Raw genomic sequence first — 114,614 nt, 5'->3', positions numbered from 1 at the left:
TACCAGACGGTTATGGAGGAGGTAAGGATGGATTCAATGATTGCTGTATAAAAGTGCACCATCATTGTCTTTGGCAGGATGAATTTCTTCAGTTGCCGTAGGAAGTACATCCTCTGTTGAGCTCTCTTGGTGAAGGAGCTGATGTTCAGTTCCCACTTGAGGTCCCGGGAGAGAATAGTGCTCAGGAAGCGGAAGGACTCCACAGTTTTGACTGGGGAGTCACACGGTGATGGGGGTGAGTGGGGCTGTATTCTTCCTGAAGTCCACAACTATCTCAACTGTCAATATTTTATTTTTGATTGCAAATAAAGCTTTGTTATTACTGTCTTGATATATAAACAACACTGGACATCTCAGAAAACTACTGGACATGTGTGAAAAAGAGCTTCATAGCTTATCGGATTCCTCCGGGATAAATAAAGATTCCGATTCCGAATTACCTCAATTTGAGATACAGTGGTATAAACGTGCACGTGTTTTTTTTATATATAAGCGAAACTTTTAAACGCCGACAAGTCATGTGGTATATTCCGTGGCCCCTCCACAGTCAAATACGTAAGCTAGAGAATACGCAAAGACCTTATTCGGCGATGCTGCTGCGTTGGTAATGGTGCACATATAACGACCTCCTTTATAGCCTTATCTCACCAGCGTTTGTCTAGAGAACACATTCGTTGATCACAGTTTGGTCTGAATAGGAAATATATATATCATGTACTTCTACTATTGTAACGCGTTCCTATACCTACGCCTTCATCAACCCACATAGACCCAGCGTGGTGAAGTTATGGTCAAGTAACCCCGACGACCCGCTCGGTGTAGGGTGACCCTCATCCAGCAGTGGATTGACACTAGAGCTGAACGTGTTGTTACGTATGTATTCATGTTGTATTTCATGGGTCCCACATGACACCAGCCGCCAAGCTGTTATACTCTACAAACATTGATTCGCGAATTCCATAGATGTACAAAAGGAGAGGTGACTGCAGGTTCCTAAGTTCCAAAAGCAACATGAGAGTACAGCGTGCCCCAGTTGGCATCATCGGGAATATCTTCACCTTCCTGAACTGCCCACTGGATGCTTCTGGTCAAGCAAATATAAGTGTATGTTTCTTTAAATTAGCAACTTAACACCTGTTATATTGGCAGAAAGGGTAAAATAAATTAGTATATTTTGATGCTGGCAAGAAAGGTCCCATGATGTAGCTGCTCACCCAGAGCTATAAATGCCCTGATCGTGGCATTGTCTTTGTGCTGTTCGCCTTTTGGCGTCCTCTGGTTTTAACACTGTTTGAGATTAGGCTCTAAAGAAAGCTGTCTTTGGTGTGGACCAATCAGTTTCATAGACAATGCATATATTACCAGATCATGTATTTTTTTTGCATGTGAATGCAAAAAATATTCCTTGCAAAAAGTTTATGTTTGGTGTTTTAACATCTTAACACCTGTTTTATTGCCAGAAAGGGTCAAACCAATTGTTATATTTCTTTAAATTAGTTATCACACAAAGTGATATATTACATTGTTATAGATCATTATCATCACCGTCCATGCGCAGATAGCACATGAAGCAATTTGTTTCCACTTACCTCTGTCTTGTGCCAATATGCTCAAGTAATGGGCACATTTTTCTGGCACCAATCTCTTATGTCGTCGTGTTATTATAGATAGATAATATATGGCAAAATCACCCGGAGTTTGCCCGACTTTGAAGCTAAGCGTGTGGCCTGACCCTGGAGTGTTTTTGGATGGGCGAGCACCAACCACGCATGACACGTGGGTCTGTGTAGGCTTGCAGGACGAGCAGTAGGTGGCAGTTGCGACATTGTACTGTAGTTGTATGGTTCCCAATCCACTGACCAGCGTGGTGAAGTATGGTCATGACACCAGCGTGGTGAAGTATGGTCATGACTGTGTACGGCATTCCTGTGCCTCTTCGTTGAGCTATGATTTGTGACCAGGTCGCTTTTGGAAAATAAGTTAATGGCCTTTTGTCTGAAATGATGGGGGATGGTGTAGTTTTATTTGTGTCCGTTTGGGGTGATATTTGAACTTTTCCTGTACGTTGCAGTCGTCATTATTTTGTTTTGTATTGTAAGGATCTTGCCCCGGCTGGACAAAACGAAAACAAAAGAGTCGAGTAATAGAGCCTCCCTGGGCTGAGGTGCGTGGTGGGAGAGACCGCGGGAGCGTTAGGTGTCACTGGGGCGAGCCAAAATATGAGTACCGATTTTTTTGGGGAAGTCAGTACACACAGAAGTGGCCGTTTTAAAAATATATATATCTTGCTACCAATTTAAAGCTTTCGTGACTGCAGGGATTCATATTCTTGGTTCTTTCGGTAAAGTCACGTAGAAGAGAAATAATAGAAATAAAACAATATCTGATAAAAAATGAAACATAATATATTATGTTCATAATATAATATATAATGTTCATATTATATTATGTTTTTATTATTATAAAAATAAAAAAAGATATAATGTTTTATTTTTATTATTTTATTATTTCCCTTCTACGTGACTTTACCGAAAGAACCAAGAATACCTTGCTACCGTTATGGGAATGTGGCATCGTCGTTGCTGACTCAAGGCGACTTGGCCCGTGCTGTTGTGATACGATGTGGGGATTTCATGAGTCGGGACGTCTGACCGCTTGTCACGGATGTGCAGTCGTGCTGGGTCGTGATGATGCATTGCGGAAGAGATCTCCTGTCGCGTACAGGTTTGGGCCTTGCACATTTTTAGAGCGATGCAATTATTGTAAAATCATAAACCATGGGCCACAACCATAAAGCATTGGCCAAAAAAAATTCACTTGTTGGTGCCACCTTTAACCATAAAAGGAAATTATTAAATAACCTTATTTAAGAAGTATTTTACTGCATACTCCACTTTTACTATCCACACAGAAGCTCATATTACTAAATATTTCCGCCTCTAGTGGTAACGAATTCTGCTTTAGCTCATAGAATACGTATTAGGAATGTGATTTATATATTTTTTTAAATCTGAGACGCACCCCGCAAATAAAAAAACACAAGCTCTGAAAATATATGCAGACCATGTTTTTTTTGCACTCCTGTCATTTTTTGTATTGTTGTCTGGTTCTTGCCCCGGCTGGACAAAACGAAAACAAAAAGAGCTTTACAGCTCATCGGATTCCTCCTGCAGTCTAAATACATCACTCTTTTTAACATCACTAGCCCCGCCCACTACTTTATAACATCACTAGCCCCGCCCACTACTTTATAACATCACTATCCCCGCCCACTTCTTTATGACCTTTTGGGCTACACCCATTTCAAACCTTTTAAAACAGTCTTAAAGAAGGCAAAGTTGTGAATATGTGTGTCTGTTCAAAATGTGTAGCGTACTTCCCGACATGCAACAAACTGGAAATTTGCCATGCGGGTTACTTTCCAGACTGTGTACACCATGCAAAAATTATAAAAATACACTTTTTTTTTAGGGGGGGGGAGCTCAATAATACACATTTTTATTGCACGGCAAGTGAACTGTGACGTCAAATCTGTCACGTGACCCTCACATGTGTAAGCGTAACGCATTGTAGTGTAGTGGTTAGCGCGCCGCGCTACGAACCCGGCGACCCGAGTTCGATTCCCGCTCACGGCCACCACCGGTGACGATTATTTCAACCGCTCCTGGGCCTCCCCTAGGTCGACTCAGCCTCAAACGAGTAACTGCTGTGGTGTGTGAACATCGCCACTGGGGAGACAAAGGCGGCCGGGCGTGGTGGATCCAAGCCGGGTAGTACAGCTAGTACTGTAATAAAATAGTGTATTACTGTACTCTGGTACTTTAGTCAGCTGAACTCTACTCGGATCGCCGCGGTCCCTTCCGTCGAGGCAATGAACATTTTTGTGGTCAAATCGCCACGGGCCCTACTCCGGCTTCCGCTATCGGCTTTAGTTTAAAGCGACAGTAACAGCAACGTGAACAGCAACAACGTTAAGAAAAACAACATCAACAGCAGAAGCCAACAACAACAATAGTTCCTTTCACAAGATCAACGCGCTGAGCCAACAGCCATAATCACACCAGGCAAGAGCCTATCGTGACGGCGGTCTTCCTTCGTATGGCAGGAGGGAAAAGCGACTTTTGTTATTTAAAAGTGTTATAAACAGTAGTTGAATGCCAAGTATTTTTTTTTTATCAACCAATCCCGAGTGCCAGTAGGCAGCGGCAGACGCTGTGTGGATCGCAGCTGCACCGCCAAGATTGTTTCGGAATCTTTATTTAGGCTCGACGAATCCGACGAGCTGTGAAGCTCTTCTTCACAGATGTCCAGTGCGATTTGTTCCACGGATGATCCTGTTTAGCCAGTTTCCAGGCTGTTTGGGCGCCGCGGTGGCGAGATGTTAATTCCCTCTCCCGGTATACAGGAGGTCGTGGGTTCGATCCTGACGCCTGCTGTATATTTGGAGTTTGCGTGTCTCTCTTCCCGAGGTCGTGTGGATGTCTCCTAATCGTGGCCAGGTCCGCTTCTGAAAAAAAATCGCTCTATAGCTCAGTGGGTCTTAGTAAAAACAAAATTGAAAAGTTTAGCAGACAAAGATTCAAATGTTGAATCGTGACGATCGAATTGTCTGTTAGGTGAATTTTTACATATGCCTAATTATTAGGTTATTCAGTTTCCACAATTTCTCTGCACGTCCCACCAGGATATGGCGTGCGCGGTGGGCTCCCCACTGCCGGAGCCGAGCGGGGACTTCCCGGCGTGGCTGGAGGCGCAGGGCGTGAACCAGGAGGTGGCCCGGGCCATGGACTCTGAGCTGGGCATCCGGGACTACGGGGTCCTGCGCGCCTGCGTCGGGGACGGCCTCGTGCGGGCCGAGCTGCTGGCCACGGCGCGCGACCGCCTGCCCTTCGGCTTCTACGCCGTGCTGCGGCAGGTGGTGAAGGCCCTGCAGGGCGCCGAGCACCACGATGGTTCTGGGACGCCGCGCTGGGACGCCGCCGCCGCCTCCCCCGGCGACGTGACCCTGGGAGGCCTGGTGGACGTGCTGCTCGCGCTGTTCAGTGGCTTGAGCCGGGAGCTGCTGCTGTCCGTGCAGAGGCTGGGCGACGTTAATAATTGGCAGTCTGTCGTTGCAGCTCCTTTATCAACAGCTGCTGTCACATCCGAAGATGTGGAAGTGAAAATGGATCATGCGGAATATGGTAAAAAAGGGCTCATTGCAAAATTGACAATTTGTCTCCGACTTTTACGACTGAATTCTTTATCAAAAAAATATTTGCGAGTTTATTTCGCAAAAAACTATCTGGTTTCATCATGTCCTTGGTAGACGTACAGCATACATGTTTTGTGCGTGCAGTACATTTTATATATCTTGTTTTGACCTCTGATATGTGCAGTAACATCAGAAGACATCTCAACTCACAGCTTGGATGACAACGCAAACAGCCTCACAGAAGACCAAATTAAAATGGAACCCTCCGAAGGTAAAGTTTTACTCGATTCAACATTATGCACATGACTGGTGTTATTAACTGTAAAATTATCATTCACGGGTGTTTGTCAAACTACCATGGACATCATGTCAAACGCCACACGGTACAACCCAAAAACATCAGAACTATACTGCACAACTGCAAAAACCTAGATATTCGTATTAATTTTCAAGTGCAAGTTTAAGTTTTTTTCCCACAATCGCAGGAACCACATTGTGCGTACGTGTAAACAGTGAAAGTAAATGTGAAAATCTAATTCCGTATACTTAACATTCATCAAACTGGCGTGTTTTGCTGCTGAAGGTGAACAACATCTCTGCGTCGGTCTCCCTCAACTCGTCATCCAGAACGTGACCTCAATCTCCAATTCAGGAGGAGACCTCACGTGCGCGGCAAATGATGGACCCTACGCGCCGCAGCAGACAGCAGCTGAAACACACAGTGAAGAAGTTGCTGCTTCTGTTGACGGGGTTGACGAGGAAACGTCTCGATCACTTGCGCAGAGAGACACGACCAGGAGGAGGATGTCGGCAATCTACAGTCGGATGCTCTCTGTCGACGAGGAAGAGTCCAACAAGCTTGAAATAAACAACCCCAGTCCCGTAGTGTTACCTTGGCCAAAATGCGCCGGAAATAAGACACACCGGTGTGAGCTGTGCGGGAAGAGCTACTCAAAACCCTACGGCTTGAAGCAGCACATGCGAATTCACACGGGCGAGAAGTTGCATCGCTGCGAGGTTTGCAGGCACCCCTTCCTGCAATTGAGCAGCCTGAAGATCCACCTACGCGGTCACACGGGCGAGAAGCCCTACAGCTGCGACTTTTGTGGGAAGTGCTTCGCCTCAAATGCCCAGGTGACGACGCACCAGCGAACGCACACGGGCGTGAAACCGTACTGCTGCACGGTGTGTGGCTACGCCTTCAAGCACCTCGCCTCCCTGGTGATCCACTTTCGCACGCACACGGGTGAAAAGCCGTACAGCTGCAGGGTGTGTGGGAAGGGCTTTGCCAAGAGCAGCGCCATGAAGATCCACGTGCGCACGCACACAGGCGAGAAGCCGTACAGCTGCACGGTGTGCGGAAAGCACTTCTCGAAGAACAGCTCTCTTAAAAACCACCGGTGGAAGCATAGCGATGACAATAAATGACTCGTGTGCGATGGCTTTTAAAGGCAGAATCAGAATATGCATTTATATTGGAGGAATCCGATGAGCTATGAAGCTCTTTTCACAGATGTCCAGTAGGGGGCGGGTAAGAATGTTATAACAACAAACAATACAAATACATAGTAGTGCAAAGTACAAGAAAGGTAAATAAATCACCCAAACACATACAAATACAGTACAACGAAGCCATCTCCATCCTACCAGACGAAGCCCACTGAGGTATTAACTTCATTTTAAGAAGCGACCTAGCCACAAATGATAATCAACATCGCTTCACCCTTTTTTATATGGCATTCAAACACTAAGCAGGCATCAGGTACGTCGTGGTTACGCAGCCAGGAAATTGTGCTGAAAAACGCAAACAATATCGCTTTGATAATATATGCGTTGCCATTGAAACTAATTGGTCTGTTTCGATTTAAAGCTTTCGTGACTGCAACGATTCATCTTCTTTGGTTCTTTCGGTAAAGTCACGTATTATTTTATTATCATTCTACGTGACTTTACCGAAAGAACCAAAGAAGATAATTGGTCTGTTGTCTCAAAAGCACTTGTTTGTATGTATGTTGAACTTCTTTCGCACCGTACGTAGTCAACCGTGCTAATCTTGCGGCGCGGGGAAGGAAAACAAACGAAACACAAATCAGTTTCTAAACAAATGAGTTTTCAATCGAGATCATTTGAAAGTACATAGCTACAGTGGCTTCCTAATATTATTTTTAAAAAACATGTTTTTTACATTAAGCTGCTGGAGGAAGGGCAAGGGAAATCTTCAGCCAAGCATGCTTTGGATTTACTGGTAGGAACCTCCTGGTTACACCAGCAGCTCACAGGGGATTATTGTGTCCGTCCGTTCGTCGTGCATCCAAAAATGGGAGGGGTGGGGCTGGGTGGAGAGGGGAGGGTGGGGAGGGGCTGGGTGGGGAGAGGCTAAGTGGGGAGGGTGGGGCTGGGTGGGGGGTGGGGCTGGGTGGGGAGGGGCTGGTCACCCCGTGGTGCCCTTATAAAACTCAACGTTTAACCTACTCACGCCGGCTTGTGCCCGCCCTCACAGTCGGGCGTATTTGCGGAATACACCACGTGGTGCCGCCGTTGTTGACCCTGGCCATTGACCGAGCAACCCAACGTTCCTACCAGCTCCCTCAGCAGGAATGTGTTAAAAACAGCTTCACTTTCTCCCAAGGGGTGTGTGTTTGTTATTCATCTATATAATATCGGCAAATTTGTGGCTTGCCATGTTACAGCACCGGCATTATCTACTGTATTGTTTAAATGTATGCTTATAAATCAATAAAGTAGAATGTTACGAATAGCTGTCAATATCTTTTTTGACAATCTTGTTATTCAGATCATAAAATAATAACTTACAGCGTTTTGTGAGTCCACTGCTAGATGAAGCCCTTCCCATGCTGTGCCAGCCATGCGGGTTGTTACTGGTAGGAACCTCCTGGTTACACCAGCCCACAGGGGATTATTGTGTCCGTCCGTTCGTCGTGCATCCAAAAATGTGAGGGGTGGGGCTGGGTGGGGAGGGGCTGGGTGGGGAGGGAGGGGCTGGGTGGGGAGGGGCTGGTCACCCCGTGGTGCCCTTGTAAACTCAACGTTTAACCTACTCACGCCGGCTTGTGCCCGCCCTCATGGGCATATTTGCGGAATACACCACGTGGTGCCGCCGTTGACCCTGGCCATTGACCGAGCAACCCAACGTTCCTACCAGCTTCCTCCACAGGAATGTGTTTAACCATACTTCCCCATGCTTGTCACTCGATAGGTGAAGGGATGGTGTGCTAATCGGAGGTGCGGGGGAAGGACAACGAACCAAGCACAAAAGGCAGTTCCTCATGGTGGACAGGACCCGGTTGACGCTTGATCTATCTCTCGTTACGAAAGTTAGCCCAGCCCATGAATTGAAGTATCGAACTTTCCGGATTCAGAGTGCAGTGCGCCAATCACTGCACCACCGCAGCTACAGTAAAATAATCTTGAAATTATGCAATTGAGATACTTTTTATACACCTCCACTATCTCAGGTCAACTCGGCTTATACTGTAAGGGGCCGTCCATAAATGACGTCACGCACCTTGGCGGGGATGGGGGGTCAGACATTTGTGACGATGTGTGACGAGGGGAGGGGGGAGTTTTAGAAATGTGACGTCACATCAAAATGCGCAACTTTAAATAAATATAGACAACACGTTCTACTTAATTAAATAGACTTTTGAATAAATGTTTTCCCCTACAACAGAGTGCAGCGCCACATTAAATATGCACTACAATGACAATAGTTTAAAGTGATTTGAAGCATAAATGTTGATTTAAAGCTTTCGTGACTGCAGGAATTCATATTCTTGGTTCTTTCGATAAAGTCAGCATGTTTAAAAAAATTTGGGGGGGGGGGCAGAGCTTTGTGACGTCATATAGAGGGGGGGGTCTGATTTTTTGTGACGCCGTGTGACGAAGGCGGAGGGGGGGTCAAAATCGTCCAAAATCGCGTGACGTCATTTATGGACGGCCCCTAATTGAAAATCTGAGTGCAGAATTTTACTCACATAAGTATGCATTCGTACATTTATCTTAAAATGAGTTAGATTTTTTTGCAATAATGTGTGTTCCTAATTGAGTAAAAGTAAGGTTTGTAACATGTATTAGGACGAATAAAAAACAATGTTCACCTCCAAAAATTATCCCACTCTAAACTAGGTGCTGATCATAAACAACCGCTAACCCGCCCATACTGGACACCTGTGAAAAAGAGCTTCAAAGCTCTTCGGATTCCCATACCTGTCAACCCCTTATCACTGCTCTACCTCATTACAGACCAATTCAGACCTTATCGGTCACCCCGTATCCCTTATAAATCTCAACGTTCATCCTCCAAAGTCCGATAACAAGGTTGAAACACAAAGGGGCCGTCCATATATGACGTCACGCACCTGGGGGGGGGTCAGACATTTGTGACGATGTGTGACGAGGCGGGGGGGTGAGAAATGTGACGTCACATCAAAATGCGCAACTTTAAATAAATATAGACAATACGTTCTACTTAATTAAATAGACTTTTTAATAAATGTTTTCTCCTACAACATCAGAGTGCAGCGCCACATTAACAACGCATTACAATGACAATAGTTTAAAGCGATTTGAAGCATGTTTTATTTTCAAAATGGAAATATGATTTTGGTGGGGGGGGGGGGGCAGAGCTTGGTGACGTCATATTTTAGGGGCGGGTCTGACTTTTTGTGACGCCGTGTGACGAGAGGGGGGGGGTCAAAAATTGTCAACAATCGCGGTGACGTCATTTATGGACGGCCCCCTAAACATCGCAGCGGGTCAAATCGCCGCGGACTCCTCCTAATCCACGGCCCTCAACGAGGGCGCCCCGCTCGATCGTCGGCCCTCCTGCTAGAATGCGGCATTCAGTTAAGCGAATTAAAAAGGGTGTCATTGTTAAAACAATAACAACGACAACGACGACATTCACGCGCTTAAACAACAACGACAACAACAACAGTATCGACATCATCGCCATTCACCGGCGCTAACGACTCCCACGGGAGGTGAGAGAGAGGTGGGGGGGGGGGTGGAGGATTTGCGATCTGAGCCGAACGCGTTGCGACTAACAAACAGTGCCCCTCTAAACACACGAGGTTTGTAAGCTCGTCAAGTTGTCCGTGCTTTGCGAGTCGTAACTTATCATCGTCGTCGTCGTCATCGTAAATCGGCGTCACTAATCCGTATCCGTCACACCCATTATCAGTACCACTGATACGTCTCAACGGGCATCCTGCATCGTCCCATCACAAGTCAGAGAAACACGAACAAATAGACGAAGCAATTAAATACATTGCTTTATTGACACGGCTGTACGCCGTAATCGACCCTCAAAACTCAATTTTCGATGTGCAATAATACGGGGTAAACCGTATGGGTTGACTTTGTGTAGTGTATAGTGTACTATATAGTGTAGTATATAGTAATGTAGTGTATAGTGTACTATATAGTGTAGTGTATAGTAATGTAGTGTATAGTAATGTAGTGTATAGTAATGTAGTGTATAGTGTACTATATAGTGTAGTGTATAGTAATGTAGTGTATAGTAATGTAGTGTATTAAGTGTAGTGTATAGTAATGTAGTGTATAGTGTAGTGTATAGTAATGTATTGTAATGTAGTGTATTAAGTGTAGTGTATAGTAATGTAGTGTATAGTGTAGTATACACTGTAGTGTATAGTAATGTAGTGTAGTGTATAGTAGTGTAGTGTATTGTGTAGTATATAGTGTAGAGTAACGTAGTGTATTGTGTAGTATATAGTGTAGTGTATAGTAATGTAGTGTATTGTGTAGTATATAGTGTAGTGTATAGTAATGTAGTGTATAGTGTAGTATATAGTGTAGTGTATAGTGTAGTATATAGTAATGTAGTGTATACTATAGTATATAGTGTAGTGTATAGTAATGTAGTATATAGTCTAGTATATAGTAATGTAGTGTATAGTGTAGTATATAGTGTAGTGTATAGTAATGTAGTGTATAGTAATGTAGTGTATAAAGTGTAGTGTATAGTAATGTAGTGTATAGTAATGTAGTGTATAGTGTAGTATATAGTGTAGTGGTAGTGTTTAGCACAGGGCCGTCAATAAATGACGTCACGCGATTTTGGACGATTTTTGACCCCCCCCCCCTCGTCGTCACACGGCGTCACAAAAAGTCAGACCCCCCCCCCCCAAATATGACGTCACAAAGCTCTGCCCCCCCCCTCCCAAAAAAATAAAACATGCTTCAGTCGCTATTGTCATTGTAGTGCGTATTAAATGTGGCGCTGCACTGTTGTAGGAGAAAACATTTATTAAAAAGTCTATTTAATTAAGTACAATGTGTTGTCTATATTTGTTTAAAGTTGCGCATTTTGACGTGACGTCACATTTCTCAACCCCCCCCCCCTCCTTCGTCACACATCGTCACAAATGTCACCTTATTACAGACCAAATCAGACCTTGTTGGTCACCCCGTGCCCCTTATACAGTGAGGGAAAAAAATATTTGATCCCCTGCTGATTTTGTACGTTTGCCCACTGACAAAAAAATGATCAGTCTATAATTTTAATGGTAGGTTTATTTGAACAGTGACAGACAGAATAACAACAAGAAAATCCAGAAAAACGCATGTCAAAAATGTTATAAATTGATTTGCATTTTAATGAGGGAAATAAGTATTTGGCCCCCTCTCAATCAGAAAGATTTCTGGCTCCCAGGTGTCTTTTATACAGGTAACGACCTGAGATTAGGAGCCCACGCTTAAAGGGAGTTCTCCTAATCTCAGCTTGTTACCTGTATAAAAGACACCTGTCCACAGAATCAATCAATCAGATTCCAAACTCTCCACCATGGCCAAGACCAAAGAGCTCTCCAAGGATGTCAGGGACAAGATTGTAGGCCTACACACGGCTGGAATGGGCTACAAGACCATTGCCAAGCAGCTTGGTGAGAAGGTGACAGTTGGTGCAATTTTTCGCAAATGGAATAAACACAAAAGAACTGTCAATCTCCCTAGGCCTGGGGCTCCATGCAATATCTCACCTCGTGGAGTTGCAATGATCATGAAAACGGTGAGGAATCATCCCAGAACTACACGGGAGGATCTTGCCAATTATCTCAAGGCAGCTGGGACCATAGTCACAAATAAAACAATTGGTAACACACTACTCCGTGAAGGACTGAAATTCTGCAGCGCCCGCAAGGTCCCCCTGCTCAAGAAAGCACATATACATGCCCGTCTGAAGTTTGCCAATGAACATCTGAATAATTCAGAGGACAACTGGGTGAAAGTGTTGTGGTCAGATGAGACCAAAATGGAGTTCTTTGGCATCAACTCAACTCGTCGTGTTTGGAGGAGGTGGAGGAATGCTGCCTATGACCCCAAGAACACCATCCCCACCGTCAACCATGGAGGTGGAAACATTATGCTTTGGGGGTGTTTTTCTGCTAAGGGGACAGGACAACTTCACCACATAAAAGGGACGATGGACGGGGCCATGTACCGTCAAATCTTGGGTGAGAACCTTCCCTCAGCCAGGGCATTGAAAATGGGTCGTGGATGGGTATTCCAGCATGACAATGACCAACAAAACACACGGCCAAGACAATAAAGGAGTGGCTCAAGAAGAAGCACATTAAGGTCCTGGAGTGGCCTAGCCAGTCTCCAGACCTTAATCCCATCGAAAATCTGTGGAGGGAGCTGAAGGTTCGAGTTGCCAAACGTCAGCCTCGAAACCTTAATGACTTGGAGAAGATCTGCAAAGAGGAGTGGGACAAAATCCCTCCTGAGATGTGTGCAAACCTGGTGGCCAACTACAAGAAACGTCTGACCTCTGTGATTTCCAACAAGGGTTTTGTCACCAAGTACTAAGTCATGTTTTGCAGAGGGGTCAAATACTTATTTCCCTCATTAAAATGCAAATCAATTTATAACATTTTTGACATGCGTTTTTATGGATTTTTGTTGTTATTCTGTCTCTCACTGTTCAAATAAACCTACCATTAAAATTATAGATTGACCATTTCTTTGTCAGTGGGCAAACGTACAAAATCAGCAGGGGATCAAATGCTTTTTTCCCTCACTGTAAATCTCGACGTTCATCCTACAAAGTCCCATCACAAGGGAGAAACTCAAATGTAGACAATTTTTTTTCTGTATTGAAACGGCTGTACGCCGTATGGAATTAAAAACTCGATTTCCCTGTGCAATAATACGAGTAAACCGTATGGGTTATCATCATCATCATCGCTCAGCGTCAGTAATCGTAGCTCATCAGAAATCATCAGCATCATAACTAATTCGTAATCGGTAATCGCCATAACTCACCATCCCCCATAATTTTAACTCTCTTAATTTCAACTCATCATTAGTTATCGTGGTGGGCGATAAGGTGTCACGGTGTCACAGTCGTAACACTCGTGCCCTACAGCAAGAAGCACCTGGATTCGATTACCGACTGGGGCGCATTTCTGCGTGGAGTTTGTAAGTTCTGGGTTGGTTACCTCCAGGTTCTCTGGGGTGGGGGTGGGGGATTTAACTGGCATTGGTCAAACGTCCCAATGCTGAAAAATAACCTGAAAATTACTCATTTAAAATGTACACATATCAACATCACCGATTAGCACGACTGCCTACATACGGTGCGAAAGAAGTCCAACGTACATACTTCCCATAGACTAACACTGCCCTTAAGCTCAACGCTGAACCTCCTATTAGCACGGTTGGCTACGTACGGTGCGAAAGAAGTTCAACATTCATACATAAAAAAACTTGGCAGGATCCTCCTGAAAAAGTCTTGAGGCTTTCATGGGTAAACAAAAGAAACAAGGTAAGCTAAACTCATCATAAGTAATCAAAAATTATAACTCATCATCAGCTTCAATCATTGAAGGATTCTAAATCGTTATTAACAATGTACCATCAAACATCAGTATTCTTCAAATGTATGCTGAACGTCTTTCGCACCGTAGGTATCCAGCCGTCACGTTTTCTTGCCAGCAACAACGAACGGAGACCTCGGTAATGTTGCTCGCCGCCGATCCAAGTTCAGATCCCCCTACTGGGATCACGCTGCTATCAGCATCCTCGGATCTCGGCCAGATCCGGAAGAACCCTGGCGAACAGAGTGGAGAAACGGGGACGTCTAGAATAAACACATCTGAGACTGAAACATCGCAGTCCTCCTGGCTTTGCCATTGCTGGACATCTGTGACAATGAGCTTCATAGCTCATTTGATTTCTCCAGGATAAGGATTTTGATTTTGAGACTCAAACATAGCACCTCCTTGCTTTGACATTCCTCGAAGACACTCGTTTCAGTTTCATTTATTTAATATAGCCCTGTGAGCCATTCGGCTCTTGAATCGGGTACAACCGCAACAAACAAAAACATGAACAAGAAAACATCTTAAAGTGACTACGCGCAGCAGAAAAAATCCAGGAAAAAACAGCAAGTCTTCCAGAAAAAGCACCGAATATCAACGCTGTGTGCAAAAATCCCAGTGGGATGCAAGTCAAACAATAACAACCATAAGACAATTTAGATTAAAGTTATCAGTCTAACTCTGTACTACAACAAACAAACATGGGTAAACCAAAACTTTTAAAAATCACCAAAATAAAGCTATAAAAATAATGTAACAGTGATCATAGGAACCGTGATTGAAATTTAACAATAAACGATATGTACATAACATGTACGACCAAACTTTTCAGCCATAGCTGGCTGCATGAGTCACTCCATAACAGCAGGGGTATCAGTATCAATGCACCTTTAAAGATCCTGTAACCATTAACTGCATCAGAATAACAGCAGACCGCTGAGCAAATCCTCATGAATAGAATATTTAAAACAAGCGACTGGCCATGCAACCCAAACGATGGAACGTATAATAAACCATTGTTATCCACATGCATTCAATTGCGGAATAGCAAAACTGCACAAACTCTCTCCTCAAGCCCCCTCGTGGCGATCAGACCTTGACATTGCCATTTAACTCCCGTAAATACTGCTATACGCAAGAATAGAATTTGCATTAATCATTCATCGACATTATCAGTCATTTTCTTTGCTTCTTTCGGTAAAGTCACGTAGATAGAAAAAAATAAAAGTAAGGAGGATGACGATCGCTTGTTATTTTTATTTTATTTACTTTAATTTGTTTCTATCTACGGTGATTTTACCGAAAGAACCAAAGAACATGAATTCCTGCAGTCATGAAAGTTTTAAGTCAAAATGTATCAGTCATTATTGAAAACGATCTATCTGTCACTTATCATTGATTATAATCATCATGACCGATATTAATTATAATCACTATCAATCATACATCCGCGGTCAGTAGGCTAAATAATACTTTGTAGAAAATCAACGGTTCTATGGGTTGACAGGAATGCAGAATTTTGGCTCAGGTCCACAGGGGTGATGTTGTGGTCAGAGTGTCCATCTCACAATATTAAAGTCCCAAGTTTGCATCTTGGTCATTGGTCGATTTAGTCCATCATCTGGGTCCGATTAAATGGGTACCACCTTGCGAGATTGTCAACAGTGGTCAGCCCGTGAGAGAAACTGGCCCTCGCCATGGAAACGTGGAATTTTCACCAGTATCTCAGGATTGCAAACGGTGAAGTGTAGCGCCCCACAGTTATCTTCATGAGGGAGATATTTTGACTCTGACTTGACTTTGGTGAAGCTGTTATACTTTACACTTTAATTTCATGATATCACAGTCTCCTATATTCAGTTATTTCTCTGCAATTTCCATCAGGATGGCGTGCGTAGTGGCCGCCCCAGTGCTGGAATCAAGTGGGGACTTCCCAGCGTGGTTGGAGGCGCAGGGCGTGAACGCGGAGGTGGCCCGGGCCATGGACTCCGAGCTGGGAATCCGGGACTACGGGGTCCTGCGCGCCTGCGTCGGGGACGGCCTCGTGCGGGCCGAGCTGCTGGCCACGGCGCGCGACCGCCTGCCCTTCGGCTTCTATGCCACGCTGCGGCAGGTGGTGAAGGCCCTGCAGGGCGCCGAGCCCCATGACAAGACTCCGCGCTGGGATGCTGCCGCCACTGCCATCTCTTCTGATGATGTGACGCTGAGAGACCTGGTGGACGTGCTGCTCGCACTGTTCAATGGTTTGGGCCGGGAGTTGTTGGTTTGTGCGCAGAGGCTGGGTGCTGTGGATGGTGGGAATATTACGGCGACCTCCCATTCGACTACGGATGATGCCAGTCCCAACGACCTGATGGATGACATGAATCACCATGTGGAATATGGTAAGGTGATGGGGCCATTAAGTGTTCTGATTTCAAAATGCCTGTATTTAAACAAGGTATTTATCCTCTGAAGTTTTTGTTCAGGTTATACCACATGTTGTTCGGCATAATGTTTGACATTCCATGATAGAGGTTTTTTTTGGGTTAGATCGCGTAAATATCTAAATGTGTCGTTAACGGCACATTTAGATATTTAACGACACATTTATATATTTACGCGATCTAACCCAAAAAACTTCTTATGGATGATATTGGTCTCGAAAGCCTACGTGTTTGACATTCCGCTTCATATGCTGGGAGCTTATGCAAGAAATGAATTCATTTCCAGAGGAAGCTTTCGGCACTGGAGCAAAATGTCGGACATCATGCCAAACATTGTGTGGTACAGCCCAAAAACGCATCGGAGACTTATGCAACAACCGAGAAGACATTCAGAGGTTACTGATGCGGTGTTTTTGTTTCGAACAGAAGAGGCGGAGGAGACCTCAACTCGCGTTGTGGAGGATTCCAGCACGAACCTAGCAATGCAGCAGATAAAAACAGAGCCGTTTGGAGGTGAGGCTTGAGTTTAAAATCATGGTTTAAACACCACAAGCTCATGTGCAATGATGCGCAATCAGCCGCATACAAAATAAGTCCTAACCAAGTTAAAATTAACTGTGATATTTTCTTTGGCTCTGAAATCAAGTACTTGTACACCTCAGACTTTTTTTTTCAAATCCAGTTTTCTCATGGCCCCACCGTGAATGTAAAGTGTGATTTGTAAGTACAAATAAGCCCATCTCCGCACTCATCTCTTTTCGATGAACGTTCATTGCCCAATACTTTAGTGGCGTAGCGCAGTGGACATATGTGTGTACGTATATATGTGACCTTCTTTCGCACCGTGCGTAAACAAATGTGCTAATCAGAGGTGCGGGGAAGGACAACAAACTAAACACAAAAAGCAGTTCTAAAGAAATTAACTTTCAATCTAGATGATTTTAAAGTGCATAGCTCCAGTGGCTTCCGAATATCAGAAGGAAGACCGTTGCAGACGGCCACAAGAGATTTAATGGGTTTCTCCTCCACCCCCCCCCCCCCCATCAAATTTCTCCCCCGCTTATTAGCCCGGCACCTGGGCCCGCTTACGGTCTATGGATCCTGGTGCAGACAGCCTGCATGCTCAACGATAGCTGTACCACTGAGCCTATAATACCTTACAGTGTATTATTCCATTTTAAGGTTGAGGTGTTGACGAATGTTGGTGAGAGCTTTCTGTGTTTGTGCTCTAGTGCCGCTCCAAATACAGTCTGTTAACTTTTCGTCTAAATGTCTAATGTTAATTCCATGTGCTCTGAGAGTTATAACAATTACAAAGTCCTCTGCTGAAAAGCACCTTGGTTCTGTGCCATCACGGGGCACTCACCTCACAATCAGAAGGTCGAAAAATACACATTTTGCCAGGATTTGACTCAGTCCATCGTCCTGTTGTGGTTGAAACAATTTTGAACCACAAAGTCTGGAGTTTACAACAGTGGCTGTCTCTGCAATAGGGTTGTGGCATTTTCACCACTGGATTAGGGCCGTAACGGAGATGTTCACGGCCGCATGTTCGAGTGGGAATAGAATTGTACAGCACAACATTGCGTATTAGACGAGCTATGGACTTAGGTACAGGTGGATATGTGAAAACCTCGGATATGTGATTATCTATAGAAAATGACAGTTGCACAATGAGCAAATACATTACTGTGTTAAAAAAGACCCACACACTGCTTTAAACACGGGGAAACTATTTACTCTGCTTTTTAAGTACGTGCAATTTAATGTATGCGACATTACGAATGTGCGAAAAGTCCGATTGTGAACATATACAGAAAACGAACGGGGGTGTTTAAATAGTCGGGGCAGGTCGAATATGCGACATACTGTACTAATATTTTACGAAACACGTTGTAAAGCAGCATTGATGACAAGTGTTGTCTTTTCTCAGACAAGGCGGAACAGACCCCAGCCCACACGTTGGACAACTCAAGTCCCGATCAGACCATTGACAGAATCAAGACAGAAACACGTAGAGGTATTAGAGAGCCACTCGTATTGGTGTGTCATACCGCATGCCTGCTACAGAACACAGCACCACAAACGCCGGTGCGCGCACGGAGAGCGATACCGGTGTCAAAAGTTGTCCCGTTTTGAATTATACTTGAACATGTAAAGCCTGTTGTCAATCCACTGCTGGATGGGAGCTTCTCCGTGCTACGTGGTTTGTGAGGGGTATTTGGTTAGTGTGGAGTGGTGATGGAATGGTGCACAGATGTGAAGGCATATAAATACAGTTCGACATTTTATTTTGTTGCACTGCCCTCTGCTGACCTCTGCTGACCATCATGTAGCCCCACAGCAGCTTATATCAACCTGCTGCGCATGGTGTTTGCCCATACATGCACGACCCATGATCTCAACCCTCTTTGGCTTCTGAGATCTGATGAGATCCGGGTGATTTGGCCACAGGCTAGAAAATTGTAATTGTACTGATGTTAATGGGATAGGAAATTATTTATCTGGCTGGGTAGGTCTGATGGTAAAGCTCACAGTCCGCATTCGTTAAAGTGAGTACCACTTTGTGGGATGGTGCCACGGTGGCGAGATGTTAACTACCTCGCTTGGTATACAGGAGGTCGTAGGTTCGATCCTGAACCTGACGCCTGTATATTTGGAGTTTGCATGTTCTCCCTGTGGTCGCGTGGATTTTTCTCCAGGTCCTCCATTTTTGTTTCCACATTTATAAACATTCGTTCGAGCATTTAGCTGCTATAAATATCCACGTGATAAGCCACTTCATTGAGCTATCATTTGTGGCCAGGTCGCTTCTGCGACAACGATATAGCTCATTGGGCCGTACCTGTTAATGTAAAAATTGTTAGACTGTTGTGGCCCCCACCCTCCCACCCGTGATAGTGGTTGCGGGCTCCAAAAAAATGAGTGCTTCTCAATGTTCATTTGAGCATTAAAATGGTAGCAAGGTAGAGAATCTTACAATTAAAGGTCTGCTTTATGAACAATTATAATGCCATGTGTTTACCCAGGAAAGCTTTGCCGAATATCAAGACTGTTTTTTACAGGGGGGGGTCTTGCTACATTTGGATAGTTGGCCAGTTCCACAAATAAGTGTTTGGCTTCATATGGGGAGAAACCCGGAGTACCTGGAAAAACGCACCATGCATAAGACACTCAACACTGCTGTCTCCTGGCGAAACCTCTCGGCTCTTTTTAACGTAGAATCAAATACTGTTGAGTGAGTGCCAATTTAAATTCCTGCGTTGATTAGCGCAAGGATCTTTCACATCCGAAACAATTATTGTGCCTGGCAGATGAACGTCCCGTCGAAGCACGTCCGGGCAACTTCGCCGAAGGCGTGAACTCTGTGCGTGATGACACCACCGATGTCGCGACGACATCTGTGGGCGCCGTCGCCAGAAGCCACTCTCCGGGACCGGCAGCAGTAGTGCCGTTGCACGCCGAGCAGCCATCGGCGATCAGGCCCGGCGATCGGGAGGCGAGCTGCTGCAGGCTGTGCGGGCTTACCTTCGCACGGCCGTGCGGCCTGACACGGCACCAGTGCCCCCACGAGAGGCCGCATCGCTGTGACGTTTGCGAGCTGCGCTTCTCGCAGCACGCCCACCTCGAGAGCCACAGGCGCACGCACACGGGCGACAAGCCATTTGGCTGCGACGCCTGCGGCAAGCGTTTTTCGCACAGCACCAATCTGAAGATCCACAAGAGGACGCACACGGGCGAGAGGCCCTACATATGCAATGTGTGCGGGCAGAGTTTCACGAAGAGCAGCACCCTCAAGAACCACCTGCACACGCACACTGGCGAGAAGCCCTATGCCTGCGCCGTGTGCAAAAAGGCGTTCTCGCAGAGCGCCACGCTCAAGACGCACATGCACACGCACACGGGCGAGAAGCCGTTCCGCTGCGAGATCTGCAACCGGGGCTTCACGCAGAATGCCACGCTCAAGACGCACCTACACATGCACACGGGCGAGAAGCCGTTCCGGTGCAAGATCTGCAACCGGGGTTTCACGCAAAGCTCCAAGCTGAAGGTTCACCTGCGCCTGCACACGGGCGAGAAGCCCTACCGATGCAAGATCTGCAACCAGGCCTTCACGCAGAGCTTCAACCTGAAGATCCACCTGCACACGCACACGGGAGAGAAGCCATATCGCTGCAGCGTGTGCGACAAAGCTTTCTCGCAGAGCTCTACGCTGAAGACTCACCTGCGCCGGCATGCGGGAAAGAGCCCCTACCAGTGCGGCGTGTGCGACCGGGAGTTCTTGCTCAAGGCCCACCTGAGTGCCCACCAGCAGAGTGCGCATGCGCGCGAGGGGGAAGTCCTGACGGTGCAGCCGATGTGACGGCACCCAGTGACGGACGGGCATGCCGTTTGTGGCTGCACGTGGTAGAAGGGGGATCTTCGTGTTGTGCTCCCACCAGCATTCCTTGGCCGTCGTCTCCCTACGCCAGACTATTGACTGGTCCCTGAACAGATCTCGCCTTGACGGGCATCGTTAATCAAACGAGAATCAAGGGTTTAGCTCGAGCGATGTGTTTTCGGATTGTATCGACAGGAGCTCTTCAGGTCAGTTCCTGAGAAATTTCCCATCGTAAGTAGAGGACTACCTGTATTTAAGAGTGGGTTAGTGCTTCGAGGGTTGTTCACCATGCAAAACTGCAGAGTCACGTTGTCTTCAGCAGAGGGCGCTACAGAATAAGTAATATTTAAAAAAACACTTTTTTAAAACACGCTTTAATGAAATGTACCGTACTAGTAATGGAAGAAATCCACGACTCCAAGAAGTGGCCCCGAAGTTTGCCATAACGTAAGGAGACTGTGGTGATTTACAGCCAACGTCAGTTTCGTGTGGATAATTAGACCCAACCGAAACATAACATCTAAAAAATAATGTTTAGAAATGTTTTTACATTTTTTTAATGATAGAATATAGTATTGTCAGCAGTATGACATAAGTATACCAAGTTTGCGGTCGATACCACATTGGGAAGTGGGTTAAAATTGAGTTACAAGATTTGAGGATACACCGACAACAACACACAGTTAAATTAAAAAGCGTGTAATAATAATACAAATGCACTCTGCTCCCTCGTATACTGTATGCGCCTCGCCTTCACCAAAAGCAAATTCACCAGTATGGTCAAGTATCGTGGAAAACCCCCCCATAGCCCACACGGCACAGAGTGGCCCTCATCCAGCAGTGGATTGACAAAAGGGCTGGATAGGTAACGGGGACAATCTGTCCATCGGACAATCTGGGATCACAAATTGGTGCTTATTTGATTAACCTTTCAACTCTTTGGAGGGAATGGTGGTTTGAGCTGATTCAAATTGTGATTTTAACTCACGATTTTCCGATTGCAAATCATGCGCATTAACCACAGCACTTCCTCGCTCGGTAAATGTGGAATATTTAACTTACAAATACAAAAATCAGTGTTACAATGTATTGTATCTGTACCCATGTATTAAATCCGGGCATGCTTGCTAAATTTTATTATTTTTATTTTGGGGCCGTCCATAAATGACGTCACGCGATTTTTGACGATTTTTGACCCCCCCCCCCATCATCACACGGCGTCGCAAAAAGTCAGACCCCCCCCCCCCCTCATCTGATGTTGTAGGAGAAAACATTTATTAAAAAATATTTAATTAAATAGAACGTGTTGTCTATCCTTATTTAAAGTTGCGCATTTTGATGTGACGTCACATTTCTCAATCCCCACCCCCCTCGTCACACATCGTCACAAATGTCTGACCCCCCCCCCCCCCCAGGTGCGTGACGTCATTTATGGACGGCCCCTTTGTCATAATGTCCGTGTTTTCCAGTCTGCTGCACACTTTGCGCTTTAGGGATTGTGGATAACCTTTTATTTAAGGCTGCCTCTGACCAAATCACTCGGAATGAGCCCAAACTTGTTAGATATTGGAACCTGTGCCTCTATCGCAATGGACCACAAGCTTGCAACACTACATGCCTGATTGTTATTTGCAGGGCAAGATCTCGAATTAAACTTGCAACCTCGTCTTTGATTTTTTTTTCATTATGTGATGCACTTTGTATGTGGGGACCTGAGTTACATGACAGTGGAAACGAAGATTTTGCTGCATTGTTGGTGGTAACGCATCTGCAAAATTGATGGCGAGAAAATCAGATGTTGGCACAAACATGATCTCACTTTCCCTCTCTATCACCACCTGCACAAATCCCACACATTTGTATAATCATCCCATCAGGTCCACAGAGATGCTTATTCTGCACTTGACCCGCAAGTTCTCCTATAGTTTGCACAGCACGGTGCTGTGTGTTCTTGTCGTACCTGTTAACTTAACACTTGTAAACTTGTGTTGTATATAGTGTAACAACAAAAAGTGCATGCCATTAAAGCGAACTGTAGACTTAAATCGGTGTGCGCTATCTTACCGAGTGGAAGACCTTAAGCCAGACGGTAGGATCAAGGTAGTCCATGGACCAGAGCACAGATATCGGTTCCACTGAAGGCTGTAAAACTTTTAGCACGACCGATTTATTTTGATACCTACTATAATCACCCAGGAATGTCTGTCCTTCACGCTCGTGACGTCACACCACATCGACCAGCCCCCCCTAATTAATATTCATGAGCAGGTGACGTCCTCCAAAAGCTCCCCCCCTCATTAATAATAATGAACATGTTACGTCCTCCAAATGGACCCCCCCCACCACTCATTAATAATCATGAGCAGGTGACGTCACTCCACGTGGGGGGGGGGGGCGAGGCGCCTCCTCCCCCCTCAGCGTCAACTGCCAACCCTCACGTCACAGGCAGAACCCTCACGTCACGTGATCTCCGTAACGCTGTTGAGACATCAAAGTAAAAAGGACGTCATGATGAACAAGGGATTATAACCTTAAAATGAAATAGGTCTGTGTCAACGCGCCCTTACAAACTGCACACGCATTGATGCAATGAATATATCACGTCGCGGTCTGATTTTCGCTTGCATGTTTCAGATTTACTGCAATACACCCGTGCTTGGACGGGCTAAAGGCTAGTTGCTAATAATGAATTACTTGATAACCCACTAATTTTAAATGGTTATCACACAACCCACTGTTATTATTCAAATAAAGACATTGTAACCATTCAAGCCATGCCACCTCAGCTTGTCTGGGATCATGGATTAAAGCAGACCATGGCGGTCGGGTATCAGCTGCAACATTTCTGCAGTCGCTATTGGAAGATGAGAAGCCATAGCGAGGCGTCTTCATAATAATTCGCCAAGGTCAGTCCGCTGCTGGATGAAGGCCTTCCCAGCCACCACCTCTCATGTTCCTGCAATGTAATCTTCCCAGCACATAAACTATTATTATGCTTGTTTACCTAGGAGGGCCTCACTGAGTCTCAAGACTCTTTTTCAGGAGAGTCCTGCTAAGTATTCACAGTATCGGAATCAATGCTGCGATGGGTGAGAGAGATTTGTTCATGAAGCAATTCAGATCTACAAACACAGACACAATTTCAACCGAGAGGATGGTTTCAAATTAAGCAACCATTGGAAAGATGTTCTAAATCGAACTAAACATTAAACTAATTTCAATGGTACAGTATATTTTTCAAGTAGTGGTACCCCAAACTTTCGCAGCTCTTATAAATTCCCTTTTCACACCATCAATAGGTAAACTCCCCCCCCCGCGCCAAACGGCAAGTCCACCGGCACGTACACCACCTCTTTTCTAAAATCCGCCAATCAAATGCTAATTTTTATGCTAATTTCTTTGTCAGAACACCTTGTTTGCTCGCACACAGTTTAAAGGTCCGCTGTCTGAGCGTGGTTGTGTTTCGCTAAATTCTCCTGTTTGATGAGTACTAGGTGCATCGGTGAATGTATATGCTCTGACTTTAACATAGCTATTTCTGTGACCAGTTACAAGCTAATCACTCAGCTATTTCAATGCTAAATTCTATGCTAATTCCTTTGTCAAGGCGCTTTGTGTTTTTGTTCTCACACAGCTTAAAGGTCGTGATCTAAGCGTGGCTTCTCCCACTCCAGCGCTGTCCTCCAGACAGTCTCGTCCCTTCACCTGATGAAGGCCGCTTGTGTTGTGGCCGAAACGTCGTGAGAATTTTGTTATTTTATTTTCACCTACGTGACTTTACCCAATAGAACCAAAGAGAACGTTTAATTTCGCGTGTTTGTTGTTACAATAGCGCAAACAGTTCTCGTCGGGAAATACGATGCGCTAATTAGAAATGCAATTGAGCGACCGCTCCGAGATTTTGCACAGCGCACGATACGATTATCGTGGACTGACTCTATATCGTACGGCGGCCACGATATATCGCGGATTGTGCTTAAATCGCCGCGGCCCCTAAACTCGCAGACTTAATAAATAAATAAAATTACCGCTGCCCCTGCGGGGAACGCGGAGCCGGAGTTTGTTGATGCGGCTCGCGCGGTCCTTTGTGGTCTTCGTCGGCTTCGTCGGCTTCATCTTCCTTTACTCGCTTCGGAATTGAATCTTTACGAGAATTAAGTGAACGAAAGCTCCAAGGGAGAGGCGTACGACGACTACGGCGGTAAGAGGCCGCGGTGGGCGGCCGGGTTGGGCGAAGCGACGGGAAGGGCCGCGTTCATCGGCGCCGCCGTTCGGTTCCGATTCGAAATGAACGACGTTCACTTCTCGCCCCGATGGCCGGGCTGTTGTTGTGTGTTAGTGTGTCTGTCTTTGTGTGTGTGTTGCACCTGGGTCTGCCCCGTGACCTGCCAGCGGGCGTTCGACACTTCACGTGGCCTCAGGGTGCACATAGCCTGGCACAAGCGTCGTGGTGACGTCACCTCCACTTAGTGGCGAATGGCGTTTGTTGTTGTGTGTGTCTGTATGTGTGTGTCTGTCTGTGTGTGTCTGTATGTGTGTCTGTCTGTGTGTGTCTGTATGTGTGTGTCTGTGTGTCTGTCTGTGTGTCTGTGTGTGTGTCTGTCTGTATGTCTGCGTGTGTCTGTATGTGTGTGTCTGTGTGTGTCTGTATGTGTGTGTCTGTGTGTGTCTGTATGTGTGTGGCTGTGTGTCTGTCTGTGTGTGTGTCTGTATGTGTCTGTGTGTGTGTGTCTGTATGTGTCTGTGTGTGTCTGTGTGTCTGTATGTGTGTGTCTGTCTGTGTCTCTGTCTGTGTCTGTCTGTGTGTGTTTGTGTGTGTGTGTGTCTGTCTGTCTGTGTGTTCTGTCTGTGTGTGTGTCTGTGTGTGTTCTGTCTGTGTGTGTGTTCTGTCTGTGTGTGTGTTCTGTCTGTGTGTCTGTGTGTGTGTGTCTGTATGTGTGTGTCTGTGTGTGTATGTGTCTGTGTGTCTGTCTGTCTGTGTGTGTCTGTCTGTGTGTCTCTCTGTGTGTCTGTGTGTGTCTGTATGTGTGTGTGTGTGTCTGTATGTGTCTGTGTGTGTCTGTGTTTCTGTATGTGTGTCTGTATGTGTGTGTCTGTCTGTCTGTGTGTGTCTGTGTGTGTCTGTCTGTGTGTGTCTGTCTGTGTGTGTCTGTCTGTGTGTCTCTGTCTCTGTGTGTCTGTTTGTGTGTCTGTGTGTCTGTCTGTGTGTCTGTTTGTGTGTCTGTGTGTGTGTCTGTGTGGGGAGCGGTAGTGTAGTGGTTAGTGCTACGCTGCGCTACGAACCCGACGACACGGGTTCGATTCCCGCTCACGGCCAACACCAGTGACGATTATCTGAACCGGTCCTGGGCCTCCCCTAGGTCGACTCAGCCTCAAATGAGTACCTGGTGCGATGTGTAAACATCGCCACTAGGGATACAAAGGCGGCCGGGCGTGGTGCTGGCCACCCACCCCCTCGTGTGCCGTTCCGGCCTTCATAGGTGCTCGCTAACAGCACTTGCCCCTACAGTCTGTTACAGGCTACACGGGGGATCTTTTTGTTGTGTTCAAGGCGACACGACAACGCGAAACAGGTTGATTGAACATTCAAGGCGCGGGAGTGCGATTGCTTGACCGTGCAACTCATTCTGTGGACCGCATAGTAAAGCCCACAGAGAGATAGGTTGAGACTCGTAGAGATACGGAGATACACGTGCATACGTAGAGATGCCTACATACATGCAGAGTTACATAGAAATACATTAAACACATGCCACGGTGGTAGCGTGTTTGTGGACATATATCCTAGACTATGGATGGTAAACCCACAGTAGTCTGCGAACCTTCACCGGAGGAAGAGGAACAGCAAAACGAAACGAATGTAATAATAGGGGTTTTCCCCTTTTTTCTGGCAAAAAAAACTAAAACCTTTTTTACAAGGATTCATGTCTGCATTAACTACAATACCTGCAGTCAAAATGCAAACAAAAAAACACTATGATAATATATTGGCATTGTCCTTGAAACTGATTGGTCCACACCAAGGGACGGCTTTCTTTTGAGCCTCGACCCAATTGGTGCTCGACCAGATGATGCCAAAAGGCGTAAAAAGGGGAAAAAACTCTATTATTACATTTTTGTACTGGCAAAGGAGGTCTAATGATGACACGAATGTTGTTTCTCCTGAAGCCCTCTCGTCGCGTCAAGCAGACCGCGACGTTGACATTTTTTTAGCACCTGAACCATAAGACTATCGGTCTTAGATGCCACTGTTCAACTACCCCTAAACTACTAAACTATTTTACCAGGTAAAGCCCACTGAGCTATATAGCTTTTTTTCACAAGGGACCTGGCCACAAATGATAGCTCAACGAAGTGCCCTAATCATGTGGAAATTTATAGCAGCCAAATACTCTACAACGCGTGGTGTTGATTCTAAATGTGGAGGGAAAAATTGGAGGGCCCGGAAAAAAATACACACAACCATGGGGAGAAAAATACCGCAAACTCTGAATATGCAGCAGGCGTTAGGGTTGTGATCGAACCCACGGCCGTCCTATATACAAGGCGAGGTAGTTAACATCTTGCCACCCTAACCTATAAACCATAACCACTAGCCTATACACCGTAATCCATATCACCTAACTCCAAGCCTGAATCATAAACCCCATATGCCTAAACTCTTTATCGGTAAACCTTAACACCTAGCTCTAAAGCCCAATTGCGTAATCCATAATCCTACACAAACCCTGAAAAAGCGTCTTCCATTAATATTTTGTCAACAAATAAAGTAAGGGGAATTGAAAAGCACCTCTTAAAGAGTAGGCACAGAGATGTAACGGCCTGTGGTTAGAGGAAAATCTGGCCTGTAATTAGATATATTTATGGAGGGGCAATGGTCACTCCCAACTAGACCACCCAGGATACCTACACGAAGCTATTGCATCGAGCTACTTGACAATGCCTATGTGTGTGTGTGTCTCTCTGTGTCTCTGTGTTATCTCTGTCTGCTTATGTGTCTGCCTGTGTGTCTCTGTGTCTGTGTTTTGTCTCTCTCAAATTTAGCAATCTTTAGAAGAACGTAATCAACCAGGTAGGGTGTTGACTGTTATGTTTGCCGACTCTCTGCGTTGTATTGCATTATATTTCTTAGTTACTAGGTTTGTTTTCTCTTTCATTTGTACCTGATGGTGATTGCTTGTGTTGCAATCGAAACGTCGTATGCTATTTAATTGATTTTTCTTTCTACGTGACTTTACCGAAAGAACCAAAGTAATCCAATGTTGATCATTTCCCACAGATTACCACACAATGAACCTTAAATAGTTTCATCCACTTGATCCATCTGCTTTCGACAAAACTCACCATTGTTGACTGAGCTTTTCTTGGTTAGCAGGTAGTTTCATTTACAAGACACCATTATATTGTCTAAGCTACGCGATCACTCAATTAGAGATGGCTGGGTGGTTCATGGGTCGGAGACATTGTCTTGGCACTGCTGAGATTCTGGATTCAATTCCGATTAAACCATGTTCTGAAATGTAGTTAGTTGGCCTCAGCCCATTCACCAATTGCCCTTAAGTGGTCCTTAGCCTTTACTGCAGCCTGATTCTCAATTGTAAAAAATATAAAATGTTAATAAATACATAGGTTCGATTAAACAATGTAGGTGTACTTGCGTGCCTGTGCTTAGTTTGTGTTTTCGATTATTTACCTTCTAAGAAATATGGCCATGTCTCGCACCCCCAAAAAGGGAATCTTGCACCCCCAGGGGGTGCGTGCACCCCAGGTTAAGAACCACTGAATTACCCCTTTAAAAAACTCATCATACTCGAGTTTGCTTTTTATAAAATGTGGCTTATTCCATCTCTTTGCAGGGCATTTAAAAGGGGACACCATTAGTGTGGTTAGAGGTACCTACAGAAAGTACCGCGTGAATCGTGTAATTTTCTGGGGCTTTTCCATTCGGAAATGTAATCTTGTGACATGATACTATTAGCACATGGAATATAATTTCGAAACGAACCTTAAAACGCCTGAACAGTTTTTTGGAGATACATTTCGCATCATGGCCAGACAGGGATGAACAAATTGATACTGAATGTAACATTTCCAACACTGGCCCAATATATTGTGTGCAGTAAGCACGGTAAAATCTGAGTTTCTTTTTGTAGAAACGTGATTTCAAGGCAACAGAAGCAGGAGCATGTCAAACTTCAGTGTGATTCACAGGGACAAAAGGAACGACCCACTGCACATCCCTATCAGGATGGCATGCATGGTGGCTGCCCCGGTGCTGGAGCCGAGCGGGGACTTCCCGGCATGGCTGGAGACGCAGGGTGTGAACGCGGAGGTGGCCCGGGCCATGGACTCCGAGCTGGGCATCCGGGACTACGGGGTCCTGCGCGCCTGCGTCGGGGACGGCCTCGTGCGGGCCGAGCTGCTGGCCACGGCGCGCGACCGCCTGCCCTTTGGCTTCTACGCCGTGCTGCGGCAGGTGGTGAAGGCCCTGCAGGGCACCGAGCCCCATGATGCTGGGACGTCACATTGGGACGCTGCTGCTGCTGCTGCTGCTACCGCTACCATTGCCACCTCCTCTGCCGGCGACGTGACGCTGGGAGGCCTGGTGGACGTGCTGCTCGCGCTGTTTAGCGGCTTGAGCCGGGAGTTGTTGGTTTGTGCGAAGAAACTGGGTGTTGTGGACAGTGGGAATGTTACAGTGACTTCCCATTCAGCCACAGATGATACTAGCCCTAACAACATGATGAATGACGTGGATCACCACGTGGAATATGGTAAGATTAATCGGTGCATTAAGTACAGTAAAACCTTGGATTGCGAGTAACTTGGTCTGCGAGTGTTTTGCAAGACGAGCAAACATTTTAAATAAATATTAATTTGATAAACGAGCGAGGGTCTTGCAATACGTATACGCTTTGTCTGCCGAGCGTCACATGATCACAACTGATGTACGAGTGCTTTGATATACGAGTGCTTTGGATTACAAACACGTTTCCGGAACGAATTATGCTCGCAATCCAAGGTTTTACTGTATTCTGATTTGAAAAGCCTATATTGAAACAAGGTATTGATGTGGTGATTTATTTATTTTTTAACAGAAGAGGCAGGGGAGACCACAATCCAAGATATGGAGGATTCCAGTCCCAACTTAACAATGAAAGAAGTTAAAAATGAGCCTTATGGAGGTGAGCTCTTGTGTTTCAAGGTTCAAACACACAGGCATGTCTCTGCTTAAACATTCACTGGAGTGGCACTCATCTGTGCTGGCAGTCCTGAACCAACCTTGAACATTCTATATACTCATGATAAGGCCAGTCTTTCTAAAGGACAACCGCACTTAATTTTCTACAAAACAGTACTCATGTTGGTGAGCCTGGAGGGATAGTATGGTGAGAGTCAGCCTGTTGATTGTGAGTCAAGTGTCATATTTCTGGACTAATACACTCCAGTGCTCAATGTGATACTTTAAAGTACCATTTACTGACTTTCCATTAAGAAGTAGGAAAGTAATAATTCTCAGGAATATTGTGCTGTTTTTTTTTATTTGAAGATAGAACATTTCACATCCAACCGGCAATTGTGTTTATCTCCCCAGACAATGAGACGGAGACTCAATATCCAGAAGCGGGCGACTTTATTCACAGTCACTCGGTGCCTGACTTAAAGAGAGAAAAGATCGGAGGTAGGTTTTTTGCGGAGCAGGACAAAACATGATTTGTATGGTGGCAGTGCTCATCTGTAGCTTCGTGACTTGTGTGTGCAGTTGGTGGATCACAGGAAATATAGAACTTCTGTGAGACACTGAACTACATTACAGTGAGTTGCTTGTTTTAGGAAGCAGTCGAGCAAGTAGGCATCTGACAAATTTGTGCAGAGAGGGTTTCCTACAGACACTGCAGATTACTCATTTAAAATCCATCCTAATGGAATCATCCTAATAAAATGTAAGCACGAGACTCGGCGTGATTTATCCTGCAGCGTTAAAACAACGTGTTACTATTAGAGACTCAAATGCTGGTTCACGAGGGAATGGTATTGTAAGGTCCAGGGAAGTGCGCTGTGTGAAGTTGAGGCATGGAGTGAGATCAAGCGACGATTGGAAGCGTCCAGCAGGCTGGCCTCGTCAGACCTGGCTGTGCCACATCTGGATGGACCCAGGCCTGTCTGCTCCAAAAGCGTGGACAGCTGGTGCAAGTGACAAAGCCATGATGGAGGGCACTACGACCCTTTGCCGGTCACGCACAAGAGTAGCAATAGTTTGTAGTGCAGGAACCACTGCTTTTAACGTTTCCGTTGAAGAGCATCCGCCTTTAACATCTCAAATGTACGTTATCCTCCCACAGATGAACCCTTGGTCGGAGCTCACGAAGGGATTTCCGTCCAACATTTGGCCTCTGTGCAGGGTGATGCTGACATTTCTGCTATATCGCCAGGCATCAATCACACACTCCATCCTCTTGCCGAGGTCGCTGGCATCCATAACTCGGTGCCAGACGTTCCTTCGAACGCCGGGCACGGGCCATCCGCTGCAGGGCCACCTGCCCCTGGACGGATGCCATTCATCTGCAGGTTGTGCGGCCGCAACTACGCGCGTGCCAGCATCCTCCGCCACCACCGCTGCCCACGCTGGCGGCATCGACTCGGTGACGCACGGCTCGAGCGGCCTCCCGCGGTGCTACCACCGCAGACAGACCTGCTCGGGCATGCCAAAGACAAGCCGTTCTCGTGCGACGCGTGCGGCAAGCGCTTCTCGAGCAACTCGAACTTGTGCAGCCACAGGCGCGTGCACACGGGCGAGAAGCCGTACCGCTGCCCGGTGTGCGACAAGTCGTTCTCGCAGAGCGGCACGCTGAAGAACCACATGAACACGCACATGGGCGAGAAGCCACACCGGTGCGACGTGTGCGACAAGCGCTTCACGCGCGTCTCTAACCTCAACGTGCATCGGCGCGTGCACACGGGCGAGAGGCCGTACTGCTGCACGACGTGCGGGGAGGGCTTCTCGCAGGGCGCCAAGCTGAAGGCGCACATGCTGACACACGGCACGGTGGGGTCGTCGGGATCGGGGTCGGAGAGTGGAGTGGCTGCTGAGACTTGAGGCCAGGGCACCTTGCAGCGCTTCGGTGTGAACAGCATGGGCTGTGTTGGGAAGACTCGCACTTGAAGATGCGTGAATGAGAGTGCTGAGGGTTAATAAGGCTTAAAGTCGACCTAAGGGAGCCCAGGGCAAATTGAAATACCACTTGATACATATGTTGCGCACCACAGCCAGGAATAAAACCAAGCTCTCGAGAAACGTAACATAATTAGAGAACTATTAAACCATCTAACCTATGAATATCATTGTTTGTCTGTGTGTCTGTGTGTGCGGCCGAAACTTGCGAAGAATTAGGCTCGCAAACCGTGGGGTTTATATTTTTATAAAATAGCCAGGTACCACGCCGTAAGCCCCGTGGTGAGCAAGCGGTATTCCGTTTTCCCACCCGTCAACTTTAACGTAGTTTCATTAGTGATTTAGTTCTGTTTTTGTTTAATTATTTATTACATAGCGCGTGCTCGACCAGACCAACTCGCACGCCTTCGGTAGGGGGGATGGCCCCTACCAAGTCACAGGTGGGGGTGAGGGGGACATTTTCTTTCGCATTAAAAATGCAATAAAAATACACAATGCTGAGGTAAATTCTTCACTGTGATGTCCTCTTCTCCCCCACCCTCAGTCTGTTTGTAGAAACAGACTGAGGGCACCCCAATGGGCTCCCCCCTATCTCTGGTTGTAGCCAACGTGTTCAAAGTTTGAAACTGATGCCATCCAGACTGCCACTCTATGCCCGACCTTATGAAAGAGGTACGTGGATGACACGTTTGTCATCTGGCCACATGGCCGGCCTGCTCTACACCAATTCCTCGACCACATCAATTCCATACACCCAGCCATCAGATTTACCATGGAGGTTGAAAAAGAAGGCAAGTTACCCTTTTTGGATGTCTTAATTAAAAGGAGACCTGATGGTTCAGTGAGCCACTCTGTCTACAGGAAAGCTACCCATACGGATGCTTACTTAAAACCGATTCCCACCACCATCCATCCCAGAAGAACTCCCTCATCAAGACTCTAGCCCAATGCATTTCCGACCAAGAACACATTGCCAGTGAACTCAAATACGTACACCAAGCTCTCAAGGCTAATGGTTACTCCGACTACACAATCCCCAAAGCCATCACTCCAGTCATGAAGAAGGATCCTCTTGAGCCATTCAAAACCATCACCTTACCCTACATTGCGGGGGTCACAAAAAAGATCTCCAAAATCCTGAATAAACACAAGATCCAGGTCCGACTCAACACAGTACATAAAATCCGTGATCTGGTTCCATCTGTAAAAGATGTGGTTCCAGACATACAGTACCCGGGCGTTTACAAACTAAAGTGCCTCTGTGGTAGCAGCTACATTGGACAAACCTAACAACATATCTCGGACCACATCCACGAACATAAAGCAGACTTGAAACACGGTAGGACGAACTCCTCAGCCGTGGCAGATCACTGTTATAATTCAGTGGGCTCACATGACATTGACTTTTCCAAGACGGAGGTTCTCTGCAAGCCATCCGGCTACCATAAGAGATTCGTTCATGAGGCCATCCACATATACAAACACAGAGACAATTTCAACCGAGAAGATGGATTCTGGCCTAGTAACCATTGGAAAGCTGTTATAAACCATTTCGGTTCTTAATTGATTGTCTTTTACAGTGACCTTCAGACCGCAGTCCATTCGCTGGCATTGCCTCTTAATACCTCTCACACCACGGTTAATGATATGGTTTATAACATGTGGTATAATAATACAATGTATAACATTGTAATGTGTAACATAATTCATAAGGCAATATATAGCATCGTAATTGCATAGTGAATATACAGCAGTGTGGTATATAGTTGGGTTCATAGAATTAGACAGTGTAATGTTACAAGTCTAATATTTTATAGTCTAAAGTATAGGGTTGTGTAAAGTAACGCATTGTATAATTCAAAGGTGGAATTTGTCTATGGATATGATGTTATACCATGTAGTTTAGATTGGAAGGTATAATATTGTATTGTATAGTCCAGTTTATAGCATAGTCATAATGCAACACAGGACACAGCAGCGCACCTTGGCTGTTTTTCTTCTTTTTCCGTGTTCCCAGCCCCCCCTCCTCCGCTCCGGAGGTGGGGCTGGTAACATGCTAATTCATATGTTAACTCTGCCCACACAGCTTAAAAGACGAGGTCCTTACTTGACAGTGTTCATTCAAGCTCTGTCTTCTGGACAGACCTGTTTCTTCACCTGAAGAAGGCCACTTGTGTTGTGGCCGAAACATCGTGAGAATTTTATTTATGTTTTATTTTTATTATTTTATTCTACGTGACTTTACCGAAAGAACCAAGAAGATGAATCCTAGCAGTCACGAAAGCTTTAAATTAAAATTTATGTACGGTGTTAAATCGAACCTGGATCTTATGTTTGCTCATGATTTTTTAATTATTTTTAGTGACTCCTGCTATGTATGGCAAGGTGATGGTTTTGATTGGGTCCTCAGATGGTTCTTTCCCAACGGTTGGGATGAGAGCTTTACAGATTGTGGAATCTGAATATCCATTCATCTTGAGAGCTTGGTGTACGTGTTCCACTTCACTGGTTAGGTGATGACGGTCGGAAATACATCGAGCTCTATGGTGTAGAGTTTTGATGAGGGAATTCTTCTGGGATGGATGGTGGTGCGAGTCAGGTTTTAGGTAGGCATCCGTATGGGTGGCTTTTTTGTAGACAGTGTCCCATTGAGCCATCTGGTCTCTTTTCGATTAAAACATCCAAGAATCGTAGCTTGCCATCCTTTTCCACCTCCATGGTGAATTTGATGGCTGGTGTATAGAATTGATGTGGTTGAGGAATTGGTTCAGAGCTGGTTGGCCATGTGGCCAGATGACGAACGTGTCATCCATGTACCTCTTTCACAAGGACAGACGTAGAGTGGATGCCTGGATGGCATCTCAAAATTTTCCATGAAAACATTGGCTACAATTGGAGATAGGGAGAACCCATTGGGGCACCTTCAACTTGTTTGTAGAATGTTCCATTCCAGGTGAAGTAAGTTTTGGTGAGGCAGTGTCTCACCAGGGCTGGTACATCAGCATTCAGTCATTGTTGGACCAAATCTTCAATGATTGCAATGGTGTCAAGCACAGGAACTTTGGTAAACAAAGAGACCACATCGAAACTAACGAGCAAATCACGTGTAGATGTTGAGATGTCCTTAATTAACGATACCAAGTGAGCTGAGTTGAGTACAGCTGAGGTGGTCTTACCAGTGAAGGGTTGTAAGGTCTCAGAAATCGGGCCAGTTTGTAGGTGGGTGAGTCAATGGTGGAGACGATAGGACGAAGGGGTGTCCCTTTTTGGATTTTTGGTAAGCCATACAATCTGGGTGGTCTAGCAGCAGAAGGTTTTAAGGAAAACCGCTTGGTTGGTTCGATCAAAGATGTTGTTTTTCGTAACGAGGCGGTTGGTGGGATCCCTTAATTTTGTTACAGCTACCATAATATTTTCTTGTTTTTTTTGCTTAACTCGCGTAGATAGAAGCCTATTATTTAAATAATCACCTTGCAAATATTAAAATAATAATGTTTGTGTGCAGACAACTAATATTTATATTTCTTGCTTCTTTAGCTAAACTCACATACATAGAAACATATTACTTTAATAATCACCTTGGAAATATTAAAATATTAATGTTTGCGTGCTGACAACTAATATTTCAAAATTTACGTGGTCAATATTAATATAATTATGATTGTGTCTAAGTCCTTCTGTGCGTGTGAGTCCATGTGCGTGTCTGTGACGATGTTAGTGTGTGTATGCATAAGTCTATATTTGTGTGTGTGTGCAAGTCGATGTATGCGTGAGTTGATATGTGTGTCAGTCGATGTGTGTGTGTTAGTCAATGTGTGTGCGTTGCTCCATGTGAGTCAGTTTCGGTCCACGTGTATGTAAGTCCATGTGTGTGTGTGTGTCAGTCGATCTGTGTGTGGCTCTATGTGCGTGTGTGAGTCGATGTGTGTTTGTGTGTGAGTCTGTGTGTCAGTCGATGTGTGTGTGTGTTAGTCCATATGTGTGTGTGAGTCTATGTGTGTGTGAGTCTATGTGTGTGTGCGTCGATATGTGTGTGTAGGTCGATGTGTGTGTAAATCGATGTGTGTGCGTGGGTCCATGTATGTAAGTCCATGTGTGTGTCTTAGTCTTTATGTGTGTGTAGGTCCATATGTGTGTTTGTGTAAGTCGATGTGTTTCTATGTGTGTGGGTCGATGTGTTTCTTTTTTTGCCTGGGCAACGCCGGGTACTTCCCGCTAGTATATTTATATATTCATTCAGACATGCCCACCCCCACATAAAAGAAAGATCCCCTATTTGGCTTTGAGCTGCTGGGACTAAATGGTTAACAGTGCTATGGGCCATCACTCAACAGCCTGCATGCACACTTGCACATTCATAATGTGTGGACCAGTGCCGATGGAACAAAAACTCATTGTTGACTTCCCGTTGAAGATGTATTTACTTTGTTGAACTTCTTTGGCACCGTACGTAGCCAACCGTGGTAATTGGAGGAATGGGAAAGATGACCTAAGTTGGGAATTGAACTTACCATCGAGAAAAGTGGCCAAATTGATCAAAGGATTGTCCGAAACCATGGTGATAAAATAACCAGCACTCAAATGATAATTTTATACCAAAAATATTACTTAATTTCGCGTGACATGATCGCACAAGACTTCACGCGTTGTATGATGTTATGTCATGCAGATTTAACCAAAACTTTTTGCGAATTAAATAATTTTAAGAGGACAAACGCAAAGCGTTGTGCAACCCACGCATACGCATGTTTTCTCTTGTCCATATGTATTAAAAAAGTCTTAACTTGCAGAAATAGTTACATTTTGTTCCATTAAGATCTTCTTTACCAATCCCTTCCAGCGGGCAGACGTCTAAGCAGACAAATCTAAGCCCAGTTTCAATCTGCGGTCTCATCATTCCAACCTGCTGACCAATTGCAACGAGGTTGGCACATCTGTTTAAAGCACTTAATACGCATACGCCTTATGTCTTATTGTTGCATGTTCTGTAATGAGTACGTTTACCGTATGCTACGGATTCAAGGGCAACATTGGGGGGGGGGGGGTGCGTCTTTTCCTCCGATTGAAGTGGGTATGGGTCAACATTTGTGTGACTTTATTGACACTGGGCACACGTTTGGAAAGCACATACTTTCCAGCTATTTGTTTCTGCGTGGTGCTTGCACATAGAAACTCTATGCAGGTGAAAAGCCTCTTCTTAGCTTCCGAGATCTGTTCAGATCTGGCGCATTGCGGGTGATTCTGTCATAGGCCTGCAATAGTGTCAAATGGAATGGATAATGTGATGCAAGGCCATAGCCATGGAGTCAACATTGGGGGTGACCAAATCTTCGAGGCTGTCTGGGGTCCCAACCCAGAAAAAAAATCTAAATTAGGAAACTAATTTCCTGCCTAAAATATATAAACATTAACGAACACATGGGATGGACTTTTTATTCGTTTTTTACAATAATGTCTAATAGTGTATTGTATCACATTGCTCTGTTTTAACTTTTTTTTTACCATTTCTTGTTTCATTGTATGTAATGTTTGAGATTAGGGATTAATAAAGTACAACCATAACCACAATCATATAAACAGAAATCTATGCATTGATTTAGATGAAGACAAGTCCAGATATTGTGGCCAAGGTTTAGCAAATTGTTTTTATTTACGTAGCATAGTAATGTTTTTATAGCAATATATTGGGGGGGGGGACATTTTGAGCATATTTTAATATTGGAGGGGGGGGATGTCCCCCCCCCCATGTGTCCCCCCCCCCCCCCCAATATATATTATAATTACAGCCTTGATGTGAGGATGATGGGGCTAAGTAATCTTGATGGCAGTCGTAGCGTGATTATGACAGCCTATGCTGTTGGTGTATATTATGATGTAACGGTGTTCATTACGGAGAAATCTTTTTTTGGGATAGAGGAGCATCTCAGAAATCAAATGTTCTATCCTACTCCCGGCAGAATTACCCCCAAGAGAGTGGGAAGCTCTAGAGAACCCTCTCTACTAAATGATGCAACAAAAATAATCTTGATTGGCAGTCGGAGCGTGATTATGACACCGTATGTTGATGGTGCATATTATAATGTAACGGTATTGTGTAAAAAACACTTTTTTTGGGGATCTCAGAAATCACTTGTTCTTTGTCACTCCCAAGAGAGTGGGAAGCTCTAGAGACCCCCTTCTTACTAAATGGCCTTGGGGAGCCGTCCATAAATGACGTCATGCAATTTTGGACGATTTTTTTTATCCCCCCCCCCATCGTCACACGGCGTCACAAAAAGTCAGACCCCCCCCCTCAAATATGACGTCACAAAGCTCTGCCCCCCCCCCCCCCAAAGAAAATAAAACATGCTTCAAATCGCTTTAAACTATTATTGTAGTGCGTATTTAATGTGCCGCTGCACTCTGATGTTGTAGAAAACATTTATTAAAAAGTATATTTAATTTTCTTGCTGTGGTTTTTCACACCTGATGATGATTGCTTGTGTTGCAGTCGAAACGTCGTGATTTTATTGTTTTATATTTTTTATTATTGTTTCCCTTCAAGATATGTAGAACGTGTTGTCTATATTTAAAGTTGCGCATTTTGATGTGACGTCACATTTCTCACACCCCCCCCCCGGTGGGTGCGTGACGTCATTTATGGACGGCCCCTTGTTGGCCCATTCCACGCTCACCAAAAGGCTGCCGAGGGGCTTTTTATTTTTCACCGCGGCCCCTTTAATCGTCGCGGCCAATTCGTCGCGGTGCCCGGGCAAAAGCCTGCATTAGGCCGCGAATGGCCTTAACGGGAGCGAGCGGAGCTCTCTCGAAATTCACTTCTCGGTTGCGTTTTCGCCGTTAATTTAAATAACAACAATAACAACCCGTGCCTCGATGAAAGCACGTCTTAAGGCGGCGGCAAGTGGGCAGACTTCGCGGTACGGTTGAGGATTTGTAAGCGCGGTGAAAACAAACAAACAAAAACCCATCGTCCGGACTTTGTTGACGTCCCCGTTGCAAGGGCGTCCGCCACTATTGAACGTCTCACGGGTGCGTTCTCCTCCTCCTACTCCTCCCCCCGCACAGACGCCGCGTCCCTTCGTCGAAACCCACTCGGGGGATTTCCGTCCAGCGATTTGGCCTCCGTGCAGGGCCATGCTTGTTACGTCGTCGGCCGTGGGTGGGGTTGGGGGGTGGTGGGTGGAACGTCGGACGCGCGGTTCGTCGTCAGTGGCCACGCCGTTGTTGCTCGACGCCTTTGGCTGCCGTCGGTAGCGACAGCAACGTTCCGAAGCGGAGCGCGGTGACGTTAACGGGCGGTGAGAAGGGGGGAGCGCCCCACGTGGGCGAGATGTTAACAACCTCGCTGGGGGTACAGGGAGTCGGTTCGATCCCGACCCTACGCGAACCCGGTACCCGTGGATTTAATTCCCTACCGCCCCCCCGGAGTCTCCCCGGGTTTGTTCCCCTCCACCCTTAGAATCGGCGTGCGTTTGAAGAGTCTTTGGCTTGCTACACATTTCCACTGCGTTGAGCCAAAAAAGAGCCGCTCGTTGCAGAGCCTCGCGGTTCGAATTCAGCGGGCCGCCCGGGTTATTCCTGCGTCGCATTATCTACGTCATACCGAGTAGGAGGGGGGGTTGAAGTTCCCGTGACGCCATCGGCAAGAGAAGGACATTGGCAAGCTAAAAACGTGGAGAGAGGACAGTGCCGAACTCGCAAATGAATTCCCTTGAGGTTGCGCAGTAGGTGGCAATCATCGCCACCTACTGTGGAAACTTGGCTAAATAATATTTGTTTTTTTAAATTAGGCACGATTCCCTGCGAGACACTCATGGGTAAAGCAAGCGTTCGCCACGTCGTGCCGAAATGCATCTAAATCTGGGCACAACTCCGAAGGGAAGCTGGGTTAAGCCTAAGGGGCCGTCCATAAATGACGTCACACACCTGGGGGGGTGGTTGAGAAATGTGACGTCACATCAAAATGCGCAACTTTACATAAATCTAGACAACACGTTTTACTTAATTAAATAGACTTTTTAATAAATGTTGTCTCCTACAACATCAGAGTGCAGCGCCACATTAAATACGCACTACAATGACAATAGTTTAAAGCGATTTGAAGCATGTTTGAGGGGGGGGGTCTGACTTTTTGTGACGCCGTGTGACGAAGGGGGGGGGGGGGTCAAAACAAAAATCGTCCAAAATCGCGTGACGTCATGTATGGACGGCCCCTAACCGGCGTGGTTTGCAAGCCCGGTTAAATAACCCCCAATTTCCGACGTGACACGTCTAGCCGTGGACTGACGAAGACCTCTATTTTATAGTAACATTATTTGCCGTGTTTTTATTCGAGGCGAATTATTTGGTGCGCTGGTGACGGTCGTTTAAAATGTAAAAAAAACCTCAGGCCAAACGAGCGAAATGAGTGGAACCTGTCAATTGAACGGGGCGTTCGTGTCGATTGACTGGCAGACATTAATGTGTAATTCCCATAATTGAATATGGGTAATAAATATCTACATTTCTATGGCAGGGACAAGTTCACTCGTTTGAAAACACCAGTTTTGACTTTCCTTTCACAAGTGCCTGCAACATCACTAAGTGCTGACGATGTTGGTGGTGTTCGCCTTTGTTCTTCACTGCTTTTCAGAGGGGGGCCCATTTTTGCCGATAAGACGTGTCTGTGTAGGGGCCTCCACACATTTTAAACTATTTGGGATTTGACAGCAAAATGGGGCATTTTCTCATTTGTGTATTGTCAGGTGGCCTCAGTAAAGGCCACCAGGGGTCGCCACTGGCCCGTGGGCCTTCCAATGAAAAACCACTGGTGTTCACGATCAGCACGTGCTGACAGTGAACAGGATTGAGGCTGTTTTGTTGTGGTGTAGGCGGGGTCGCTCACGATGACCGGGTTCAAGGATATCGACGATGTACTTAAACGCAACTCTTCCCGTGACGGTCACCTCGGCGCCTCCTCGCCTCAGCCGCAGGTCAGACACGGCAGGGCAGCAGTACAGCCCAAGCTCACGACACCTTTTGAGAAACTGTGTTCAATCCCAGCCGCAGGCTGGATGTCCCACTTCTGATGCACAGAATAAAAAAAACTGATTCTGAAACCGGCTCGCTTGGGGATTATTTTAAATGCATGTACAGCCCTTCTTGTCAATCCAATTTTGGATGAGGGGCCTTCACATGCCATTCAGCTCGTGCCGGTTATTTGGCTATACTTCACTATGCTGGTCAGTTTTGATTGGTAAAGGAGGTGGGGGGGGGGATCATCGCTTTGGCTACAAAAAGGTAAAGTCAGCATCACGATCCATTGGCAGATAGTCCACAGGTGTCCACTGCACATTTCGTAATTTGTTTCCACTTTCCTCCTGTCTTGTGCCAATATGCATCAAGTAGTGACCACATCTTTCTGGCACCAATCTCTATTGTCGTTGTCATCGCCAAGCCATTCTTTGTCAGATCTTCCTCTCTTTCCGGTTCCTTCCATTTTTCCCGAACAACACACTTTTAATATTCCTATTTTTCTTCATCCTACATACGTGTCCAATAGTGCCAGTTGCCTTCTTATCACTGCCTGCATCAGGTACAGCAATGGATTTTGCTCCATTATCCTTTGATGGCCACCACATAACCCCACAGCCCTATGACAACCTGTTTAGGCATGGTGGTCACTAAAGCACTAGGCAGGCTTAACTCTGCTTATCTTCCAAGATCTGTCGAGTTCAATTACATTTAATGTCATGGATCATAGGCAAGTTTAAACACTGATCCCGAAATCGAATTGATTTCCTGACCTTGAAAACTGTATGTAAAGACGCAAGGGGGACATGCATGCTTGCAATTTCACTGACGAGTTTCAAGATGCCGAAGGATTCTTGTAAGCTGATCACGATCATCGTTTGCAGGAGGGGTCATTTGTGCTGCTCACAGAAGACCAGACAGACGGAGGATTTCTCATCCATCACTTCCTTTCCTCCTACGTAAAAGGTGGCTGATGGAAGTGTTGCTTCGCTGACGCCTCACTTCACATAAACCGATGCAATATGCTCTTCATATGAATGGTCGTGAATAATTGCTTCTTATATATTCTTAGCTCTTTCGGTAAAGTCAAGTTGAAGGGAAACAATAAAATATATATAACAATAAAAATTCTCACGACGTTTCGACCATAACACAAACGGTCGTCATCAGGTGTGTCGGTTTGATGACGACCGTTTGTGTTATGGTCGAAACGTCGTGAGAATTTTTATTGTTTTATATATATTTTATTATTTTATTGTTTCCCTTCAACGTGACTTTACCAAAAGAGCTAAGAATATGAATTACTGCAGTCACGAAAGCTTTAAATCAAAATGCTTATATAGTTCATTTTAGAACCGCATTGAATGTTCAATGGCTTTTTGCGTTATTTATTATTTTTGTAAAGCACCCTGGGTTGCTTAGCTTGAAGAGCAGTATGTAACAGAAACTTATCATCATCTGTCTGGGATTTATAAAATGAGTACCACATTGTGGGAGGGCAGCAGTACTCATCTTCTAAAATATTATTGACTCTCTTGGGAGAACACGCCTTGCGAGCTCCTTGTGATAATTCCTCGACAGTAATCGTCGATCTGGTGCAGCCACGAGGCCTATGGCCGACCCCTTAGCCTCCTCGACCCGAGGTTATATCGAACAGAGAACCTGGTGGGCAGGATCAACCAATAATAATTTTGTACATTTAGTGTTCATATAATTATATAGCGCTAAACTATCACGAAGGATGGCACTATGTTTCACAGACATAGTCTGCAGTAGTTTCACAGGAGGAGCCAACGATGCTGTTTGTAATCCCAATTGAGTCATCTTGATGGAATGTTTCGAATTTGGACCATGATGTTGGCAAATGGCCTATTCATTTCGAATGACGTCATGGGATTTTTGACATCCACTGTGAAGCAGACTGTTTTTTTATGGTTATAACACCCAAATTAATAACCAGGGCATCCTCCCAGATTTAAATCACAAACTTCTAAAACAAGCGGCGAATGTGCGACCGCTGGGCCATGTAACAGCCAGAACCAAATTTAACGTGATGGGTTTTTTGTGCAGTAACTTTTGATCAGGCTGAGAGCCATCAACTCGCAACACTTGAGAACCCAGTTTAACCATAGGCACAGCGGCCTGGATTTGAACCCAGGCTTCGAACCCCAGCGCTCAGATCTATGAGCCATGCAGCTTAATTGCTTATGTGTCCTCTTCTCACAGATGGCTGGAAAGTGTGTTTCATTGCGATGGCTCAATCTTTCCACCACTACGCAACAGTCGCGCAAAAACTGGTGAGTCCTCTTGTTAACTACAACTCAAGGCCCCACATTCACCGCACTCGAAAAACGATTTTAATCATGGGTGGCTGATACCCCCTGCCTCTACAAACACAGGTTCTCAGCATCGTGTGGTCGATGCTCTACAATGAGTCCATTATCATTGGGAGTCTTAGTGAGCTGACTCAGAACGAGAGAGGTGTTTTTTTCGGGCCACGTGGCTACCTTTCATGAGTTGCACTTGCTCACCCGAGCCACCCTCAAGCAATAAAATGCAATGTGGATTGATATAGTGTTAATTGCTTTGAAAGAGCAAATTAATTGATTAATTGATGCCGTTTTTGATACAGGCATGCATTGTCACCGGATCTGAGTACGTGTGCACAATTTGAATTCATTGGACAACAGGAAGTGGACTAAATTTTGATTACAAGATTTGACCACGACAAACAGGATTCAAGTTAAGTAAAACCGTTGAAAAACATCGGAAAGCTATAAAGCACAACCGCGATAACCAACGTAGCAGTAGTAATCGATGCGTCGTTGCACCTCGACGCTTCGTTTCAACACGAACATTTAGAAATTGTTGCCCCCCTTTGATGTGACCCCTGACCCTGGGGCTGTGTGTCACGAGCAGGGTGTGAACTTGGGCTTGGCGCGGCGCGACGGGCAGCTCGTGGTGCTGGAGGGACTCACCGCGCTACGGGACCTCGCCCTCGACCGAGTAGGGGAGCGTGCCGAGCCGGCCTTCCCCTGCAGTGTCCTGCGGTGAGCGCGATGTAACCGCACCTTGTTCCTCGGTGTTCAGATATCCCGCCTCTCCCTCGGGCTTTGCTTCTTAAACTCGAGTCCCCACGACACACTGCAGCCAGGCCTAAAACCTTAAGATACTAATTGAATCGGTCGGACAGCATTACCTTTTCATCGGCTGCGTAAAGTTGTAATGGAAGCTACTTGGCCAATTTTTCCGTATGGTGCTCCGGATCTTCTCGTCCTTCGTTAATCCCTCTGTTCTCTACGCTTGCAGAGCATGGATCCTTTTAAAGCAACGTCTCCACTGGTTGAAACCTTCAGGCTGGCCTGCCTATGTACCATCCTGGGTTTAACCAAGCTGCATTGTGTGAGGAGCTCAGTTCTTTGAAAGGTCTGAACACAGCCTCATTAGTGAGCTCCTCTGGGCTGTGTTGCCTGGATCATGTAGCCCAGGACCTGTATGCCCAAGCAGCTTCTCTTTAAATGGGTGCAGGCTTGTGGAGGATGCTAGTGGGGAGTTTGGAGGTAGTTAAGCTCCAACAACAATGGAGTGCGGAGGAGTGCTGCTCATGGCAAGGATCGCAGTGCCAGGTGGCACAAATGCAGAGAGGTGGCATCGTGGGGAGCACAGGTGTTGCATCTGTCAATCATCTCAGGCAGACAACCCCGTTTGGGTTGTCTGCCTGAGATGTCTGACCCTGTTTGGGTTGTCTGGCTGAGTCTGCCCCATGACTTGCCAGTGAGATTTCAAAGCTTCACGTAGCTTGACACAAGCACTATGGTGACATCACGGCCACTTTGCTGTGAATGAGGCTGTTGTATGTGTTGTATGTGTGTGCGCGTGCTCAGCCCAGATTCTGAAAGCCTGCGGGATCTCTACACCTCTGTTAAGCACTGTCTGTTGTCTTCGGAGCCCGGGTCCCCGGTTCAACGCCCGGTCCTCATTGTGGACAGCGTGAACTCGCTCTCCACCCTGGGCTTCTCCGTGCCGGCCACGCTCGCATTCCTCCACTACTGCCGCGTGCTGCTCAATCACACACTTCACGTGAGCGCGCCTCTTTAGTTTACTACTTCAGCATCGCCGCAATGTATGAATGGTGAACGGTGTGCAATCTCCTCCACTCCTCCTCGCTTCACTTTGCTCAACAATGCAGTGTTGTGCATTCTCTTCTATTCGCGCACTATCTATTGGTTGCAACTCGCAGAAGGCAGCGAGGCGGTGGTGTTTATTTTATTGTGGTTGCTGTGTTGTTTATTTTGCTGCTATAAATGTCCACATGATGAGCTGCTTCGTTGAGCTATCATTTGCAGCCCGGGTCACTTATGAAAAGAAGCTAATACCCCAGTGGGCTTTACCTCGTAAGATGAAAATAGTTTTATTTTTGATATATATTTAAAAGTGATTTGTTCACCTTTCCTATGCTTTGCACTCCTATCGTTTATTTTGTACTGTTGTTGTAACGTTCTGACCTGCCACGACTGGACTTGTGTGAAAAGAGCTTTATAGCTCATCGGATTTCTCCAATATAAATACATATTCGGATGGATTCCGATTGTTGTATGGTTGTTGTGGTTTCATGGTTGTTGTGGCCACGGCCGTCAGGGTAATGCGGCGCCGGATATAGGCTTTGGCTTACGTCGATGGAGTCGGCCAGCGATTGCACGCGGTTTTACGGTTTCGGTTTTGGGCAATCGTCGTCAGGGTGGCTGCTGTGTGGTCAAAGTAATTCTGCGCGTTTGGTTGTGACAGGGCGATGTGGTGGTGCTTCTCTCGGCGGACTCGGACGTAGACGACGCCGATGGAGTCACACTGCACCGCTCCGTCGCGCACCAGGCCCACACGGAGCTGTGCGCCCAGGCCCTGCCCAGCGGAGCCGCGCGCGACGTCGATGGCCTGGTGCGGTTTCTCGCTCCCCTACAACGCACGTGTGACGGTGTGGTAGGGGGAGGGTTTTGGAGGTGGTGGTGGTGGTGGTGGTGGTGTTAGTGATTGTGCAGGTGATTGTGAAATGTGGTTGAGGTCGTCAGACTTGTCCAGCAGGGCCGTCCAGCAGAGCCGTCCAGCAGAGCCATGCGCGACGTCTCTCGTCTGGTGCAGCTCTTACTCTTCTACGACACAAACTACAGTGGCGAGATTTGAACTACCTCGCCTGGTATACAGGAGGGCGTAGGTTCGATCCCAACCCTGATGCCTGCTGTATATTTGGAGTTTGTTGTGCTTATATCGCTGGTACTGGTGTTTGTGGTGGTGGTGGACCAGCAAGGATATACAAACACCCTTTCTTTGCTGTGGGACGGTCGCACTGTTAGTATGTATGTTTAACTTCTTCCGCACCGTACATAGTCAACCATGCTAATCGAAGGTGCGGGGGATGGACAACACACAAAACGCAGTTATGAAGAAATTAGTTTTCAATTTAGATTTAAAAAGTTCATAGCTCCAGTGACTTCCTCAATTGGAAGGAAGAGCATTCCAGATGACTGCAGAAGCACATCTGAAAGCATGCGATACAGTGACCGTCTTTGTTCAATAGTTAGCCAAAAGCCGCTGAAAGGGTTACCAGAGTTTTCGTGATGGTTTATGCTCCTTTACGAGAATAGCAAGATATTGTGGTTAATTTCTGGCAAGCACTATGTGTGTAATGAGTGCGACCTTATAATGTATGCGTTCAGCAACCGGAAGCCAATGCAGCTCAGCGAACACCAGATGGACATGGTCGGATCTTGCAGTACCCATCACGACACGTGCCAAATAATTTTGTACACGCTGCAGCTTAATGTTTTTGCCAGACGACCTCTCGAGTAGTGAGTTGCAATAATCGAGCCTTGTCGATGTTACGCGCCACGGTGTTGGCTATGTCACGACTTAATATTGACCGAATGTGTCGTAGAGCCCTGATATGAAAATTGTAGGACTATATTTTTGCACGTGGCGATCAAACTACGTAAGCCGAAGCATTGCGGTTCCCTAATAGAGGTTTTTTTTGGGGGTTAAATTGGGTAAATATAAATGTGTGGTTAAAGCCACCACCACCACCACCTGACACAGCCAATTAGTAAGGTTTGTCATGTAAACAAAACATGCCAATTCGTTACTAGTCCAGCACATTGGTGTGTTGAAGAGTAAACCCACAACATTTGCAATTCCCACTTGGTCTCTTTCCAGCTGACAGTGTGGACGCGCTTTCCGGACCAGGCCCTGCCCCACGCCTCTACTCGGAGCCGCTACCGTTACAAACTTCACGATCGAGGACTCACCCTGTCGCCTGCACTCGATTCCTGACGACCGCAGTGGAAAAAGCAGCAGCAGCCATGGTGGTGGCACCGTGGCGGTGGTCGTGTGGGCGGGGTGGCGGTGGTCGTGTGGACGGGGTGACGTCTTGCCTCGACGCACGGGACTTTGTGGAATGGGACACGTCGTTTGTATGTGGGTTATGGAGCCACGTCCTGCTGATGAGTATCGTCAAAGACTATACTACGGCCTAGGATTTATTGTTTTTTCTGCAGAACTCTGATGTTTTCAGGGTGTACCACGTGTTTTTCAGCATGGCGCCCTGCGTTTCGATCCTGCAGAAGCTCCCAAAATGAGGAGCGCAACGTCGGACATCATGTCACAACACTCCAAAGATTAATCAAAGAGCAGTTATCATAGCTTAATTTCAGCCAGAAAATCACGTTCAGTAAACTTCTCACAATACTATCTACATTATCAACAACATTGTACTATAATCTTCACTACCTATGTTATTATCACCATTACTCTCATAATTACTACTATAACCATCATTCCCATCATAAAGTTCAATAACATCACCATTACTATATTCACCATCACTATGTCCATTGTCACCACTATCACTATAAAATCCACCACCATTATTATCACGATCACGAGCATCACCTGCTCTATCACTACTTTTTTCCACTTAACACAGATTTTTGTAGGCAGTATTACGATTCGAAAATTCACGTGGGTTTGACCATGTAATGATCTCCAAATATGTGTTGTGTTGTGAAACCCTCCACCAACCAAACAATTAAAATTGACACATGTATAAGTCTTTGTTACATCAGTTATTGTTTTTGGTCACCAGCAATATGATGGGAAATATTCACGACAAAATGTGACAATAGGCATGATGCTTCATTTGTAAATATGCCAACCATCAAGAAAAATTACATAACTCAAATGTGTCTTGAATGCTGGAAGTTTCCCCCTAATGTTTAGCATATTTCCAAATGAAACATCCTTTTTATTATTACACGCTTTTATTTAACTCACTGTTGTATACTCAACTCTCTGTCGTATCAAATCTTGTAACTCAATTTTAACCCACTTCCCAATGTGGTATCGACTGCAAACTTGGTATACGTATGGCATACTGATGACAATACTATATTATATCATTCAAAATAAAATATTTTTAAGCAATCTTTTTTTATATCTTATGTTTCGGCTTGGGTCTAATTGTCCACGCTCAACTGACGTTGGCTGTAAATCACCACATCCCCTTACGATATGGCAAGCTTCGGGGCCACTTCCTGGAGTCGTGGATTTCTGCCATTACTCGTACGGTACATTTAATTAAAGCGTGTTTAATTTTTTTTTATTATTGCTAAATTTGTCAAAATTACCATTATAATTTACCACCAATACCACCTTCAACACTTGCCACTAGGAAAAAGCATTCCCACTTACACTAAAGCACCATTACGACTTGTAGTCACCACCTCTGCAGTAAACAATTCCATCACCAAAATTCGGATTTATGTTGAACGTCGTTTGCACCGTACGAAGCCAACTGTGCCAATTTGAGGTGCAGGGAAGAAAAAACTAAACGTAAAAAGCAGTTTTGATTTAAAGCTTTCGTGACTGCAGTAATTCATATTCTTAGTTTTTTCGGTAAAGTCACGTTGAAGGGAAACAACAAAATAATAATAATATATATAAAACAATAAAAAAATTCTCACGACGTTTCGACCATAACTCAAACGGTCATCTTCAGGTGTGTTTGCATAAATTTATTTTTAAACGGCGCATTTATTTATTTATAAAAAAACGTTAGCGCCACGTGCAACGATTTGGCAGTTTATTTAGGACTAGTCCATCTATATTCTGAAAAGAGGAGGGGGGAGACGAATTTTTTTATATATATAATGTATGCTGTCTGAAAGCCACTGTAAGCGTGAACAATCAATTAAGACCTGAAATGGTTTATCAAATCTTTCCAATGATTGCTAAGATAGAATCCATCTTCTTGGTTGAAATTGTCTCTGTGCTTGTATATGTGGATAGCCTCATGAACGAATCTCTCATGGAAGCCAGATGGTTTACAAAGAACCTCCGTCTTGGAAAAGTCAATGGCATGTGAGCCTACTGAATTAGAACAATGATCTGCCACGGCCGAGGTGTTGGTCCTACCGTGTTTAAGGTCTGCTTTGTGTTCACGAATGCGGTCCGAGACATGGCGTTTGGTTTCTCCAATGTAACTACTACCACAGAGGCAACTTAGTTTGTAGACACCAGGGTATTGTATGTCCAGAATCACATCTTTTACAGACGGAACCAGATCACGGATTTTATGTAATGTGTTGAAACGGACCTGGATCTTGTGTTTATTCAAGATTTTGGAGATCTTTTTTGTGATCCCCGCAATGTAGGGTAAAGTGATGGTTTTGAAAGGCTCCTCAAGAGGGTTCTTCTTCATGGTTTGAGTGATAGCTTTGCGGATTGTATAGTCGGAGTAACCATTAGCCCTAAGAGCTTGGTGTACGTGCTTGAGTTCACTGCTTATGTGTTCCTGGTCGGATATGCATTGGGCTCTATGATACAGAGTCTTGATGAGAGAATTCTTCTGTGATGGATGGTGGTGGGAATCCGGTTTCAGATAAGCATGCGTATGGGTAGCTTTCCTGTAGACAGAGTGGCTCATTGAACCATCAGGTCTCTTTTTAATTAGGAGATCCAAAAAAGGTATCTTGCCATCTATTTCGACTTCCATGGTAAATCTGATGGCTGGGTGTATGGAATTGATGTGGTCGAAGAATTGGTCTAGAGCAGGCCGGCAATGTGGCCAGATGACAATAGTGTCATCCACGTACCTCTTCCATAAGGTTGGGCGCAGAGTGGCAGTCTGGATGGCGTCAGTCTCAAATTTCTCCATGAAAATGTTAGCTATAACTGGAGAAAGGGGGGAGCCCATTGGGGTGCCCTCAGTTTGTTTGTAGAAAGTTCCATTCCAAGTGAAGTATGTATTGGTTAAACAGTGTCTCACCAGGGGGGGTACCTCAATGTTTAGTCCTTGATGAACCAAGTCTTCAATGATTGCAATGGTGTCAGGTACAGGAACCTTGGTGAATAAGGAAACTACATCAAAACTGACAAGCAGGTCGTCTGGGGACAGGGAAATACCCTTGATTGTCGATACCAGGTGAGTAGAATTTTGTACCGCAGAGGTGGTCTTTCCAGTGAAAGGACGCAGGATTTCAGACAAAAAACGAGCTAGTTTGTAGGTGGGGGAGCCGATAGTAGAGACTATGGGACGAAGGGGTGTATCTACTTTATGTATTTTTGGTAAGCCGTATAATCTTGGTGGCCTGGCAGCAGAAGGTTTCAACAAAAACTGTTTAGATTGATCAATTAATGCGGTTGAATCAGAAATTATTTTGTTGGTTTGTGTGACGAGGCTGTTGGTGGGATCTCTTTTTATTTTTGTATAACTACCATCGTCGAGTAATTATTTAATTTTGTTGTATTCTATTTTATCCATGATGACAGTAGCATTGCCTTTGTCAGCTGAGAGGACTACAATATCATTCCTCTTTTTTAATTTATATAATTCAAAACGCTCATCTTTGCTGAGGTTGCTAGCTGGCATCTTAGCGTTTTTGAGGGTTGCAGCGATTTCAGATCTTGCTACGTCTGCAGCGATGTGACCCAGGCCCCTGAGAGCAACATCTACTTGGGCAATTATATCATTAACTGGTATGTGTTTAGGTGTGACTGCAAAGTTTAGACCTTTAGCTAAAACGGATTTCAGACCATCGGAAATAGAACTGTTACTGCGATTAATTACGACTTTGTTAACATCTAACTTTTTGGTGTGTGGGTCCGGTCTTTTGTTGAAGAGGAGGTTAAATTTGGAAATCAGGTTTTCCTTACATTTGGTCGACATAGTAGCAGCTGAAGAGGCAGTCATATTGTCTACATGTTCCTTCTTCGACCACATCAATTCCATACACCCAGCCATCAGATTTACCATGGAAGTCGAAATAGATGGCAAGATACCTTTTTTGGATGTCCTAATTAAAAAGAGACCTGATGGTTCAATGAGCCACTCTGTCTACAGGAAAGCTACCCATACGCATGCTTATCTGAAACCGGATTCCCACCACCATCCATCACAGAAGAATTCTCTCATCAAGACTCTGTATCATAGAGCCCAATGCATATCCGACCAGGAACACATAAGCAGTGAACTCAAGCACGTACACCAAGCTCTTAGGGCTAATGGTTACTCCGACTATACAATCCGCAAAGCTATCACTCAAACCATGAAGAAGAACCCTCTTGAGGAGCCTTTCAAAACCATCACTTTACCCTACATTGCGGGGATCGCAAAAAAGATCTCCAAAATCTTGAATAAACACAAGATCCAGGTCCGTTTCAACACATTACATAAAATCCGTGATCTGGTTCCGTCTGTAAAAGATGTGATTCCGGACATACAATACCCTGGTGTCTACAAACTAAGTTGCCTCTGTGGTAGTAGTTACATTGGAGAAACCAAACCCCATGTCTCGGACCGCATTCGTGAACACAAAGCAGACCTTAAACACGGTAGGACCAACACCTCGGCCGTGGCAGATCATTGTTCTAATTCAGTAGGCTCACATGCCATTGACTTTTCCAAGACAGAGGTTCTTTGTAAGCCATCTGGCTTCCATGAGAGATTCGTTCATGAGGCTATCCACATATACAAGCACAGAGACAATTTCAACCGAGAAGATGGATTCTATCTTAGCAATCATTGGAAAGATTTGATAAACCATTTCAGGTCTTAATTGATTGTTCACGCTTACAGTGGCTTTCAGACAGCATACATTATATATATAAAAAAAAATTCGTCTCCCCCCTCCTCTTTTCAGAATATAGATGGACTAGTCCTAAATAAACTGCCAAATCGTTGCGCGTGGCGCTAACGTTTTTTAAATAAATAAATGCGCCGTTTAAAAATAAATTTATGCAAACCAACACACCTGAAGATGACCGTTTGAGTTATGGTCGAAACGTCGTGAGAATTTTTTATTGTTTTATATATATTTTATTATTTTGTTGTTTCCCTTCAACGTGACTTTACCGAAAAAACTAAGAATATAAAAAGCAGTGTTAATGAAATTAGTTTTCAATCGAGATGATTTAAAAATGCATCGCTCCAGTGGCTTCCTAATATCGGGAGGAAGAACGTTCCAGACTTATGCAGAAGCGTGATACGGCGACCGTCTTCGATAGTTTACCTGGCAGGGTTGAATATTTCTCTTAACACGTGGGAAAACACTGAAACGTGGACAGTCGGCCTATTGAGGAGCTGCAGCTCAAACACAAGTATGGGCTCGATGAGCTGAAGTCACGGAATGATCCAACGGGCTTGTGACATCTGCCTGGATGTGATACATGCCTTGGTTCTGCTGGGGTTGGGAGATTGGGGGAGCGGTGGGTGTGTGTAAAAATATTGTCTATTGTGACATCACTGCCATACTGAATCAAATGACTTTTTGTTTTCAGGAGGGTCCTGCAATTGGGATTTTATTTTAAGGATTTTTTTGCCAATCAACGAGTGTTTTCATGTGGGAGGAAACTGGAGCACCCGGAGAAAACTTACGTGTGCGAGGGGGTAACACTCAACCCTGTAGAGACGGAAACTTGGTGATCGGTCGACTTACTGTACCGCCGTTTCCTGGCGAGGCAGTACGGTAATGGCACCTCGACGCCCACGTGAACATTTGTGCGACCCACCAGCCCTCGCCTCCACAGTAACGGGGTTACGGGCATGCATCGCCACAACCACTCGGCATGTCAGGGCAATGAGCCTCTTACATTCAGGCGCTGGGTTCAAACACGAAGTGGGAATGCCGGTGCTTCCCTCCCAGATGCCGAAGTGTTCGTGATGAGCAGGGCGCGGAGCCACGGTGGCGAGATGTTAACTACCTCGCATGGTACGCGGGAGGTTGTGGGTTCGATCCCGACCCTAGTGCTTGCTGTATATATTTGGAGTTTGCGGTGTCTCTCCCCATGGTCGCGTGGATTTTTGTATCCGGGTCCGATTTTTTTCCCTACATAGTTAGAATCAACACCACGCATTGGAATATTTGTCCGCTAGACACTTCCACATTCTATGCCACTTCGTTGATCTATAATTTGTGGCCAGGTCGCTTCTGAAACCCCCCCCCCCCCCACCGCCCATCCATCCACCTTACAGCTCAGATCTGTCACCCTCACATTTTCGCTGGGACAAACTTAACGAATGACGGAGAAACGAATGCCATGAAAGATGCCATGCCACCCAATTATGCACTACCCTGCCAAGCCAGAAACATTGACTTCTTCAAGACAGAGGTTCTCTGCAAGCCATCTGACTACCATGAGAGATTCGTTCATGAGGCTATCCACATATACAAACACAGACAATTTCAACCGAGAAGATGGATTCTGGCTTAGCAATAATTGTAAGGATTTGATAAACCATTTCGGGTCTTAATTGATTGTTCACGCTTACGGTGGCTTTCAGACCGCATCCATTATTTTCGTCTCCCCCCTCCTCTTTTCCGAACATGGATGGACTCGTCCATCTGAATAGCCAAGTCGCTCTCCGTGGTGCTAACGTTAAAAACAAAAATAAACCGCAACTTTTTTACAAAAAATGTCTTGCTGTGGTTTTCACACCTGATGATGATTGCTTGTGTTGCAGTCGAAACGTCGTGATAATTTTATTGTTTTATATTTTTATTATTTAATTGTTTCCCTTCTACGTGACTTTACCGAACGAAACAAGAATATGAATAAGAAGCTTTCTTCTTCACTCTGCTGTCCGAATATGGAAATTGCCTTCCTGAACACATCGGCAAAATCACCGGTTCTGGTCTTCAAGGCCTGGAATAACTCCTAACTTAACACACCTTTGTAGGGACAGTCTTTGAGCTGCAGTGAACCAATGATTATGCCGATTTAGATGTATTTAATGTCTGATATGGCTATTGTTCACAATTGCACTCACTACAAAAATGTGTCAGGCCTTCAAATGCCGCGCAAACACGGGATATCGCCTAACTTCACTACACGCCTTTGTAGGGACTGAGTCGTTGAGCTGCAGTGAACCAATGATTATGCCGATTTAGATGTATTTAATGTCTGAAATAGCTGTTAAACAATTGCACCCACTACAAAAATGTGTCAGGCCCTCAAATGCCGGGCGCACGCGCTTTTGTAGAGTCTTTCAGCTGCAGCGAACCAATGGTTACGCCTATTCGATATATTTAATGTCTGATATGGCTTTTGTTGACAAAATTGCAAACCAGTGACAAAAAAAATATATGCCCTGTAGAAATGAATGGCGATTTAAAAAATATATATATTGATTTGTGTCGGTCAAAAACTCCGCGGTCCCTAAACTCTCGAATCGCCTCGTCCAGCAGGCGCCACGTGTCAACGAGTTCCGGGCACCCCTTCGCACCGCGCAAACAAAAGTTGTGCATTGAAGATGCATTTACAAAGTAAATAAATTCAAGTAAGCGTCGACGTGGGTGGGAGCAGGCGTCCCATCATTGACGTGCTTCTCGAGAGGGTGAGTGAAAGGAAGGAAGCTGTCTAAAAGAAAAAAAACGTAATTTTTAAAGGCGAGGCATTTTTTTTAGGGTAGTTGCGTACTTGCGGTGAATGTATTCACAAGTAGCTGTACAGTGGTGTCACGCAGTCCTTGTGGCGAGGACAATTATCTGGTTGATGTTTTTTGTTTGCACGTTCATCACGGTTCCTCGCGAAAGTGTTTTTTTTCTGTTTGGTGTTTTGAACATCTTCTTAACAGCTGTTTTATTGCCAGAAAGGGTTCACCGTCTCGCGTGTGAATGAATTAGCATTGTTAAAAAGTTGAATACGTTGAAATAAAGTCGTGTAGCACGGCGTGCGAGTGAATTGTATGACGCAATGGATTGAATACGGTAAACCAAGGCAGGAGTTCCACGTAACGCCTGCCTCTGCCGCTGGAATGTGGAATTACCATTGTTGGCTTTGGGTCACCGTTAGAGATGAGCAACCCACCCCCTATGTTCACTTGAGTAGCGAGACATTTATCCTTTGGTGAACCAAACTTTTAAACAGCAGTGCCTTAATGCATCCATTGCAACCCCCCACCCCATTTAGTTCACCATAAAGTCCGAACAATTGACTTGGAACACAGTCTCTCTTTGGATCCCACCAGGATATGGCGTGCGCGGTGGCCACCCCGGTGCCGGAGCCGAGCGGGGACTTCCCGGCGTGGCTGGAGGCGCAGGGCGTGAACGCGGAGGTGGCCCGGGCCATGGACTCCGAGCTGGGCATCCGGGACTACGGGGTCCTGCGCGCCTGCGTCGGGGACGGCCTCGTGCGGGCCGAGCTGCTGGCCGCGGCGCGCGACCGCCTGCCCTTCGGCTTCTACGCCGTGCTGCGGCAGGTGGTGAAGGCCCTGCGGGGCGCCGAGCCCCACGATGGTTCTGGGATTCCGCGCTGGGACGACGCCGCCGCCGCCGCCGCTTCCGCCCCTGGCGACGTGACCCTGGGAGGCCTGGTGGAGGTGCTGCTCGCGCTGTTGAGCGGCTTGAGCCGGGAGCTGCTGCTGTCCGCGCGGAGGCTGGGTAACGGGGACGATCGGAAACGCCGAGTGGATTCTTCTTTGTCGGCAGCTCGTGTTACTTCTGAAGATGAGCCAGCAGAAATGGATCAGTTTGAACAAAATGGTAATGCCAAATTGTGTACCCACCTTTTTAGATTTGTTTTGCATCGTACAGTGCTTTTGATTGTGTAATGTTACTTTACAAACTATAAATGTAATTGATAATACTACGCCGTACCCCTTGATAATCAGCCAATGATACAGCTGTAATTTATTATACGTTTTAGGGGAAAATGCAGTGGATTTATATATGTAAAATATTATTTATGTTTCCCATGTGGTTTTGGAATGGTGCAGGGGAGTCGGAGGAAACCTTAATTCCAGCCTCGGATGACACCAACTCCGCTATCACTGCGGACCAAATTAAATTGGAACCCCTTCAAGGTACAGCTTTTACTTGTTTTAACAATTGTGTCCAGCATTTCTTAGCTACATTTTGTGCCGAAATTATATTGTATCGTTTGTGTCTGGATGTTATTTAGGCCCATTGTTTTTTTCAGGTATGATTTCCAATTCTGTAACCCCTTTGCTGTTTCCTCAAGCACTGGAGCAAGGATCAGGAGAGATGGCTTTAAACGAGCTTCATGGTAAGTCCCGATTGCTGAGCTGGGAGCTGCTGCTGTCCATACAGAGGCTGTGAGTTGGGGACGGCCAAGGGGTGTGCACTGATGGCTTCACACCTGAAGCTAATTAGGATCGTGATGGAATGAAATCTGATATAAGTTTACGTGTTGAAAATGGTAACTGTTGGGCACAAGTCCATCAAACATGGATAACGAATGTGCCATCGTATTTAAGGTGGCCGTAGGGTTGCGACCTTCCCAGGCTTGACTCAGACGGTCTGGAAATTGGCATCTGTGTTTGGGTGGGAGGAATTGATTTGTAGCGAGATGAGGTATATTGCTGAACTTCATCGCGTATACTGCACGGTTTTGATAGATCTAGGTTGACTGAGAAATTCATCTGGGATTGGTCTGTGGAAAAGCCACCTAGGTGGCTGACTAGGACAGCAGTCAGAATCTTCACCACTGGTTACAGGTACTAAGATGGACTGTTGCATTGTGGGACTAGTAAGTATGGCCTTCATTCAGCAGCAGACAGATCATGGCTTATGATGACGATATCAGCATTGATGGCAGCTGTGTTTTTAATTTTATTTCAGACAAGATGGGAGTGACCTCGGCTTCAGTCGCAGACGACTCGATGGTGCAGATAAAAACGGAGGCCCCAGAAGGTAAAGTGTCCACATACATTCATCACAAATGGGCATTCACAGATGAACAGTAGACTTGGAAGTAGCCGATCAAGCACGTTATTATGGTACTCCAGTGACATCACTGTGTAATCTGTTGCTAGAACGTTATGACGGAGCGCCTGAACTTCATGGTTAAGCCTTTTTTGCCTCTTCTTTGGTTCTTTCGGTAAAGTCACGTAGAATGAGAATAAAATAATAAAATAAGACAATAAAATTCTCACGACGTTTCTTTAATGATCTTTAATGAAGCTTTAAACTTGGACCACAGTTAATCCTAGGCACGTAGCTTCTGGGACCGTAGCAAAACTGGAACATTATTAAAAAGTTGACAAATAAAGAGGTGGCCAAGTGGCCTTTTAAAGGTCAGTACTAAGCTGGCACAGTTGGGAACCTGAGTTTAAATACAGGCAGCTGCCTGTATTTAAACCGGTTTCTTAAGTATAGTCAATTGAAAGTCTCAGCTTGGTCACCGATGATTGCACACTCAATAAAAACATTACACCAAATATAGTTCTGCACATGTTCTCAGTAGGAGGATCTGTGAACAATTTGGTGACTTAGAGGGCACCATTGAGGTATCTGTTCAAGTGACTTATTATCAGCAGAGGGCAGTGCAGAAACATCCATTGTATGGTCCTGTACAGTACTCCAACGTCTTTGCTCACTACCTTCAACTTGCACTTACCAGCGTGGCAAAGTACGGCCAAATAGCTCCCATGTCTCGCACGGTATGGGTGCTCAATGATCAAGGCAGTGGATCGACAAAGGGTTGTAATCCACGTGTAGCTAATCTGACTTATGTTCACCTAAATTCACACTGATGATCGGATTGATCGCACGGCGGTTGTCGTTTTACGATTGCCATGGCCACCGTTCCGTTGCAGCAGAAGAGGCATTGGTGTCAACGCACGGAGACATACATTGGAGCGACCGTGCCAAGTGCGAGGAGACGGGGGCCAGAGACTCTGTGGCCATTCCTGCCCTAGAGCAGCTAGGTGAGGAGCGATGGGGAGGGAAGATGGGGGCGAGAGGGGAAAGTGAGAGGAAGTCAAATTGAATAATAATTTCATTTATATAGCGTCAACATTGTAAAGATTTTAATGGTGCTTGCAGATTAATTCGTTTGAACTCTTGAGACTAATCAAGAGTCGCGATGGGACTGTCCACTCAAAAGCGGTAACCCCAAGCCTAATTTGAGTTCCAGACGGGGCATATATGAAACTTCACTCAGCTGTGACGGCATTAGTTTTCATCACTTCCATTGATGGCGTGGCAGATGAATACAGCACACAAGGAATACAAACCTTTAGCCTGTCAACTGAGGTATGATGGATTTCTGGATGAGCTGATTTTGTAAGTCAGAAGTGGCAGTTTAGAGTCTGCAAATGTAACTATTTCCAAAGATATAGAGTTAACGTCTTGTAATTGTGTATTTTTTGCATAAATCAAAAATTATTGCTTGCACACGTTATTTGACACATGCTTCGTAAGTGTAAAGATCAATCTAAATAAATTGATCCATTAATTGTCAAAGATTCGGGGACACAATTCAAGCATCGATTATTTTCATCTTGCTTTTACGGTCTCAATTATACAGCTCCATAAGATCAAAAAGCATCGTTTCTTTGACACATAATTTTATATGGGTTTCGTGAGTGCACAAATCTATTTTTAATCAATGAATTGATGAATTGTGACATGCCTCGGGCAGAATGAGGGTGGACGATGGCGAGGAGAAAGGCGTGGATTAGGATTTGTGCTTGAAAGTGCATTGGTGCCCCATCCTTATAGTGTCTTGAGATCCGATCATATTGAGATGCTTTACAAACCAATTTTTTTTACTCTGAAGTGAGACTTGTGGAAGCATACGATGCATTCATTTCATTTTTTCTTTTTTATATCTCCCTTGTATTCCTTTTTGCCAGTCGACGCATGTCAGACAGGAACATAAAATAGAGTGTGATCCAAGATTGATAATTGTACTAGGAACCGCATCATTATCGATGTGTTGAATAGTTGCATTTCATAGTTACACAGCAAGTGGCGATCCTGTGTTTATCTGCCAATTTACAATAATTCGGATTTTTCTGATGTACAAACACGATCTTCTTCTTCTCAGACGAGGAGACTGTTGAGCCCTCTTCGGGTTTCATCCGTCTCGTGATGCCGATGCAAGTCGGCAGTCAAGTCGTAACTTCATCATCCCCACACGACGGAACCACACAAGGTCTGTCTGCTGGCAGCCACGTTTCCAGGACAGTTCCGCCAACGACAGCGACGATAACACCGCCGGTAACAACGGCGGTCACCGCAATGACCGGCAACGGCATTCGTATTGACCGCTGCTTCGCGGAAATGAAACCAGACATGCAGGAGCAGTCCGCTCAGCCCAGAGCTTCTATCATCGCGCAACAGCCAGCCGCGCCCACCAGAGGCAACAAGCTGTACTTCTGCAACCTGTGCGGCCAGGGTTTCACACAGAACGCCATGCTCAACGTCCACCTGCACAAGCACACGTGCGAAAAGCTCTACATATGCGCCATGTGCGGCCGAGGCTTTTCCAGCAGCACCAACCTGAACATCCACGAGCGGACCCACACAGGCGAGAAGCCATACCGCTGCGGAGTGTGCGGCCAGGCGTTCACGCAGCCCAACAGCCTCAAACGACATCAGCGCATGCACACCGGCGAGAAGCCATACCGCTGCGGAGTATGCGGCCAGGCGTTCACGAGCAAGCCCAACATGATATACCACCAAGGCAAGCACCTGAGCTAGACACCGCCACAACCTCTGCCACCGCAGTGATGCACGGTTGTGCATTGGTGCTGGTGCGTACCTTCAAACACGAAATGGGTTGTGTGTGACCCTCGGTATTAATACTGAGACACGGGGACTTCCACATCACTACAGGGGTGCTGCCCTATGCAAACTTTCCTTGGTTAAAACCTCTATCCTCGCTGTTCTATTTTCAAATTTGATCTGCTGTTGGTAAATTCATCAAGATTTGATTGCATTTAGATACTATGTACATTGAAATTGTCATTTGCACTGCCTTTTTGGAAATGGCTGTGGTGGTGTGCATTTAGTCCAAATATATTAATGAAATCATGTTTGGACATTGCAAAAACTGGATTTTTTTTCAGAAAGTTTAAAAAAAAGTTATTTTTCTACATACCATGTTTCCTAGGATTTAGGGTATAGGAGTAAATGTCAGGGACAAGTATTCTAATCGATTAAGATTTATTCGACAATTTTATAGCACGAGTTATTTGTCAAATTATAAATCGTTGTTACAAACGTTCACAAGGAAAGTCATACATTGCTTCTCCCTAAATTATCTTTCAAACCACTTTCTTTGGCCAATGGTTTGGAAAAAAATCCCTTCATAAAAAAATCATTAATGGTTGCCGTTATCCTGAACCTCAGTAATTTACATAGTTTGCAACCCTTTGTAAATCAATTGCTGAATTAGGGCTTCCCCACGCTGTATCAGGCAGGTTAGGTTGGCACAGGAGGTGAAGGTCCCAGGACGGGTTCAGTTATCACTCGCCACTAATGCTGGCCATGGCCGAGGATCGGAACTCGGGTCGCCAAGTTTAAAAGACATGGTGCCAAACACTGCACCCCATGTATTCCTCCAACCAGCAGGGCCAAATGCAAGATCACCTGCCTTTGCCACCACACTTCCTACTTTTGGTTCTCCACCATATCTTCACTCCAGTCACCCTACACTACAGCTCCACAGTAGAACTCCCCACAGTGCCACTCATAACCTCCTCTCTATACCAAGGACTAGGGCCGTCGATGCCAGGCATCGTTTCTCCGTGGCAGCCCCCGCCATCTGAAACGCCATTTCCGCTACACATTTGCAGCACATCTACTGGTTAGAAACACTTTAAAGGTCCCACGTCTATTGCCTGGCTTTAGTCACATGTAGCTTGGCTCCGCGCCTCAGTCACTCATGTCTGTAAAATATTGTGCGCAGTATAAATTGGGTTATTTATACATTTATTTCAATTCCAATAGCAACAATTTTCATGATTACAACGATTTGCCATGATTCTGTTCCACTTTACATTACCATTCTGATCTCAACAGCAAATATTTTACGATTGTCATAAGTTAGAAAAATAAAACTCGTCAACCAGATTCTAGATTTTTAAAAAATCCACATTGGATTAAAAGAAAATGCAACCAAAAGTTAATTTGGAGGCATTCCAAGGCTTTGTTTCGGGACTGAGCTTTATTAGACACTAAGGTGTCACTGCTGTACCATTTAACAAATCTTCATCAAGGCAACTTCATGCTGGGAGCATGAGCACCATTCACAGATTTTGTACGAATTTGTCTCTACTGCAGAGTGAATTGCTTTCATTTCAACTGGCATTGTCCTGTAACTGCCCCTGTGACTGATAGTCTTGGGCTGGTTATCCTTTTAACAGAGCTGCTTTTGTTAGTGGGCCTTGCCAGCTGAAATAAAGTCTGACAGCCAGAAAAAAAGCCCTGATTCACATTTTTATGCCTGGCTGTGGTTTAGTTGTGCCAAAGCAGAATGCTAGTCTACCAGATAAACATGCCCCCCCTGCTGACATGCATCACATGATTGGACTTACTTTTACTGGTATCAATCAGTGTGGCTGTAATACAACGCAGGGTTGTCAATAAGAAAATTACATCTGCACAGCAGGGAGACCCGTGTCTCTGTCAATCTTTCTCCGCGCATTTCACGGGACGCTGCGCACGAACCCACTACATGCACACCTGTCCACCAGACCATTGTGCCAAGAGTTGTCATCACTGCGGCAGCGCCATTTCCTCGTGCTTGCTTCGATGGTACTTCATGTTGCGCTTGTTCGTGAAGGCCTGTCCACATACATCACAGTGATAGGGCTTCTCACCCGTGTGCGTGCGCTGGTGCCGCTTGAGGCTGCTGAGATGCGAGAAGGTCTGCGCGCATACGCTGCAGCAATACGGCTTCTCAACCATGTGTGTCCGCTCGTGGACATTCAGACTGCTACTGTTTGAGAAGCACCTGCCGCACGTGACGCAGCGGAATGGCCTCGTGGCCATGTGCGTGCGCAGGTGCACGTTAAGGTGGGCTTCCGATGTGAAGGTTTGTACGCACATCTTGCAAGAGTAGGGCCTCTCCTCACCCCACTGAATGACCCCCTGACCACCACCGCCGCCGCCATCAAGAGGGTGGTATTGGGGTATTGGCATCATTTGAGGCTCCACGGTTTCCCGGCCTATGCCCGCCCATGTCTCCTCACCAGCCTCCGGCATCTGCAGCGATGTGTGAGAGATGCAGCCCATGGTCGTGTTCATGGACTGGAAGTCAAGATCTGAAGGTCGTCCATTGATGCACATGTCTGTGTTTATCATGAGGGAGATACACAATGAACAAAGTTATTTTTTATTTAACTTGATGAAAGTTGAGGCAGTAGATGATAAGCTTGTGCCGATGCGTCTCCGATGGTGTTGTTACGAGCTGCATTAAAAGGGCGTCATTCCAAATAGCCTAAGGCCAAATCACCTAGAGTGCGTGCAGTATCTTAAGATAGCCACCACTTTGTACGACTGCCAAAATGTGAGTACTGCCCCATGTTCCTTTAAATATAAAAACACAACTTTTTTTAGGTGGCCGGGTGGCTCAAAGGTTAGATAAATGAGCCGTCATCAATGGCATGAAAAAATAAACATGTTAAAAAGTTTCACCAAATATGTTTTTGTTCCACTTTCTGTAAATGCCACATTTAGATTTAACTGATATGCAATGAACAAGCTTTGCAGGGCCACCAAATATGTGCCTATAGTGTGGATAAAGAAACCTAGTGAAGTGATTTCAGAAGTTGTTTCTGCGACATCTTCCAGGCTATACTCTAACACATGGCAATGTGTACTGCTCACTGCCCGTGTTCCAAATATTATATATATTTTTTATCGAATGTTGCCAGCGAGAATAATTGGAGTATAACCTGGGATAAAAGTGAAGAACAAAAAAACATTTTAACTTTTTGTCAAAATCTATATTTCAAATGGGATTGTTTCTTACCATCTTGGTCTTCCAATTTTATTTTGTGCAACGCTTGGTTTGGACTGGAGTCTTCGGAAACCAAAGCTGCAACTTCTCCCGTGTATTCTGCGCAGAGCCACGTGTTCACAAATGGTTATTTAACGAAATGCACAATGATTTGGCATTCGCTCCTCACTGTCGACTGAGATGCATTGCACATTAAAAGCATTCTGTCCACTTGTGAGATGTGTACGATGACCGAATTGTTGAATACCGATCTTGCGCAACTGTCGGTTACCTTTATTTTACCAAGTGAGAAACCACGAAGACTGCAATTATTATTTACAAGGGAAACGTGAGAAACAAAATACTTTTAAGCACCGAGCCAGTTATAGTGTGTATACATATGTGAATTGTATTATGCATGTACACAGTGTAGCATACGTGTAGTGTTGTGGCTTTTTTGTATAGAAGGCTCCGCGCGGCCTCGAGCCGTGGACAATTATGTCCAGGAAATATTGGGAGCATTATAAATTGCATTATTATTGTTATAAATAAGGTCAATAAGGTCATCCAGGAGGTTCTTGGGACAAGAGCTGGATTTATAGCCGGGTAGTTATGATTACAGTAGATTATTTCCCCCCCCCTCCACTCCCGCATCCCACTTGCTATAGGCATTGTCTATGGTTCACCTTATTCAAGTCATGATCAACTGCATTGACTGGAGGGGGATATGTTACTGGAGTTTATAATTTTTTTTAACTAAGTGAGAACTCAGAAGACAAGGAGAGTCATTTGCAGATTGACATCAGAATCTTTAGACTGGAGGAATCTCCAGCACAGCAGCAGACGTGGCTGTGAACTGTGAGCACCAGAGATGCTCCTACATTGTGGTAATCGGCAAGACTTGAAACCACAGCATATGGCCATGATGCAAATTCAAAAGCAGAGATGAGGCATCTTCAGGTAAAAAAAACTATTCGGTTGCTTGGCTGGGCTCCTGAGCTACATGTATTTTGAGAGAGAGTCGTGGTAGATGCACCTCGACTCGCCACAAGTGCCGTGGTGACGTTGCCACCACTTAGTGGTGAATGGCAGCTGCCATTGTGAGTGGTAGATGCAAAAAATCACTTCCCACGAGTGTTTAACTATTTGTATTGGCTAAGTTGTTGCTTGGAGTGTTGCAACCTGCTGTCATGCACTGTCATACCTGATGGCAAGATGACACCATGACGATAGCATGTGTGTAATATACCATGTGTGTATATAATGTATTGTGACGATATCATAATTTGTTTAATCGTGTTGAAGGTGTGTCGCAAAGTGCAGTGACTGATTCAGTGAATGGGTTGAGACTGTCAAACTAGCCACGTGGGGATCATAGGTTATGAAACGACAGGTTGTTAGCTCTCGTATAAACCCATGTCTCCATGTTAAAAACAAGAGTTTTAGTCTCAATGGGCTCTCATTTTGTTATATATATAAATAAAGAACATTTACATATTGGTGTATGTGTGTGTACTTTAATTTGCGAGTGTTGCCATCCCATCATGGAGTTGTCCTTTAACCTGGCAAAGGGTGAAGCTGGGGCTGGAATCTACATCTGGGATCTGGACTGTCAACTCATCTGACCGGTCCATTGTCTTGGGTTCCAAATTCCTTATGGAATAACTGTGCACAATGCATTTGATTTGCTATTTGCATGGCGCTGTGCCCTATTTTATAAAATATAGGGCTGTAAATCACGTGCTACAAGACCTGCAACTTACTCAGCTGGTGAGATCTGGCGGTACAGCAAGTGGACTCTGGACTCATATCCGTAAAATGTTGAGGATTATTCACTTGTACTCATGGGTTTTTTTTTGGACGCTCCAATTTCTTTCCACGTTACGAAAGAACTGGCCAAACGTGAACAAGAAGGACTCGGTGAGGCTTTCCCATGTACATGAAATGAGTATTAAAAGTAGATTGGTCCCTGCCATAGTGTAAAAAGTATCCACTGACTTGGACAAAATTTGTCACTATGTGACCTCTGCAAAACATTACCAAGTGGTCTCATCTCTGTCAAACAGTCGTCAAACATATAATCCCTTGAGGATTTTAGAGCATTACCTCCTTGCAGCAGGTGCTCACTGTGTGTGGATAATTCATTCCTCTCCTCTGAGGGCAGCTCTTCATTGACTGCCAGGTTCTTGTATTCAACATCCGCTGTAGATGGAGTGCAGTCAGCAACGCAAATTTCAGGGTTCTCCATGGCTCCCAGCCTCTGCACAGATAGCAGCAGCTCTCGGCTCAAGCCGCTGAACAGCGCGAGCAGCACGTCCACCAGGCCTCCCAGCGTCACGTCACCAGGAGAGGAAGCGGGGTCGTGGGGCTCGGTGCCCTGCAGGGCCTTCACCACCTGCCGCAGCACGGCATAGAAGCCGAAGGGCAGGCGGTCGCGCGCCGTGGCCAACAGCTCGGCCCGCACGAGGCCGTCCCTGATGCAGGCGCGCAGGACCCCGTAGTCCCGGATGCCCAGCTCCGAGTTCATGGCCTGGGCCACCTCCTCGTTTACGCCCTGGGCCTCCAGCCATGCTGGGAAGTCACTGCTCGGCTCCAGCACCGGGGTGGTCACTGTGTACGCCATTCTGATGGGATGTAGTGGGCAGTTCCAACAAGAAAATACATGTAATGTCTCGGGTAATTATTTATTTTAAGCATCCCGTTTGGGAAATGCCATGAGATTCCAGATTTTGTTTAAGTGACCAACTGACTCTGGTTTTAGGTTAGTCTGTGCTGTAATCGAGCGAATTAGAGTTGGGACTATCGACCGACTACTTGACTATATTTTCATCTGCTACGTTTTTGTAGTCAATTACTCAGGCACGTTTAACAATGGCAGCTGTCCCCACATTATGTCTTCCAAAGGCAGAATACCCCTACAAGCCAAATCCAGTGTTGCACGGCTCGTTATGCCAAGCCAACACACGTGGGAACAGAGGGGGATATTTTTTTACCCCAATTGCTATGTGATTATTCGGATAATCAAACCTAAATCAGTAATGAATCCTCCAAAATAAGCCAGCCGATACTCAGCTATAGACTGAATTGGCCTGAGCTGTGGATGCGATTGTCCGGGTTACAATGATTTGGGGATGCTGGAAATGTTACTCTACGCTTGGTTAGAATCGACTCAATCTTTGTTAGTCACGAATGTGTGATGGGAACCAATTAGGGGGAGGCGAGGCAATAAAGTGATTTGGGTGTGGATGATCGGTTACACTATTTAAGGGAAGAGAACGAGTTGAGATCCTATCTTTATCTGGCTTTCTACCTTCTGCCTGATCCCGCTGCTGCGTCACAATCGATAAGCAACATAAAAAAAACATCTGCCCTAACAGTATCTGGCCTTGGTCGCTGGACTCTTTGTCTTTGCCAGTGTTCTTCACTAATTTTTAGAGGTGGTGGGTAGGGCACTTTCGTCGATAAGACATCAGTGTGAGGGGTCGCCGCACATGTGAAACCATTGGGTTTGACAGCACGCATGATGGGCTGTTTTCACGTTTGTATATTATAGGGGGGGGGGAGCGCACTTGAGGCCACCAGTGGTCTGCGGGCCTTGCAATGAAGAGCACTGTTCTATGCGGTACTTTGAGCGTACACCAAGGGTGACCATTGTCTTGGTGCGGTGAAAAAGTGTTTCATTGAACCGAATGTTACAGCATAACAGGGCCGCAGAGCGTGAATGCTCTCACTGCACGTTTTCCACTTACTGCTGTTCTGCACGCGAAACTACAAGCTGGCAATACGGTCCATTAACGGGGGGGGGGGGGGGGGCTCAATTTTGTTTGAGAGGTCCCGAGGTCTGGTGTGTGTCCTTGTATGCAAAACACATCGGATATAAATTAGGTAGAGTTGCAACCCTGCAATTGCCCTTGCTCACACCACCGCTAGCAGAAGGGCGTCCACTACACGGGGCTCCTCCACTCTGGCGCAGACGTTTTCTCAAGAGGCCAGTGCCTGAATTATTTATTCAAATCGGAGGAATCCGATAATCTTACAGGGGTATGTTTTCACAGACGGTCCAGTAAGGTCGGCGTGCCCACACTTGACCCCCATCACACGCGAACCCATCCGTAGCTCGGGGCGTGGGTCCACAATCATAATGCACCGCTGGGTGGACAGAGGCGGTGGGTGGGGGAGGGGATGAATGTGTTTCGGAAAGGTCACCTCTTGTTCCAATAGCCGCAGCCGGGTGTTCGAACCTTGATGGCGAGTTCGGCGACCTTTAACCTTACGCGGCGACGACGACGATGATGATGAAGATGTATTCTGCATCACACGACGTCAAATGACACCATCGACCGCCGATCACTTTGCACGAGTCACGTACGGTTCTATTGTAAATCCACGGGAGCATATGCAAGTCCACCACCACCACCACCACCAAGCCCCCGACGACAATCCGTAAACAACCACCGGCGTGATTATCCCAGGCTCGAACCTGTCTGGCTTCAGGTTCCCCATCAATCCACGCGAGATTTGTCAGCGGCGCGCGTGCGCTGCGCACCGTAAGCAGGCGCGTTGGGCAACAAGGGCACACACGCGCGCGCGCGCGCGCTGATCAAAACGAATTAAGCCGCCCTGTAAATAGGTTTACGTGTTTTTTGTTCTTAAAATAAATAAATATATAAACATAATAATAATAATAAAAAAATATATAAAATCAGACGCGAGTGAGAGGAAAAAAAAATCGCTTACCTCGTGGAAGAACTTTTTGGGGTTAATAAAAGAAAAGTGGTGTAAATATTTGTTGTTGTTGCTGCTGCTGCTGCTGCGGTAGTTTCCAACGCAATATAACAGTAATAATAATAAAGCCCCTTAAAGGGACCCCCAAAGCCTGACTGCCCCTCGCCTCCTCGCCTCGTCGACAGAGGCGCGCCGCGACGACGACGGCTCGGATTCCCATTGGTGGACCGCGGCGCGCGACGTCATCGTGGCGCGTGCGAAGAGCGGCGCCACCTTGCCTGGGGGTTGGTTGGAGGTTGGTGGGGAAGGGGGTGGGGGGGGAAGTATTGCGGGGGGGTGGGGGGGGGGTTAAGGCGAGGGAGGTGGGGGGAGGGGGATGGAGGCGGGGGGTGGCGGGGGGGGGGGTGGAGGCGGAGGGGGGGGCAGAGGGGGGGGGTGGAGGCGGAGGGGGGTGGAGGCGGAGGGGGGGGCAGAGGGGGGGGCAGAGGGGGGGGGGGGTGGAGGTGGGGGCGGAGGGGGGGTGGAGGCGGGGGGGATGGAGGCGGAGGGGGGGCAGAGGGGGGGTGGAGGCGGAGGGGGGGGGGTGGAGGCGGAGGGGGGTGGAGGCGGAGGGGGGGCAGAGGGGGGGGCAGAGGGGGGGGTGGAGGCGGAGGGGGGGTGGAGGCGGGGGGGATGGAGGCGGAGGGGGGGCAGAGGGGGGGTGGAGGCGGAGGGGGGGTGGAGGCGGAGGGGGGGGCAGAGGGGGGGGGATGGAGGCGGAGGGGGGGGCAGAGGGGGGGGTGGAGGCGGGGGGGGATGGAGGCGGAGGGGGGGGGCAGAGGGGGGGGGTGGAGGCGGAGGGGGGTGGAGGCGGAGGGGGGGCAGAGGGGGGGGCAGAGGGGGGGTGGAGGGGGGAGGTGGAGGCGGAGGGGGGATGGAGGCGGAGGGGGGGATGGAGGCGGAGGGGTTTAAGGCGGGGGGGGGGGGGATAGAGGCGGTGGAGGATGGAGGCGAGGAGGGGGGGCAAGATGAACAGTTGCATTTATGTGCCATTAAAAAGGGCCATTGTCCGAAACGTCACCTATTATATATTTTTTTCCGTTATATATTTTTCCATTCAGGTTACAGTATTATTTACCAATGTGTTAATTTTATGTTAATTGTGCTTATGGGTTCGATCCCAAACCTCACGCCTGCTGTAGATTTGGGGTTTGCATCTCTCTCTCCCCGTGATCGCGTGGATTTTTTTCCGGGTCCTTCGGTTTTCCTCTCCACATTTAGAATCAACATCACGCGTTTAGAGTATTTGGCGACTGCGATACATTTCCACGTGATAAGCCACTTCGTTTTGCTAACGTTTGTGGCCAGATCGCTTCTAAAAAAAAGAGCTCTATGGCTAAGTGGGTCTTACCTGGTAAAATAAAAAAAACAGTTTCATAGTTTAAAATAAAGATTATTTAGGTAATGCCAATAAAAAAAACCCCACTGCTCTCCAATGTTGGGTGACTCTTATGAGGCAGTCCCATCACAAGGGAGAAACTCAAAACAAATAGACAATATATATTCTTGGTTCTTTCGGTAAAGTCACGTTGAAGGGAAACAATAAAATAATAAATTATATATAAAACAATAAAAATTCTCACGACGTTTCGACTGTAACACAAGCAGTCATCATCAGGTGTGAAAACCAACGGCAGGAAACATTTGAAAGAAGTGGCGGTTACTTTTTTTTGCCCGTATTGGAACAGCTGTATGGACATGAAAACTTAATTTACCTGTTACAAGAATACGGGTAAACCGTATGGGTTGACAGCTTTTGGGATGTGAGCATCTGCCTGCTGATGATCTGATGCGATTGATGGTCACACGAGCATCTACGATGAGGAATTTCAAAGCCAGGAGCTGTGCGATGGTTATTTGGGTCTCGAATTAAGGCAGTGTTATCTACGAATGTGGTGATTTGTCTTGTTTGTTGATAGTTTTTTTTTACGCGCGGCACTGCCAACGCTGCAGCATAAAAAAAACAATTACAAGAGGCCCTTTAAGAATATCGCGGGGCTTACGTTCATGGGAAGTGCCGCTTAAGTCTTATCTAAATTAGTGGGTTTATGTCATCATCATCGTCGTCACGATCCATGGGCAGATAGTCGATTCCCCGCGATGGGTCGAAACCGCGAACGACGCACCCGCAATATTCAAAGGCCACCCCCTAGGGGCCGTCCATAAATGACGTCACGCACCTAGGAGGGGGGGGGATCAGATATTTGTGACGATGTATGACGAGGGGGGGGGGGTTGAGAAATGTGACGTCACATCAAAATGCGCAACTTTAAATAAATTTCGACAACACGTTCTACTTAATTAAATAGACTTTTAAAATAAATGTTTTCTCCTACAACATCAGAGTGCAGCGCCACATTAAATACGCACTACAATATATATTATATATATTTTATTATTTTATTGTTTCCCTTCAACGTGACTTTACCGAAAGAACCAAGAATATGAATTACTGCAGTAACGAAAGCTTTAAATAAAAATTTACGCACTACAATGACAATAGTTTAAAGCGATTTGAAGCATGTTTTTTGGGGGGGGGGGCAGAGCTTTGTGACGTCATATTTGAGGGGGGTTTGACTTTTTGTGACGCCGTGTGACGAAGGGGGGGGGGTCAAAAATCGTCCAAAATCGCGTGACGTCATTTATGGACGGCCCCCTACAGTAAAACACTGTTGCGGTGGCGTGGGTGGCGTGGTTAATTTTTTTTAAAAAAAAGTAAATTGCCACGGTCCCTTGGTATCGAATTCAATAGTAGTAGTAGGAGGAGGAAGAGACGGCGGGTGTCATCATCACCGCGACCCCTGACCCGACCAGGGGGGGTGGGGGGGGGGAGTTTGACCCGAGCCTCCTTCTCCTTCTGTTGCCCCCCGTCCAGCCGCCGGGCGACTCGAGACGGCAGCGTGAGGAAGGACGCCGAGGAGGTGGAGGGTTGGTGGTGGTGGTGGAGACTTTCTTCCTCTTCAGTTCAACGTTTCTCGGGAAGGATCAGCTGTTGGCTGGTGGTTGGTGGCGGCGGTGGTTGGTGGTGGCGAGGCCACGGCTTTGGTGGTTTCCACTCCATCGACCCACCCACCCACCCATTACAATTTTTTTTCTCAATCCCAGAGTTATCGTGGCAGGCACCGCTATATCGGCTCCCGAAAGTCCTTCACCTACCCGTAGGTAAGATTGTTAATGGCATCCGCCTCGATGTTGGGGGGGTAAAAAAAAAGTCTTAATCGCGGCGTTGTGTGTGTGTGTGAGGGAGGGGTAAGGCTGTGTGACGTGATAGCAGCGTTATTACAGCAACAACAACAACAACCCTCTCGCTCAGTCTCCCATGATCATCATCGTCCGCTATGGCTCCATCCACTGCTGGATGAAGCGGGCGGATGGCCACACATCTCTACGATGCTGCGACGTTGTAACTAACAATCTCCCCACCACCGCCCCGTCCACCCCGACCTCCTTACCCCCCCCCCCCCCCCACGACATCTTGCACACACATTGCGGTTTTAAAATTTTTATTAAAACGAAGGCGACTTAATTGCAACGACGAATTAACGGGTTTGAAATCGGCCCCCGAGGGCGTTTCCTTGTGAGATGGATATCGCGTGCGCGATTGCGTCCGTCGGTCAACCCGTGCCCAGTTACGTTCGTCGTTCGAAGACGTTGATAATAAACCTATAGGCGACTTGGGCAATGCTGATGGAAGGTTATGAAATCGGGTTAGGTCGCCGTTTTGATCGCGATATCGCGAGGCCTTTTCCTTTGATGGCGACGCTCTCGAAGAAGGGGACAAGGTCCCTTTGTACCGCAGCAGTGGATTGATCATGGCTGGTGATGATGGTTTGTAAATGTACACGGCGGCAGCAGCGGCAGCATTGCTAATCAGCTCTGCGGCTTATTGACGAGCTCCCGCTGGTGTGCCCCTCATTTCAAAGTCAAGTGAGTCGTGCTGTCTCCTTGCCTCCACCGCGGTCGTTAAATCTTCCAAAGTTTCTCGCAATTTTTGTGCGTGTCATTTCCGCGTATAGGTCCGTTCGTTATTTCCCATCGTGTCTGTCGTTTCGTCATGTAGGTCCGTCTGGGCTCCTGTTTGTCATGTCAGTCTACCGGGACATCTGTGAAAAAGAGCTTTATAGCTCATCCGAATGCCTCCCAGGACAAATTAAGATTCTGATACTGTCAGTCGGTTTGGCCTGTCTGTTCGTCAGTCCGCCGTGGTCGTCTGTCCGGCTGTCTATTTGAACCGCTCTTATTTGCGGAACCCACCGTCTATCATCACACCTGGTTACAACTTGCGGGGGGGGGGGTTGTTTTAAAAGTGTTGCTGACAACAGCTTGGCACTTTCAGAATCCCGTTGCTGATTGTGATTACATACATGTCAACTCATATGGGTTTACCCGTATTCTTCTTGTACAGGGAAATTGAGTTTTCAGGTCCACATGGCTTGGCGCCATTTCAATACGGGCAAAAAAATAATGCGTTGTGTATTTGTGTTTCTCCCTTGGCATGGGACTTTGTAGGATGAACGTTGAGATTTATAAGGGCACGGGGTGAGTGGGTGACCGATACGGTCTGAATTTGTCTGTAATAAGGTAGACACTGATAAGGGGTTGACAGGTATGTGATTTAGATTCACACAGTATTATTCATTTTCCAGAAGAATGCATAAACAAATTGCACAGCTCTTATGCACACTACTTATTGTGTCCACTGCTGGTGTATCCTGTTGCTAGTTATTATTCTTGTAATTTTGTGTTGCCTTCACGCGGATAATGAAATGATTCTCCTGTTTCCTCATATCCGCAGGCAAATACGGATCGAGTCAGGGGTGCATCTAATTTGAAGGGCAGATAGGATAAGTTTCACTCTCATTGGCAAACGAGAAGCAGAGTTGTACTCCTACAAAAGGAGTGCCGATTTAACCTCCGATGAGTGCGGCTGGCTATGTGCAGTGCGAAAGAAGTTAAACATACATATACATGTATGATGCATGGTGATAATAATTTAACAGCAATTCTATAATGATAACCTCAGCTTTTGTCAGTCTACACTGGTCAAGTCAAATTGTTGTTTAGAATAACGTAACCGAATACAACCATATGTTCATCAATGTGGCTTGGCGAAGGTGGGGCCGCAAAGCCGGTTCGGATATCACTCCCCACTGATATTCGCCTTGGCAGGGTATCGACTATGGTGGCTGGGTTCACAGTGCAGATCGCCTAACCACTGCTCCACTGCTGAACCTATTTTGAATGATCGGAGTTTTGTTTGGTGTGTGTGGAAAACTATAGTGAGTGGAGAAAACCACATGTATGAAAGGAGAGCATGCAAACGCGATTTAGCAATGTTTTCAAGCTGACCTGGTTTGTTACTTAAAATAAATAAATCCAATAACACTCAAATCAATGGCTATATTTTATTCTTAGATTTTCCTCCACACCCCATCAGGATGGCGTGCGCAGTGGCCACCCCGGTGCTGGAGCCAAGCGGGGACTTCCCGGCGTGGCTGGAGGCGCAGGGCGTGAACGCGGAGGTGGCCCGGGCCATGGACTCCGAGCTGGGCATCCGGGACTACGGGGTCCTGCGCGCCTGCGTCGGGGACGGCCTCGTGCGGGCCGAGCTGCTGGCCACGGCGCGCGACCGCCTGCCCTTCGGCTTCTACGCCGTGCTGCGGCAGGTAGTGAAGGCCCTGCAGGGCGCCGAGCACCACGACGCCGGGACGCCGCGCTGGGACGACGCCGCTTCCTCCCCTGGTGACGTGACCCTGGGAGGCCTGGTGGAGGTGCTGCTCGCGCTGTTCAGCGGCTTGAGCCGGGAGCTGCTGTTGTCCGTGCAGAGGCTGGGGGCCATGGATGGCGCCGGTACATATGTTGAGCCCTCCAGTCCACCTGGGGAGGAAGTTCAACACCAGGATGACGTGACGGCGTGCAGCGCGGCAACGGAGCTGCTGGAAGCGAGCGAGTGTGAACCCCCGCCTTACAGTGAGTTTGTACTTTTCTCATTCAATGTATTGAACTCTTCACCCATCGTAATATACGTGTAGGTTTTCAGAACACACTGAAACGGTGGTGGTTAAGCATTCCTGTAATCCGGCACTGTGGAGACAGAGGGTTAGTGGATCGAACTAACCTTGTGCCATATCCTGGCTCGCCAGGAGATGGCATACAGCGAAAATATGGACTCCATCGGTTCCGTGTGTACGGGATTGATTGCTTCCCCCTCGTACACGTGACTTTTCTCCAGGGATCCAATGCACGACATCCTGCATACCAGGCAAGGGAGTTAACATCTCGCCACTGCAGGGCCAAGAAAGATCCTAGAATGGACCTAGAAAGATCCTTGTTGAACGAAGAGATAGACCTCCACTTAATTCACACTCTTACTGAAACCAAAAAGACTGACAAGCGGGAGAGATCCTGACTGAAACTGAGAATAGACCCCTACTCAACCTATGGCGGTGCTTCTCAACTTCATTTCTCGTGACCCATCCTTTTTGTGGTTACCAGTCTTTTCTGTTCTCTCCCACTTTAGTCTTTTGCTAAATAGCATATCTTTTGCAGAAATTCCCTCAATCCCATCTTATCTTTGAGCGTTCTTAATTTCACTTTATAGACCCTTTCCAGTTGTCAAATCAGCATTTTTTCTGCCTTTTTTGTCCTCAACATCCTTGCAGACCTTTCTTCACCAAGCTGTTACATAATAGAATGTGCCCAACCCACATATTTATATTATTGTGCACATTGATCTACTGCACACTGCATTGTACCTGATGGTTGGTAATCAAGGACATCTGTACTGGTTTCTTACATGCTATGAAGGGCTATTTCCCAAAACTTCACCTATTATAAACTTTTCCCTTTAAGGCCACAGTGTTATTGACAAATGTATTCAGTTTTTTGTTCTTTGTACCAGTCGGGGTCGCAAGGACTGAACTTGAGAAACACTGCCCGAGAGAGAGACCCCTATTTAAATCAAGAGACCCCTACCAAAGGCACAGATCTTGTAAAACTTTTAATTGAATGTGTGTCTTTCGGCAGATGAGACGGGGGAGAATCTGATACCGAACGTGGACTTCACCGGCTTGGAATGGTCGGGACACATCATTAAAATGGAGACTTGCGATCACGGTGAGGTGTTCCGTGTGCTTGCACAGATGCCGTGTATATTGCAAGGGTGGACCCATAGCCATTGCACTGTGGAAGTCAACACAGGGGTCCTGATTTTAAGTGTGCATTTCCAGACGAGGTGGAAGAGGCTGTGGACGATGGTGACTTGGTTTACAGAGAGCGCACGCTGCAAATGGACCCATCTAATGGTATGACGGCTGTGCACTCGTGCAGTTCAATTGTCCTTTAACACCTCTTTTCCACTGGCACATCTTACCTGAGACAGTGCATGTGAATCAGAATCTTTATTTATCCTGGATAAATCCGATGAACTATGAAGCTCTTTTTCACAGATGTCTGGTAGGAGCTAGTTAGAAAGTTACAACAAAAACGACCAGTACAACGTTTATGTGACATCAGTCAGGGGCATGCCTGGCTTTTGCAGTGGAAAATCAATCAGGGGCCTCCTGGAGCTGTGCCGAGTTGGCACAGCATGGCACTGGACATGGCTCGGTTAACCTCCCGAGGGTCCATTGAGGTTCAGCTTCTCGTGCGGCAAGCATGGCTCGCGTAGTTGTCATCGTCAAACCTGTCTCCCTGCTCAAACGAGCCATGGGCAGGGCTCATCTCGGTTGGTGGTCCCGTGCCAGCAGTGAAAATTCCACATTCCTATGTTGGGCATAAATTGCTCCATGGGACGTCTACTGTTGACTTCCCACAAAAAGGCTTCTTTACACCTCCTCTTAACAATTGGTGCTAGAGCGAAGCATGGACCAACCGACAGGATGGTATTGAATTTAATCAAGGTATTTAAATGGAGCATTTAAGTTAGTTTATCAATAAAAATACCTTGAATGATACCACCAGGTCCTCCTCCACCTCCACTACCAACTCCTCTTCATTCTCCACTTCTTCCATCCATCATCTCCTCTTCTACCTCCTTAACCTCCTCCGTCGCCTCCGTCGTCATCTCCGCTTTCTCCACCTCCAGGCCAAAGCTCCTCCTCTGCGGGCTTCATCATCAAGGACGTCACCTCGCTGCAGGACTCTGCCTGCCAGACGCTCACCAACCTCTCGGGCCGCTATCCCCGTGCACGCCGATCAGCCCCACCACGACGCCGCCCCAAAGCCACCATCACCACCGCCACAACCACCACCACCGCCTCCTCCTCCGCCACCACCTCCTCCTCCTTTACCTCCTCCGCCCCAGCATCATCGTCAACGACATCGGGACCCTTCTCTCCTCGCAGCAACACCGCTCTGCGTCCGATCGCCAAACGTTGCGCGCCCGTGCCAACGCACGCATCAACGTCAGCGCCAGCTGCCACAAACTACCGGACGCCCGTGGCCTCTGTGCCCAAGTACAGGCCCATCAGGCCCAGGCCGATGGATCCGTCGAGGGAACGTTCGCGCCCATTTGACGCTGCTGCTGCCGCCGCCGCTGCAGCCGCCACCATCGCTAACGTCGCAGCCGGCCCAGCCCTCGCAGAGCAAGGCTCGCACCGCTACCAGGTGCGTGGGTGGCAGAACTTGGTTGTGCTGCCCAGGTACTCGTGCGGGGACAAGAAGCCCGAGGGGTAGGGTTGCCTGGGCCCCTTTGTAGGCTCGCATGTGTTCGTTGGTTATCTAATTAGTTCGAATCTCTGCACGACCATTCCTCTGGTCCATTTGGCAGAATGCCATCGGGTACGGTCACGAAATTCCTGGGACTGATTTGTATGGTTTGTATGACTTAGCCCTCCGCATGATAGGGACTGCGGTTCGTATGTTTGAATTGCAGTGATGCCATTACCCTGTACCCACAGCAGCGTGTCATGGTGCTTCTTTCACGATATATGCATGGCTTTAATTTCAGTTGGGCCTGTCCGGGTCCGTGACCCGGAATATATTTGCATACCCGGCACACCACATCCAGTATACCTTTTGCAATAGCTGTGATTGCTAGTCACGTGCCACCTACTCCATTTTCAGTCAGAAATTAAGCCCTGGATGTGATTCGTGGTTTGCCATATTGATCCAATATTCACTTCATTTCTTTTATTTTGCGGTGAAATGTTTTGGCCACTAGCAGCAGCAGAGCTAACGTGAACCCATTACGTGCAAAGGTGTACGAATCAAAAAAACTAGTTGATTCTTGCATGTACGATCCATTTCATGTATCATGCGTCCAGCTGCCGGTGGTAGTGATGGTGACAATGACGATTATGATGGTGATGTTTATTCGAGGATAAATTATGATGGGCTGAGTTGACTTTATTGAACCTATTTTTACGGTCACAACAGAGGACGTGCGTATATGCAAGTAAGATTGGTAGGTCTGGAGATTGTGCCCTCTGGGGGCTGAGCTGACTGTTAAGTGGGATTTGACCTTGAAACCGTTCCAATTGTAAAATCAAGAGTTATTATTTTATGTTGATGTTGGTTAACTCCATGAATACCTTTGTGAAATTTGACCAACCAATTTAAATTTTTTGGTAATCTGATGCTATTTGGGTTATAATGAGGTCGCGTTTGTCTGCATTTGTTAACGTAAATGGCGGGTGAAGCTTTGAACACAAACCTTCCCTATTGAGCCATTTAGACCATAAGTGCAAATTAGGGAGCACCTTAACAGAGGTTTTTTTGGATTAGATTTCGTAAATATAAATGTGTCAATAAACCCGCCACCACCAGACAGCCAACAGTAAAGTGTGTCACGTAAGCAAAACATGCCAATCCGTTACTAGTACAGCACACCGGTGTGTTGGAGACTAAACCCACAACATTTACGATTTGAGTATGACGTTTCACCAGTAATTCCAACCAACATCATCAGGCGACAGCCAGATTTGGAGAAATGCTTCTGTTTCGTTCTTAAATAGAGGGATAAATGTCATGTCGTCACCTGTGAGCCAATCAGGTGCGAATGCCAGGGGTGGGGGGGGGGGTTATTGTATGCATATAAATAACAATGGATATCCATTATCGGTTGGGTTATTCATAGAGTAATAGTGGTGGGTTTAACGACACATTTTTATATACGCGATCTAACCGAAAAAAGCTCTTGTGGATAATATTGATTGCGAAAGCCTACGTGTTAAACTACGGAGCACCTATTAAGGCCAGCATGGCACGCACACAGGGAAATGGCGGTGGTGTGGCCACCACTACACCAATCGCCTATGTCTCCCCAATGCCGATATTCACATATACAACACCACCAGGTGACCATTTAACACTCATTTAGCTTAGGAGTGGCTAAGGCTAGGGTGAGGTTCCAGTTGTCACTGACGTTTTCAGTGGCTGAGAATCGTACCCAGGTTGGAATTGCAGTGCCTTGTGCAAACCATTGCAATTAAGAGTGCGGACGATAACAACCACAGCGACCATTTGCCACTAAGTGATGGTGATGCCACTTTTACACTTATGACAGCCTAGGTGGACTGTGATACCATGTAACATGTCGAAAGCTCACTGGCAGGAGGTCATGGGACATGCCCAGGTACTATGGGTTAACTGACTGAGATGACTGACACACACAACCTACGTTTCACAAATTTGTATTGTGTAGTTTGACATGTTTGGTTTTCTCGTTTGTTTCGCCAGTTGGAACATAAAAAAAAGTGTGACCGTAATTGTTGCAACATCAAAACGAACCTGTAACATACGTCATGTGATAAATAACAATAAACTCAATCAATGGAGACCATTGGAGTGTAGCGATCTTAAATTTAAAGTGTACAAAAAAGTTTTGACTCCTGAGCGAGTGAAGGAGACAAATAATTTTAAGTTCTAAGTTTATTTTGTTTAACCATGTGAGAACTCGGAGAGACCAGGGTGAGTCTCATTTGCAAGAGTGACCTGGGGCATTAGCCGCTAGTGGGCGACAATTTCTATGTTTAGTCTCAAGGTGTTTGCGGTGGAATTTTCGAATTTGGTAAAATTCTGACGCCAGCACGCGATAGCCTACTCTTGCAAATGATGTCAGGGGATCTTTAATGTCCACTGTGATGCAGACGGCATGTATCAATATGGTTGTTATACCCTCAGTCTGTTATCATTATATTACTCGAGAATAAGTCTTTGTTTCACCAGGTGAAAACAAATTGAGATTGGAAGTCTTTTTGTAAGGCTGACATGGATCAAGGACTGATGACAGTGCATTGCATTTCAGACCTCCAAAACGTACACCGTTAAAGAGGCCGACGAGAGGAATTGAGGTTGCACATGAGAGCTAAACGCAGCATGTTAAAGCATGCGGAACATACCACAGCGATTATCATAACAGGCACATATCATCATGGTGTACTCTACTAACAAACACAACATTGTCATTAAAAAGTGTAACATTGTAATCGAATGAGATCATGCGATGGGAAACAATTGAATTAAAACTTTCCAAGGACAGGACATGTATTAATTATATGCAGTTGGAAAAACATCACGCAAGCAATGCTTTTGGCTATTTTGTCAAGATGTGAATGTTGAGACAGGGTTGCATTTAGACGCTCTATATAGAGCCAAACGATATTGTACCAAATTTGTCCCTGTTAAGATAAGTGATGTGGGAGGCACTGCTCTTTTCTATTGACAGCCCTAAGCTAATTGTGGAAATGCCATATTCCCATGGCAGTAGTTTTTCTCTACATAGAACACTCACCATTGACTTCCCACAAAATGGCAATAATGTAACCTCCTTGCAGGATGATGATGATGGGCTGAGGTGGCTGCCACCCCGGATTTGAATTTCTGAGCTGCGGATTATGAGTTGACCTCATTCAGATGTGTCCATTTGTGTACATTTTTATAGTACTATGAATGAGTCTCTCCTAGTCATGTGTATAATTTGATTCGTACAATTAACAAAATGAATGTCTCCTAGTAATGTACCGATTAATCCCTCCAGTATTTGGAGGAATTGTCACGAATCATGGCACGAATCGATTCTATAATTCTTTCAAAAATGGTAAATAATCGATTCTTTCACGCACGACTTGTTCCATGCAAAGTTATCGTAAGAATCTATTTTAGTTGATGAATCAAAGCATCCTTACCCATCTAGCTTCTCCCAACTTATACAAACATGGGACAATGCTCATTGTTGCAGCCCTGAGTCCGAAATTGAATTGGCCTATGGAAATGGATATTTGGTCCAGAGGACAAATGATGAAGACAATGCTGATATTACATATTTGAAATGAAGACTAGGGTCATGTTGGAATTGGTAGCGAGGATGGTGGTGGCGATGACAACTTCGCAACAATAGTTGCAACAGCACACTAAAAGATGATGACGATTATGACGATGATTGACAATCGTCATGAAGATGATGATGATCATTATGATGACGATCATAACGATAACGACAGTGATGATGATCGTGATGATAACGGCGACACTGTTATTTCCGCAGGCGGTCGCCGCTAACTGCCAGAGCGCTGCGGGGACCCGGGCACCCCTGAACCTCCGCGCATTCCTGCAGAGGCGCGCGCCACACCTCTTTGAAGCGTGCCAGAGCACAGGCATGTTATCGCAGTCCTCGAGGAAGGAATTGGTCAAATTGGCCGTTTCCCACCTGGTCGAACGGCACGGCTTGTACGTATTCCTGAGCAGTTCGACAGTGTCGCGGTGTGGTGAGGTGTTGTCTCCCAATCAGACGGACGGACAGATGTGCATACAGATATACATACAGATATACAGACAGACAAACAGGCAGGCAGAGTTAGAGAAAGGCAAGAACGCTGGCAGGATTGACCAGACACGTATGCAGACATGCGGGCATGCAGGCAGTCACACAGGCAAAAAGACAGACATACAGGCAGACTAGCAGGCAGGCAAGCAGAGAGGCAGACGGGCAGAAGAGAAAACAGGCTGACGAAAGGTAGGCACACAAGTAGATTGGCATGCAGGTGTATATATAGAGACCTATGGTCCAGCATACAGACAAGACACACACACACAGACACATAGAAAGAACAGGTAGACTGTCACAGGCACACTGATTGGCAGGCATAGAGGCAGATGGCCAGATAGATTGCTAGACATACGGACATACGCTAGGCTGTTGCTACGTAGATATACTCATTGTTCGGGAGAAACTGTTGTGTTTCTGTGTTTGTTACGTGTGTGTCCCCTCGTGTACTGTGGCAACCTTAATGGTTGCTCACACCATTTTAAAGTGAGGTTTGTGAGCCTGAAGAAGTCCTTGTCTTGGCGTATGTGCAGTTAGTGTGCATGCGTTTGTGAGGAGTGGTGATGTAGTGGTTCGTGCACAGCACTGCAAACCTGTAGACAGGCGTTCGATGCCCAGCCATGGATGACATCAGTGGCAAGTGGAATCTGAACCTGTTCTGGGCCTCCCCTAGGTGAACTTGGCGTTAAATAAGTAGCTGGTGCGGTGTGTAAACTTTAGCACTCAAGAGACAAAGACAGCGAGGCATGACACTGGTCACCGACCTTAATGTACGCGATATGACCTAAATAGGTACTCGCTAACGGCATTTGACCACTCAACTAATAAGGCTATATAGTGATCTTTATGCAGTATATAACTATGTGCATGTGTTTATATATGTGCGGTTATATGTGCGAAAGCGTGTTGTACGTGTGCATCTTTATTGTGTATGTGTAGTCCTGGGCGGTAACCGGTTAGCGTAATCCGATTACCAAAGACCAGCACCAGTAGTCCTATAGTATTACCAAATATAGATATGTAGACAATGTCTCATAAAGCTGTCTCCACTTAAATATAAGTAATGTTTACACAACCCATAGGTCCCACAGGCTTCTGGAAGTGAATGATTTTCAGCAGCGTTGATTCATTGTAAGCAAAACTGTGGACCAGTTTTACTATACGTGTTTACAGAGACAATGTATGTCTCTGTACACACTGAGCATAGTGCTGTCATTTATTAATTTAAATCAGCCTAGCATGCGTTGATGTAAAGATGCGTGGATAGCCATTTGTTATTCCGCTGCAGGATTTGGGCCTCCCCACACTGTCCTTCCCATAACATAGTCCCACAGCCTATAGTCACCTGCTTTGCACAGTGGTGAACCATCCCAAGCACTATCCAGGCTCAAGCCTGCTTTGATCTGGCAAGATCGGGCGTGTTCCGAGTTGATTTTGCATTAGGCTGATTTACATGAAGTAATTTTAAACATAGGCAAGTAATTCGGTTATGTTACTTTTAAAACTACAGATATGGAGTTGTATTACGATACTTCTAAAATGCTATAATCAGCAAGAAGGGACAAATTACCTATGAGGTTAAACTCCCCTTAACATTGGCTTAAGTCCATGCTTAGTAAGATAAATTAAAAACTTTCCAGCGTGCGGCTGTGGTCATCCAGAACAGACCGTACAACATGTAACAACGCAATGCCCAGTCCACAAATAGCGATCCACTCCGCTACTATTGACCTGATTATCTGGCTTAACCACCTGAATGTAAATTTGTAGTTGTTGCTCTGCATCTTCATCGGCCATACGAAAGAAGAAGAAGTAGTAATACATTGCATTTTTTAAGCAGGGAATTGTGGGATGAAAGTCTTTGGAATCGATGTCCGGCCTGCATAACTTTACAGGAAGAACAGGATGGATACGGTATTTGTTTAATTTATTATAAGAAAGCCGCATTAGTTTATTGTATGGTTTGAAGCATAGCTAGCTACTACGCTTGTTGCAATTCAATTTCAATTCAATGCGTGGTCATTTATTGACACATTTTAGTCTAATTTATCGACACATTTTAATCTAATTGAAAGGTCTACTTTTCATAATTTGACAGTTAGTCTAGGTGTACATTACAAACATGTCCAAATTGATACATGTGTTATGAAAACCTGAGCTCGAATACAAGTTTCAGCCACCCGTGATCGAACCGGATTCTCAAGTGTAGGGAATTGATGGTCTTAGTCCAGTCGCTGACAAATTGTTTGCTTTTTCACCTACTTTGGCTAATGCGATAGTAATGCGAACAACATTTACACCATTGGAAACCTCATTTGCCAGTAACTCTGATGGTGCATTGTCTTTGAGTTGTGCGCCTTTTGGCGTCTTCTGGTCCAACACCATGTGAGACGAGGCTCTAAAGAAAGCTGTCTCGGGTGTGGACCAATCAATTTCAAGGACAGTGCATACATTATCAGAGTTGTTTTTTGTTTGCGTTCCGACCGCAGGTATTGTGGTCAATGTAAACATGACTCCTTTAAAAAAGGTGTCAGTTTTGTTGCCAGATAAAAGGGTAAAAAGCCAATTATCGAACAACATTTCTCATTCACAGTGAATGTGTGAATGTGAAGCGCCCCATAAATGGACCTCAGAAGTAGTTCCGTGATGGTGCCTTCCACGGGCCATTTTATAACACACAGGGCAATGCACCGCTCGGCGAGAGTTCAATGACATGATGCATAGAGCAGTATTACACTGCATGTATCAGGCATTGAGGCATGGTTTTTTTTTTGGGGGGGGGGGGGGGCTTATCATGACGCCGCATGGGTATTTCTGTGCTCCCACAACTCCCTCTAGCTACCCAAGTTCCGTGGAGAAGACGAGCATCTCCCAGGAAATAATCGACATCTTCCCGTCCCAGAGACTGGACATCGGGGACTCGAGTGTCACTGGCCATGTGAGTTTATTTACCTAATTTATTCTCGGGTAGATGAGCGAGTTAAGCAAGCGAGCGAGCGAGTGAGTGGGTATGTGACCGAGTATGTGTATATGTTATTGGTTGAGAGTGTGAGCGATTATGTTGGTGGTTGAGTAAGTTGGTGAAAGGGTGGGTGGGTCGGTGGGTGAGTACGTATGTTGAACTTCTTTCGCACCGTATGTGGCCAACCGTGCTAATCGAGTAATTTCGTGCGTACGATGGTGAGTGAGTGTGTTGGCAAGTAATTGTGTGAGTGACTGAATTAGTTAATAAGGTGCGTCGGTATTGTGGGTGGGTAACAATGTGGTAAGTAAGTGGGTGAATAAGTTGGTGGTAAGAATGTGAGTGGAAAACATTAAATTTATTGCAAAAGCATCCTTAAAGAGACATTGACCAAGAAACCCCATGCAGGATCCTTCTGAAAATGAGTCTGACACTGCGTTAGGATTTAATAGTCGTCGCTAATATTATTTCAGTGCAGGGATGGACAAACCACAGCTCAAAAGCCGCATGCGGCTCCTGGATAGTTAACAGTGTGGCTCAAGAGAGATACAATTGTTTTACTTTTCAATGTAACCTCATTTGAAATAGAAAAACATTTGCAGAAGCAGGAGTGGCCTGGGGCACTTGCACCTGGCAACAGAGCCAAACATGATTACTCCTGGGGCGCTTTCACAGATGCACACCGGCCCTGCAAATCTTGCTGCTCTCGGCCATATGAAGATTTTTTGCATGTGGCACGTACAGCGGGGAAGCTTGGCCACCGCCGTTACAGCAAAACAAATGCGCACGGTCCGCATCGAACAATCTTGCGCCCGTGTCTGCCACAGGAACATTTTTACGACCCTCAGGGCCACACGGGATTTGTAGAAGTCCGTCTGCGGAATCTGCGGCGCAAGCTGAACGCCGACCAGAAAAAATTCTCGAAAAGGCACAAGCGGAAACTGGAGGAGGGCGGGTGCGGCATGGCGGCGGCGATGGCCGTCAAGCGGAGCCGGACACTGCTGCTGGACCCGAGCGACGCCACGAGTGACCCAGAGCAAATCCCGCGAGATTTCCAGCGCCTGGTGGCCATTCCCGGTCTGGTGAGTTGAGTTAGATTGCGGGTGGTGGTCGGGTTGGTGGCTGGGTGGTGTGGGTAGAGTGCTTGGATGAGTTTGTGAATGAGTGGGTGATTTAGTGAGTAAGGTGAATGAATGGGTAAGTATGTTAGATGAAATTGTGATATCGTGGGTTATTGAGTGTTGGGCGATTACGTGGGTTTGTGTGTGAGTGCGAGTGAGTGTGCCGATGAGTGAGTGTGAATGGGTGGGTGAGGGTGGTGTGTGAATGAATGCGTATATGAGTGGGTATGTTTACACGTGAGAATGTGATTAATTTGATCATGGAGTGATTAGGCAAGTATGGGTGTGTATTTGAGTATTTGAATGAGGGTAGGTTGGTGGATGGGTCAGAATTCAGGTGGATGAGTGGGTGGATGGTTTGATAAATATGTAGGTAGGATGCATGTGAGTGGTTGGGTAGGTAACTGCATGTGACTGTATGGGTGAGTGTATCGGCAATGGCATCAATGTTTAGTGACAATTGCAATATTCTAGAGATAACAATAATAATGACCCTAATTATTATTTGATTGATGACAACGACAATAATGGGGGGCACCTTTGACCCCGCTGATGAACATCGCGGTCAAAATCGCAAAATTGTCCCCCTCGCCCAGCTCGATGCGGAGTTCGACAAAATCTCATACGGGAAGGGACGCAACTTTGTGGAGCGGTGGGAGCACACGTACGTGCCTAAGCTGCGCCGGCTCGCCGTTCACGAGTCCGAGGACGTGAAGATCCTTCTCCGGGATGTGGAGGTGGCAGCTACCCCCGGTGAGCGCGACGGTCCACACACACCCCCACTTTATCAGCCACAGAGAGACGCGGCTGCAGGCAGTCCCCTCGAAGGGAAGGCGCAACCAGAAATGAGTATGTACGTATGTATTTTGAATTGATTTCACACCATGCATAGCCAACCGTGCTAATCGGAGGTGCGGAGCAAAAAAAGGCGTGGATTACAGGATGCTTTATTACAGTGCGGGGGTGGACACACTTTGCACCTCCAATGAGCACGATTGGCTACATACGGTGCAAAAGAAGTTCAGCATACAGTAAAACCTTGGATTGCGAGCATAATTCGTTCCGGAAACGTGTTTGTAATCCAAAGCACTCATATATCAAAGCACTCGTATATCAGTAGTGATCACGTGACACTCGGCAGACAAAGCGTGTACGTACTACTCGTATTGCAAGACCTCGCTCGTTTATCAAATTAATTATTATTAAAAAATTTAGCTTGTCTTGCAAAACACTCGCAGACCAAGTTACTCGCATTCCAAGGTTTTACTGCACATACATGCTTTCCAATGTACGCTCGTCCGCGAGACGATTTAATTCTCGAAAACTAAATTACCTGGAACACGCCCGATCTCGTCAAGATCTCGGAAGCTAAAGCAGGCTTGAGCTTGGAATGGGGACCACCATGCACAGCAGGTTGTTATAGGGCATGGGGTTGCGTGGTGAGCAGCAGAGAGCAGTGCAGAAAAATCTATTGTAGTACGAAACAGTAATTTCTTAACACAGAAGATGCATTCCTGAAAATTGCCACGTTACGCGTGGAATTACTGGCTATATATATACACACATTACAGGGAATGAATAAATGAAACATTGCAAATTTGAATCACATTTGCACTTTTAAATAATCCTGCAGTTATCCCATGGCAGGGCAAATAACCGAGATGAGGGTATGCCGCATAATGTATCATTCTGCGTACAATATCATACAGCTTAGGCACGCAGCTCAAGAAAGTAGTTCATTGTCGACCGCTCAGAAACTGCGTCATAACGGGGGGCACGTTCCGCTTTGCGTGAAAAGTGTAACCCCCATGGAAGAACCTCGTTATAGCAAAAGCGCATTTTATGAACACACGTTAAGCGAGGATTTCCCAGTGCTTCTATATTCCCACGTCTATACTCTCTGCCATCACCAACATCACACTGACCAGTGTGGTGAAGTATGGTCACCCCCACAAACCCACATAATATGCAGAGGCCCTCATCCAGCGATGGACTGATACAGGGCTGTACATTTAATATATTGAGATGTTTGGCCAATTATTTTGCAATGAGTGTTTCATGTGTGTGGAGAAGCAAACCCGCATATGGTTGGGATAGCACTCAACATCTTCCACAAACGGGTACCCACCCACTTTCTGTAACGATTTTTACTTGGCAGTCTCACCAGCCCAATAGGTCAAGAGTTTCACAGCATGTTACGACAATCTACGCCCGATTCACCGACCCCACTTCCCTTTCCAGCGTTCAAGGCCCGTAAACATGTGCATGTCACCTGACTCAGGTTTTTGCTATCGTTGCCTCCGTGTACAATTCCTTCTCATTCAGATGAAGTCTGCTTCACGATGCTCAAAATCTTGACACACCTGCTCCCCCCGACGATGGCCGGCCCAGCCAAGGGCTCCAAGTGCAGCATCAAATGTGCGCTTCCTTACCTCGTCGACTTTGCTCCGGTGAGTTATACGCCAGGGATAGTATCGGGGTTTTGGCGAAACCGCCTGTGATTAAACCGGGTTATCGGGTATGTATGTTGAACTTCTTTCGCACCGTATGTAGCCAACCGTGTTCATCGGAGGAGCAGCAGGTTGATGCTCTCGGCTCGGTCACCAATGGCCACAACGATAAAAATCGTGTTAAATTTGGCAAAAAAATCCATCTCTGAGAGTGTTTAATACTGGTTTGGTTGTCATGCGGCACACATTCCTCTCTGTAGCGGGGATGCCTGGAAGAAAGCTGCACACTAATTTGTGGATAAGAGGTCACTATGAAGATATTTCAGAAGTGGTTCCGTAATATCTCTTTCCATGGGCCATTCTCTGACATGGGGGGGGGGGTGGGTGCTGCGCTGCTCTGTGAGAATTTTGAATGAATTAATCTCGATTTAAAGCTTTCGTGACTGCAATGATTCATCTTCTTTGGTTCTTTCGGTAAAGTCACGTAGAATGATAATAAAATAATAAATTGATAAAATAAAATAACACAATAATATTCTCACGACGTTTCGGCCACAACACAAGCGGCCTTCATCAGGTGAAGGGGGCGAGACTGTCTGGTAGGACAGCGCTGGAGTGAAAGAGCCACGTTCAGATACGGCCTCTATTTCTGCAGCAGCTTAAAGGCCGTATCTGAACGTGGCTCTTTCACTCCAGCGCTGTCCTACCAGACAGTCTCGCCCCCTTCACCTGATGAAGGCTGCTTGTGTTGTGGCCGAAACGTCGTGAGAATATTATTGTTATTTTATTTTATCAATTTATTATTTTATTATCATTCTACGTGACTTTACCGAAAAAACCAAAGAAGATGAATTAATCTCATGACAATATTTAATTATGATAGCGTCGTTCATGCAAATTGCATCTCGCCACGCTGAGGAACCAGACAAGCTGGAACGTAGCTATGACCCAGGTGGTTTTGGGGCAGCTCTACTAATAATTATTCTAATCAAAGAATCACCTTCAAATGTAGGATTGGCTGCTGTGTTAGCTTGTAATATTTCCATCCGCCGCAAGTGCGCTCTTCCGAGCTTGGCCACGTGTTGTGCGTATCTTCCGTCAAGGTTTTCGCCACGCAATGCTGCGGGGATTTACCTTAGTTCCTCAAGAACTGATGTGGGCATCTTCTGGAGTTGATGTCGATGCCTGCAGTAGTGTGTGGCAGAAGCTTGACAGAAGAAACGCCCAGCACATGGCCTGACCTAGAAGACCATGCTTAGATTACGAGTGCCTGCGAAAACCAACTGACTTAACTTTATTTCAGTTCTACACTAGAAATGTACATACATGTGTTCTGTGCTGTATAAACGTACTTGACATTGTATAAACGTATACTGCACGCATATTTTAACATGTTTATATAAGCCTTTGCCATGTTTGTGTCACTTGAACCCTGCCTTGTAAAGGAGATGTTCAATATGAAGGGGTAAATCCGGGTTAAAAAATTTCATCGGCAAAATACGAATCAACAGGTGGGCACGAGCGCCAGTGCGCTGCTCGACGACGCTGCCATCTTTCCTCCGCGGACTCAGCCCTACCTCGTCGGCCTTGGAATCGGAGCGGTGGCGCCGGCGGTGGGATCGGGGCGTCCGAGCTACGCGATCGTGGCACGCGGCGCCGGCGTAGCGCTGACGCTGCGGCAGTCGACACTGGTTGGAGCGCTGGATCAGCTCTTCAAGCTGCTCTGGGTGTGCGGGGTGCAGTATCCGGCGCAGGTGGCACCCGTCTATGGCTTCCTCGAGCACGTGTACGGCATGCCGGCACCACGAGCACTCTGCAGGAGGAGCAAGGTGCTGGAGCTCGTCGGAAAGCTACAGCTCATGTGAGCCTGAGGCGGAGCGATCGGCAAAGTGCGAACAGACGTACAGCGGTGGCCCGTGTCCAAAGGAATCCTTTGCATCGTTGTGCAGGAATGGACCCTCCGATGGTGGATGATACAAACACAGCAGTGCCCTGTATCGGTGTCTAGGAATGGCATGGCCCTCCAGTAGTGCCCGCTACACACATCAGTCGTCTGTATCAATGTCCAGGAATGTATCAGCCTCCAGTGATGTCCGCAACACACTAAAATATCCTGTATCAATGTCGAGTAATGTTTGGACCTCCAGTGATGCCCACTCCGCAATGTTTCCTGTATCAGTGTCCAGGAATGTGTGAACCTCCAGTGATGTACACTACACACAGCAGTCCCCCTGTGACAGTGTCCCAGAATGTGGACCTCCAATCGCATCCACTCCACACAACAGCGTCCTACATCAATGTTCAGGAGCATATGGACTTCCAGTGATGTATACGACATGTACTCTCCAGAAATGTAAAGACTTCCAGTAGTGTCCACTACAAACATCAGTATCCTCTATCAATGTTCGGGAATGTATGGATCCCCAGTGACATACAACATGCAGTATTCCCCCAAATTAGCATCTAGTAATGCATGGACTTCCAGTGGTGGTCACTATATATACACACACACACAAAGTCCTCCGAGTAGTCAGATGTGGACAGAACTTCATTGCTTTTATATCAGTGTCGAGGAACGGATGGAACTTCCTACGAACACTATGTATGTGTAATGGTATCAATGTGCACATGAAACATGGAAGGTGAACCTATAACCCTATCTTCTATAAAAATGTCTTATTAATAGAGCGCGGTGTAGAACTGGTGTAGAACTCGTGCAGCGAGTCGCTCGTGCAAGTCTAGAGCGCACGGCCCAAAGCCCAAGTGTCGCCCAAATGCTCTTTCATGCAGATATATCTACAGCCATCTCTTGAAGACTGTAGGCGATCGCTCATTGCGTATTACCGCAGGAAGCTTACTCCACAGACGCAGAGCGAAGACGGTGAAGCGACATTCGGCGAGCTCGGTCGTGAATGGACTCCTGGTGGTAGATCCTTTGCAGCTCCTGCCACATTTTATGATGCAAGAATACATGATGCTGCCGTGATGGGAAGGGTTTGCAAATTGAACTTGTAATCTAGAGGTTGTGGGTTGGGTTTGTTGTAATATCCCAGCGTGGCAGGTAAAATAGCAAGTTTTTTTAAATCTCAAAATCACCGCAGTAAGGCGACTGGAAGCTCGCATGTGGCGTGGTAAGGTGCGGGAGCTCCCACCTCTTCCAAGGAATCTGGCCAGGGTGAAAGCGGAGCAAATGCCCTCTAGAGCAGTGATTCTCAACCGGGTGTACGCCCCCCCCCCCGGGGGTGTACGTGGCAATGTCACAGGTGAGGTGTTTATAACTGCCTGAAATTATATCATACATGCGAGTCATTGGTGAATAATAATTTGTGAATCTGCCAAGATAAAATAAATCCATATGATAACCTGGAATGATATAAAAGACCTTGCTAGACTCATTGATCGTAAACAATGTGGGGTTTCAAAGGGTAACCCGCGAGCGCGAACAAATGGCGTCATTCATGCAGAGGGTCCGGTGATTTTTTTTGTTTTCGCTTGCAGTTACTAGCTAGTTGGGATAACTCACAAAATTGACAATTGGTGAAAATGTTCGTGTTCATTATTCATACATTTCTCAACCATGTTGGGCCAGGAAAGTTGGGGTTACTCGGTTGAAACAAAATTCAACAGGGGGGGGGGGTAACAGTAGCCAAAAAAGTTTGCGAACCACTGCTCAAGAGGGACTCTAAGAGCTCCCTCTAATGGAGGTCCTGCCAGCAGTGATGTGAGCAAGCAATTGCAGGACTGCGCCTTTACCTTATCTTTTACATTACTCTGTTACCAGGCACTCCCTTACTGTTGATTTGGTTGTATATCTGGAATGGATGTCAATATATTTACGACGACGTGCATCGTTATTATCCAACACTTGTTGCGGTGTACTTTATGCATAGCCAAGTGAGGAAAATCTCTCACGGGAGACATTCCAAACTCTCACGTATACTGATGGTTTTATGGTATATTTGTGTATTTTGTATTGTTTGCCGTTTTATTCCTGTGTCATGTACATGCACAATTAATTATTTGCATACATGAGGCATCATATTACAGGTTGCATATTGGTACCGTTATCCGGAGGCACCCGGTTTGATTCCAGGGCAAGGGTGGTATAAACTCTCGAGCGCGAGTTTGTTACGGACAAACACTTCTAAGTGCTGTACGCTCGTTACGTCTGTATTGACGGACTGCCTGCGAGGGGCAGCAGTGTAACACGTGGGTATGTCCACCGCACGATATACTCCAACCCCTGTAATCAGTGTGGTGGATAAGACACGTGACAGTGGAGATTTACAAAACTGCTGTGCATCTCACTGGACCCTTTAAACATTGGGAAGACTGAGATTATATAAGCATTATTTAACTAACATCGTCGTCATCTTCCTTCTGGGAAGGGTAAAATGTGCACCATTTGGTGCAGCAAAATCAATAGGGTGGGGGGGGGGTTGTGTTTTCATTAAGGATTGTTCCTGGGAGAAAAATGTGGAATTTCCAACCTTCGCTGCAGAAATCGAAAGCTGTTGATTGGCCCTCACTGAAGGAAAGTGGGAATTCCACCACTGGCGAAAGACCAGCACTAATTCTAAAAGCATATGTAAATATAGGGATACTTAGACTTTTAACAGGTGTTGTATTGATTAACATTCAGTTACACTTCAAAATGTAAAAGTACCTGATGCAGTATGTACTCTTCATATAAATTGTCTAAATAAGTTCATTCTGGTAATTCTGTAATCCTGGGTTTTGTTACTGGCGACATCGAGGGTCAGATGAGGCCCACGATGGTTCTTGAAAGTGACCCAAGCTATTGAGTGGTCAGAGATATGGTCACGGAGACAATGTAGATTATAGTCTTGGTTCTTTCGGTAAAGTCATGTAGATAGAAAATAAAAAAAATGTTTAATAAAAAATAAAAGCTGGCGGATGAAGACCGCTTGTGTTGTGATCGAAACGTCGTGGGTTTTTTTTGCTTTTATTTTTAACTTAATTTAATCTTCATTTTCTGTCTACGTGACTTTACCGAAAGAACCAAGAATAAGAATTCCTGCAGTCATGAAAGAGTGAAAATTTTAAATGTAGATTAGTGAACTGAAACTGATTTAAATTAGATATAGATGACAGTGCTGCAGATAAAAACAACAATTTGTAAGTTGAAAGATAAATGAGACCTACTAACATAAGGTACACATTCGTGCTCAGGTGTAATGTCACGTGGCGTCATAACATCTGGATGTCATAGGCTTTTAATAGCTGTCCTAGGTATACATATTCTGATGCGTTTTCCAGTTGTCCTTCCAATATATGAAGTGTTTTTATTAACCTTGTCTAATGACCTTATTTGTTCTCATTCAACCCAAACACAAGATTTCAGACTCTTTATTAAATCATAACTTTTCCCCGCAGGTCATTTCCATCTGACAACGGTCATATTTTCTGTCATCAGCAAATATGAGATGCTTATGTTTCTCCATGAATATGTATGCCTTTTTCTCGAATACAGTCACCAGAACATTATTTATTCAGTCGATGTTTATTACTTCCGTGAAAAGGTATCACCTAGATTTACTTTTGACACTACGCAAAAAGATAGTAATTTGTGCATAGTGCAAATATATAATAAAAACTGCTTCAGACTTTCCACGGAAAACACCGCTCAATATTAATTAGAAATATAATTCTGAACAACACTTAAAGGCATATCCATCACACCGTTCAGTGAAGACCCTCGAATACAGAATGACGTAGGAGGAAGCTATCGGCAGATCCTGTTATCCACACACAGCGCTTCAGTTCGTGCAAGCAACGAAGCGTGGATAGACGCAGATAATCGAACTTAGAAAATCGCAGCAGTTCCAGCTCCGCACTCTTGACCTGTGAGAGCCACCCTCAATGAAAATTGTACATAAGCAGAACTCCGTTTGGTGTCTCCACATTTAAATTAAAAACAACTTTAATCAGAGGTCTATTTAATCTAGATTTGAAGTTTTCGTGACTGCAGAGATCCATACTCTTTGGTTCTTTCGAAAAAGTCACGTAGGTATAAAATAACCCTCCCACTCCTAGCCCCCCCCCCGCCACTTCCCCTCCCCGGCATTTTTTTGCCGAACTTGTGTCTTGTAGCCTTCACTCCCCCTACACCACACTCCCACCCTCCCTGTCTCTCCTCCCTGGCTCCTCCCCCCTTCTTTTGCCTATATGGCCTCTTGTTGCAGCAGCCCTTTTGCCCACTTCAGCAATTGTTTCTTGCTGTGGTTGTCCCATCTGATGACGGACGCTTGTGTTGCGCCCGAAACGTCATTGACGTGGTGTGTGTGGTCCGGCCCTAATGCGTGCAGCTTCCGTGGGGTCGCCGCAGCCGGTACATGCATCCGTCGCGTCTAAAGCCGATCTTTGTGTCACGTGCTCCTGTTTCATCCCCCCTTAGTCCGAGCCAGTTGTGGTGAGTTGTCCGACGAGCCGGGCTGCATGCCTGCTGATGCGGAGCTACAATTGGCCCTTTCCCCAGGCGCCGCATGACCGACGCCTGCACGGGCGTCATTGACGTCAGCTCCACCGCATCAAGCCGAAAGGAGCTCCCCCGCACCCCCGGACACCCATCCCGAACGACCCCCTGACATGTCGCCATCACCGGCACCCACGGGTCCCACCGCCTTGGGGGGGGCCGTGCTCAAAAGGCGGCCCGGCCATGAGGACCCGGTCCCGGACTCACAGATTTTCATCACCCCCGACTCGCTTACAAGTCACACTCCACATTGAACCAGGCACACGTTGCTCTGACATTATTGCACTGGTTTGGGGGGTACATTTGTTCACGCATCATTGCTTCACCTCTTCGTTGATTAACGCATGTATATGGTGTAAGTTTGTACAAGTGGTTTAGGGTATTTATGATTAGGTTCTTGTTTGTTCCTGTTGAGGCGTGCGTATTTTTTCCCTTTCGTTAATTTACACTTTGAAATTGTTGCCAGCCGAGACAGCTGGGTGCTACGGAGGGGGGGGGGGTGATGTTGCGCCGTAATAAGGCGCTGTGGGCAGCTGACCTGCCACCACGCTCACGGGCCGACAGGGGTGGGGGCTGAGGGGGACCCCCCACCCACCACTTCCTTGCTTTTAGCTTTGTACAACCTTGCGACCTCTGGGTGAAACGCACTTTCTAAGTGTAAATTACGATTATTATAGGCAAGGAGGCCACTGGAGCTTTGCACTTTTAAATCTAGATTGAAAACTCATTTATTTACAACTGCTTTGTGTTTAGCTTGCTGTCCTTCCCCCTCACCATTAACACAGTTGGCTACATACGGTGCGAAAGAAGTTCAACATATATACATATAGGTGTTGCGCCGTAATAAGGCGCTGTGGGCAGCTGACCTGCCACCACGCTCACGGGCCGACAGACCTTCCAGAAGGTTCTAGCGGGGGGGTCATGAGGGGAGGGGTGACCCCGACCTGGGGACGATCGAGGCAATATTCACCAACTCAAGCTCGAAGACATCTGAAGATCTGAAGACCCGACCGGCACCCAGGGACGCTCAACCAAGGCTCCGTTAAGCCGGTTGTAGCGGAGCCGAGGTAGCTCGGACCCCCTGGGACCCTCCCCGAGGCCCTCGCTAAGCTAGGGTTTTAGCGGTCCAGGGTGAGTCCCGTATCCTGGGTGGGTCGGTCGGTCCAGCCTTCCCCTAGCCGCCGTCGCCCGGAGTGGGTAGAGTACACTAGAAGGGAGGCTGTCTCCGCCTTCGGCTATCCAGAGTGGAAGGAGCCGTACCCCTCCGTGTTAACAGAGTAGTGGGTAACAGAGTAGTGTTAACAGAGTGTTAAGAGTTGTTATAATAAACGTGTTGCCTCCAGCAGACGTCTCCGTGTGGTTAGTTACAGGACACAGCACGGGCAAGAACACTCCACCAAAACCATGGCCCTATTCCAACGCAGAAATAGCGTTATTTATATTACAGACTAATCAACTGAAGTCGCAGACCCGGCTCGTTCGTGTAGCTCCTACATTTCACTCGCTCACGGGAAGTGTTCCACGTCCGCACACTGGTGGAATCGCAGCATGGTGGAGCGCGTGAACGTCTTGCCGCACACGTCACAGCGGTACGGCCGCTCGCCCGTGTGCGTGCGCTTGTGCGACCTCATGTGGCAGCTCTGCGAGAACGTCTTTCCGCACACGTTGCAGCGGTACGGCCGCTCGCCTGTGTGCGTGCGTAGGTGACGCTTCAGGTTGGAGGTGTGGGAGTAGCTCCAGCCGCACAGCTCGCACTGGTACGGCTTCTCTTTGGTGCCCTCCAGCATATCCGCCTTCGGGCGTTTTAACACGTACGGTCCATTCTTGCCAACGGAGGCGGCCCGCTCTCTGTGGATTCCCGGGTTCGTTTTCCTGTTGCTCGATGCAAATGAGCGTTGCTGCTTCGGTGGATGGGATTTTTTCTTGGCGGCAGTTTCTTCACCATATGTTTCAGCCGCCTCTTGCTGAGGCCACGGATAAGGTTGAGTGAACGCAGCGGTTGTGCCCGATGCTGGCAGTGAAGTCACGTTCTGGATCAAGATTCCGGGATGGTCAGCCAAATGATGTTCACCTTTACCAGAAAGTCAATCAAGATGTCATCATGGCCAAAGCCGATGCCACCAATTAGATTTTGTAGCAGTAAAAAAAAGACTACAATGCATTTATGTATTTTCATAACGAACGCCGAGTACAGACTCCTGGGTCCCAAAGACACCAGGTAGTCAGCAATAAATAGCATAATTGAAGCTGTAAAAGATAATTAGTTATTGAGCAAGGTTATAAGAACTTGGGAAATTCGACGATAGCAGTGGTATTCCAAAGACAAGCAGTGCAAGGAAAGAAGCAGAAAGAGCAGCGTTTCCACAAGCAATATGGTGGCAAAAAACAGTGTGGTAGACCCAGTCCTCAATATTGGTGGAGGAATAAATGAGTGAGGTTCATGGGAACATAGCAGGAATGATACAATAAGTGATGAAGTTACTGACCATCAGTGAGCGACTGAATCAGTAAGTGCACATATATATTGTCCATATACTTATAAAAATCCTCTATAATATACACATACATGTAATGAGCTTGTTATGAGTGGGAAAAGTGATGAGATGCAAGCCCAACATTTAATATCCTATGTTAAAACTACACCTATTGTAAAGATTGATTAGAGATTGGAGGGTATATAGTAGTTTGATTGAAACAAAATCAGCTTTTCCATGGGTCGGCTTGTTTTTATAAATATGTAATCGTAGTTCACATCCCTTTGTTAATCCACTGCTGGATTAACAAAGTGTTCTTCCCAAGTGTCATTCACTGGGGTCATGTGACTGTACTAAAGAGTGGGTTGGCGATGGGGAAGGCGGTGCAGGCACGGGTTCGGATATCACTCGCCAATGAGGTTAGCCCAGGTGGGAATCAAACTCAGGTCGTAGGGTTAATTAAAGCGTTGCGCTAACCATCGATCTGGCCTCAAACCTACTCTCAATGAGAAAAATTTTGCTGGGAGAGGAGGCGATGCGGTGCGAACACAATCTCACGATGATGCTGGCGCTGATCTGCATCGAGTCTCATGTACTTAAAGTCACCCTTTAAACTGCATCAGTGTTGCACGTCTGCAACCTAACTCGATCTCTTACCGAGTTGCTCATTTGTAGCTTGCGCTTCAGAGTTGCACTGCGACGGTTGAGGTATCAGCACGGGATTTGTGAAATCAGTGACGGCATCTGGAAAACGCGTCGGACAAGAACGAATGACGGTCAGACAAGACATGCCACAAAAATGTTTCAGGCAATTTGCGGGCTGTCATTTATGTCTAACCAAATCGCCTAGAATGCACCTGATCCCGTTAGATCTCAGAAGCTAATCAGGCTCTTTGAACCTGGACAGTGGTTGGTTGGTTAACCACCATAACAAGGTTTTTTTATATACTTCGGGGCTACGTGGTGGGCAGAAGACGGCAGTGCAGCCAAATTCATTGTTGTACTGCACCGTACTGCCATGTCTATGTTCCACCCGTCATCAACCTGCACTGTGCATCGTGAAGGGTGGTCAAATAATTCCCATGATTCGCAGACTGGGGAGGCCCCTCATCCAGTTGTGGATGGGGAAAAAAGTACATTTCAGATACTTCATGGATGGAAGTCGGGGAGTCATAGGCAGAGTACAGGAAGGTCTTGGAACTGGGTTCACAAAAGTTGCTACATATGGTGAATGTGTTGCATATTTGATTAATGAAGGTAATGGCTGTACCTGGAAAGGGCTCCATTTTAAAAAGGTTCACTGTCAAGTTATGTTTTAAGTCATCATCGACTGGATCTTCTATCTCTTCTGGCTCATCTGCAACAAACCCAAATAACACATCGACATGTTTTATACAGACAGTATGGTCGTAATTGATTGAGTGATTATTTTTTATATATAATGGAAGTAAAATTCTAGAATGGCTGAAAAATCTCCCAGCACTTGGGAGCAAAATTCCAAACATCATGTGGTACAACCCCACATCACATTGGAAGGCTACAAAATATGAATTTTAGCACAAAAATATAGTTTGGTCTGTGGTCAAGATTTAAATGATAAAATCATAACAATTTACGGCTCTTTGCCACTCCAGTGCTGGATGGTGCCCCACGTCACGTTTTTCAATGGGGCTGTTTGACCATACGTCACCTCGGTATCGACATAACTCGAAGCAATTTTGAGCCGTCACTGGAATGGCGAGTTTTGTGCTTGTTCTCTCCTGACATTGTCACTTAATTTCTAAAATTGACAAATCAGAAGAACATTACTTTATAATGGATGCTGCCATGGTGTAATGCTTGGCACACAGGACTTGCAATCCAGATTTTTGCCAGTTCGACTCGATCTGCGAGAGTGCGACAGCTGAGGTGATAGCTTGAGTTTCTTAAATCACGACGCCTCTGTCTAGCCAGCAGAATGGGTACACCACAGTCCATTGGCAAGCTGCGTGCGGTGGGATAAAGTGTACCTTATCTCACCTCTTGCAAGATCTCTGGCCAGTGTGCAAGACTAGGGCATGTTCTCTATGAGGGGTTCTCTAGAGTTCCCTCTAATGGAGCTCCTGCCAGCAGTGGCGTGAACAAGTCATTGCAGTTTGCACCTTTATACATTTTATCTGTAATATTAGCAGCCAGCATGTCCTTTTGGATATGAACGTCCATCCCTCCAGCCAGCATATATTTTTTTCCAATATAGCATGATTGTATGACAGTGTATCCCGTGCATTTGCACAGGATACACGTCCAGGGTGGAGGGTGCATGGGGGGGGGGGGTGTGACGTCAGCACACACACCCAGCTCAAAAGCTGTGGGTTGCGGATGACGTCACCACCGCGCCCGATCACTTGGCTGAGCGCCAGCCAGGAATCCCGGCAGGAAACCAGCCAGAAAAGTGTTTCTTATGTAGTATGATAGTATTACTGACAGGGTAATGTATAAATACCATGTATTAGATCATCTTCCATTTCAGCTGTCAAATCTTCTTGACTGAACACATCTGTGTCTAACGAAGCTTTAGGATACTGAACTCCATCCCAATCACTCAGCCTCTGCACGGACAGCAGCAGCTCCCGGCTCAAGCCTTTGAACAGGGCGAGCAGCACTTCCACCAGGCCTCCCAGGGTCACGTCGCCAGGGGCGGAAGCGGCAGCGTTGTCCCAGTGCGGCGTCCCAGCGTCGTGGTGCTCGGCGCCCTGCAGGGCCTTCACCACCTGCCGCAGCACGGCGTAGAAACCGAAGGGCAGGCGGTCGCGCGCCGCGGCCAGCAGCTCGGCCCGCACGAGGCCGTCCCCGACGCAGGCGCGCAGGACCCCGTAGTCCCGGATGCCCAGCTCGGAGTCCATGGCCCGGGCCACCTCCGCGTTCACGCCCTGCGCCTCCAGCCACGCCGGGAAGTCCCCGCTAGGCTCCAGCACCGGGGTGGCCACTGCACACGCCATTCTGTACGATTCGTCTGTGGGGAGAAGATGTGGATATTCAATTTCATTGGTTTACATTCCGCAGTAGAAGCGGAACAATACCACACCTCATATGACCTCCAAATACTCCAAATGAATACAAAACCTACCTGTCCTCCAATCCCATCACGACCTCCCCCAGTCCAATCCCAGATAACTTCCTGAACCCGCTCACTATATTCAAGCCCTTTGATGGACTCGCCCCTGCCTCTCTCTCCCATTTAATCTCCATTTACTTCCCACTCATCTCACTCTGCTCTCTCCACACACTCTTAACCGCTCAACTCACCATACCCCCCCCCTCCACACACACACTCTCAGCTCCAATAACCAAGGATTTTTGTCCCAAGTTCCCAGTCAATCTTTGCCGAGTGGAAGGATGTGCCCACTTTCCTCTGCTGACCCCACGATCTGGAACTCCCTTGTATGTACCTATGTTGAACATCTTTTGTGCCGTATGTGGCCAACCGTGCTAATCAGCGGTTCGATTAGCATTGTCGAGTACAGGGACTCCTCTACTTAGGAACATTCGACTTACGAACTTTCAGATAATATGAACCTGCCCGTATGTCCAGTTGCCTGTTCAGACCTAGAGTTGCAAGTTCAACCGCTACGCAACAGATGGTGGTGGCGGCGGCATCTACATCTGCAGAACATTAAGAACCAGCTGCATCTATATCTACAGATTACACAACTTTTAAATCCATTCCCCGTGTTTAGTGCACACATCGTACAACGCGTTTAGAATCGACGGGAGTAAAGTTGGACTTACGAACAGACCTCTGGAACCTAACTCGTTCGTAAGTAGGAGGAGTTCCGCGTACTCTCTGGCCCTGTTCCAAGAAACCAGCGACTCTTTTTTTTGTTGTTTGCTGCTGCTGCACATGACTGACTGCTTCATAGTTCTTCTATTCACGATAAAAATGCCTCCTTTCGTCCAGGATCTTCGTGTACCGCTCCTTGTTTGGGGCAATGTCTTAAAATGCGACTGCACGTGTACGATGATAAAATCACAGATGGGGGGGGAGGGGACGCGCCCGATCTCGTGAGATCCCAAGCCGGAATACGGTTGTCCTAGAATTCTACTTGTACAGGTGACCACCAGGCAGAACGCAGGTGTTATAGGCTGCGGTGGAGGGGGGTCACACGGTAGACAGCAAAGAACTGGGCATTTTTTAAAAAAAGTTGTGTACTGTATTATGCTGCTGTCCGACATGTACGTTGAACTTCTTTCGCACCGTACGTGGCCAACCGCGCCTATCCGACTTGACAAGCCCGCACTGAGCAGCTATGGCGATAGAGGGCCCCTCATCCAGCAGTGGAGTGACAGGGCCGAATTGGCGTTTCCAAACATTATAACGTTGTTTTAATCACCAAATTAAAAAAAAAATACCTTTTGCAAGTAATCAAGTTCCGCATTTACCCATTCATGTCAACTTCCTTATCAGTGCCCTCTCTTATTACGGACCAATTGAGACCTTACTCATAATAAAGGTTTTTGGGTTAGGTCGCGTTAAAGTAGTGAACTAATTGTCTTTTGTCAACATGACACTTTATTTTGCTGATTGGCCGTGTCGGGTGGTGGAGGGTTTCGACACATTTATAAACAACGCGATCTAACCCAAAAACCTTTATCATGAATAATATTGGTCGCGAAAGCCTGCGTGTTATAAATTGAGACCTTACTGGTCACCACGTTGCCGTTATGAATCTGAACATTCAGCCTACAAAGTCCCATTAAAAAGGGAGAAACTCAAATAGACAATGTACTTTGCCCGTTATGAACCTGCTAGTACGCCAGTATGGACCTGAATACTGTACTCGATGTCCCCTGTACAAGAATACGGTACGGGTTGACGAGTTTGCATACAGTAACACCGCGTTTGCATTTCATAGACCCGATAGACCTCGGGCGGTTTGTATCTCGCAGACCGCACCGACGTGCCAGCGGTCGCATCTCACGGAAGGGCATCGTGGGGCCCCTGGCTCGGTGTCTCCGCCACTCACGTCGCTCAGCCCTGGGGAGAAGAACGAGGAGACGGCGCTGCCCCTTTGGTTTTTTTTTGTCTTCCTGATTCCGCGCGAGTGAAGAAGGCCCCAGCGCAGAGCGCGGAGCGCGAACGCGACCTGCCCAAGAGGCGGGAACCCGGAAAAATGAATGAGGCGGGGCCCACACGCCCCGCACCGCCCACACGCCCCGCACCGCCCACACGCCCCGCACCGCCCACACGCCCAGTACCGCCCACACGCCCCGCACCGCCCACACGTCCCACCCCTCGCACACGCCCCGCCCACACGCCCCGCACCGCCCACACGCCCCGCACCGCCCACACGTCCCACCCCTCCCACACGCCCCGCCCACACGCCCCGCACCGCCCACACGCCCCGCACCCCCACCCCGCACACGCCCCACACCCCCCACACCCCCACCCCGCACAGGCCACACCCCCCCCCCCCCACAAGCCCCACACACCCCACACCCCGATTCCGTATTTACGCCATAGTACATCATCCAGTTTTTTGTGTGTTACATCGCGTAAATGTAAATGTGTTACATTTGGGTTCTTTCGGTAAAGTCACGTAGAAAGAAAATAAATTAAATAATAGAACAGGTACAAATGAAAGCGGAAACAAACCTAGTAAACTTAAAAATGTAATGCAATACTACACAGAGAGTCGGCTAACATAACAGTCAACACCCTACCTGGTTGATTACGTTACTGTTATGTTAGCCGACTCTTTGTGTTGTATTGCATTACAATTTCTAAGTTTACTAGGTTTCTTCATTCGTACCTGATGATGATTGCTTGTGTTGCAATCGAAACGTCGTATTTTATTTTTTAATTTATTTTCTTTCTACGTGACTTTACCGAAAGAACCAAAAAGTAATTCCTGCAGTCACTAAAAGCTCCAAATCAAGTGTACATTTTTGTAAAACACGCCACGATTACCGAATTAATAACCCTACCGGTAATAGATATTGATTGTAATCTATATGCATACATTAACCCCCCCCCACCTAACTCTACCATTCGCACCTGATTGGGTCACAGGTGACGACTTTTATCCCTCCATTTAAGAACTAAACAAATCTGGCTGTCGCCTGATGAAGCTAGTTGTAATTATTGGCGAAACGTCGCACTCAAATTGGGAATGTTGTGGGTTTACTCTCCAACACACCGGTGTTGCTGTTCCAGTAATTAATTGGCACGTTCTCGTTACGTGACACACCTTACTAATTGGCCGCGTCGGGGTGGTGACGAATTTAACGACACATTTATATTTACGCGATCTCATCCAAAAAAACATGACATCATAACAACAGTCTGGACCACTGGACGGGTTCCGCAGGATTGGAAGAATGTCCTGGTGGTCCCCCTCTTTAAGGGGTGGGGGGGGACTGCACAGACTGTAACAACTACAGGGACATCTCACTCCTCAGTGTGCCGGGAAAGGTCCTGGCAAGGATTATACAACATCGCCTTGCTAGGCACGCTGAGAAGAGGCTTGCGGAGCCCCAATGCGGTTTCAGTAAAGGGCAGTCCTGCACAGATGCCATATTTTCTGTCCGTCTGCTACAGCAGAGGTGTAGGGAATTCCCACAAGACCTACATCTCTGCTTTATTGACCTGGTCAAGGCCTATGATACCATCAGTAGGCCTTGGCTCTGGGTTGTTCTTCGTGCTTTTGGAGTCCCTGACCCTCTGCTCACGATCATTAAGGACCTTCATGATGGTGAGCGGGCCCGGGTAAAACTACGTGGTCGGGAGTCAGAGCCATTCCCTGTACACCTTGGGGTGCGACAGGGATGTCCTCTGGCTCCCACATTATTTTACACCTATTTCGACCACGTAGTTTGTGAAGCCTTCAATACCTGTTCCGGAGGAATTTCCATCTGGTACATATACAATGGGAGGCTGATCGATGCCCGGGTGCGGTCAAGGGATGGCTCCCTATTGGTCAACTATGTTATGTATGCCGATGATCTGATAATTGCTGCTCACTCAGAGGAGGAGTTGGAGGCGCTGCTGCTGAACCTGGAGCTTGCCAATAGGAGGTGGGGCCTTACCATCAGCCCCACCAAAACTTAGCACTTGCTTGGGTATTTTGTACCATCGGACACTCCACCCCCACAACTCCCAATTGGTGATGGGGCAGTTGTGGAGAGAGTGGAGAGTTTCCCATACCTGGGCAGTGTGCTCATGACCGGCCCTGGTTTGACAGCAGAGGTCTCACTCCGAATCAGTCGAGCGGCATTATCTTTTCATCGGTTGCATAACGCTGTGTGGAAGCTACCAGGTCTGTTGCTCCACATGAAGCTTCAGGTCTTCTCGGCCACAATCATTCCCTCCCTTCTCTACCCTTGCAAAACGTGGGCCCCCCTAATGGAACATCTTCGCCAGTTAGAAACATTTAGGCTGGTCTGCCTACGATCCATCCTGGGTTTAACCAGGCTGGATTGTGTGAGGAGCTCACAAATCCTTGATAGATGTGGACAAAGTCCCATTGGTGAGCTCCTCCGGCAGGCAAGGCTACGTTGGCTGGGTCATGCAACCCGCATGCCCAGCCACCACATGCCCAAACAGCTTTTGTTTGGCCGGATCGAGGGGGCTAAACGGGCGCGGCAAGGGCAAAAGAAGAGATAAAGTGATGTGGTACAGGAGGACGTGGAGCTGAGTGGACTTGCCGATGACTGGTACCAGCGGTGTCAAGATCGGCCTCTGTGGAGGAGGCTCGTGAAGGACGCTACTGGGTAGTTGGAGGCAGTCGTCCTCCTACAACAACAGAGGGCGGAGGAGCGACGCTCACAACAACGAGCGGAGCGCCGGGTGGCTAAAGCACAGCAAGTTGGCACAGTAGGGGGCACAGGTGTTGCATCAGCCAGTCATCTCAGTCAGTCGACCCGTGGCACCTGGGTCTGCGCCGTGACCTCCTGCCAGCGGGCGTTCGACACTTCACGTGGCCTCAAGGTGCACATAGCCTGGCACAAGCGTCATGGTGACGTCACCACCACTTAATGGCGAATGGCGGTTGTTGTTGTGTATGTGGGTCTGTGTGCGTGTCTGTGGGTTTCTGAGTGCCTGTGGGTCTCTGTGCAGGTCTGTGGGTCTCTGTGCGTGTCTGCGGGTCTCCCTGGGTATCTGTGGGTCTCGATGTATGTCTGTGGGTCTCTGTGTGTCTGTGCGTCGCTGTGCGTGTCTATGAGTCTTCTGGGTGTTTGTACATCTCTATGCATGTCTGTGGGTATCTTCTCCTCTGTGAGTCTCTGTGGTCATCTGTCGTTCTCTTTGTGTGTATGTGGGTCTAAGTACATGTCTGTGAAGATCTGCGCATGTGTGGATCTCTCTGAGTCTCTTTGGCAGAGCCAGATACTGGCTCTACAGAGCCAGATACTGGCTCTGCCACTTGTGAGCATTTTGAATGTTATTAAATGTTATCCCATCGCGTCAGTGAGAGGTAAGTTTGGAGAATGGACAACGATGTTGGTCATGATTGTGTTGATAGTAGTGGTGATGGCGCTGATCGTGGTCGAGAAGCTGCTCTTGCTCGTGTTGCGTGTTACAGGTGATGGTAATTTGAAGATGGTAAATGAGAGTGGGGTGTTGGTTGTAGAGGTGATGAACACTTAGAAATGATAGTGATACTATTCGTAATGGCTTTAGTGACAGTCATGAAAATTGTGGTGTTGGCAGATGTTACCCGCATGCCCGATTAGCATGGTTGGCCATGTACGGTGCGAAAGAAGTCCAACTTACATCCACGTCATCGGTGACGGTGATGATAATTGTGGTGATAGTGATGGTTGTAATGTAGTTAATTGTACTGGAAATGATGATGGATGAGTTAACGGCAGTGGCGATACTGCTGATGGCCATGATTGTAGTGATGGTGTTACTGATGGCAACGGTGATGATCGTGATTATAATGATCATAGTGATCGTGGTAGTAGAGGTAGTGGCAAAATATACACTACATTATATGTAATACGTATTCATTATACTTGATACTGTATGTAAAAAAGATTGCAGATACATGTACTGTAATGTAATTATCCATATGGGAGGATGGGGGGAGGGGTTGTGTTGCATGTGTACGCATATTAATAAAAGCTGACACATGTGTAGTGTTGTAAAGACGAGTAAACTTCTTAGGGGGCACACTCTGTTTATTGTAATTCATTTTTCATACAGTCCTTAACACACAGAGGGGTATCCAGTCCCCTCACCCGATACCCTATGGAGGTACAGCCTCCGGATTCAGCGTAACCTACACACAGGTCTCCTTGATACCTAAGGAGGTACAGCCTCCTAGCTTGGCGGGACTTGCATGTCTACCGCCACCCGACCCCAGAGTACTCCGGCTGGGGCCTAGGGGAGGCTATCTGACCCACCGCTGGCCCGGTGGATCCTGACCACTGGATATGCCGAGCCTTAGCCCTCAGAAGGGCTGAAAGGCCGGGTCCAGGGTCCTAGTTAGTCTTCAGCCCGGGCTTCGGTCTTCATGTAGGGAGAGAACTCCCCGAGCTCTCCGCGGTCACCCTTCTTATACTCGTTTGTGGCCAGGTATAACCAATCCCACATTCCCACGTGGAACTGTCTGATTGGTTCTCCCCAAACTGTGGCTACGATCCACTTCACCTCGCCTGACCCCAACCGTTATGTACACCGAGGTAACGCTGCACTGCCCCCTTGATACCTGGTGGCAATGCAGGTTACTGAACAGTGCGTGGTTAACACCGCTACACATGTATGCACCTGTATGTCTATTTCCATACGTGCACATCAATATTTTAATATTAAGTACCTTCGTGGAATTATGTACATATTCAAGCACGCATTGTATACACACAACACATAATGTAAATAATACACATTACATTTCTGAAGCACACATAAAACTTTTGCAGGTGCGTGTACGTATTGCTATATAATATCTAGTGGGTGGGTTAGGTTCTACTTAAACACAGGGGACCCACGAGTCCGCAGGGGAATGCACCAGGCATTGTGTAACGTAACAACCTTCCTAGTGCCCAGGTGGTCTCCTGCTCTGGGCAGTCCCCCGCATGCAGTGACGTCACCACTGACGTCACTAACCTGGCGCGTTAGTCTGGCGCTTAACTTTGTAAGAAGGCACGCGTTTCGAGCTACAGCGCCAACAAGATATTCGCTCTTCCACTTGTGAGTGGGAGTTTCTCTACGAGATATTTATCCAAGGTAAGTGATGGTAATGATGTTGAGGATGGTACAATTGTAGGGGTGCTATGGGGAATAAACACATGGCACGGGAGGGTGTGGTTCACCCACACCTTGGTGGCTACAACAACGTCCGCTAAGGCTCCAGTGGGTATAAAGTGCGGGGAGCCAGGGAGCTCGGGGCAGAGTGTGGGGCCCGAGGCTGAAGCAACCAGTGAAGAAAGAAGGCCAGCTAGGTGAGACCCTGGAACTCCTGTGACCGCTGCCCTTTTCAGGGCCGGCACAGCAAGCCAGTGGTGCGGCCCCAGAGCCCCAGAGTCAGAGTCCTTCTAAGGGCCGGTCTGGTCGGCGGGGTGCCGAGATCTGTGCCTAACCAGGGCCGGATCTGATAGCCTCCCTTAGAGCCCTACCAGGAGGAACTGGGAGCCTAGAACTTAGGCTAGAGAGCCTGGGGTGTGTTCCTGAGTTATATGGGTGGAGGGGCCGCTACCCCTTCTAGTGTAACCCTTGTTAAGGTTTAAATAAATAGTGCTGCTTCTATTCTGCCGTCTCCGTGTCCCGGAACCCACTACAACTGGTGTGAGAAGTGGTCTTAAAATGGACACAAGGAGTACAAACCGATTACAGGAACCCCAGGAGGAGGACGGCTCGCCTGGGATTGCACCAGAGGCCGCGGCCGACGATCCTGGGATGCCCCAGACGCCCCAACAGCAGCCGCCGCTGGAGGAGTGGCCGCCGATGGAGGACGGGTTGCAGGCGGCTCACTCTCGACTGGCTGAGCTGCTGTATGCCGCGGCTTCCACGCTGGAGGAAATCAACCGCGCGGGGCTGCGGGCGCAAAGGCGGCAGAGAGACGAACGCCGTTCAACGGCCATTCCTGCCGAAACACAGCCACCAGATTTCGGATTTGCCGCCATGACAGTGTCCGCCACGGCGATTGGAGGGTCGCAGCTCCACGTGGACGCTGTGGGCCAATCAGCGGTGGTGACGTCATCACCAACGGACGCCCGCTGTCAGGACCAATCGGCGGGCGCATCGTCATCACCTGCGCGACCGCCGATGGGTGTCCCCAGCCCCTCCAACACCGGCGGAGATGCCGGAGATGGCGCGCGGCACCTCTCAGAGACTAAGCCATCGTTTCAACAACGCCTGCCGGTGTTGAAGGAGTTCGTTTCAGACGGCGGCGACTGGGGGGCCTTTCAACGCCGCTTTCTCGCTCATCAAGAGATGGCCGGCTGGACGGACGAGGCGTTGAGTGCGCTACCGGCCATGCTGGACGATGACGCCCTTGTTACGCTCATCACAGCTCCCAGATCAACGCGATCTACGCTACAGTCGGCGCTCCAGGTCCTCACCATAGTCTACGGGCCATTGTCGGACTGCCGCAAACTCTTCCACGAGCGGTGCAGGGGCCAGAAGGAGCCACCGCTGGCGTATCGCACGGCTCTCCTGGCCCTCGCAAAAGCGGCTTTCCCGCGGATGGACGGCGAAGGGGTGGACGCGATGGTGACAAAGAAGCTCCTGGCGTTGGCCCAGGAGCTACAGATCGTCATCGTCGCAGAGGACGACGCGGACATGTGCTCCTTGCGGGCAGCAAGACACATCCACGCGCACTTGATAGCGCAGCGTCGATCACCTCTCGTCCCCAAGGGCGCAGCTGCGGTGTGCGCTGGGACACCGACCATCCCCCCCTCCGAGGAGGTCTTCGCGGCGGGTCGCCCGGTGGAGTGGAGATCCGGAGGGAGGCCGGCTTGGACAACACTGGATCGCCAGGAGCACCCCAAGGCGCTCATCACGTGCTACAACTGTGGCCGCAAGGGCCATGTGGCTGCAGAATGCCGGGCGCCTCGTCAACGACAGCCGGGACGGTCGGACGGCGCTCCAGCCTACAGGCCTCCGCATCGCAACCCGGCAAGTCGCGGCACCCCACATGCTCGGCCTGTGCACACACCTGTCCCCACCTCGCGCGTTTCGGTGTACGGGCCTCGGGGTACGCCCATTGGTTTGTTGGGTGGCGGCGGGGTCGAGAGGGTGCTCGGGCCGGGGCAGTGGACGGAATTGGCCCACCGCATTGTTGCTGCGCCGGCAGGCTCGTCCGTGGTCGCGGGTCGCATTGACGGGGTCGAGGTGCGTATCCTCGTCGATACGGGAGCTTTGGCGACCATTGTGTCAGACTCGATTTATAATATTCTTCCCGTTCAAAGCCGCCCCTTGCTCCCAGTCACCGTTCCGTATTACGCAGCGAACGGGGGTTCGCTGGGTATCATAGGCCAAATTCGAGCACAAATTTGCATTGGCGATATCAAACTCTCCGGGCCGATATTAGTCTCATCCTCGCTGGCGGTTCCGTGCTTGTTGGGGACGGACTTTTTGGGCAAAATGCCGATTAAAATTCTAATTGATTAGGGTTGCATCGAGCTTCCCTCGGGCCGACGGGTAACATTCCTGCCTTCCCCTATCACCTCAAGGGTAGCGTGCGCGTCGATACAGGCGTTCGTCACTCGGACGGTGCGTGTACCTCCCGGGGCGCAAATGCTCGTGCCCCTTCGCTTGCGTCGGCCTTTCGTGCCCGGTGTTCTGGACCAGGGAATTCTGTTAGGGCCCTCGAAGGCTGGGGAAAACGGGATGGATCTGGTGGCCGCTCAAACGCTCGTTAAGGGGAGCGATGACCCGTTTATCCTCGTCCTTAACGTTGGCGTACAGACGGCCGTCGTTCCTCAGGGAACTGTGCTTGCGCACGCGACGTAGGTCCCCGTGGTAGACACGGTTATGGGTAATGTGGGGACCGATCCTCTGGCTCAACCGCATTCTGAGGGGGACGATAGTTGGATGGACGCACTATGTTCGGGCACGAGTGATCTGTCCGACTCCCAGCGTGCCGGCCTATGCACCCTTCTGACGGAATTTTCCGATGTCTTTAGTAAACACAAATATGACATTGGGTGCACGAAATTGTTGCGTCACCACATTGACACGGGTGACAATGCCCCGGTATGCCAGAATCCTTTTTGGTTAAGTCCGGCCGAAAAAGATCATGGCAAATCGGCAGTGGATGACATGCTGGCTGCAGACATTATAGCCCCTTCCACCAGTCCATGGGGAGCACCCATAGTGCTTGTCAAAAAGCACGATGGGTCCTTGCGATTCTGTGTGGATTTTCGCCGCCTTAATAAGATCTCCGTGGCCGACGCGTATCCACTTCCCCGGATGGACGAATCTCTGGATGCTCTGGCTGGCGCACGTTTTTTTTCTACGTTGGACTTGTTATCCGGATTCTGGCAACTCCCATTGGATGATGAGTCCAAGCCAAAGACTGCGTTTCGCACACCACATGGCCTATTCCAATTTAACCGGTTACCTATGGGATTACACTCCACTCCGGCGACATTTCAGCGCCTTATGGAACTGGTTTTGGCTGGCTTACAGTGGAACGTCTGTTTGATCTATCTGGATGACGTCATCGTGTTCAGCAAGACATTTGACGAACACCTTTTGCGCTTGCGCGCCGTGTTCCTCAAAATGCGTGCTGCGAATTTGAAATTTAAGCCGCAAAAGTGCCACCTGCTACGGGAATCCGTACGCTATTTGGGGCACATCGTCAGCCGCTCGGGCATATCCACCGATCCCGCAAAGACGCAGTGTGTCAACTCCTGGCCAACCCCCACCTCGGTGGCTGAGGTCAGGAGTTTCATTGGATTTGCGTCTTATTACCGGCGGTTCGCCGCGGATTTCGCGACCATTGCTAAGCCCTTACACGCTCTGACGGCGAAGGGAGTGAAATTTCACTGGGGCCAGGAGGAGGAGGTCGCTTTTTTTTCCCTTCGCGACGCTCTCGTGCGGGTCCCTCCATTGAGCTACCCCGATTTTTCGGAACCCTTCCTGCTCGATACAGACGCCAGCAATACGGGCATTGGGGGTGTGCTCTCACAGGTGATCTGTGGTGTGGAACGCGTCGTGGCTTATGGCAGTAGGGTTTTGTCTCCGGCGGAACAGAGATACTGTGTCACACGTCGGGAACTCTTGGCTATTGTATTTTTTATGCAACAGTATCGCCCATACCTGTACGGTCGGCATTTCACTGTCCGTACGGACCATGCGGCATTACAATATGCCTTGCGGGTGACGCAGCCTTCGGGGCAATTGTCCCGATGGCTCGAAATCCTTCAGGATTATGATTTCACGACCACATATCGGAAGGGTGCTCAGCACACTAATGCGGATGCGCTGTCTCGCCTGCCGCCCGCCTCAGATTGCGCTTTTCTCAGGGGATCGGGGCGTTGTAAGCCGCCAGAGGATAGCCCCCCTTAGATATCCCGGTTCTCGCTGCTGCCACTGAGGACCCCTTGCCTGAGGGTGCTGTCGGGGAGGGAGGTGCGGACTCCTTGCTGGGGTTGTCCGTTGCGGAATGGGGGCGCCTCCAGATGGAGGACGCATCCCTCCTCGCGTTGCGTCGTCGCGCAGGGGGTTCGTTGCGGGGGGTCGCGGGGATTGATTCGTACGGGCTGCTCCAGGGGCTCCTAATGCATTGGGATGGGAGGGCCTGCCGTCACAGGCTTGTGGTGCCATCCGCTTTGCGGGGTAAGGCCGTTTGGGCCGCACACGAGCGGCTTTTGCACCTGGGAACCCACAAGACCCTTGCCGTGCTCCAGCTGGATTTCTTCTGGCCGGGTATGGCAAGGGATGTGGATGACCTCCTGGGTGCATGCACCCAGTGCGCCCAACGAAAACCACCAGCGAAAGGCGCCTGCCCACCGCTACAATCTATCACGGTCTCTCGGGTTAACGAACTCGTCGCACTCGATATATTGGGGCCCTTCCCTGCGACCCCTAGGGGTAACAAGTACCTGCTGGTTGGCGTGGAATATTTCACCCGATGGCTTATGGCATGGCCTCTCGCTAACCAGTCAGCAGCAGCCGTTGCCGAGGCCTTTGTCCAGGGCTATGTCCTCGACAAGGGTGCTCCCGAACGGCTGCTGACTGACCAAGGGAAGAACTTCTCTGGCGTCCTTCTGCACGAGGTGTGTGCGCTTCTTGGTACGAAAAAGATTCGCACTTCCCCCTATCACCCACAAACCGATGGCATGGTGGAGCGGCTGCATAGGACGCTCACATCTATGTTGTGTCACCAGGTGTGTGACTCCCAGACCGATTGGGACCTTCACATTCCGGGGGTTTTGGCCGCCTGTAGAATGGCTCCTCACGCGGCAACCGGCTTCTCGCCGTTCTTTTTGATGTACGGTGGCGACGTTGACCCACCAATTTCGACTCAGCTCCGCGTCTCGGAAACCAGCAGAAAATCGAAATTGGCCGACCACGTTAAATTTAATATCCTGAGGTTGACCGAGGCGCGGGAGGCAGCGGCCCAAAACTCTTCCTCTCGACAGAAGGCCAACGAGAGGTTGCGATCGCGCCAATCACGCACACATGCGTGGAAGCCAGGCGATCAAACCTGGCTGCACTGCCCTCAGGTGCCGTTGGCGACCTCGGCGAAATTGTTGCGGCCTTGGAGGGGCCCTGTGGTTATTGTGAAGGTTATGTGGCCGCAGTGCGTTCGTATCCAGTGGGGGAAACGCCGCTGGTACGTACACCCCTCGCGTCTGAAGCTGTTTGTGGCGCCGCGCATCCCTCCACCACATTACACGGGCCGAGCATGTGATGTGTCCGCTGACTCCCGGACGGCGTCTTCGTCACCTGCCCTTGATGCTTCACTAACTGTTCCACCTTCAGGCGCCTCAAGAGTGACGGCTTCCAGCGCGCCTGCGCCACCCGGTGGGGACTGAGTTTGCCCTTCCGGGGTGACGGAAGACGGTGCACCTGCACAGCCAGTGCCCACTGCCAGGCCGACCGGACCCTCCCCCTACGATGGACCCACAAAACGGACTCGCGCCAAAACGCGCCGCTTGTTGTAATAATGGTTCTTGTAACTCTTGTTGTTCACTGTTAAGTTTTCTTGCTGCGTTGATGGGGGGGGGGGGGTACAATGTATATGTGTATATAGTGTAATTTTGTATAGGTGGGTTGGGTTATTTATTGGGGTGTTCGTTCTTATGAGGCACGCACGGGTGGGGGTTTGTTGTGTTTATTGTTCGAGTATTGTTGCAGCCGGGACGGCTGCGGGTTACACGGGAGGGGGTGATGTAGGGGTGCTATGGGGAATAAACACATGGCACGGGAGGGTGTGGTTCACCCACACCTTGGTGGCTACAACAACGTCCGCTAAGGCTCCAGTGGGTATAAAGTGCGGGGAGCCAGGGAGCTCGAGGCAGAGTGTGGGGCCCGAGGCTGAAGCAACCAGTGAAGAAAGAAGGCCAGCTAGGTGAGACCCTGGAACTCCTGTGACCGCTGCCCTTTTCAGGGCCAGCACAGCAAGCCAGTGGTGCGGCCCCAGAGCCCCAGAGTCAGAGTCCTTCTAAGGGCCAGTCTGGTCGGCGGGGTGCCGAGATCTGTGCCTAACCAGGGCCGGATCTGATAGCCTCCCTTAGAGCCCTACCAGGAGGAACTGGGAGCCTAGAGCTTAGGCTAGAGAGCCTGGGGTGTGTTCCTGAGTTATACGGGTGGAGGGGCCGCTACCCCTTCTAGTGTAACCCTTGTTAAGGTTTAAATACATAGTGCTGCTTCTATTCTGCCGTCTCCGTGTCCTGGAACTCACTACACAATGATGTTTGTCACGATCGTGTTGATTCTAGTGGTGAAGGTGCTGATATTGGTGTGGAAACTGCTCTTTATTCGTATTGTAAGTGGTGAAGAGATCGTACGTGGGTCTCTCTGGGTGTCTGTGAGTCTCTCTGTGTATACGTGGGTATCTCTGGGTGTCTGTGGGTCTCTATGCATGTTTGTAGGTCTCTGCTCTTCTCTGAGTCTCTGTTGTCATCTGTGGGTATTTGTTTGTGTCTGTGGGTCTCTGTACGTGTCTGTTTGTCTCTGTGCATGTCTGTAGTTGTCTGTTCGTGTGTGTGGACCTCTATGCGTGTCTGTTGGTCTCTGTGGATGTATGTGGATGTATATATCTGTGAGTGGCTATATGCTCCTCTGAGAGTCTCTATGATCTTCAGTGAGGTCTCTTTATGCGTCCGTGGGTTTCTGCGTGACTATAGGTCTCTATGCGTGTGTATGGGTCTCTGTGTGTGTTTTGAGTCTCTCTGTGTGTATCTATGAGTCTATATGGGTGTTTGTGGGTCTCTGTGTGTGTCTGTGGGTATTTGGGTTCCTGTGGGTCTGCATGCGTGTCTGTGGATCCTTGTATGTGTTTGTGAGACTCTGTGCTTGTCTGTGGGTCTCTCTGGGTGTCTGTGGGTCTCTATGCATTTATGTGCTCCTCTATCAGTCTCTGTGGTCATATATAGGTATCTGTATGTGTCTGTGGGTCTTTGTGCGCGTCTGTGGCCCTCTGTGGATGTATGTAGATCTATGTGCGTGTCTGTGGGTCTTTCTGGGTGCCTGTGGTTCTCGATGCTTGCCTGTGGGTCCCTGGGCATGTATATGGTTTTCTGTCCATGTCTGTGCATCTCGCTAGGTCTCTATGCGTGTCTGTGGGTCTCTGTGCACTTCTGTGGCTCCGTGCATGTCTGTGGTTCTCTCTGGGAGCCTGTGGATTTCAATACATATCTGTGGGTCTCTGAGCTTGTCTGTGGGTCTCTGTGTGTGTTTGTGGGTCTATGTGTGTATGTGCGTCTCTGCTCTCCTGTGAGTCTCTGTGGTCGTTTGTCAGGTTCTGTGTGTCGGAGGGTCTTTGTGCCCATCTATGGATCTCTGTGCATGTCTGTGGGTCTTTCAAGGTATCTGTGGGTCTCTATTTATGTCTATGGGTTTCTCTGTGCCTGTGCATCTCTGTGCGTGTCTTTCTGGGTGTTTGTGCTTTTCTAAGCGTGTCTGTGAGTCTATACGCTTCTGTGAGTCTCTGTGGTTGTCTGTCGGTCTTTGAGCGTGTCTGTGGGTCACTCCTGTCTGTGGGTCTCTGTGCGTGTCTGTGAGTCTCTGTGCGTGTCTTGTGGGTCTTTCTGGGTGTCTGTGGGTCTCTAGGTGTGTCTGTGAATTTTAAGTGTGTTTGTGCATCTCTCTACGTCTCTATGAGTTTATCTGGGTGTTGTGCGTCTCTATCCGTGTCTGTGG

General features: G+C 47.3%; 8 protein-coding genes across 14 annotated transcripts; 6 read left to right on the top strand and 2 right to left on the bottom strand.

Moving 5' to 3' along the window:
* Nucleotides 1-3,472: 3,472 nt before the first annotated feature.
* On the top strand, nt 3,473-7,359 carry LOC142925489 (uncharacterized). Its single transcript, XM_076068351.1, has 4 exons — nt 3,473-4,064; nt 4,685-5,183; nt 5,379-5,465; nt 5,778-7,359. The coding sequence occupies exons 2-4, from the start codon at nt 4,688-4,690 to the stop codon at nt 6,620-6,622; spliced, it is 1,428 nt and encodes a 475-aa protein (XP_075924466.1). The 5' UTR covers nt 3,473-4,064; nt 4,685-4,687; the 3' UTR covers nt 6,623-7,359.
* Nucleotides 7,360-9,914: 2,555 nt separating this feature from the next.
* On the top strand, nt 9,915-22,531 carry LOC116942441 (uncharacterized). The gene is made up of 5 exons (XM_032954369.2): nt 9,915-10,197; nt 15,943-16,442; nt 16,911-16,997; nt 18,418-18,504; nt 19,799-22,531. Exons 2-5 carry the CDS (start codon nt 15,944-15,946, stop codon nt 20,845-20,847), a joined length of 1,722 nt encoding a protein of 573 aa, XP_032810260.2. The 5' UTR covers nt 9,915-10,197; nt 15,943; the 3' UTR covers nt 20,848-22,531.
* Nucleotides 22,532-22,661: 130 nt separating this feature from the next.
* LOC116942597 (uncharacterized) lies at nt 22,662-32,208 on the top strand. Of its 2 annotated transcripts, none has more exons than XM_032954708.2 (5): nt 22,662-25,066; nt 29,077-29,639; nt 29,964-30,050; nt 30,461-30,547; nt 31,209-32,208. In XM_032954708.2, exons 2-5 carry the CDS (start codon nt 29,114-29,116, stop codon nt 31,961-31,963), a joined length of 1,455 nt encoding a protein of 484 aa, XP_032810599.1. In that variant the 5' UTR covers nt 22,662-25,066; nt 29,077-29,113; the 3' UTR covers nt 31,964-32,208. The 2 variants fall into 2 exon arrangements, with proteins under 2 accessions (XP_032810599.1, XP_032810609.1); XM_032954718.2 differs by having other exon boundaries at nt 29,065-29,639.
* A 6,469-nt stretch (nt 32,209-38,677) lies between these two features.
* Nucleotides 38,678-48,521, top strand: ELP6 (elongator acetyltransferase complex subunit 6). The gene is made up of 8 exons (XM_032955656.2): nt 38,678-39,067; nt 40,909-41,010; nt 41,935-42,016; nt 43,277-43,347; nt 43,970-44,100; nt 44,935-45,130; nt 45,836-45,982; nt 47,252-48,521. The coding sequence occupies exons 2-8, from the start codon at nt 40,924-40,926 to the stop codon at nt 47,366-47,368; spliced, it is 831 nt and encodes a 276-aa protein (XP_032811547.1). The 5' UTR covers nt 38,678-39,067; nt 40,909-40,923; the 3' UTR covers nt 47,369-48,521.
* A 6,210-nt stretch (nt 48,522-54,731) lies between these two features.
* LOC116942581 (uncharacterized) lies at nt 54,732-64,780 on the top strand. 4 transcript variants are annotated; one of them, XM_032954661.2, is made up of 7 exons: nt 54,732-54,926; nt 55,560-56,073; nt 56,307-56,393; nt 56,510-56,596; nt 57,172-57,243; nt 58,149-58,259; nt 59,384-64,780. In XM_032954661.2, exons 2-7 carry the CDS (start codon nt 55,563-55,565, stop codon nt 60,037-60,039), a joined length of 1,524 nt encoding a protein of 507 aa, XP_032810552.2. In that variant the 5' UTR covers nt 54,732-54,926; nt 55,560-55,562; the 3' UTR covers nt 60,040-64,780. The 4 variants fall into 4 exon arrangements, with proteins under 4 accessions (XP_032810552.2, XP_032810569.2, XP_032810561.2 ...); XM_032954678.2 differs by having other exon boundaries at nt 54,734-54,926; nt 56,552-56,596; XM_032954670.2 differs by having other exon boundaries at nt 54,734-54,926; nt 58,152-58,259.
* Nucleotides 61,256-68,304, bottom strand: LOC116943013 (uncharacterized). Its single transcript, XM_032955610.2, has 5 exons — nt 68,021-68,304; nt 67,490-67,591; nt 65,390-65,907; nt 63,317-63,403; nt 61,256-62,633 (listed from the first exon to the last, which is right to left on the bottom strand). The coding sequence occupies exons 3-5, from the start codon at nt 65,904-65,906 to the stop codon at nt 62,059-62,061; spliced, it is 1,179 nt and encodes a 392-aa protein (XP_032811501.2). The 5' UTR covers nt 65,907; nt 67,490-67,591; nt 68,021-68,304; the 3' UTR covers nt 61,256-62,058.
* Nucleotides 68,305-70,850: 2,546 nt separating this feature from the next.
* On the top strand, nt 70,851-92,659 carry LOC116942309 (uncharacterized). Of its 2 annotated transcripts, none has more exons than XM_032954051.2 (11): nt 70,851-71,209; nt 73,485-74,017; nt 75,074-75,163; nt 75,277-75,351; nt 76,134-76,654; nt 80,535-80,716; nt 83,652-83,751; nt 84,603-84,857; nt 85,493-85,649; nt 87,222-87,346; nt 88,858-92,659. In XM_032954051.2, exons 2-11 carry the CDS (start codon nt 73,486-73,488, stop codon nt 89,209-89,211), a joined length of 2,391 nt encoding a protein of 796 aa, XP_032809942.1. In that variant the 5' UTR covers nt 70,851-71,209; nt 73,485; the 3' UTR covers nt 89,212-92,659. The 2 variants fall into 2 exon arrangements, with proteins under 2 accessions (XP_032809942.1, XP_032809932.1); XM_032954041.2 differs by having other exon boundaries at nt 73,463-74,017.
* Nucleotides 92,660-92,700: 41 nt separating this feature from the next.
* Nucleotides 92,701-101,487, bottom strand: LOC116942922 (uncharacterized). Of its 2 annotated transcripts, none has more exons than XM_032955387.2 (5): nt 101,320-101,487; nt 98,799-99,308; nt 97,587-97,673; nt 96,974-97,060; nt 92,701-95,913 (listed from the first exon to the last, which is right to left on the bottom strand). In XM_032955387.2, the coding sequence occupies exons 2-5, from the start codon at nt 99,292-99,294 to the stop codon at nt 95,348-95,350; spliced, it is 1,236 nt and encodes a 411-aa protein (XP_032811278.1). In that variant the 5' UTR covers nt 99,295-99,308; nt 101,320-101,487; the 3' UTR covers nt 92,701-95,347. The 2 variants fall into 2 exon arrangements, with proteins under 2 accessions (XP_032811278.1, XP_032811285.1); XM_032955394.2 differs by lacking the exon at nt 101,320-101,487 and adding an exon at nt 100,085-101,298.
* Between the last annotated feature and the right edge of the window lie 13,127 nt (nt 101,488-114,614).

The sequence above is a fragment of the Petromyzon marinus genome, chromosome 1 (genome assembly GCF_048934315.1).
Source record: "Petromyzon marinus isolate PM22_M1 ecotype Great Lakes invasive population chromosome 1, UKy_Petmar_22M1.pri1.0, whole genome shotgun sequence".
Classification (NCBI taxonomy): domain Eukaryota; kingdom Metazoa; phylum Chordata; class Hyperoartia; order Petromyzontiformes; family Petromyzontidae; genus Petromyzon; species Petromyzon marinus.
The sequence above is the reverse complement of the archived record's forward strand: the minus strand, read 5'-3'. Positions and strand labels throughout refer to the sequence as shown.

Excerpts from the sequence above, each read along its gene's own strand:
- ELP6 (XM_032955656.2), top strand. The coding sequence starts at position 40,924 with ATGACCGGGTTCAAGGATATCGACGATGTACTTAAACGCAACTCTTCC. Across the intron at positions 42,017-43,276 it reads CCTTTCCTCCTACGTAAAAG|ATGGCTGGAAAGTGTGTTTC; the intron begins GTGGCTGATGGA and ends CTCTTCTCACAG. Across the intron at positions 45,131-45,835 it reads TGCTCAATCACACACTTCAC|GGCGATGTGGTGGTGCTTCT; the intron begins GTGAGCGCGCCT and ends TGGTTGTGACAG.
- LOC116943013 (XM_032955610.2), bottom strand. The coding sequence starts at position 65,906 with ATGGCGTACACAGTGACCACCCCGGTGCTGGAGCCGAGCAGTGACTTC. Across the intron at positions 63,404-65,389 it reads TGAGCACCTGCTGCAAGGAG|AATACACGGGAGAAGTTGCA; the intron begins GTAATGCTCTAA and ends GGCTCTGCGCAG. Across the intron at positions 62,634-63,316 it reads AAAATTGGAAGACCAAGATG|ACATGTGCATCAATGGACGA; the intron begins GTAAGAAACAAT and ends TGATAAACACAG.
- LOC116942309 (XM_032954051.2), top strand. The coding sequence starts at position 73,486 with ATGGCGTGCGCAGTGGCCACCCCGGTGCTGGAGCCAAGCGGGGACTTC. Across the intron at positions 75,352-76,133 it reads GCAAATGGACCCATCTAATG|GCCAAAGCTCCTCCTCTGCG; the intron begins GTATGACGGCTG and ends CTCCACCTCCAG. Across the intron at positions 84,858-85,492 it reads TGGTGGCCATTCCCGGTCTG|CTCGATGCGGAGTTCGACAA; the intron begins GTGAGTTGAGTT and ends CCCCTCGCCCAG.
- LOC116942922 (XM_032955387.2), bottom strand. The coding sequence starts at position 99,294 with ATGGCGTGTGCAGTGGCCACCCCGGTGCTGGAGCCTAGCGGGGACTTC. Across the intron at positions 97,674-98,798 it reads GGAAGATGATCTAATACATG|ATGAGCCAGAAGAGATAGAA; the intron begins GTATTTATACAT and ends GGTTTGTTGCAG. Across the intron at positions 95,914-96,973 it reads AGCTACAAATGAGCAACTCG|GTGAACATCATTTGGCTGAC; the intron begins GTAAGAGATCGA and ends TTTCTGGTAAAG.
- LOC116942581 (XM_032954661.2), top strand. The coding sequence starts at position 55,563 with ATGGCGTGCGCGGTGGCCACCCCGGTGCCGGAGCCGAGCGGGGACTTC. Across the intron at positions 57,244-58,148 it reads AAAAACGGAGGCCCCAGAAG|CAGAAGAGGCATTGGTGTCA; the intron begins GTAAAGTGTCCA and ends GTTCCGTTGCAG. Across the intron at positions 58,260-59,383 it reads TCCTGCCCTAGAGCAGCTAG|ACGAGGAGACTGTTGAGCCC; the intron begins GTGAGGAGCGAT and ends TCTTCTTCTCAG.
- LOC116942597 (XM_032954708.2), top strand. The coding sequence starts at position 29,114 with ATGGCATGCATGGTGGCTGCCCCGGTGCTGGAGCCGAGCGGGGACTTC. Across the intron at positions 30,051-30,460 it reads TAAAAATGAGCCTTATGGAG|ACAATGAGACGGAGACTCAA; the intron begins GTGAGCTCTTGT and ends TTATCTCCCCAG. Across the intron at positions 30,548-31,208 it reads AAAGAGAGAAAAGATCGGAG|ATGAACCCTTGGTCGGAGCT; the intron begins GTAGGTTTTTTG and ends ATCCTCCCACAG.
- LOC116942441 (XM_032954369.2), top strand. The coding sequence starts at position 15,944 with ATGGCGTGCGTAGTGGCCGCCCCAGTGCTGGAATCAAGTGGGGACTTC. Across the intron at positions 16,443-16,910 it reads GAATCACCATGTGGAATATG|AAGAGGCGGAGGAGACCTCA; the intron begins GTAAGGTGATGG and ends TGTTTCGAACAG. Across the intron at positions 18,505-19,798 it reads CAAGACAGAAACACGTAGAG|ATGAACGTCCCGTCGAAGCA; the intron begins GTATTAGAGAGC and ends TGTGCCTGGCAG.
- LOC142925489 (XM_076068351.1), top strand. The coding sequence starts at position 4,688 with ATGGCGTGCGCGGTGGGCTCCCCACTGCCGGAGCCGAGCGGGGACTTC. Across the intron at positions 5,184-5,378 it reads AATGGATCATGCGGAATATG|TAACATCAGAAGACATCTCA; the intron begins GTAAAAAAGGGC and ends TGATATGTGCAG. Across the intron at positions 5,466-5,777 it reads TAAAATGGAACCCTCCGAAG|GTGAACAACATCTCTGCGTC; the intron begins GTAAAGTTTTAC and ends TTGCTGCTGAAG.